At 41.5% G+C, this 126,373-nt stretch overlaps 2 protein-coding genes across 3 annotated transcripts; one reads left to right on the forward strand and one right to left on the reverse strand.

Moving 5' to 3' along the window:
* Positions 1–31,532: 31,532 nt before the first annotated feature.
* On the reverse strand, positions 31,533–108,503 carry LOC143640247 (DENN domain-containing protein 2A-like). The gene is made up of 10 exons (XM_077108120.1): positions 108,423–108,503; positions 107,642–107,916; positions 66,778–66,879; positions 61,397–62,479; positions 50,075–50,202; positions 48,438–48,559; positions 38,642–38,842; positions 32,939–33,032; positions 32,383–32,468; positions 31,533–31,646 (listed from the first exon to the last, which is right to left on the reverse strand). Exons 3-10 carry the CDS (start codon positions 66,849–66,851, stop codon positions 31,533–31,535), a joined length of 1,902 nt encoding a protein of 633 aa, XP_076964235.1. The 5' UTR covers positions 66,852–66,879; positions 107,642–107,916; positions 108,423–108,503.
* On the forward strand, positions 107,452–121,602 carry LOC143387970 (putative aarF domain-containing protein kinase 2). 2 transcript variants are annotated; one of them, XM_076842034.2, is made up of 8 exons: positions 107,452–108,971; positions 110,143–110,289; positions 113,195–113,323; positions 114,257–114,352; positions 116,216–116,467; positions 118,900–119,028; positions 119,684–119,737; positions 120,944–121,602. In XM_076842034.2, exons 1-8 carry the CDS (start codon positions 108,060–108,062, stop codon positions 121,082–121,084), a joined length of 1,860 nt encoding a protein of 619 aa, XP_076698149.2. In that variant the 5' UTR covers positions 107,452–108,059; the 3' UTR covers positions 121,085–121,602. The 2 variants fall into 2 exon arrangements, with proteins under 2 accessions (XP_076698149.2, XP_076964233.1); XM_077108118.1 differs by lacking the exons at positions 113,195–113,323; positions 114,257–114,352.
* The last annotated feature ends 4,771 nt before the right edge of the window (positions 121,603–126,373 follow it).

Raw genomic sequence — 126,373 nt, forward strand, 5'->3', positions numbered from 1 at the left:
TGCTGTAGTCTTCCAGCTTTCTGAGACTGGTCAAGAGACATACATTTGGTAGGAGGTGCTAAAGTTCTCAGAAACTATATCTTCTGGGTGGTATTCTGATGGCACTGCCATTCTTTACTCCTTGGCATCCTTGTTTGGAAACTTTCTCCATTGGCTATAATTTTACTTGAAGATTAAAGCACAGATTTTTATATGTATCTTCTGTTCTCTGAATGTAAAAATTATAAAATACACCTACATTCACTCCTAAGTGGCAGTATTGTAATTCAGCAGATTTCTGTTTTTCTCTGAAACCTGGAGTCGAACTATCTTGAGACGGAAGGCATTCAAGCTGCTGTTTTTCCCTTAGCTGTATTTCTCTATAAGCATCTAATTGTTTCAGAAAATGATGTACAGTATGCAAATACCTGAATCTGATGCAAATAAGTCTGTATGGCACTAAAGCTAACAGGTGTTCTCATTAATGTAAGTAGACATGGAACAATTCTTGAATGTTTTATAAACACTCAAAACCATTGCCAAATATGTTACAATAGCATAGATGTACTTACATATTGGAACATCTTTTATTCTTATTTTGCAACCTCAGCACTTATTAATAGAAAGACTTGTGTGATTAATAATCTAGTGGCAACATTTCTTTCTTCTGCTTAAGTCACTGTATTTTAAAATTAGCTATCTAAAAATATTATTAGTAACATAACTACTGACACTTTCCTAAATAGTTTGTTTATTAGTATTAGCAGTTCTTTAGTAAAATTAATGACTGCAACATTCACAGATCAGCAGTAAACACCTTTGTCCATTGAGGGTCTCTAAATAAAGTTCTACCATTAACTCAGGTATTAATTCTTTAAAATTTTGAATCTGTGATCAATCATCCATACTGTCAATTCTCAAGTAAAGAGTTCCAAATATAGGGTGATATATTTGGATGGTGCAGTATAGATTATCCCAACATAACACATGGGTGGCTTTGGAGTATAATCAAGAACATTATATTCTATGGACATGCATTGAAATACAAACAACTCTTGGTTTCTCCTGGCCCCTTCAAGTTTGTAATCCTGTTTTCTGAAGTCCAGGTCTTTTTGATACATGGAAAAATACAGTCTTCAGGTGACTGTACTAAACCTTCACAATTGTTTGCCTATTCTACTCTGATGCATTATGATCAATAGATATCAAAAATATATTAGCTACATTACATGAAAGAATGAAATTGTATTTCAGCCTTCAAATTTTTATTATAATGGAAAATTAGTTAAATGTATTATGCCATATCAAACAAGAGAATAGTATGCATTCACTAAATGAATAAGATAGGCAAGGTTTATGTATTTATAATTTTCTTAGTGTTCCTATGTGTAGGTTATCCATCAACAACAGACAAATACCATTGGCCTCAAGGTTAGTTTAGCATAGTAGGGGAATGGAAAAATCCATTGCAATGTAGACCAATTTGTGCTGTGACAAAGGGAAGTAGGATAGTATGAGGGCATTTTGGGAGTGACATCTATTTCATAGAAGCCTTTACTGAAAAGGTGACATCTAACTTGATTTAAAAGATTTAATAGAGGAAGTCAGAGGGTTCTAGGCAGCAGAAATGATGTGCTCTAAGGTAAGAAATGAAAATTAGTATAGAACATCTAGGGAACAAAAAGATTTTCAGTATGACTGGATTGTAGAGATGTAGAGAGGAATATGGAACAGGGGAACTGCAGAGCAGGTAGGTGCCAGAGCAAACAGGGTCTGGCAGGCCTAATTAAAGAGTTTGCACTTCACTGCAACAGCTGTGGGGAACCTCAGAATGATATCAAGCAGAGGAATGGGATGATCAGTTCCAAATTTCAGAGAGATCACTTTGGCTGCAATATAGAGTATGGAATAGAAAAGACAACATGGATGAGACATTGGAAAAAGCAAAGGGTACTTTAACTAAATCCTTGTGGGGGATGATGTATTTAAATAGTTAAATTCAGAAAAGATTTCATAAGTGTTGTGTTACCTTTTTGTTGCTATGACCAAAATATCCAATAAGAACAGCTTAGAGGAGGAAAGATTTATTTTTGGCTCAAGATTTCAGAGAATTTAGCTCACATTTGCCACTTCATTGCTTGAACATAAGGTGAGGCAAACCCTCATGGTGGAAGGGCATGGCAGAGGATTATTGCCCAGCTCATAGAAGCCTGGTACTGGAAATAGAGGAAGGGACAAGGGACAAGATATAGTTTTCAAAGGTAAGCCCCCAATGATCTACTGTCTCCAACCCATGCCCCATCTGCCTGTAATTTTCATTAATCCATCAAATGAATGAATTAATTTATGATAGAGCCTTTATGATCCAATCATTACCTAAAAGTCCCACTTCTCAACATTGCTATACTGGGAACAGCCAAGCTTTAGACATTTGAGACTTTGAGGGACATTCTAGATCCATACTATAAAGTATACATTATATTTTTCATTAAGATATAAACATATACACAATGTTTATTAATGTATCCGAAAGGTATGGAAAGAGAGACAACAGTTCAGAATATCATGGGGGAAAAGGGATTCTGCATTTATATTAAGACTTTTGAATTTAAAAAAATACTCAAATTAGACTTATTTAAATAATGATAATAATAATATCATTTCAATTTGATAATGATGGAGGTAGCATATGCCCAAATTTCATCTGACTAGATGAGTAATTGAGCACAGTGACAGTAATTGAGCACAGTTCAGGATAGAAGTGGCAGTAGGAATATCTGACTAGTGGATACCAGTAGGCACAGACCTCAGATGATGTATTTATCTGGAGACAATTGCTCCTCCCAAGTTTCAAAATTAACATTACGAGTCATAAAACTCTATTCTGACATCTTTTTACAACAACTGCTTAGACTAGTCACTTTTTCAGTCACTTTTCATATGAGCACCACAGGCAAAAGTTTGGGTGTAGCTGCCTGCAAAACTGTGGAAACTGCTAAACTATCTACTAATTACTTGGATAGTATTCTTTCATGAATATTGAGAAGACTCTTTCTCAGTACTTAAAATATTTTAGCACAGATAAAAGAATGAACACAAGTTTTTGTTTGCTTGTTCATCTGAAAAAATATTTGAGTGTAGATATTTCATTAATAAAAAGAAAGGTAGAATCGGCAAATGACATGGGGTGTAAATGTTCATTATAGGCCCAAATTTTATTATGCAGAATAAATCTCTGAAGTAAGAATGCATGGACCAAGTTATTTGGATGTCAAAGGTACAGCTCAATTTCAATTAAAAACCATGTTTTTCTTAAAGGTGGTTCCTAAACCTTATATTTCAGAATGCTCTTGAGATCTGTCGTGTACATAGCTGAACATTTGTTTACTTTCCATTAAATAAGAAATTGCTTACATGGGCAGGTTATGTTGATATGATGACACCACTGAGGTTTCCAATAAATGTACGTGCAAATCAATAAACCCAAACACATTGAAAACATATCCAATAAACATCTGGAAACTAATGGATGCACATTTGTTAACACAGGGGGAGTTGTGGAAATGCAGGATCCATTGATGGCCCAGCTTATTTAGTAGCATGTGGATTTAGGAACATTTCACAGAGTCAGAAGAAGCAGGGTAATTATAATATAAGGTTCAACATCTTTAGATATGTAGAACATTTTCCATTGCTTAAAACAAATATTCCCTAAGAAAATATAAAACATTTTTCTGACTTGCAAAGTTTTTGCAGTCTATCATTTAAATTACTTAAATAAAGGGAGCTTTACTGCTCCCCAAAGCTGAGAATATAACACCCTCCATGCATATTAGCTTGATCTTATTGACAGACCAGAGAAGTGTCTGTGTGTGCCAATTAAAACAAAAATGGGTCCCTAGTGGCTTGTTCCTCACACAACTTCTGAAGACTGCTATCATTGTTTGCTGGGGTAACCCTGGATAAGGCTGCTATCCAAAGTAAACAAACTTTTCAAAACTTTCATGACAGATGGGGGTTACAAATGCATTTTAATAAGGAGTTGCCAAAACAACTTTTTTTTGGATAATCAGTATATATTTATTTAACATCTAGCAACATTGGGAACACAAGGCAGTTACTTTCTCACAAAATGCTTTAACAAATAACATTTTGGAAAGACAAAATGAAGATCTTTTACTTCAAGCTAGCTTTATGTTAACTTTGCTCTGAAATTAAAAAAAAAAAAAAAGTTAGAAGTTATTTAAGCACGCTGTAAATTTTAGACAACAATGCAGCCTGATAATGTAATTCCTATGGAGGCCATAAACACCTTTGGAAACAAATAAGATAACTATTAATATAACCATGAACATCTTCATTTTATAACATATATCAAATGTGGAGTGATGCAAGATGAAAACAATGTGAATCTGGGTTTTTTAAGCATTATTGTTTGGTTTTATGATTCGATATCTCATTATAATGTAGCCAAAATGTATATCCATATTTTATGCTGTGAGTATTAAATAAAGATACGGCCAAAATTAATAACATAAAAATAACTCATATTCACATCAAATAATTAAATTTTGACATAACTTTTTATTTCTACTTAATTTAATACAAATGTAATGATTTCATCATAAATTTCAAAGTATCTCCAAATATAATAATAATTGAATTCCATTCCCCTTATCCACTTATTTCTAAAACCATTGTAGCCATACCATCAAACATGTTTTAGGACTCTTTGGACATTTGGTAAATTTTATTATATATTTCCTACATACAGTTTCAGTTTCATTAGGATGGAATAACTTCTTCGATTCTCAGTCACAGACTGATTCTAAGAAAATTATGAAAAATATTTGTTCAAATATAGGATTGTTTTAGTCCTTTTTTAGGATTTGAATACTTTTTTATTTAGATGCCTCAATTCTGCCTGATGCTTTTTTTCCATAGCAAGGAAATGGTTGTTTTGGAAAAAGAAAAGAAAGAAAAATGTCAGAATAGGGATGTTAGGTGATTTTCAAAAATTCTGCTGTCTTTACAAAACACCAAGGAATGAACCACTTTGTCTAAAATCAATATTCCAAATCACACAAATGAAACCAAATCATCATGGCCTTTTCCCATATACATACACACAGTTCTTAACTGTATACACTGTTTGCTGAGAACTAATGAACTTGAAATCAGTATCTTTGTAATTTCTTAATTCTGTCATTTAAATGATGCCAATTTGATACAATGGCATTCTTGTTTTCCTCATTTTCTTCATTTGCAAAATTACTTTATGACAGTGGAAGGAAGCTGCATTTGGAGAATGTTTATTATGTGCTTTGAGATCATTAAAGCTGATATCACTTTGCATAACAAGTGATGATATTCATATCCTTAATATGCTAAAGTTCTGATACAATCAGCCTTTAAAGAATAAGATATCATGACCAGCAGTATATATATAATTTCATGATGTAAATGTGACAGCAGTAATTACTCCCTCCTCTGAAATCTTGACATGAGAGTTGTTTGCACCACTCACACTTAGTCTTTCTCTAAGCCATTTTATATTGTTACTTATGTTTATATGCATATGTCCTATTTATTCAAACAGATTGTGAATTGTTGAGGTTGGGAGTTGTTAGCTTCTAACAATGTGCCTTGGACTTAATGGATGCTGAATCAGTCCTTGTTGATGATCAGGGGATTAGGGGGATGATCAGTCATGAACATATCCTCTCACAGAATTATCTGTGGAATTTATTTTGCAATTGGAAGGGTACTATATCAAAGAGAAGGGAGCACAATGTCATTCATCATCTCTTGCATCTTTGGTAATCTCATAATGTATATTTGAGGTCAACTGGAAAGGAAGAAGTCAACAATATTTACCACTCAAATATTTTTCTGATGAGGCATCTATCTATAGCATAAATTAATCCATTGAGCATTATATCCATTTGGTTACTATATATAAAAACTGGCATTGTCTAAATTAAAATATTGCAATGTTTAGTCTGAGGAGCTGTGAATAGTTTTAATTTGAGTCTTTGTATTTTTTATTTTTCCATACTCTACAATAAATTTATATTATTCTTATAATCAGGAAAAAGGAGGTGTTCTACAAGGGATTTGTACCAATTCTAAAAAATAAATCTTTGAAGATTTTAATAGTATCAATGCCATTCTACACAATAGCTTCTCATTTAAATAAAAATCTAAGACCACAAATTCTTACTGCTGCAACAAATATTGGCAAAGTAATACTTAATTGACAATATTACAAATATAAATACTACTCTTAAAATGACAGTGATTATAAATCTAAACACTATTCTTAAAAATATTTTAAAATTCTTTCAATTAACACAAAAATAATCAATTTATTCTAAATCTATTCTTTTTTCCTATATACCTCTTATCTGAGATATTAGAGCTTGCATATCTTTGCCACCATTCAGAGGAACCACAAGGACACAGACCAAGTTTCCAAGCCAAAGAGAAACTATTGTTGTTAATACCAAAAAAGCTTTAACAGACATGTCTAAAATTCTGTAGGTTTTTCAGTGGATATACTTATGTAATTCCTGGGTGTGTATTAATCTTTACCACATGTACCTCAGATAGAGCATTAATCTCCAGGATATTTAAAGAACTCAAAAAACTTAAAACCAAAAAGCAAATAACCCATTCAGTAAATGGGCTAAGGAACTGAACAGACACTTCAAAGAAGAAGAAATACAATCAATAAATTTGTGAAAAAAATGTTCAACATCTCTAGCAAAGATGAAATGCAAATCAAAACTACTCTTCATATTTCACCTCACTTCAGTCAGAGTGGCAATTATCAAAAATACAAGCAACAATAAATGTTGGCTAGGATGTGGGGGTGGGGTGGGGAAGATAAACTCATACATTGCTAGTGGGACTGCAAATTGGTGCAACCATTATGGAAAGCAGTATGGAGATTCTTAAGAGAACTTGGAATGGAACCACGAATTGACCCAGCTATCCCACTCCTTGGTTTATACTCAAAGGACTTAATATCAGAATATTATAGTGACACATCCATATCAATGTTTAAAACTTAGGTGTCCTTCAACAGATGAATGATGAAGAAAATGCAGTATATATACACAATGGAATATTACTCAGCCTTACAGAACAATGAAATTATGGCATTTGTGGGTAAATGCATGGAGCTGAAGAATATCATGATAAGCAAGCTAAGCCAATCCCCCCAAAATGTTTTCTCTGATATGTGCATGCTAATTTACAATAAGTGTTGGGGAGCTAGGGAAGAATATAGTTACTTTGGATTTGGCAGAGGGAAGTGAAGGGAGGGGAACGGATAGGGGGTAGGAAAAATCGTTGAATGAATCAGACATCACTATCCTGTGTACATATATGACTATATAACCAGTATGAATCTACATCATGTACAACCAGAAGGATGATAAGCCATACTCCATTTATGTATGAAGTGTCAAAGTGCATTATAGTGTCATGTATAACTAATTAGAACAAAAAATAAAAGAGAAAGATAATTTAAAAAAATTAAGTGGTCCCAATTTAGAGTAAAAAAAGTTTGACACAAATTTCCCCAGACAAGTACTCAAAGATATTTATTATTGACAATATTAACACACTTTGTTAAGGCTGCTCTGGTGCCCTGATAAGTCCCTTAAAATATGATCCGGTGGAGATGGCTTAAGACGTTTTGCTAAAGTAGGCTTCTAAGCAAAATGGAGACCAGCAGCTCTTACCTAAACCCATTGTTTTCTGTAAGTTCTTCCTTCATTGCCTCACTCCAGCATCTGCCATGGAAGCAAAACATGATATAGGGAGAGTACATTGGCATGGTTAATATCAGATTCTTTATCCCTGTTATTAGTACTGTATCTTTTTATGTTGTCATCATATGTTGTCAATCATAAATTTCAGTCAAAGTTCACATTCCTTACTAGTGACATTTTTTCCCCAAGAGTGTAAAAATTTCAATTGTTCAAAGTGCAAACCACGTATCGGAAATCCTAAAGAGGTAATGTAAAAATGTGGATTGAAAGCCTTGAATTAAATGGACTTTACCAGTCAGAGATTCTGAAACCACTTTCCTGTGAGTGACTGGAATAGAGGAGAACAAGTCAATTACTGAGTGTAATTAAGAAGTGGATGCATTTAAACTGTAGAGCAGTAGCAGACTTCTCCAGACTGCCTAGTAACTCAAAAGATAGTGGGAAGACATAGGAAAAGATGTGAACTGGATTTCTCTGGCAGTTTGATTTGAATGAATTGCATTCGTATGGTTCCCTCATCTCACTTCCCAAAATGGATTTATAAATCACTGATTATGTATGATTAATGTAATAATATACATGGACAAAGAAACTTTCAAAATACATTTGCTTCTGATTGTGTTACCAGTAAAAGATCCCTTTGCATTGCATAGTATGCACCAAAAATGCAAATGCATTGCTAAACTACTTATATTTTATCACTCTTTGAATTTACTAGGCCAAAAACTGAACTATGTTGGCTCTCTCATAAACCCTCACAATACAGTAAATCTAATTATGTTTGTTTCTTGTACTTTAAAAATGTTACTCCTTTTTATAATTTTAATAATGGCTTATTTATACTGGCAGAGAATTATTATATTAGATTGTACATTGTGCTTGGACTAAATTCATTTCTGTGTATAATAACAAATTATGGCATATAGTATATTCATAATCAAAATATTTAAACTTAGGATAAAGGTAAAGGTCAAGGACATTATGAGCTTTCTTGAGTTATTTAGAAATGACCTTATATTTTTAGATTTCTCCTTCTGAGGCAACATTTTATAAAGCAAATATTCGGGACTTTATTTAAGTAAGGAATATTGTAGTGGTGTTCAGATAATTAGGCAAACATCAGCTTAGCTGTCTTTTACTGGATACATAAAACAGAGGACTATTTTGAGCCATCCCAAATCTTAAACGCATTTTTATTTTTGAAGAGAGTGATTTGCCCCAGTAATCTGCCAAATTCTAGTATGGGTAATTAAATCCTATTATTTTCTAATATTTCACTTATTATAATTGCATATGCTTTGGACAGCTCTTTTACTGTAGAAGGGGCCAGGCTTGATAGGGGAACTCACGTCACTCAAGAAGAGCTGCTTTGCAATACAGAGTAATGTCGCATCTTCATAGATTCTTTATGAAAAATGAGTATATGTGCATATGTGCCATCAAAAATTTCTTAAAAATGCCAAGACATTCTCTTTAAATGTTGCCATAAGAATCACAGAAAACTTCAGAGTAAGCCATTTGGGGTAATAATTGTCACTTTAATCATAGAGTTTTAAAGATGGCCTCAAGCACGATTTGTGATTTTCTGAACTGGTGCCACATTTCAGTATTCACCTCCTATTTAGAGCAAGTAAGGCTGAGAAGAGGTGACTGGCTCCTGATTGAGTATGCTGAAATGCCAGTCTTCTCAACCTCTGAAGCCTTGCTTGATGTGTGACAGTAGTTGGGAAATGTTCATCTTCCTCTTGCAACAAAAAGTCAATAATACAAAGGGAAAATCTTCACAGTTCAGATTGATGGCCTTAAAAAAAAAAGCGTGTCCACACCTAATCAAATTCTCCTCAAAGGAGCCCTTTATGTGTGAAATCAAGAGCATTGCTCTGTTTCTATAGGGTCACATCCTTCTGTCACAATTCTGGGGAGAAAAAAGATTTACTGCAGTGAAAAATGTAAGTTGCATGCTAAGAAGCACTGCCAACTATTTAACAGCACTGAGAGAAGAGACATAGGATGTTCACTTGAGAAATATCCTCTAGAAGGGGTTCAAAGATATAAATAAACTTTTATTCTAACATACTCCTTTTGTGGGAAATTGGCTCTTTATTACTTTCCTATAGATCTTTATGATAGGAAAATAGAAACAGCCTAATGGTATTCATCCGTATGACCTTTTAGAAAAGTCTGCATTAGTCTCTTCGGTAAATAATCTATTTTTGAGCTCTCCATAAAAGGAAATCAAATATAGAGATAGTATTAGATTTGAAAAAGACAAACAGGACAGAGGCCGAAGTGCAGAATGAATTCTGACACGCCCGGTTACATTTTTCTGAGACTTCTAACTTAAGTGTGCACTGTCTGTATTGCTCTGGATTTCCTGCCTTATTTCTCCTGAAGTTGGAGCAATTCAGCTTTAGCCTACTCTGAGTTAATTGTTCTATTATTAAAACAATAATGTATTTGTTATGACATGAAAAAAACAGTTTATAGAGAGTACTTCAAAATGATCCTAGCCTCCCAGTTCCCAGAAAGACAATTACTGGAAGACAAGAAAATATTTCAGTGTATTAAACTCTGTTTTAGAAGTTTTTTTTTTTTCAAATGTAGGAGATCTATCTCACATGGTTTTCTCACCTGTCAATATTTTTTTTTCAGATCACAACAGTATCAGGAAATGAGTTCCTTCTACAGTCAGATATTGACTTCATCATATTGGATTGGTTCCATGCTATCAAAAATGCAACTGACAGATTGGTATGTATTTGTTTTGGCTGTTACCTTTATTAGTTAAAATGTAGTCATTTAAATCTTATTGCTCAGTCATATAACACACATTTAAACAGAGCATATGGACTGAGGGATATTAAGTTCTTTTAAGTTTAAATAGAGTCCACTAGGAACATTTTCAGCAGACAGGATTTGTGGGACTAAATGTCATTTAATTTCTCTCTTTCAAAAATGCAATGCTTTTTTTCTGAAATAACATGGACATTCATTTACTAGAGGTTGTAAAAAGCACACAAGTGCTTAATAACTACTGAGTTTTTACATTTTCAGTTTATGCAGCTTCTAATACTTATTCTGGAAAATAAATATTATTAAGGCCATACTCCCTGTTATAATACCAGTAAATAATAATCCTTTGTGTTGATTTTTATTGTCCTTCCAACTAGGTTATATTATCCTTCTCATGAAAATAACACATCTAGAACTTCATGAAATTATCTTAAATCATACCAGAATATGTTTTTAAAAGAACCAAGTTATTTAAAACTACTCATTTCATACTAACTATAATTTAGCTCATTAATATTTGTAAAATCTTGAGGGGAAAATATTCCTGAGACTTTTTAGTATGTTGTGCAATAAGAAAATACATTCTCAGTGATTTTGCTGATATTTTATTAAAGTCTTTCATGTTATCACTTTGAGATCAAAACTTTAAAAATAAAATGACTTACCCCCTTCATTAATACAGTCTCCATAAACACAAAAAAACCACATAAGTTGTTGTCTTTTAGAGTGGACTCTGGGCCCGAACTGCCTGTTTGAACACTGACTCCATCACTTACTAGCTGTGTGGCCTTGAGCAGATTATTTCCTCTTTTGGCCTCAATTTCTTATTAAGTAAAAATAATGGTGGCTAGCTCATTGGATTCCTGTGATGATTAATTGAGTTAATGCATGAATGCTTGGAATAATGTGCAGCATTTAGTAAGCACCATGCGCATATATGATCTATTATTAAATTTTAATATAGAGCTTAGCATAGAGAACCTATCTTAAAATAATTACCATATTTCAAACATTCCTTTAAATCTAACATCAAAATAGAAACAAAATTCTTTAGTGAATCCTTTCTTCATATTAAAATTATTGAGTCTAATTGCTTTCTGTTTCCAGCCAAGGGATCCAAGTTGTCCATCAAGAAACCTGGAATTATTCAAAATGCAGAGATCCTCCAGTACTGAACTGCTAAGTCATTATGATAGTGATGTGAAAGACCAGAAACCAGAACACAAAAAGTCTTTAAGTGAGTACTTTCTCTGACTCGTTCGTTTTAACTTTATCTAAATGCAGTGCTTATGAAATATAAATGCATCAAAATCAAATTTAAGCCAAACTCATACTTCTCATGGAAGATTCGTAGCCATTTCTTGGCTAGGGATTTATGCACTGGAGGGCAGTCTGGGCACTTTGCTCACATCATTGTTGGTAATGCCTTTTGAGAAAATAATTATTCCAAGGTCATGGTCTCTGCTTACAGCAAGCCTCTGAATCTCTGAGTAATAGCCATGGAGTTCAGATTGGTGATTGATTTTGAGAGTGGGAAATGTCAAGCGTCTCCAAATCTTGGAATGCTGAATATTTGATTTCCATACATTAAAAGGTATGAGTGACCACCACAGTTGGGCCAACTTAAGCCAACAGGCTATGCAACTTTGCACATTTTCAGACCACCAGAAAGATTTAGAAATGCACATTCCAGAGGTTGAAAGAAAATATGGGATGTGAATTAGTAGTTTTCCCAGGTCATACTAGGTCTGCTATTCTAAAGTAATTGAATTTGGACTACAAAGAACTTATACCAGTTACATAGTAAACCTCAGTACTTTTATAGATCTTTTCCAAGCCTACTGCTTCTTCAATAAAAGGGGGCTATTAAAGCATGTCACCTTATTTCAAAGACTTGGTTTGAGTCTCAACCTTCTGAAAAAACAAGTAGATATTTGTAAAGTCATAGAAAATACATTTAACAATGTCTTAAAACTATAGCATCTTTCTTGGATCCTCTACCTTCCTATCTTAATTTTCTGGTTCACCACATTTTGGGACAGTTCCCTCTGACCAAACGTCAGTTTAGTTACATCCTAACTTCAAATTTAGGGATGCCTCAGTAAGTTGAGAATGTACAAGTTAATAAGTATGATGCTAGACAACTATATGTATGTGTGTGATATATACATGATAGCATATCTTCCAGAACTAAATTTTGAGAACCAAAAATCTAGAAATTATATAAGAACTTGGAGCATAAGTACCCTTTTGAAATTAATTCATTATTCAAAGACCCACATAATTGTCTCTTTTTGGTACTGGGTATTGAACCCAGGGCCTCAAACATATTAGGCAAAAACTCTACCACTGAGCTATACCCACCAATACACACCATAATTTTCAACTAATATCATTTACATATTTAGTTAGCCAGTTGGGCTATGTTGGAGTTTAAAATGATCAGTATTAATAGCTAGAAAACACATGATGTGGAAGGTTTGTGGAGAGTTAACAATGCCATATTTAAAGATTTTTTCCATATGACGTTAAAGTTTAGAGTTATTTCATTTAAAGAACATTTCCTTTAACTGCTGGTTATTAAACCATTTTAATTCATATGGAATCTGATATAAGGTAAGATATCAAATTTAAAATTCAGTTGTGAGTGCATGTTTAATATTAACTACATAAATATTTTGTAGTAAATAGAAAAAAAGATATGTGTTACAGTTATTAGTTGATCTGGGATTTGAAAGAGACCTTGACATGCTTCTGAAGCCTGAAATTAGGGAGAAAATAAAGGTGTGAAAAAATGTATTTTAGAAATATTGAGCCTAACAAATTCTGTATTGGGCAAAATCTCTTTTAAACAAGTTTTAGGATACTACTGGTGGGGGGCAGGAATTCTATGGATAGAATACCTGCTACTTCTTTTTAGAATTTATTTTTCTTTGAGAAAGACAGTTATTCTCTCTGAAATTCAATCCTGCCTAAGGAGAAAAGACACATTATTTATTCTATTTGTTTTATTATATACCTAATTGTACAAGGATGCCACATTTACCTTTTAATTTGAAATTTAAAAGCCAGTTATAACTAAAAAATATTTTGCACTTGCTATCTAGTAGTTGTTCTAAGTGCTTGTCTTACATAGTCTCATTTAATGCTCCCCCTAACTTTATGACAGATACTGTGATTAGAAGTTTTAGTTAATGAAAAAAAAAAATAAGCATTTAGCTCTTCAACATCATCCTCTTTTATGGACGAGGAAATGGAGGCTTGGAAAACTAAGGTATTATGTATGAAGACAGGTTATCAAGACTTGTTTCAAACCCAAACAATCTGCTTTTAGAACTTGTGATTTTAACCAAGATACCATGTGAAAAAATATATAGTAAGCTAAATCTCTATCAACTTCAACTTGGATGGAAATGAATACATTAAATACTTTTTAAAATGACCCATAGAAATCAGTAGACTTAAAGACAAGACCCAAAAACTTATTAAAAAAGAATTAAGATCAAATGTTCTCTTCTTAATTTGATTTTACTATTAAAATAAATAGTCATTTAATCTTTAATGCTAGCCCTGATTTTAGAAAATGCTTGGTTTCTGAATCTTGGTAGATATGTATAAGTGTAAGCCTTATTTAGGGTTAGCATGTTTTTTGCAAGATACAATAGTTAGTATTCATCGATTTAAAAAGAAATAAGTTCAGTCCATATGTATGTGTTCATTTTCACTAAAGGCATAATGATTTACTCACCCATACAATGTCAAATTAGACTATATGTTTGAGATTGGATCATTTTATACTTGATGATTCTAAAGATATTTTTTTTCCAAGTAGGAAATAGCCTGTCTGAAGCCCCTCTGATCTTGGTCCTAAATTTGAACACCCAAACTTAGATTTATTACAACCTGATTTTGATTTTTTGTCACCCTCTGGAGATTAAATAATTATGTGAAATCAGAGATTCACAGTATCCTCTTCCTCGTTAGTAGTCGAAGCACAAACTTTATTGTCAGTTTGCTGCCTTTGGCTTCCTGTGCCCTTGATGTTCCCACAAGTTTTGTCGCCAAGATTGTAGGAAGATAAAGCCAGAATTACTTTTTTAAAAAAGCATGTGAACATCATTAGCAACTAACAGGTGGTCATTTTTTTTGTCCAGTTTGTCTGTTTAACATGGGAAAAATATGTTCTCTCAATGAGTGGATTCAGAAAGTTGTATTAAAATACACTTTCCTTTTTAAAATATGATTCTAACCTGCCAACAGTAATAAGTATTATTCAGATATTTTAAGATATCAGTTGAGTCTAACAGACAAGAAGCCAGAAAATTCAATGTAATGGCCAAATCACTTTGGGAAATTCAGGACACCAGTCTGGGATGAGTGTAGGAGAGCAGCTCTCCAGGGAGGGCTGTTATGGAAAGTGGAGAGTCAATCAAAGACGATGCTAACATATTTCTCCAAGAGAAAATCTTCCACTGATGGCAAGGAGGAAAGGCCCAAATATAAACCCAGCGTCAGATAACCCTAGAAAGGTTTTTGTTTTTTTGTTTTTAACTTTGCTAAGCTCTACTTTCCAGATGTTTAAAAATGGGTCTGATAGCATCCATACAGGATTGAGTAAGAATTTGAAACTAGAGATGTAAATACGTAGTTCACAGCAGGCACTCAATAAGTAGAAGCTCTTATTATTATCCTCTGTGTCCCCAAGCAGATGGTACCAAAATGGGCATGAGCCAAGGATGATGACTGGTAGAAGACTGGAGCAGGGTGTGTATACTTGACATCCTACTCCCCAAGTGTACAGAAAATAGGGGAATGAGCCAGAATTGGATATGGGAGTCATAGATACAAAAGTCTAAATATGAGCAGCTGTCTTTCCCCTGGCACTTCCCCAGGTGAAAATGGCAGCCAGAGTATTCTTGGGAGCAGCAAACCAGGACATAGTTGAAGGGTGCCAAGAGATATCTTCATTCTTTTATGCCCCGAAGAACATGCAATTAAGAAGTTCTAGTTAACAAAAGACTCAACATCTAGCTCTTTTCCTGTTGCTTTAGACAAAGCTCTAGTTTATTCACGTAATGATACATTCATTGTTTTTTGTCAACAAACATAACCTAAAGATACACAGCTAAAATTCTCTATGTAATTTGTGTATCCCTTTTTTAAAAAAAATATTTTTTATGGTTAGATTGTGCTTCAGTAGTGAATATATCATGTCTATCAATTGCCAAACTATAAAATCCATATGTGGAAGAAACTGGACAACTTTCATATAAAACTGAGACTTTATTTAGTACTTTAAGTAAGCACTCCCCAAATGAACATGAGTTATAAGAGTTATAACAATAAAGTCAAATGATAAAAGAACTAAAAGGAAATATATTTCCTATTAGCTGTCCTTTGATTAAGTTATTATGAAAAACAAATGTGTTTTGACTGAAATCTTCAAGGTTCTTAGATGTGGATTTCTCAATTTCATATCCCCAAATGATATGTATAATGCAGTTACAAGGACAAAGATTGGAATGGAAAAACTTTAATTGAGATATTTATACAAGGAAGGAAATGAAAATGATATTGGTAGTTAATGCTATCTTTCTTTTAAAAAGTTGCCTGAGGCATAATTATGATAATGTCATGTGAAAACAAGTTTAAAATAGAATTCAATATTTTTAACTAAATAATTATAATACTGACTAATGGTAACTGGAAGTAGGCTAATGTTCTCAAAATCCAGGTATAAATTGGTTGCTTAGAACTTGATACATTTTCTTAGGGAAACCATGTACCAGGCACAAAAACACACTGAGCTTTCTTCAGTCACATTGTTTCTAGCAAAAAACTCATTCTGAGTGTGCCATATCTCTGACCCTGAGAGCCCAGACTTCCCAGTAGTATTGCTCTCCATCTGGTTTCCCACTTCCTACTACCTCACTTTTGCACCGACTCCACCAATGCAATTAGGAGTATCATAATAGCTTTGACTAGAAGGCTGCAAACCCCTGAAACCCCCACCCCCCCCACCTAATGAAAGGAAGAGAATGTAGAGCTCCAAGCCAAAAGAAATAGTGAGGAAAGGAGAGAATGGAGAGCTGTGAAAGGTTTTACAGCATGGATAAGAAAGTGAGTCTTCAACAAGGCAGATATTCTTTTTCAGAAATGTGCATAACAGATTAACTCTGGCATTGTCCCAGATGTTGACATTTGATGAATCTAGGTGGTAGATACACACATGATCATGATGCTATTGTTTTATGTATGTTTGTGATTCCTCTGAAAAAAACATACACACATACATACATACACACATAGTTTGTCACTTCCTATGTAAAGAATTCAATTTAAAAAATACATATTTTCTATTTACAACTTGAAAACTTTTAAATAAAGATATAATTTGCCAAATATAAGTTACATTAAGAAATTTTTTTAAAAATATGTAACTCATCATTTTCCTACCTCCCCAAACATATATATATATGCATATATATAGTATATGTATATGTATGTGTATACATACACACACACACACACACACACACACACACACACATACTCCATGTATATTTATTTATTTTGCATGAGTTATAAGACTACTATGATCTTTCTAACTATGTAAAATTTGTAAGATGTTTATTATTACCAAAATGCAAAACTCATAGTAGTTTCTTGGATAAATATGTAATTAGCAATTGTTTAAAACACATTCTAAAAAGCCTGTCCTGGATACACAGAGAAATACATATTTTAAAGACTTTATTTATTAAGAATTTTGTATAAAACAGCCTACTCCTGCCAATGCATGAAACTAAGAAGTAGTAGCAGCCATCTGCCAAGAAAAAGAAAACAATATTAAAATTGCACAAATGAATCCTATCTAGTTTTGAAGAATCAGGAAAGCTCTTACCTGGAAACAACAAAAAATTCCTAATATTTGTGTAGCATACTATAGGTTATTATGTTGTCATGAGGACAAAGGCTCCCTATTTGGGTAAAATGATTGATCGACTTGACTATGTTTTCTCTAAAACAAATATTGTCATTCTGACATCAATTTCATTCAATATCCACTTTAGAAAAATAAACTGTGGGAATGAAATGTGAAAATAAATGATTTTAGTTTACTATAGTTACAAAACAACAATATCTAAAGAATAGTTGAGTGCCAATTCTTCACTCAATTGTTTCTCAGTATTTAAGGAAGTTGTTTATTTTAAAATATTTCAGTTGGTAAAGAAAAATATTTTAAAATTTAAATTAAAATATATGTTGTTTAGGCTGGAGGTTTTAAAATTTGTCAGAGAAAAACATTAAAAATTAGACACATACTTGATAACCAGACATCCAAAGTAATTTGTCAAAAGTGTTATTCACAAAGGTTGTGAGACTACTGTGGTCTTATGTGACCAGTCATTGTTCTGACATGTGTTCTCAAGACAATTAGCAGTGAACCCAAGTTTTTTGGGACCCATAGATTGTAGTTTCTTTAAAACATTTACTTCTCAATGAATCATGTGATAAGAGGACTTAGCTATGAGTTGAGCAAAGAATGTTCTGATTCATATCTCCCTTCCCATCTGAGGGGCTGATCTTGCCCTCTGATCTGTGGGCATCCATGGTCACGTATCTTGTAGCATCAGCTACTCTGAAAGTCTATCTAACCCTATCAGCACTCCAGTACTAGATCACCCTATCCTCCTCCTGACACTGGCAGCAACACCATGACCATATTTCCCTTCAGATGAACTGCATTTAATCAATTTCTGATTTCATTAGGTCAAGTGGCATCTTTCTTTCAATAATAGGCCAAATACAGAGGGCTCTTTCCTCTAACTCTCCAGCAATATTTCTTTAGCATTAATATGCTACTGTGACTGTAAACAAGAGAAAAACAATGCTCTCTGATCCCCCCTGAAAGTTTCTATTCTATGAGTACAAGAGGCATAAATTATATCTTCTTATAAAGTTAGGTATATAATATATATTCATTATTGTCACATCAGTTTAAATTACCTTTCCTCAATGTAAAATATATTCTTATAGTGAATCATAAACAGAGAACAAACATTATTTTGAACACAAATGATCTCCTCTTTTGAAACACAAAGTTTATCTGGAGTATAGGAATGTAGAATACTTTTTTTTTTTTTTACAAAATCCTAAAAGAAAGTAACTTGATTTTTAATGTATTAATTTATATGTCCTACACAGGTCTTAAAATATTTCAATTATAAAAACATAGAAACTTTTTAAGATTTCCTTGGAAAATAAATTTTATTTCTTATTATTCATACTTGAATCCAAATCCTTTAATTAAAATTAGGTATTTCTTTCACCCTAGAGTATGAACCAAATCTAAAAATACCATATTTCTCCAGAATTCAATGAAGTGAGATCCATACCTAAGAAATTTCTAACTTCCTTCAAGAAATGGTATATGATGACTTGGGTAAAATAAGTCTGTTAATTCATCTTTCTGTGATTATTTAAATGGTACCTGAAGACAAATGTTCCTATTGTCTAATTTTTTCTAATGTAAATAGATATTCCCTATTCATATAAAAAAATAATTGACTTAAAAAATAGAGTCAAAACAGGAAATATCATGACCAAGTAGAAAATATAGGACTGAGATCCTGCTACCACATCTAGTATCCTCAAAAATCCAAAACTGAGATAAAATAGTAAGAATAATTCCTTCTCCTTCTCCCACTCCCCTTCTCCTTTTCCTTCTCTTCCTCTTCCTGCTCCAATTAAGAACCACTTCTGATCAAATTATTACATTGGGAATCAAAGGCCCAAGTTCCCCTATAGACAGCTTTTAACTGCCTATGCCCTATTCCCCAGAATTTACCACCATTCCATGACCCACAGTTTATGTTCCAAGGAAATAGTGCTTATAATCATGATACATACACTACATGATGAGTTTTACCTTTAAGATAAGGTATTCTCTTTATTAAACAAATATCCTTTAAGACTAGCTCAGGCCATAACCTCTCAATATTTCTATCATTTTTTTAAAGGAAACTTGTTTTTTTTTAATAGGAAATTGAAGTTATACCCAACATTCTTTCTTTCTTTATTTTTATGTAGTGCTGGGGATCGAACCCAGGGTCTCACACATGCAAGGCAAGAACTCTACCACTGAGCTACAGCCCCAGCCACTCTATCATCATTTTTATGTCCTTTTTTTAATTTTGAAGAGTTACCATGTTTCATATTAATTCTTGAGGCTCTTTAAATTGCTAAGACTTGTAATTTTCAAGGTGCTATTAGAGGCAATAAAATAAAAAGAAACTTTGTAATGTACAAAAATAATAATAGTTTTAATAATTCTAAAAGACTCAGAATACTTTTTTCTTGAATCAATTTATTTTAAAAAATTTAGATTAACACAAAAGTTGTAGAAAATAAGTTATACTAATGTTGATCTTCAAGTAATATTAGTCTTCAACACCCTCCTCAAAATGTTATGTGAGATTGTATAAAAAAAATTTGGGTCTAAGAATCAGAAATTTTGAATACAATTCTTACTCTCAGGATATACAACTATATGATTTGGACAAGTTTCATAAGTTTCCTAAAATTGATTTTCCTGGTAAGTATAATGTGTATTTTTTATATAACTATAACATTATCAGAAATACAAATGTGGATTTGATATGTAATAGATCTAAAGATTGTGTACACACACACACACACACACACACACACACACACACGACTAAAATATATCTAAGAACTTTGTAGGTTATATATTATGATATAAATATTGTATGTAATGATTTGCATGAGTGAAGTCCGAGTAAACTAATCATAAATTTTTCTACTATAAAACCACCAGTTTCTTTCTTTAGAAATATGCCCAGAATGCACTTTTAATACAGAATTTAAAAATGCAAATTAAACAAATATGTAATTTGCCAAAACTTAATTTTTAATATTGTCATTAACTCAGAGCATAATATATCCTTTAATTCTTTTCTTTCCTTAAAGGACTCTGAGTGTGATGAGGCATAATGTCATTCCTGAATGTGAACCTGACATTATGGCAATCTCTAAATATTAAACTTGGCCAAATGTCAGTTATTTTTTGCATTACTGCAAAATAGAAATACAACTGCATAGTAATACAACTGTAGAATTTTGAAAGAGTTTACGTAATTTTGCATAAAAGCTAGGGAAGATTTTGTTTATATTATATATATAACATAAACAAAATAAATATGAATATATATTCTAATAGAATAAACCAGCATCATAAAGTATCTGGTTATAAAGTGATTGATTTTTATTGACTACAGTAAAAATATGAAACACACAGATACCAAGCCATTTATAAAGAATTAACTTAAAGTTGCTGAAAATCTGATCTCACCCAAGTGCATTTCATTGGCCAGGTGGCAAGTATACCTAGAGGCGCATCACATTCACTATATCAAAGGGATGGCAGGTGTTATCTGGAAGAGGTAATCCTAGCTGACCAGTACTTCTCTCATTTGCTTTAACCCAGTTCATCCTGATCCATTAGATGGGGAATGCCTGAAGAACATTAACCAGGACCTTCTAAGAATTACCCCTCCTCCCTTATAACCTAGAACAGAGTCTGAAAGCAGTGATGTTTAATATTAAAGGCCTGAGTGAGTAAGTAACCTAATGACTGAGGAACCCATCCTGAATTTTATGCCCAAGGAATAAGAGGAAAGGTTGAACTGTGAAGAAGCACTTATCTCTTAATGTGAGTCTTAGTAAGTTCAAAGCCAGCCTCAGCAACATAGGAAGGCCCTACACAACTCAGCAAGACCCTGTCACTAAATAAAATACAAACAAGGGCTGGGGATGTGGCTCAGTGGTTAAGTGCCCCTGGGTTCAATCCCAGGTAACACACACAAACACACACACACACACAAATAATAATATCAACAACAACAACAACAAAAGGGGTTCACTATGCTCCCATTACTTGTAGTACAAGTCCAAGTTTCTTAGCATGGCTTGAAAGACCTTTTGTCAATGATTTATTGTTCCTTTCCAACCTATGCTTCAGTTGTTTCCCCAGTATTTCGTACATTGAAAGTTTACCAATCAAATTGTTATTCCCCAACTCTTTATATTCCATGACTCCCTGTCCTGTATCCTAATATGTATCCATGTTTTTCTCTGTCATTCTTTCTTCTGTACTTGAAAGACTCCCACAAGTCCACAGTCACATTATATTGTAGAAACCTTTCATTGCTTCCATCACTTCCCTGGCAATCTTCCCCCAATTCCTCCATTTATGTCTAGAGGTCACTTTGAAATATTCCAACCTTTGTCTGAGAAACACATTTCTGGGCTGCTGTTCTAGCAAAATGTAGAACAGTTGGTTAGCATGCATAAGGCCCTGGTTTGATCCCCAGCATCAAAATAACAAAAATAGTTACAAAATATCAAATATTTATCAAAATAATTATCAAAATGACCAGGTGCCATGACACACACCTGTAATCCCAGTGGCTTGGTAGGCGGATGCAGGAGGATCACAAGTTCAAAGCCAGCCTTAGCAATTATGAGGTCCTATGCAACTTAGTGAGACCTTGTCTTTTTTTAAAAAAGAGAGAGTGATAGAGGAGAGAGGGAGAGAGAGAGAGAATTTTAATATTTATTTTTTAGTTATCGGCGGACACAACATCTTTGTTTGTACATGGTGCTGAGAATCGAACCCGGGCTGCACGCATGCCAGGTGAGCTCGCTACCACTTGAGCCACATCCCCAGCCCCAGTGAGACCTTGTCTTAAAATAAAATATAAAAAAGGGCTGGGAGTATGTGATTAATAGTACAAAAAAAAACTTTCAAAATACTTAATTGATTAATTTTTAAGATAAGGAAAAACACACATTGCCATATCACAAAAATAATAAAAGTAAGTTTTCTAAATAGGTTTTGAAAGCTGAGAAACTGCATGTGGCTTTGGGGACTTCAACAAGAAATGCTTATATAAAAGAGCTGTCTCATCTGCCTTTGTGCAGAGTAAACCTGCCATGATTATCACATTGGCAATTGCATGACAATGCATAATTTCAGATGGTGAATATTTATTTACTCTCATCAATTCCTCCTAGCCTATGATTACAGACAAATACAGGATCAAGACACAAACTTCCAGTGTAACTTTTGCCTGTACCACACCCAGTCTTAAACTCTAAACTCGCCTCAAAAAGTCAACAGTTCTAGCCAAAGCACAATAACCAAAAAAAAAAAAAAGAAAGAAAAAAAAAGAAAGAAAGAAAAGAAAAGAAGAACAGAAAATAAAAGAAAGGAAGAAAAAATGAAAAAAATTAGTTTCTAAGAATAAACTACACTCACCAAAACAAATTGACAATAGACAAAACCTGCAAGCAATTCCCTGGAAATAATCCACTAATTCCCTGGATATAAACATGTGTAAATCCCATCTGAGACTCTATTTACCTTCTATTTGACTCTTCTTTTAGGAATGTGTAATCTCACATGTAGTTTGTTTTGTTTATTTGTTACTTTCCTTCTCCAAATACAAGAATGATAGTATTTGATTGCATGAATGATGTTTTATGTGGTTCTTGAGTTCATTTCCCATTAGCCGTTCAGGTTAGATGTCCTAATTCTGGATGAGCCACAGCTTGGCTGTTGGATTCAGAGTTAGTTGCTCTCTGCTGCCTGCCAAAACAATCAAGGCCCACCAGGCTGCACTTCAGTCAAGTTGTTTTTGAAAAATCTCAAAGAAAACAAAAGTAGGCTCACAGTCTAGTTCTCAAAAATAGAGGATAATTTAAAATAAGATCTAATTAATCCATCTACTATTGTGAGATTTCACTCACTGAGAAGAAATGGTAATAACTAGATCTAAAATAAAATATTTTCTCAGATCCACTTTTATTTTTTTTATTCAAGGAAATGAAAAAGAAAATGGGCTAATGATAATGATATTCTCAATAAAAACCTTATTCATAAATGTGTACCAAAATATCTAGTCTTTTAAGAATTCTTTGAATAGTAATAAGACCAATTGAAGGAGTTTCCTTAAATTTTAGTAGTGCCTAGATTCACTTCACTTCTTTGGCTTTATTACCCCAAGACGGCTTACATAAGAATATTTAATCTTTTTTTTTGTAGTCAGTACCTGGGTTTATTATTGAAATTCCATGCCTTATTTTTAAATTGGGCATAACTGATTTTCACAGAAAGCTTTGGTTGAGAACCCAAAGAATTTTTGCTTACCTCATTTTTATTGAACAAAACCAGAATTTTAGTCAAGAAGCATTAGTTATTAATCACATATGAGTGGCATCATTAAAATTTCCTTTACCTTCCAGAATGGTGGGTCATTATGGAATTATATGAAGTGAGCTCACTTAATACTCTTTACAATTACACAGAAACAATCATTTTCATAAGTCTTACAAGAAGCTTTAACTACTACCTGAAGAGCATTTTGGAATATTAGAAAGTATTATGTTTTATTATTGTAGATGTGACTTGTGAATTGAAAAAAAAATATTCTCAGACTTAGGAGTCACCCTTTCCAGCTTGACGAGTTTTAACTGCTAACAGTGTGTGATTATGTTTTTAACATGAAAAGTAGAGACTTTCCTGCTGAAATATAAATCATTTCTTAATTATTATATTCTTAACATTATAGAAAATAGGAGGAGAATGCAGTATTTTTAATTGCAAGTAACAACAATAGTTTGTGAAAATTTAAGTTGAGTCAGTTAAGGAGAAAATTAAGGCAAATTCCTCCTCTAAATTGTTGTTGCTTTTCTCCTTCTTTTTCTTGTAACCATTTCTCATCTTTGACTTTGAAACCCAACAGTTTAAACTTGGTTCTTATTTCAGTAGGCTAATCGCCTTTCATAAATCATGCTCAAGAGCTGAAATAATTTGCACGTCATTTAAAGAGTATTTGCTTTGAAATATTCACCTCAAGCCCTTTTGTATATCCTTTCTCTCTAAAGATTTGTAGTATTTGTTTTGTTCTCTGAGGTATAAAAGACCTGGATAAACTTTATTCCTGTTGTTTCAAGATTAGTTAACAGAAATGCATATTAATTCAGCAGGGATGGGAACAAACCTCAGCAAACATGATCATACATATGCCCCTCAGGAATAGCAAAGTACAAAATGTCAGTCTTCAAATCTCCTTGGAATTGCTCATAAGAGTATTGAGGGATTTAAATTTCCATAATATGTCTACAAATGTAATTTCTTTGTTCTGGAGAACAGGAGCTATACTGATTATTTTTCCCCAGAAAATTGATTCTAATTTATATTTGAACAAAAAGTAAGCTATCCACAAAGTAGCTTTTCAAAAAGACAAAAACTGGACAGAACAAGTAAATTTAACATGAATGCTATTAATTCTTAAATTTGTTTGTTAGTAAACTTCAAATATCAACATAAAGTTTAGCAGCCCAACATCCAGGTTATTTCCCTACAAAATGGTGTCATTGGAATGACCTCACAAAATTATAAGTAGACATAATTAGGTAAAATGTCACTTTACATTTATAAACTCCAATTTTACAATTTACTAATAAACTCAAAAAAAAAAAAAACAATACTGATTTCTCCAGTTAAGATATCCATCTTGAATGGTAAGATGTGCCCTGTTCTTTTCTTTTTTTTTTTAAGAGAGAGTGAGAGAGAGAGAGAGAGAGAGAGAGAGAATTTCCAATATTTATTTTTTAGTTTTCAGCGGACACAACATCTTTGTTTGTATGTGGTCTTGAGGATCGAACCCGGGCCCCACGCATGCCAGGCGAGTGCGCTACAGCTTGAGCCACATCCCCAGCCCTGCCCTGTTCTTTTCTTAAACTGAAAATGACAATAAACTTTTGGCACTTAAGTGCTTATCCGGAAATGACTAAGTGGATTCAGAGGTCATAAATCACTCATATAGATCCAGCCACCCACAGTCTTGTTCCACTTCTCTTCTTTACAAGTGTAGTAATAGGCATTTCCACAGTCCTCAGGGTGCCAAACTTTGCACCATTAGGAAAATCTGCAAGTAGCTTGATTTATCTTCCCCACTCAGTTAGCTAAGACCCAACTAAGTAAAAATCAGCAGGAATGAACTTGACTTGTTAAACTTTTTTAATAGGGAGATACAACAATTACAACTTTCTTCCTTTGCTATTTCCTAATACATTGAATGTGAAGCCCCTAGTGAAAAATATTTAGATGAGATCTCAAATTATAGGTGCATGGCTGATGATGCTGACTCTGGGTTTTCATTACACACAAAGGATTGTCTGCTGTTTGCAATTAATCCAGACACAATCCTCCTGGTACTTTGGGAAGAATGTGGAAGAAATAGCCATTTTATAAGTTGTAAACTCCTGAATTACCCTAAATTAGAGACACTATTAATCGGAAACTTAGATATAGATAGGATCTGCTTATTGTGTAGGCTCATCTTCTCCTGATGGAGAAATCAATTAAATATTTAGGATGTGGAATACCTTCCAGGTTGGATAATGCGTTTCATTTAAATTATGGCCCTCCAATCTGAAACATTAAAGGGGATCTTAACGGATGGAAGCACATTACTGTCTCTTGCATTGGGAGCATTAACACTTTAAAAATGAATGTGCTTCACAGGATTTCCTATTTGTTCCACCAGCTGCCTGTTGATGTGCCAGATAAACAGGATAAGTATGTAAAAGATGCATGTGTAACAATCTGTGTGCTGAGGTGCTCCCTTGTAGAAAGAGTCCCAACTGTGGCCCCTTTGGATTTTTCTCTCAGTGCCTAATTTTTCTAAAATGAGCTGGCTCACTGAATGGGAGAACAAGAGGGAAACCAACAGGTGATGCAGTTAGCCTCTTCACAAAAGTTCAGTGTATGTCTAACCCTTTAACATTTCTTCCCATAATTTATCATAATAACTAATGATGATCACCAGAATATGTTGGGATATCATAGTAGCATTTGAAATATGTCTAAACTTTCCCATTCTCCAAACATGTGGCTGGGACAGCATCTTTGATTTCATTCAAGAACCATTGCTATGTTCAATCTATTAATAGCATTGTAACAATGAAGTTGTTGTGTCTCCCATATTACAGAAGCATGGTGTAGAAGTAGCTGACAAAATGTTTTATTAGACAGAAGGCACTGTTCTAACCCTTTTATGAACCCTCTTATTTAATCCTATCAATAATACTAGGGTGGTATAGTGGTCTTATTCCCATTTTTACCTACTATGTAACTGAGGTACTGAAAGTGTGCTCAATGCACCCAAAGTCACAGAGTTAAGAAGAAGCCAAGTTTTAATTCAAAACTAAGCAGTCCAACTTCACAGCCTGGAACCATAATTATGTTCTGTGAAACTGCTGGCTTTTGGAGCTAGGTACAGAGTTTCTATAGCCTACTACCTCTATAAACTGAGCTAGTGACTTGACATCACTTAACTTCTGTTTCACAGCCTTGAAAATGTCAATAATAATGGTACCTATCTTGCAGAATTATTCAGAAGCATAAATTAAATTAAGTAATGTGAAGTTTATAGCAGTGTTTGACACAATAAATATTAATCATAGAATGACCATTCGCACAAGTATTATTTTTTCCTCTAGTATTTTGAATGTGCTCCTAATTTGATTAGGAAAAGGTTACCTACAGATAAATGATTTGAAATCCTTGAATATTAACATATGTTCAAAAATGGTTTTGGAAGGAGGATGGGGGAGGAGGAGTGGAGGTGGTAGGGAATGCAATTGACCAAAGCATGTTATGTGCAAGTATGAATATAGAAAATGAAACCCACTTGTATGTATAAATACAATGCACCAACTAAAGAAAAATAAAAGAGTTGGGACCTAGCAACAGATCATTAAAACACTAGAAGAGCTGCCCTTGGGAGGGACAAAGATAGTTCTTATGAGACCCTTGAGTCAGTTCTCCAGAGAGGCTTGGTATGAAAGAACAGGCCTTGCCACCCAGCATCCTTTCTGACTTTCTGTCTCCTTCCAGGGGCACATGTTCCCTCATTGTGAGGCCATCCTTCACCAAGCCCTCAGAGTTGAGCAGATATTAACTCTATGCCTTTGAACCTCTAGAACCATGAGATAAATATGCCTCTTTTCTTTATAAAGTTAAAAAAACAAATGTCTTTTGCCTTTGGTGGGGAGAAATACTCTATTGAGGGCCTTACAGAAGGCTATAAATTTCCTGAACTGAGTTAAATGTCTGTTCTCATCCATTCTCTGTCTACAAAAGTCTTGACTCACAATTAACATAATGCATAACATAAATATATCATATTAGCTTACGAAGTGAAAACAAATTTACTCAATCAGAAAAAGATGGTAAAGATAATGGTCAATTTCTTTGTTTCCAGCAACAGACTCCTCATGCCAAATCTGATAGAACATATGCTTGGGTGCATATGCCTTTCTTCAGAAGACTGCAGAAATCCCAATTTACCAGTATAATTACATAACTTGGACAGTCATATTTAGTAGTTATCTTTCACAATAGAATATAGACTTACAAAGTTCAATGAAGTTTTAGTAATTTAAATGAAAACCAATTATTTATCATTCTTCTGATGGGGAATAAACAAACAAAAGGAAATAAATTTAGGCCTTTCAAAGCTGGATGGAAAAACTACCCAGAACTTTACACTGTAATCAGTGTCATTGAGAGATCCTGAGGACTTTTATTTGATAGTATTTGATACCTAGTCTTCAGGCTCTAATACTTCAGACAACTGGTATTATTAGGGATTGCCAAGAAAATTAGAAATTAGTTGGAACTCTTCTTTCTATTCATTTTTCACTCTAAGGCAGAGTATATTGTAAATCGGGAGAGAATTACACATAAATACATTTACCCTTTCACAATGTTGGGAAGAATATTAGGATCAAATCACAATCTGGTATTTAAAACAACCAGCAACATGCTTCATTTGGCCATTCCACAATTCCTCCTTATTTATTTGTTTGCTGGCGTCTTTGGAAGTCCTGAGAGTGGAGTGAAGCTCCTGTCTACTCTTTAGCTCTGCTCTTCTGTTGAAACAGAAAGGACTTGACCTAGATGGATTGATAATATAGGAAGAAACCTTGGCTTCACCCACTGTGTCAGTCATCACCTCTGAAAACTGGTGAAGAAACTGGGCACACAGAGTTATTTTCACAACATGGAGACTAGAATAATTCCTCTCTATTATCTGTTCATAATATAAGTTGATTAACTCAGTTCAAAATGATCTATAACTAAGGACTGAGAATCCATATTTCAAGATCAAGCAATAATGATATAGACTCTAAAAAGCTCAAGTAGGGGGAGCAGGACCTCAGTGCACATTCCCACGACAAGGAATTGACTGGGAAGTTTCCTTACCCACTCACAGTTTCAAGCACTGGAATTAAGGAGATTCTGCATAGTCTCAATTCTACATTAACAAAGAGCATTTTGTTGCACTTTTAAGTGGTTTTCTTCCTATTCTATATCAAGGTGATTTATTTTTAAGATGAATTCATTAATGAAATATTTTTTAAATATACCTGCTTGGTCTTATCAACAACATGAGTACAGCTGACTTGTTAATAGGCTTTTAGCAAAGGGAATTCATAATAGTTTTATTTATATTCTAAATTGAATTTATCAGAAATGTTTTATTCACCATAAAGATTAATTCTCATCTCTGGAGTGTTAAGTCATATGCCTTGATCATCATCTACCATGCGTTTATGAGGGAAAAAATTAGTAAATCAGAGTGCTACAAACTGAAGCCCTGTTGTCTTTTTTTCACCCTAATTCTTGAAGTGGGAATTATTTCCTGGCCAACCCTAGGAAAGATCTGTCACTTTCCAATGATAGAATCTGTGTTAAATGCTGTGGAGCCCAGTCTATAGGAAGGAAATGCTACATATTGTTCACATCCAAATTAGGGATTAGGCCCACTTACCTGATTGTCCAGCTGCAGGTTAGAATGAATATTGTGGGAACTACAGCAAGACTGGCCCTGCTGGTCTCATTTGTTTGACTTGGGTAACATTTTCTTTGAAGAGTTGTAGTGGAGCTAAATAAACTTTGCCCCTGGAAGTGCTTTGAATAGTTACTAGAATTCAGTAAGGGCTAACTAAATATTCAGAATATTAGAGAGTTTTATTAGAGCAAATGAATCTAATAACCCATATAATGTGCATGATTTTAAAAACAAAATGGTAAAATCATAAGCATCAGGGTAGTAAATTATTTGATGTATAAAAATGTTTAGAATTATAAAAAATAAAATAATTTTGAATTTTTGATTGTATTATACATTAAAATTGTATAAACTAAGAAACAACATGTAGAATGCCAAGAGATAAAGTGATAAGGCCAAATTTATTTCCATAAGGTTAAAGAATTTTGGTCAATCTTTACATACTAATATCAATATTAAACACCATATGCACAATGAGTAATTTTAAGTACATATTATATATTTCTCATTTTTCTTCTTCAAAACACCATATATATTAAAAATAATTTTATATTCATTTACAGAAAAGGGAATTCACATACATGGTTATCAAGCCCAGATTTTATGTTAAGCAGTTTAACTTAGTAAACCTTCTACCTTTTTAATAGCTTTTTGAAAATTTTGTTTTTTCCTACTCTTTCTTTCTATCTTTTTTTTAGTTCTATCTTTTTTTAATGTGGTGTTAAGGATCAAACCAGAACGTGCAAGGAGAGCATTCTACCACTGAGCCACAACCCCAGCCCCACTCTTGTCTTTCTTTAGTTTTATTTATTATTATGTTTGAAAAAAAATTACATTGTTAAGTGATTTTTTCCATGTGTTTTGAAAGATAAAGTGTTCTGTCTACAGATATAAATGCATGTGTGTGTATATATAGTACGTAAAAATAAATTTTAAGGCCATATTGGCAGATGGAAAAAACACAAATGTCAAGGAAAGTTGATTAAGAAATAAATATATAATAACAAAAACTAAACTCTAGCATTTATTGATTTAACAGATGGTGAGTTAAAAACTAAAAACAAAAACTTATAATGTAATATGACTTTTAAAATTAATGATATTATTTTGTGCACTTGTTTGGAAGTTTGTTATTTTCTACTTTTATTTAAAAAAAAGAAAATTCTCACCTTTAAGTTCACAAATAATTTACTTTTTTTCACTAAATAGATCCTGTTTTTAAATCATCATATGTACAAATATTCTTGTAAGAATATACAATTTACTCCTAGATTAACAGCCACAATGTTGTAGTAGATTTTTACAAACATATTTCACATATTTAATATTATTAATAATAAATATGCATTCAACCTTGTACCTTAAATACAGACCGTATAACTTATTTTTAAAATATCCCACAAGATATAAAGCAAACAAAGTACTATCAATCACTTACTAAGACCACTGAAATCCTAAATGCAAAAAAAATTATTCAGAAATTTGATATGAATACAACTTGAAGATAACAAAAACTCAAACAGAATACTTCTAGTAACTTATTTTTCAAAATAAGATTCTCTTCAATTGTTTGTCTCTTGGTAGAAATCCTAAAAATGCAAATTTAATACATGCAACCAAAGAAATATTCAGAGGCAAATGCATTGCATGAAATATTTTTAGTATGAAAAAAAATGAAGTAAAAAAATAAATTGGTACTTAAGAAATATTTTAATTAAGTAAATCTAACTAAGGAAACCAAAAGTTAGTAATGATGAAATTTCTTAAAAAATCAATTAGAAGAAAAAATTATTGAATGAACAGGTAGTTCTTTGGGAAATAAACAGCTTTTTAAAAAATGAAGTAAAAACAGCTGAGGAAAATCTAGTTAAGAGAACAAAACATAACTACCTATCATTTAAGATGTGAAGCAGATATAGAAGAGATTAAAATATAAAATTGTATAAAAGTTTGTTCTGATTAATTTGGAAACTAGTTAGTTTGGAGGAAAAAAAATAACCAAAGTAAGTAAAAACAGAAAATCTGACTACATTCCAAAATCTTCCTCAAAAAGAATATAAGCAAATAAGAATATAAGCATCATCATCTCCTCCTCCTCCTCTTCCTCCTCCTCCTCTTGGGATTTTCTGGCTTTATACCACTAATGCCAAAAATGATGATGTCATATGATTTTAAAATGTTTGCCCAGGTTTGAGTGTGTAAAGTACCACTGACCTCCCTCTTCCCAAGCAAGGATCCAGCACTTGCACTTCTAGACTACTGTGTGTGTGGGGGGGGTTAAGCTGGGATAGGCAGAAGGATCCAAGAAGAAGGACACAAAGCACAATCTTTCCCAAAATATCATCTGGAGTAGGGGGTGTATCAGAACTGCTTAGACTTACATTTTTCATGACATAAAATTTAAAAAAATACTTTTCACATCACTTACTACAGACACTACATGCATGTGTATATGATTATACATTCAGCTGATAAAAATGCTTCTTGAAATAATACCAATCTTGCTGTTTTCTGGACCTCAGCACACCATTTCTTTCCATCATATTCTACTGTATACTATTCCATAAATTCTGCTTTATCCTATTTGATTGGTTAATCTCACCAAAAACTGCTATTCTAACATCATCTCCAATCAATAGGTTCTTAACTTTGTTTTAATGACCCTAGTATAAAAGCACCCCTCCCCTGCCACCTGTACCCAAGATTATTATTTTTTAGGGGAATGGGGGATAACTTGAAGCTATATCCTTCATGTTCTTCACATCCTATGGGTCCCACTGTCCTTTCAGACACTCACACCTTGTACAGCAACCTGGGCAGCACACATCTTTCCCTTACACAAGGGAGGAGGGCCATCTTTGTGGCTTCCAAGTCACCTGCGTGTGCCCCGCACAGCAGCTGCTCTTCTCACCTTTCAGCTTCTCCTCGGTGTCACTGTCAGACTCACTGTTCTCATCTGTCACTAGACCAAAAGGGTAAGGAAGGAAGTTGCAAATGTGAATTCTTTTAATGCAGGAAATAGACCCCGAATTTCTAGTTTAGAGGAAATGTTTTGTCATCTGTTTAAATGTGACACAAACTCTAATTCAATATATTCCCAAATTTATTAATTTGGGTTAAGATGGCTCTTATATCAAATATTACAGCAAGCGACACTGGCCCTTCAGGCTTGTGGAGCCCAGAAGACAGCTATCGTGGCAGGCCAGGGCATCCAGGCCTCTGATGACTGGAAGGAGGCGGTGGCAGAGGAAGCCAGAGCATGTACCACCCAGGCTGAGCTCCTTGCTCTTTGCCATCCTAAGGACAATGGCAGAAAGTTACCAAGCACCAGCTTGTTCCCCTCCCTGGCGAGCAAACCAGAAACAAGAGGACACAACTTCTAGGAGAATGATTCCAGGGGCTTGCAGGGAGAGAGGTGTGCTGGGGGCCCACCTTTTCCTGAGTTGCTCTCCGTGGACTGGGACAGCCTCTTCACCCGTTTCTTTCCTCTCCGGGCCTCATAAGTGGCGTTGATTCGCAACACCAGCTGCCAGACACAGAAGAAGGAAAGCCAGTGTTAGCAGCCCCTGGCCCCCCTCCCAGGTGCGGCTGGCCTTCCTAAGCTGCCCATTCTCTCCTAGGATGATGGAGGGCCAGGGAGGGGGAGGGACCCACTTCCCACTGCCTGACGGCTCTTCTAGGCATTCTTTTCTGCCACATGGGAATATGACTGCCAAGAAAACCAGAGGAGGCTGCCCCTCACTGCCACATGGGCCGCTATTGTCTCACAAGCTAACTCATCCAGCTGGGACCATGAGGAGACAATTTCATTGGCTCATGGTGTGACTGCCTCACCCTGATATGTCACTGTAGCTGGGGAAGGAGTGTTTGCTCCCTAAACAAAATAAGAAAGGAAGAGACAGAAAAAAACAGTTCCCAGGGAGGGTGCCTATGGTGGGAACCATTTCAAAAAATGTCTGTACAGCTCCGAGCAGGATGGGAACAGGGATTAGAGTGGCTCCTGGGTCCCCGCTTGGGCCTGCATGGAGCTGTGCCCTGTACTGGAGTACATCTTCCCGCCGCATGGGAGCACTCCTCCTGACTCACAGGTCCTTCATGTACTCCCAGAGTAGCACATGTATGGTGCAAAAGTACACTTGGAACATATGCCTATAGTCCCACTGACTCAGGCAGGAGGATTCCAAGTTCAAGGCCATCCTCAGCATCTTAGCAAGACCCTGTCTCAAAAAAAAAAAAAAAGGGTTGGGAGTTTGGAGTTGTGGTTCAGTGGTAGAGCACTTGCCTAGCATGTGTGAGGCACTGGGTTTGATTCTCAGCCCTACATATAAAGAAAGGAATAAAATAAAGGTCCACCAATATCTAAAAAAGAGAGAGAAAAAAAAAAGGGTTAGGGATGTAGGTCAATCCTCAGTACTGGGGGAGAAGAAAGTGCACCTGTGACATATCCCAGGCCTCCTAGAAGGCTACCTGGCCCAGATGGCTTCCACCCTTTACTACCACCAGAGCCCCTGCTCTCTGGCCCCACCAATTTCCAAAGCAGATGAGCTGTCTGCTGCCTATGATAGCTGCCTGGGTGAATGCAGACCTGCTTCAAAGGCAAGTGCTCTTCTTGCTGGTGACCAAATAAGAGTTTGGTGTTACCTGTGCTTGCTCCCCTCCTCTCCTGAAAATCTGGAGAGTGTGGAAATCTGGTGAGTGTGGACTGACATATTTTGCTTTGCTGGGTCCCTAGGTTTTGCTGTTACAGAGAACATGTTCATGACACAGGTGGTTCAGAACCTTATACAAAGAGGAACTCCAAAATCAGTTGTTTTATGTGGTTTAGAAAATTATTCTTTTTTTTTTAAATTATTTTTTAGTTATAGGTGAACACAATGTCTTAATTTTATTTTATTTGGTGCTGAGGTTTGAACCCAGTGCCTCACACATGCTAGGCTCTGCCTCTGAGCTACAACCAGAAAATTACTCTTATTCCTTTTTTTTTTTTTTGTGGTGCTAGGTATTGAACCCAGGGCCTTGTACATGTAAAGCAAGCACTCTACCAACTGAGCTATATTCCTAGCTCCCTTATTACTTCTTACACAGATAGCTATATAGCTTTATGTTCAATGTTACATAGCCTTTTTTTTAGTTGTCAATAGGCCTTTATTTATTTTTTAAAATATTTTATTTTATTAATTGTAGGTGATGCTGAGACTCGAACCCAGAGCTTCACACATGTGAGGCAAGTGCTCTACCAAGGAGCCCCAGCCCCAGCCCTCAATGTCACATAATTTTTTGTTGTTATTTTTAGAGACAGTGTCTCACTTTGTTGCCCAGGCTGGCCTGAACCCCTGAGCTCAAGCAATCCTCCTGCCTCAGCCTCCCAAGTAGATGGGACTACAGGTGCATGCCATTATGTTTGGCTTAACATTTTTTTTTTTGTCAGTATAAGTTAGTGTACAAAAATGTATAGTAGTAACTATTTTCTGTGTTCTATGATTATTTTAATCTTATTTTTTAATCTGGTTTGAGTGTTCCAGACTCTGCTGCCTCTAGCTGGGTGGGTGTCTGTGGCTATCACTTGGCCTCCATTATTTAGTGTTCTCAGCTAAAAAACTGAGGAGGCTGAAGCATTTCAAAAGTCTCTTCTGGTACTAACTTCCTGGGCTTCTATGATAAAGGTTCTTAATTGTCCTTGGACTTGTGAAGTACTCTCTAAACCTCTCTCAGTGCTGCAAGGTGAGGCCCTCCACACACATCACTACCTAAAGGCACATTCTCCAGGTTGCCTGCAACAGAACCTCTCCTGATGCCTTACTCCAGGCTTTTCAGCATCACCTGCTCCTTTCAGCAAGTAGAAGCCTGTAGATAACCTGGCTGGGAGAGAAAGAGGTCCACCTATGCACAGTTGAAGCAAACCAATCAGCAATTTTAAAGGGAGCTGCATTATATGCTGACCCATAGTGTAGGGAATTCTTTGGTGTGCTGAGAAGAATAGGAGTGGGATGCGTAACCGGGGACAGGTCCCAGGGGAGTGCAGTGATCAGCTGTTGCCAGTCCCCATCTCTATTCTTCCCACCTTGGATCAGCTCCCCAGAATGGCTCACCAGCATCTCTCCATAGGCGGAGTACTGGGTTCCATTCCTGTTGTCTGCTGAACCCAATGCCTTGTCACATGCTTAGACACCTGAGCATTCTGACTTCTGATGGCCGTTTAGCCCTTCACTTCCAACCAGTGCTTCCCTTGCCTATTGCCTTGAACCTGATTCAAATGAGGCCTCCTCCATAACCTTCAAATTCTTGCCTGTGTGACAGTTACTTTGTATTTACCCTGACTATCCAGCCATCCCCTAGCATGCTCACATTCTTGAACTGGCCCTTTTTCTTTCTTTCCTTGTGTTCCAACTACATTTCCCACAAAAGCAGACATTGTATAAATGAACTGTTAGCATTACTCATGATAGCCAGAGTATGCACGACCCAAGTGTCCAGTGAGAGATGAATGGATAAACAAAATGTAGAATATGCCTTCAATGGAATATCATTCAGCCTCAGAAAGGAAGGAGAGTCTGACATATGCTACAATATGGAAGGACTCTAAGGACATCATGGTAAGTGAAATGAGCCAGGCACAGAGGGCAAATGATTCCACTTATGTGAGGTACCTACAATAGTAAAATCAATAGAGACAGAGAGTAGGAAGGTGGATACCAGGGGCTGAGCAGGGAGACATGGAGACTTATTGTGCAATGGGTAGTTTCTGTCTAGGAGACAAATAAGTTCTAGAGAAGGATGGGGGTGCTGGTTGCTGAACAATATGAGTGCAATGAATGTACTGAATGGTACACTTAAAAATGATTAAAATGAGCTGGGCAGAGTGGTACTCACTTGTAACTTCTGTCAGAAGGCTAAGGCAGGAGGATTGCAAGTTCAAGGCTAGCCTCAGCAAATTAAGAAGACCCTGTCTCAAGATAAAAATAAAAGGGGCTGGGGATGTAGCTTAGTGGTAGAGTACCTCTGGGTTCAATCCCCAGTGCCAAAAAGAAAAAAAAAAAGATTAAAATGATAAATTTTATGTTATATATATTTTACCACAATCTAAAAAACAGAACTAAATGTCACTGGGTCAAATTTTGAGGGGTAGGGTTTTTAAACCCATTCAGAATCTCCCCCCAAAATATCCAAAACCAGTAAGAAAGAAGACAGTTATAGTAAACATCCTTCCACTTATCTGATCAGGAGTGTTGGCACATTCTTGTAAGCCTGGTGATTTGAGGACTAAGGCAAGAAGATGAAAAGTACGAGGTCAGCCTTAGCAACTTAGCGATGTAACATATAGAAAATGTCCCGTCCCCTCAGACCTCCAAACTTATCTGCACAAAGTTTTATGATGTTCATGATTTCCTAAAGCCCATGGCTCTGAGTTCGATGGACTTCCCACTCTAACAGTTGCCAAAGCAAGTTGGTACAGAAGGGGTCCTGAACAGCCTGCCTACTCCAGAACAGGCTGCTTTGGCATACTGATTATTTTGGGTTCTGGGTGAGAGTGCCCATCTTAAAAATCACAGGTGTAAGGTGGGCACACTTACCCTCCCTCTTCTTCCTGGAAGCTGGACACGAAGTTCCCATGTGAAAGATGCCCTCCCTATACTGGGAGAGACAAAACATTCTTATCACTAGAGACAGAGAGGTGAGGCCAAGATAAACCTGTACAAACCAGCCTTGCTAAACTAACCCTTACCTTTTAGTTACTTTCCCACAATTGCCACAATTTTTTCAACTCGGAATGTAAATATTTAAGCCCAGTAACTTCTTTGGGTTTTCATTTTCTTGTGAAGGCTCCCCACATACATGTAATTAAAATTCACATGCAGGGGCTGGGGCTGTAGCTCAGTGGCAGAGCACTTGCCTAGCACATGTGATGCATTGGGTTTGATCCTCAGCCCAGCATAAAAATAAACAAAGGCATTCTGTCCATCTACAACTACAAAAAAATAAAATAAAATAAAAAATAAAAAAATTATCATGCATTGTTCCTGTTAACCTGCCTTAAGTTAGTTTAATTTTTAGGCATATCTTCCCTGAGAAGATAGAGGAAATGCCTCCCCTACAGTACCAAACTGGTCAATGAAAAGACCAGCACTACAGGGCTTAAACTGAGTAAAAGACAACATAACCAACAGAACATAAGATGTACAACCAAGCCATGGGCATGTTTTACTTTTGGAAGGCAGGGACCAGGAGACATTTTGTTTTTGTTTTCTTTGTGGTACTGCTAATTGAACTCAGGAACACTACTACTGAGCTAAGTCCCTAGTCCTTTTCAAATATTTATTTTTTTTTAAATATTTATTTTTTTAGTTGTAGCTGGACACAATATCTTTATTTATTTTTATGTGGTGTTGGGGATCGAACCCAGGGCCTTGCCTGTACTAGGTGAGTACTCTACTGCGGAGCCACAACCCAGCCCCCAAATATTTATTTTGAGACAAGGTCTTGTTAAGTTGCCTAGGCTGGCTTTAATCTTGTGATCCTCCTGCCTCAGCCTCCCAAGTTACAGGGATTATAGTGTGAGCCACTATGCCTGGTCAGAACATGTATTTTGGCAAATGTTGCCTCAGGGAACATACTGGCACCAGCTCCTGACAAAATCTCAGGTCTAGGCACGATGGATGGAGGTCTACTTTTTCAGGATAAGGAGGAGAAGGCGGGGCTGGGGATGTGGCTCAAGCGGTAGCGCACTCACCTGGCCTGCGTGCGCCCCGGGTTCGATCCTCAGCACCACATACAAACAAAGATGTTGTGTCCGCCAAAAAATAAATATTAAAATTTCTCTCTCTCTCTCTCTCTTTAAAAAAAAAAAAGGAGGAGAAGGCTATGGCCTTTTGAGTACAGGCACTGAAAACACTGGGTCTGAAGAACAGTTAAGGCAGGGAGAGACATGGCTAAGAGGAAGTGTATATATAAGACCACAATAATTATTAGGACAGAGGCTGAGATATCCTAGCCTTCTGGTTTACCTTGTCACCTCCTGTGGGTGACAGAATGAACAGAGGGCCCAGTGACTGGGTCTCTGCCCAGCCTGTCCTGCAGCCTTCCTTTGCAGAGAAGAAGGATTGCATATTGGAACATGAAGTTGGTTGTGAGCATTACCTTGGGGATCTTTTTCTTCTTCCTGCCATTCTGTAGGTCTCCAAGGTTAAAGAAAGTGTCATCAGGACTGCTGGGGGTGGAGGGGGGGCTAATTCTGGAAGGGGACCCAGTTCCATCCCGACTCAACTTCCTAGCATCCAGCAGTTTGAAGTTCCACCTCTCTGAATTTTGCCGGACAAAAGCAGGTTTGGAGAATGATTGCTGTGTGAGGAAAGGAGAACAGATGAGTAAACCAATACACAGGGACTAACAAGGAGATAACTGGTGGTGCCAGTGACAGGGACCATGCAACTGAGAAGGGGAGCTGGTCTACCTTCCCAGAGTATGTGGGGTTTATGTAGGCTAACAAGTGTCAGTTTAACTTATCCAATCCTGGAAAATTTGTGTGACAAAGGAGTAAATCTAAACTGGCCTGTCTTTTCGGACAAGCGGATGTCACCTGGCTCAGCACCCCCCACCCCCTGCCCCCGACTTTACAGATGAGGTTCTCTGACAATACAAGACACGGGGACTAGGAGTTACAAGACAGAGGTCTGGCTGTGACCCTGATGCTGGCAGCCCATGTACCCACTGTGCAAGAAATTTCACTTCTTTGGACTTCCATATCTTTCCCTCTCTCTCTTTCTGTGCTGAAGATTAAGCTCAAGGCATCGTGCATTTAAGCAGATGCACTCCCACTGAGCTGCATTCCCAGCTCCAATTAGACTAAGACAAATTTTTTTAAAGTCAAAAGACAAAAAAACTTGCTAAAAAATTTAGGGGCTGGCTGGGTGCAGTGGCACACACCTGTAATCCTGGCAGCTCGTGAGGCTGAGGCAGGAGGATTGTGAATTCAAAGCCAGCCTCAGCAACTTAGCGAGGCACTAAGCAACTCATTGAGAACCTGTCTCTAAATAAAATATTTAAAAAGGGGTTGGGGGTGCTGGGGTTGTAGCTCAGTGGTAGAGCGCTTGCTGGCAAGTATGAGGCATTGGGTTTGATCCTCAGCACCACATAAAAATAAATAAATAAAACAAAGGTGTTGTGTCCAACTCCAACAAAAAAAAATATTTAAAAAAAAAGGGTTGGGGATGTGACCTAATGGTTAATCATCCCTTGGTTCAACCCCTATACCCCCCAAAAAAGGGAGGTGTGTAGTTTAGTGGTAGATTGTTTGCCTAGTGTGCATGAGGAAGGCCCTGGGTTTGAATCCCAGCTCTGCAAACAAACAAAAACATAACTCATCACACAGAAAAAAACCCTCATTTTCCTGATAAATAATACAAATTAATGAGAAAAAGACCAATAATTTAAAAGAAAAACATGCAAAAGAAAGCTTATAGAAAAGAAAGTGCAACAATTTTTTAGATATATAAAAAGATTCTTAGTTTCACTCATAAAAGAAAATTATACTCCATTGAAGGAACATTTTTCACTTAAAGATTAGCAAAGGTTAAAAAAAAGGTCTGATATTCATTTTGTTGAAGGTGAAAGGAAAAAATCATTTCCATACACTGTTGATGGGAATATAAATTGGTACAATTCCCCTCTAACAAAATGACATGTGACCTTTAATCAAGAAATTCTCCCTCTAGGAATTCCCCCTACTGACATACTTGAACTTATTCAAGGAAAGCTATGTTGTGCAAAGTATATCGTATATGGTGATGTGGTTTATAATCACAGAATGTTAGAAACAACCTAAATGCCCTCAATAGAAACTGCCAAATAATGGGCTCAGGTTGTGGCTCAGTAAAGAGCGCTTGCCTTGCACATGTGAGGCACTGAGTTCAATCCTCAGTACCACATAGAAATAAATAAATAAAATAAAGATATTGTGCCTATGTATAACTGAAAAAAAAGAAAAGAAAGAAACTGCCAAATAAATTATGGCATATCCATACAATAAAATATTATGCAACTGTAAAAAAAATTCTTGGGCTGGAGGTATGACATAGTGGTAGAGCACTTGCCTAGCATGCACAAGGGCCTGGGTTCTATCCTTAGCACTGCCCAAAGCGCTGCCCAACAAACAAAACAAAACAAAACTTGTGTCGTGTTCTTTATGCATAGAATAGTTCTGGAAGAATAGTTCTCCATGGATCAAGAAATTGATTCACAGTGGTTTTGGTGGAGGAGAGAAAAGGGGGATAAAGGTAATCAAATTTTCACTGTATACTTTCATATTTCTTGAATTCAGAACCATATAAATGTACTAAAATAACACTTTTAAAATTTTTTATTGTTTTGGGTACTGAGGATTGAACCCCAAGAGTGCTTAACCACTAAGTTATATCTCCAGTCCTTATTCTTTTACATTTTTTGTTGTTATTTTTCGTTGTTTTTTTTTTTTTTTTGGTTCTGGGAATTGAACCCAGGGCCTTGTGCATGTAAGGCAAGCACTTTACCAACTGAGCTATATCCCCAGCCCCTATTCTTTTAAATTTTGAGACAAGGTCTCACTAAATTTCTGAGGCTGGCCTTAAACTTGGGATCCTCTTGTCTCAGCCTTCCAAGACCTAGGATTATGGGTGTGCCCCATTAGTTGCCAGCTTAAAACAATAAATACTAGTTAGACAAAATAAAAGAAACACTTTTAAGTCTTTTCGAACAGTACTTTCAGGTCTTACATTTTACAATACTGCATAGTTACTAAGTCTCTTTTTAAAATTGATGAATGAACTAAATGAGATAAAGGCATATAAGGCAGCTGGCAGAGTGCCTGATATAATTCAATAGATATGCAATATTATTTTGCTTCCTCTCCCTATGACACTAACATGTGTTCATACTTCAATAGGCTAACTACATTCTTCTTTTTCTTTTTATTCCCTGGTGTTGGGGACGGAACCCAGGACCCTCAGGCACACTAGGCAAGCGGCTATACCTCCAGCCCTAACTACATTTTTCTTTCTTTCTTCTTCTTTTTTTAATTTTTTTTTTTTAGTTGTAGATAAACACAATACTTTTATTTTATTTATTTATTTATTTTCATGTGGTGCTGAGGATAGAATCCAGTGCCTCATACTTGCAAGGCAAGTGCTCTGCCACTGAGCTATAATCCTAGCCCCTAATTGCATTTTTCTGGTATGTTAATCTAAATATTTTCCTGCAATCTTAACTTATTCCATTTAATGAATGAGCTTTCCCACTCAAATGTTAAGGTCATATATATCATAGCTTTTTTTTGATACCAGGAATTTTTCGGTACCAGGGGAATGAATCCAGGGGAACCTTACCACTGAGCCACATCCCCCAGCCCTTGTTATTTTATTTTGAGACAGGGTCTGTCTAAGTTGCTAAGGGCCTTGCTAAGTTGGTAAGACTGGCCTCGAACTTGAGATCCTCTTGCTTCAGACTCTGGAGTTGCTAGGACTACTACTAAAGAAGAATGTAGTCCACTACCATGCCTGGCTACATTGATCACATTTTAAACCCTCAAAGAATAGGTTTATTTTGTTCCACTAAGTTCTCATTCTAAGCTAGAACAGTAGTGATAATGAGTTCAGAACATTTTCAAGATTTCCAAGAATAAAGACCCCTAGTCTTCCCAATGGCTGGTTCTATTGTTTTATCATTGGTCTCCAGTATCAATAAATTGCTCAGTACAGGAAGTATTAACTTTCTTAGGTCACTGTGGGTATCTTAATCATACTGGCACAAAAACAAATAACTGGGCATGATGGTGCTTTCCTGTGACCTAGCAACCCATGAGGCAGAAGAATCTCAATTCAAAGTCACCCTACCTCAAAATAATTTTTTTTTTAAAGAGAGAGGGGGGGGAATTCTTTTTAATATTTATTTTTTTTTTAGTTTTCAGCAGACACAATATCTTTGTTTGTATGTGGTGCTGAGGATCGAACCCAGGCCGCACGCATGCAAGGCGAGCGTGCTACTGCTTGAGCCACATCCCCAGCCCCAAATAATTTTTTTTAAAGGGATGGAGACACAGTTCAGTGGTAGAGCACTTGCCTACCATGCACAGTATTAAAGAAAAATGAAGGGCTGGGGATATACCTCCGTTGGTAAGAGTGCTTGCCTTGCATGCACAAGACCCTGGGTTCAATCCCCAGCAACAAAACAACAACAACAAAATAGTAACAAGGACCTTAAAGGCCAAATTTCATTTGCAATGATATCCAAAGAAATAACCTAATTCTTTAACTGGATTGAAAACTCCTATCAAATTGTTGGCAGTAGTATTTGTTTTCATTAAAGATTTAGATTGTGATATTGTTTAAAGGAGATTTGACCTATGGAAAGATTTAAGAAGAAATCAAAACAATGCACACAATTTTCTAAAGAATGTCAAGAGGGGGCTGGGGATGTGGCTCAAGCAGTAGCGCGCTCGCCTGGCATGCGTGCGGCCCGGGTTCGATCCTCAGCACCACATCCAAACAAAGATGTTGTGTCCGCCGAAAACTAAAAAATAAATATTAAATTCATTCTCTCTCTCTCTCTAAAAAAAAAAAAAAGAATGTCAAGAGGGGCTGAGTGGGTGGCGCATGCTGGAGGATCTCGAGTTCAAAGTCAGCCTCAGCAAAAGTGAGGTGCTAAGCAACTCGTCTCTAAAAATAAAATACTAAATAGGACCGGGGATGGCTCAGTGGTTGAGTGTCCCTGAGTTCAATCCCTGGTACCAAAAAAAAAAAAAAAAAAAGTACATAAAGAGGCCTGGCAGAGGCTGTGTGTGACTGCATCACCCAGCAGTCACAATGCTGGAGAAAGGGTCTGGGTTGTCACAGAGAATCCAAATAAGCACCGAAAATCCAGGAGCTGCCATGAGGAGGTGGGATTCCAGTAGTTTCTTAGATAATACAAAGGGGAGACTCAGGGACTATGTGGGGGAGCATTATGAAGCATATAAAAGTCTGAGACCAGGCTTGGGGGTGAGGAGAACAAATTAGACCAAAGAGAGTCTTCATGGCTCCAAGTGAGGGCCACAAACAGAAGGGAGAGATAACACAAGGAAGATGTCTGTTTATTGAAGGCCTCTGAAAACAAAGCTATGAATCCTGGATTTAGCAGGGGCCAGCAAACTGGGGCCAGAGAATATTTAAGGCTGTGGCCACATTCTCATCGTTTCAACTCTCAACTGTGCCACAGTACTTAACTGCTAATGCAGCCACAGTCAATGTGACACAGATGAGTATGGCTGTGTCCTAATAAAACTTCATTCATAAAAATCAGGCAGCCAGCAATGGTGTGCCAAATCCTAACTGTAGTATAAAGGGAAGTCACTACAGGATCCTAAGGGTGATTTTTTTAGACTTTGGTCCAGAAAAGATTACAGCTTTTGATAAAAGCACCTCACATCAACATATACAGTGCCCAACTCTGTCGTGCCTCTATTTAGTAGCTCTGTCACAGATGTACACCAAGTGTTTTTTAGAGATTAGGCACCACAAAAGAGCTGTAGTGTCCAAAAGGGAAAGGCAGACAGGATCCTCCTGGCCTGATGTCTGACTTCATGTGAAGCCTCTTGCATTATTTCAGGAAGCTGAGTGTGGGGAAGATCAGGTGGTAAGGAAGCCCTGCACCTTCTAGAGGGAGCTGACCTGGACACATTTTTGGGGGTGAGTATTGGGGATTGAACACTGGTTTACCACTGAGCTATATCCCCAGCCTTTTATTTTAAGACAGGGTCTTGCTAAGTTGCTTAATGCCTAAGTTGCTTAGGGCCTTTGCTGAGGCTGGCCCCCAATTTGCAATCCTCCTGCCTTAACCTCTTGAGTTGCTGAGATTATAGGTGAGTGCTACTGCCCCCAGCTTGCTCAGTCTTATCTGTGAATGGTATCATATGTAGAAGAGAGTATCTCTAGCCAAGCACAGTGGTGTATGTCTGCAGTTTTAGCTACTCAGGAGACTGAGGTTGGACAACTGTTTGTGCCCAGGATTTGAAGGCAATGCAGTAAGACCCCACCTCAAGACAAAAGCAACAAAAAGAGTGTCTCATATTAGCCCAAGTTTCCTCTATTGTAAAAATTTGTTCCTGCTGTATTCTCTGTGCTGTACTAGGCATGGGAATGGTGGGTAACACACAGCAAGAAAAGAAGGCACAGTAGAAGGCTGTCTTCTAAAAAGAGCTTGCATTCTGTGTTCATTAGGCCTCAGCATCTGCCCCAGCTGCACATCTGTTCTTTTCTGAGGACAGTCTGTCTGACAGACCCTCCCACTCTACTGGGACCAAGCAGGAGCTAATGAAAGAAACATCCCAAAGATGGCTTACGACCTTTCTGTGGCTGGCAGAGGAGGTCAACATAGAAGGACTGCTTCAGCTGAGACTGTTTCTAAGGTCCTAGATGCAGCCCAGATGCCACAGATGCTCAGTGAATATTTGATGAACTCAATGGAGGAAGTGGCGAAACCTGAAGCTTTCCCCCAGAATGGGGGCATAAACCAGACACCAGATGTGGGAGTGTAGAGTATCGAGTGTGGACATGGGGCCCTGCTGATGACTTGCAGAGGCCCAAACAGCCTGCAAGTATCAGTGGCAATCAGACACATGCACCAATCAACCAGATGCTCTCTCCTTAGGACAGATGTATCTGGACTGCAAGCTCTGGCTGCCACCACCACCAACCTAGTCTAGCTGTTTAGGTGGCAAAGGCTCTGGGCTTTCTCTGTCTGGCAGGAGAAGGAAGAAAGGGCTGCTCAGCCTTTAGTTTCTGGTTCCAGGGAGGTGTACCCTGCTTTGAAACGTTTGCTCTGGGCAGATGTTCCTCACTGTTCTGAAGAGGAAGTATAGTGCACTCCCCTGTGGAATGATGAGCCAGGAGGGTGGGATGGAGCTTTCTTCTCCCAAGCAAGCCTTGTCCACTATGGGGAAAGGATTTCCTAGATGTTGGATATGTCCATATTCCAATGAAAACACAAACACAGGGCTGGGGATGTGGCTCAAGCGGTAGCGCGCTCGCCTGGCATGCGTGCGGCCCGGGGTTCGATCCTCAGCACCACATACAAACAAAGATGTTGTGTCCGCCAAATACTAAAAAATAAATATTAAAATTCTCTCTCTCTCCCTCTCTCTTAAAAAAAAAAAGAAAACACAAACACATTTCCAAGGGAAGTAGAAACCACTAGTTATTGGTTGTCATGAATTACTCACAACTACCCTCTTTTCCACATGATGGGAAAAAACGGCAGTTGATTGATTTGGACAAGTATTATAGTAACTGACGTGGGTCTGTAAGCCATATCCTTCATGATGGCTTCTACCTCAACTCTTCTGGAAGATGGTGGCAAGAGCTTCCCGTTAGGACCAACAAGTGCAGAAGGCAAGCCTCATGTGGAACAGCCCCCAGCTAACAGGGAACACTGACTCTGTGGGACTCAATAGGAAGATGGCTGCTTTTCTCAGGCTGAAACCAGATCCTTGCAATGGGATTACAGCCTGAATTTGGTATTTCTTTATTTCTAAAAAACTGAATATTTGTAACAACTACTGGGGCCTTAGGAAAGACACAAAGAAACAGAATATAAACTGTGTGACCTTGAGTAGTTTGTCGTTACTTAGGGAGATGTTTTTAAGACACATTACATGATTTAAATCCAAACTCCAATCATAATGTAAGAAATGTCACAAGGCAATAGACAATTTATGTGAAATGAATGATATGGCTTCTGGGTGTTACAGGCCATCAAAGGTGAAAAACTTCTAGGTGCTGCAATGGCCTAACCAACTTCCCAAAGGAGGCACCAATGAGCTGCTCCTCAAAGGACAGGATGGAGGGAGCGGAGGGAGCGGACAAAGACATAGACAGAAAGAGCTTAGCCGGGGATTAGCAAATTACAGCCCAGGGGCCACATCTGACCTGCCACAAGTTGAGAACAGGTTTTACATCTTAAAAAAAAATATTTATTTTTCAGTTAAAGGTGGACACAATATTTTTTATTTTATTTTTAAGTGATACTGAGGATCGAACCCAGTGCCTCATGTATGCTAGGCAAGCACTCTACCACCGAGCCACAACCCCAGCCCCAGGTTTTACATTTTTTTTTTAAGAGAGAGAGAGAGAGAGAGAGAGAGAGGGAGAGAGAGAGAATTTTTTAATATTTATTTTTTAGTTTGTTTTTGGCAGACACAACATCTTTGTTTGTATGCGGTGCTGAGGATCGAACCCGGGCTGCACGCATGCCAGGCTAGCACGCTACCACTTGAGCCATATCCCCAGCCCCAGATTTTACATTTTTATATGGTTGAAAAATAAAATTCAAATTTCAGTGCTCCCAATTAGTTTCACTGAAACAGATACTCTCACTTGTTATATATCATCTTATGGCTGCTTCACACTATAATGCAGGTAGCTACAACAGAGACCACCTATCCCACAGACCCTAAAATATTTACTCTCTGGCTGCTTAGAAAAAGTTTGCTGATCCTTGGCTGATAATATCAAAGGGTAGCTGGTAAGCTCTGCTGGCAGGGAGTGTTTGCACATAAGAACTGTGGAAGATCAGGCAGTGAGGGGTGCTTGGAGATCAATTATGAAAGATACTTAAGGACACACTAAAGAGTATCAACTCCAACTATTAGGCAAGAGGTTGAAATTATTAGCATGTACATGAATAGTTACATTATCTATGTGCACATGGTACAAAATTACAAAAGGTTCAAAAGTATACTCTGAAGTATACTCATACATTGTTGATGGGACTGCAAATTGGTGCAACCACTATGGAAAGCAGTATGGAGATATCTCAGAAAACTTGGAATGGATCCACCATTTGTCCCGGCTACCCCACTCCTTGGTTTATACCCCAAGATCTTAAAATCAGCACACTACAATGACTCAGCCACATCAATGTTTATAGCAGCTCAATTCACAATAGTTCAACTATGAAACCAACCTAGATGCCCTTCAACAGATAAACGGATAAAGAAAATGTTGTACATATACACAAGAAGAATGAAATTATGGCATTTGCAGGGAAATGGATAGAACTAGAGAATATCATGCTAAGTGAAATGAACCAATCCCCCAAAACCAAAACCCAAATGTTTTCTCTGATAAGCAGATGCTGATCCATAGTGGGGTGGGGGGATAGGAAAGAATGAAGGAACTTTGGTTTATGTAGAAGGGAGTAAGGGGAGGGGTTGAGTTGTAGGGATGGGAAGGATGGTAGAAAGAGACAGACATTATTATCCTATATACATGTATGATTATACTACTGGAGTGACTCTGAACCAGTACAGCCAGAGGAATGAGAAGGTGTGCTCCATTTGTATACAATGTGTCAAAATACATTCTACTATAAAATGAATAAATCAATTAAAAAAAAAAAGCATACTCTGTAAAAAGAAAGCCAGTCTTGTGGCCTACAGGAAGTGAGGCACTGACAGTTCCACCAAGGTACCTGCTTAAAGTCTATCCATGCTAAGATCCCTCACAGAGATATTCTTCTACATCCATGAACACAGGTGAGCTCCCATGCTTGTATATACTTTCATTTCAAAACACCAACAAATGGTGGAATACTATATACTGTTCTTCACCCTGCATTTCAGTCTTGTGTGTCAGAGTTTGTTCAGTGCCTTCTTCTGAACAGCTGTATCACATGGATGGACCATTTTTTATGTAAAAAGTTTGAGGAGAGTTCTGAGCTAGAAGCTCAGTGGTATTTTCAGAGATTCTGTCAAGCAGTGGGGGTCCAGGAAAATGAGAGGCAGGAAGGCCAGTCAGACAGTGGATAGACAGATCCAGGCTGTGACAGACAGAACCAGATGCCTGGTTGTGAGGATGGCCTGAACTCCAGAGTGTTCAGGGACATGGTACCTGGGACCCCTCTCCTGTCACCACTCCCCCAGGGCTCATACCTTGGTGGGAGTGTCAGGTATGGAAGAGGTGGGAGAACCAGGAAAGGTCAAGACACATTTCTTGCCCAGGCAGCGGCCATGTAACTCGATGTCTTCATAAGGGTTTTCCTTCATTGGCGGATCTGTGGTCAAAGGCAATGGGTCAGGAACCTGGGAAGTTTTCCTCATCAGAACACTGAGGCTAACATCTTGGCCTCTCCTGTGCTAGCCCTTGTGGGATGTCTGTTGTTTTGCTGCCCATCACCATTTCTCTCAGTGACAGACCCTGATTATCACTAGGGTAACAACCTGTCCCCTCCCTTATAGCTATGTAAGATTAATTCAACCCCCAGTTTCAGGACTTCAGCACTCTAGGGGCCTCAGACTGCTGCCTCAGTGATGAGTTCAGGTCAGGGTTTGCATCCCAGCCCAAGGCAAACACCACATGGCATTCCCAGACTCCAAAGTAAACAAGGGAGCCAAGCTGGTCTGGCCAGAGTGAACCTCAGGATTTTTGCAAAGACTTGCAAGACATAGGTACTCCTTCCCAGGGGAAGGTATGAACTCCAAGGAGCTGTTAGCCCTAATCCTGAGGATGATGGAAAGTCTGCTGAGAATAAAGCTTCTCTGGGAGGTAAGAAATGGAGGAGGAAAAATGCCAATTCTGGTCATAGGTCCATGACCTCCCTTTGTTGTTCAGTTGGTGTCCTTGTTCCTATAACTGAAAGCAACCTCTCAGGCATACGCTGCAGAAGTCCAGAGTTCATACCCTCCTTCAATTTGGGAAGCTTGCTGCTTTAGAAAACCCCGCCTACACAGCTCAGCTGACTGAGTGCATGCCCCGCCTCTCCTCCCATGGTATTTTCTGGTACTGGAGACTCCATGCATGCAAGTCTGTGGGCATCCACCCCACCTGCCTCTCACATGGACACACCTATGGGTTTCTCCCTCTTCCCAGCTCGCTTCCTCTCCCACGGTAAGCAGATACCAGTCTGAACTCACACCACACTGAAACTGTGATCTTACAGAAGATTACTGAACTCCCCAAACAAACTTTGAATATGAGCCCCACTTTGGAATCTAAGAGGAGTCTTTGGGGCTAGGCCAAAGTTACTCTCCAACAACACATTCATTTAGTCTGTACTCTGATGCCCTGTTAGTGCCATACTCCTGAGTGTCTGAAAAAGCATGCTGGTCTTCAGTGTTTTCTTTCATTCAGTCATCCCTACAATTCACGGAGCATCTGTAAGGAGCCAAGTCTTTTACATTCTCTCCAGTCCTTAAATAACCTGCAAGGGAGCCATTATCACCCTCACTATTCAGACAAGGGAGCTCAAGTTCAGAGAAATTATGGTATCGCCGACTCAAAATCACACAGCTAACAAGGGGCAGAGCCAAGATTTCATTCCAGATGGTGACTCCAGGCCTTCTGTTTCTTGGTCCACACCCTGCCTCATGACCAGCCCTTCTTCTCCCTTCCAGCCTCGTGTTCTCACTTATCTCACTGAGGCCCACCCACTCTCCCCTCCTGTCTACCTGCTCTCTCATTCATTTGACTACACCTCTGTCTTTGTGTGTGCACGTGTGTGCTTCAAGCAGCATCCCCATTTCCTCTCCCTCTTTCTTACACCCATACTCACAGACATTTGGTCTCTTACCTAGAATGTCTTCATAGACGTTCTCCTCTGATAAAGTGCGTGTGAGCCCCAACTTAGTCTGTGCATACCAGTCCACCCTGTTGTTCTCGCAGGAAGACTGCAGTAAGTCTTCGAACTCATAGGACTTTCTGAATTGTGCAAATGGGAGGGAAAAACCAAGAACTTGAATCAATTTAGGCTTCTTCAGAGAATATACACTCCTCTCTAAATTTGTTCTTAGAAAGCTTTCTATTATTGAAATCAACTGTTTTTACAAAAGTGAATATCCACAAATAAGAAAGGTGGCTTTTGCTTGCAAGAATATTTATGCTATTATGCTAAGTGAAGACAGTAAAAAAAAATATATATATATATATATATATATATATATATATATATATATATATATATATATATATATACACACACATGTATGTGTATATATACATATACATACACATATTATTCACATATATTTTCCCCAGGTTGCAAATAAACATATCCACATACAATAAAAAGAAAAAAACAGAAGTGAAATACAGAGGTGCCATCTCAGGACTGAGGAATGGCTAGTGACCTCTCTGCTCTTTTAATTTCCCGGACTTTAATTTTCTAGTATTTACGGACCATACATTACTTCAATTAACAGAGAAGCAGTGAGGGTGAGTTCAGAGTGGACCAGAGGTCTAGGCACTGGCTCTTTCCTCTAACCTAAGTGGCAATAGTCAGTATGGAACCCAAGGGCCCGCTGAGGCATCCTGTCTTGCCTCTCAGAGAGCTGATCAAAGGGACTGGCTCTCATTTGTGACCTGGCACATACATAGCTTTCTACCATAAAGCACTGATGATTTTCATAACTTTGAATATTAGGAGAGGTCATATTATGTAGCATGAAAAACTTCAGGCATCTTAGGATCCACAATACCTCCCACCTTTTTCTTCTCTCTCCCACTGGTCTCCAAAGTAACCATAATGTCCCCTTCCTGACAGAAGCACAGCAGGAGCCTGCTCAGGCTCCTGAGGCTCACTGTCCACTCCCAAGCAGAAATATTGAGAATTTCTCCAGAACACACCTGGTCCTTCCTGAATGGAATTTTAGGTGAACACACTGTCCACCCACTTTGAGCAGGGCACATCCCCCAAGCTAGCCTTGACTTGGTGGCTTTTGCTTGCAAGAATATTTATGCTATTATGCTAAGTGAAAAATAGTAAAAAAAAAATATATATATATATATATATACACACATACATACACATACACACACACACACATATGTATACATAATACAAATATTTTTCCCATGTTGCAAATAAACATATCCACATAAAATAAAAAGACAGAAGTGAAATGCAGACGTGCCACCTCAGGACTGAGGGATAGCTAGTGACCTCTCTGCTCTTTTACTTTTCCAGACTTGAATTTTCCTCTTCTTCTTACATAGTCCATTTGGTCACAACCCTTCTGTGGCTCAGAAACCCAGCTCTTTTTATTTTGTTCACAGTGTCCAGCAGAGTTCTGCACATGCTCCATGATAAATACTTGTAGTTGACTACCTAAATATTCATAGTGTCTTTGCTTGTTCATCTGCACTCCCAATTTTCTTCTAGCCCCTAGGGAAGATGTTTTTCTGGTGGCTTGGATTTTAAAACAAACCTGAACATGGCTTCCTCACAGGCCCTTTAATCCTAGGTGAACTACTTAAGTCAGATAAATTCAGTGTCCTCATTTGATAGCAATTATCTCATAGAACTATTGAGAGACAGAGAGAGAGAGATGTTTATAAAGTGTTCATCATTGTCCTTGGCACTTAATGAGCACTCAACAAACATTAGCCATTAATTATGTAGCAACTGTTCTATACTGACATGTACTGTGTGGAGGCACTGTGCTCAGGAGTCAATAAATAAGGGGTGACTAAACAGTTACTGTCCCTGCCTCATACAGCTTACCTTCTAGGGAGGAAAACATATTGAATCAGTGCATGCACAAATAAATACAGTGTAAACTGTGTTAAGTTCAATGATGGGAAAGCAAAATCTGCTATAAATGAGAGCATTAGGAGGACTGGATTTAGGGATACATCAGAGAAGGCCTTGGGACAGTGTCACTGAGACCTCAAGGATGATAGGTCTCAGTGGGGGAGGGTGGGTGTGAAGGCTCTGAGGCTACAGAAAGTTTGGTGCTTTCAAGGAAATAGTTGTCATAGAGCTGAAGTGTGGGCAACAGGTGTGGTGAGTGATGTGCAACAAGATGACAGATCTGGGTGGAGATCATCAACCTCCTTCCAACCTCTGGGGAGTGTGTGCATAATTAAAATTTTCCTTATCCACTACCCTTCCCCCATACTGAGAATCTGTCATTTGATGCAGTAACCATTACAGTTCTATAATTTCTCACCTTTCTCAACAAAATTTTTCAACTGGGCAGGTGAGGTTGGAGCTAAGTAGAGGGAAGAGGCGCTAAGACTTTGTATTCTAAATGACCCTTAGTTGCCTTCTTTCCTTTACCCTCCATCCATCCCTGTAGATATCCCATTTATGAAACTGCTCCCCAAGGTAACCAGCAAGCTTCTAATAGAACCCAACTACTTTCTCAGTCTCTCTTTACATGACACTGCTTGCTGCCATGTTCCCCTTGGGCCTCACACCTTTTCTAGAATGTGGGGTAGTGCTGCTCAAAGTGGCCATCATGGATGGGGTTGGTATGCGACTGTGTGTCACTGTTACTACTAAAGACGTATATATGGAAACTGAGCAACCATTTAGAAACTGTGTATGTGCGTATGTGTGTGTGTGTGTGTGTGTGTGTGTGTGTTACTAGGGATTGAACCTAGAGGCATGCTACTTCTGAGGTACATTCTCAAGTCTTTTCAATTTTTTTTTTTTTTTGAAACAGGGTCTCACTAAGTTGAGTAGGTTGGCCTTGAACTTGTGCTCCTTCTGTCTCAGTCCCTTAATAGCAGGATCACAGGTGTGTACCACTGTGCCTGGCTTAGTTTAATGTTTTCTATGATCTTTCCACATTTCTAAGAATCAGATGCTAATATAAGAGTTCAGGCATACTTTGCATTTGATTCCTGACATATAAAAGACAAGAACAATCCAAATAGCATTAGAAAATCCACCTTGAACTGGGCATGGTGGCTCATGCCTGTAATCCTGTTATCATGATGTGTTGGTAACACGTGTGCAAGCAAAGGGTTTGGGAAGTTAGTTTTTCTAAAGCATTATTTCTATAATCTACACAAATGCCTTCAAGGAATTTTATCTTCACCTTTTGAGGTCCAGGTAGGTGAGTAGCTCCCTGAAGAGGAGAAACATGTTTAAGCCAATCAATCATTCAACCACTTAGCTAATTCTCTAAAAATATTTTTAAATTAGAAAAAAAGTTTTAGCATCTTTATTAACTTTGAGAGAAAGGAAATTTCCAAAGGCTAATGAATGATAACCACATTCAAATTGGCTTCTTTTTAAACATTTTCAAAGTTCATTCCCCATGCCACCCACATTTTTAATAAGTTCCTTCTGCGGGTCACAGCATGCTCAAAGCTTGTAAGGCAAAGGCAAGAAATCCCCGCGTGGGGATGCCTGCAGCCTGGGGAGGGTGTAACCTCTCAGCCTGTTGGCCTCCCAGGCCCTCCCATGATCATTTGGTAGTTGATACTCCAGTTTTAGAGGAGCTAGAATGACCTGACTATTTTTTTTTCTGTTTTCTTTTTTGAGATAGGAATTGCTGCGTTGCCCAAGCCAGTCTCTAACTTGCGATCTTCTTGCTTCAGCCTCCCAGGCAGCTAGGATTACAGGTGTGCACTACCACACCCACCTCCAATGAACTCTGCTAAAGGCAGTTATAACCTATGTAATATACAAATTTCAACAATCAATAACAAATACTATGATTTCGAGTAGTATTTCGAATGTTACTGATGACTTTTCCATAGTTTTGTAAATGAAATGCTGACTGAAGAATGGGCAATAACCACGAAATTAAAAGTCCAAAATGGAACTCAGATGGGAATCTGCTTTCACAGACGAGAACCTCCTCCTCTTCCAGAGCTGCATCTCAGGAAGGCCACTACAATATTTAGGCCTCAACCTGGAAGGCACAGTCTAAACCTCCCTCTCTCTGACCACCCACATCTCACACATTAACCAGAGTTCTACCTCCAAAGCATCCCTGGAACCCACCCACTTCTCTCAACCCTCACTGCAGTGACATTACAAGGTGACCACAAGCTCTTCCCCCACCTCTGACTTGGTAGCCCCTCGAGTCTCCAAGCTGTAGCCAGGAAGATGTCTTAAAGATGTAAATCTAATTCTTTCTACCTCTCTTAAAACCCTTCAGTGATTCCCACTGCCCTTAGGTAACAGGTCCCAATCCTTCCCCTGTCTACAGGGCTCTTCCAAAGCTGGTTCCAGGAGGCCTCCAGGCCTCATCTCACACCCTTTAGTTCCTCCAACACACCCAAGGCTTTGTGCCGCAGGGCTTCCAACTATTTGTTCACTCAAACTGCACATCCATCTGTCATAATTCCCGTGGCACCTTAGGCTTCCTCAGAGACCTGAGGATGGTTATACATAACTAGTTGTGTACTTCTAACTATTATTAGTCTATAAGTTCCACGAGAACAGGGTCTTCATCTATCTTGTTCATTACCATGTTTCCATGTCTAACACTAAACAGGTTCACAGAAAATATCTGTTAGCGGAATAAGTGAATGAATATTTTTAAAGCTGGCTTTAAGGGCACATTTACCACTTTTAATTTATCCCTACTTTGGGTTTAAAAAAAAAAAGCAGCTATGGTCTTGAGTTAGTCAAATTTTTGGAGCAAACTTCCCTCAGAATTCTTTTTAGTAATGGCTCAAGTAAGCTTGGATAGCCTACAGCCTAGCCACCACTTCAAACCATTCTGCTAGGGCAGAACCCACAGATGCCAAACTCTGACTTGCTTAATACACTTAAGCTGCCAGAATCTCTTTTTTTGCCTATCCATCCCAAGTGGCCATGGGCAGCTCTTCCCCAGGGCCCAGCTGACCTCCCAGAAGGCCATTCATCCCACCAGGTGGTTCCCAGTAGGAGGCTCTTAGTTTACATTCTGTTTCCAGTGTTTCCCTCTACTTATTCCCATGATCATTAAAGTTGAGTTTCTGCTTTTCTCTACCTTAGATCCAAAGTAGAAATGTTATAAGAAAAAACCATCTCTGTCCACCATTGTGTCCACCCTCCAACGAGAAGTACACATGACAACTATTCTTATAATACATAATAGCAATCATGGTCTCTGTTTTCCAATGCAACTACTATTTAAATAAATGATTTTACTAAATCAAGTTTCTCAGCTTTCAGAGTAACTTTTGATTTGAACCTCAAATAAACAATTTGCTCCTTTGAAGATTTTAAACGTTTGGATTTTAGCCATGGTAATTCAGTTATCTCATGGACTGACATCCATGTTGACAGAGACAGGCTCATAATGACAGAGAGAGACTGCAGTGAGGCTGATAGGTTACCTTTAACTGTTAAACCAATGATAGCCAAGCACTGCTGCCCAGCCAGGGAGCTATGGAGAAAACTCGGTCCTACGGAAGGTGAATGATGGGATCAATACTGCAAAATATGACTTGCAGAACACATGACCCAAAAAGTTCATAACCTCAAAAAGTTCCGAAGTCTTACATTAAAGCTCCAAGAAAAGGCTGAATCCATAGCCAAAGCAATCAGTTGATAAGTTGAAATCTTGGCCAATGTAGTTATTTGGTTTCATAAAAATCCAAACATTGTCATATGATCAAATTAAACTAAAATGCAACATTTTAAAATTTAATTTTGTATGTGTGTTGCCGGGGATTAAACCCACAGCCTTGCGCATACTAGGTGGGTATTCTTCACTGAGCTATATCCTCAGTCCTTAAGTTGAAATATTTTGAGTATGTAGATGCATGTGAATTCTGGATGTTGCTTATACTTAGAAATCTTTAAATAACTTTTCTTGTTAAATATTGGCCTTAAGGCTTTTCTGCCAAAGTTATTAAAGGTAGCCATAAAGCATACATAACCAAGTTAATGTTGCTGTAGGAACCTTATCTTTGGAATTTCCTGACATTTGAGGATTTCTCATTTTCCATTTTAAGACTAAAAGCATGAATCCTTGCATTTAATTTCCTGAGGCTTTAGAGAAATGAAGACAGAAGAGCAAAGAAAGGGAGAAAGAGGGAGGGAGAAAGGAAGAAGAAAGAAGAGTAGAAAGAAGGGGAAGGGAAAGAAAAGGCAAAGAAAAACACATTTTCTCAAACTGAGGATCTGAACTCACTAGTCTGGCTCTTGATGAGGTGTACTAATTGGCCAGTGAAAATAAGCTGGATACAATCTCTAAAGCTCACAGCTTAGCTGTGTAACTCTAAACCCTCAGAACCTCAAAATCCTTAATCATTTCTTTCTCCAGCCTTGGCTTGGCTTTCCTGCCACAGAGAAGGCAGCAAGTCTGCCAAGTGCATGGTCGAGGCTTTTTTTTTTTTTAAGAGATAGGACCACAAAAAAGAGCATTCTTTACCCTCCTTTTTTAAAGAATAGAAAATGAACATCTTGCCCTAACCACCTCCATTATACTATGTTAAACAAAATGAAAAACCTACAGCCAAAATTCTTAAAACACAGCTGATGCAACCATATTCAAACTGGCCAAGAAAAATTTCATCTTTGGACTGAAACTAAGTAACTTTAGCTGGTTATAAAGAAAATGGTGAAAGACTGAAAACAGCAGATGGTAGCTGAGGGAGAAAAGATAGTGGGAATAATTATTTACCAGGATGATTTGTCTGCCCAAATGAAAGTTTCCAGTTTACCAGAACCAACCTGCCCCTGGGGAGTGAGGCCCCTTGGAGGAACAGCTCCAAAATGCCACAGAAGCACTACATGGAAAGTCACAGACCAGGAGCAAGAAAAGTCAGGACACTATCAAGGAAGCTGGGCTTTGGTGCTGGTTTGGGAAAGGATGTAGAACTGGGAGTAGGAGGGCTGGGGTGTAGCTCAGTCAAGCTTAACACATAGGAGCCCCTGGGTTCAATTTCTATCATCAAACCTAGTTTCCCTCCCCCCAAAAAAAGAACTGTAGAAGGATTCCAAACATAAAGAAGGAAGCCTCTAAATTCTACATGTCATCAGGGGTAAACCTAAATAGACCCTCTAACTTTACTTGCTCTTAGTTGACTTAAAAATCACCAATTTCAAAGGTCACAAGGTTGGGCAATAAATTATTAGTCTTCCAATAGCTTTTTTTTCCCCCCACAGTCTGACCTGGGGTTATGATGATAATGGTTGCCAAGGTTACCCTTTAGGAATGAATGTGAAGGCCATTTGCTGAAAACAGTGACTCTTCACTTGGGTCCTCAGAGGTTCCACGGTGACTGGAACAGAATGAAAATGCTTGGCATCTGTCTTCATGTTGCACGCGTCTCCTTTGCTGCCCTAACCTTTAGGTCAGATTCTATTCAGTTCTGCATATGGGCATGTGACCATCTGAGACATGTTTTATCCAGAGCTATAATGTAGGGTTAACTTGACCTAGACTTGCCCAGTCTCTCTCTTAACCTACTTCAAGGCTGACGACTCTTACCAGTCACCATGACTGGAAATGCCAGACCATGAAATGAGTAAAAGATGGCACCCGAGTTCCTGAAAATCTCCAGCTATTCTGAGAAGACAAGAATTTTCCTCACCTTTATTAGCCTGTCCCTCTCCCTCATTTTTCCTATACTATAACTGCTCACCCTTTGAAGAGGAGAAACTGATTTGTGAGCAAAGCTCCCTCTTCATTCTTTGGCCACTGAATCAACCTTTCTTTTTCCCCAACACTCATCTTTTGAATATTGGATATTTCATGGGATGAGTTTCTAAGTACAGACCTAACATATACTGGTACCAAAGCCTGATAAAGGTAGTACAATAAAGGTCTTTATTAACCAGTCTTCAATATGGAATACTAGTACAAAAACCTTAGAATATCAGCAAATGGGCAGGGTGCAGTGGCACATTTCAAGGCCAACCTGGGAAACTTGGCAAGACTGTCTCAAAATAAAAATTTAAAAAGGGCTGGGATGTAGCTCAGCGACAGAGCAATTCCCTAGAATATGCAGGGCCTGGGTTCCAACCTGGTACCAAAAAATAAAAAATAAAAATAAAATAAATAAAAGGTATTTCTTTAAAGTGTCTTTTAAAAATATAATATATAATATAAATGGTTTCCAGGCCCTCTAATGAGAAAAAATTTCATTAATAATTGCAAGAAAAAGATAAAACATTTATGAATAAACTCAGCAAATGTTCAGAACTGCAATTAAATACAAGCATTTTTTTGTGTGAAATTTGATAGTGATATAGGGAATATTTTGATAAATACATGCAAGAATTGTCAAGACATTTTTGAAAAATAATAAGGAAATAAATAGAAGGTTTATAATCATTAAAAAACCCTATGAAGTGGATACTATAATTATCACCATTTTACAGATGAGCAAAATGAGACCAATGCAAATTTAATGGTTTGTACAATGCTACCCAGCTAATAAGTAGCACAACTAGTAAGTACTCTGGTTTTAGAGTCCTCTCTAATACTATATGCTGCATACTACAGTATGATATGCCACCTGGGAACAACCTAAGTGTCCATCATTAGGGGAATGGATAAATAAAATACAGTTTATCAACATGCTAGAAAGAATGTGGTAGTTAAAAAAAGGAAGGTAGTGCTGGATGTGGTGGCACATGCCTGTAATCCCAGTAACTTAGGAGGCTGAGAAAGGGTCACAAGTTTGAGGCCAGCTTCAGCAAGACCCTGTCTCAAAATTATAAATAAAAAAGTCTGGGGATGTAGCTCAGTGGTAAAGCACCTCCGGGTTCAATCCCTGGTACACCTCCCACCCCCCAAAACAGAAAGGTGGTAACACTGAAAGAGCTCAATGATACACTAAATAAAAAATGATATATAGGGGCTCCGGTTATGGCTCAGTGGTAGAGCGCTCGTCTAGCATGTGTGAAGCCTTGGGTTTGATCCTCAACACCATATAAAAATCATTTTTTTAATTTATAAAAATAAATAAATAAAAAATAAAGGTATTGTTCCAACTACAACTAAAAATAAATATAAATATTTTTTAAAATGGTATATGCAACTAGAGCAGATTATGCTAAGTGAAGCTAGCCAATCCCTAAAAAACAAATACCAAATGTCTTCTTTGATATAATGAGAGCAACTAAGAACAGAGCAGGGAGGAAGAGCAGGAGGTAAAGATTAACATTAAACAGAGACATGAGGTGGGAGGGAAAGGGAGAGAAAAGGGAAATTGCATGGAAATGGAAGGAGACCCTCATTGTTATACAAAATTACATATAAGAGGTTGTGAGGGGAATGGGAAAAAAACAAGGAGAGAAATGAATTACAGTAGATGGGGTAGAGAGAGAAGATGGGAGGGGAGGGGAGGGGGGATAGTAGAGGATAGGAAAGGTAGCAGAATACAACAGTTACTAATATGGCATTATGTAAAAATGTGGATGTGTAACCGATGTGATTCTGCAATCTGTATTTGGGGTAAAAATGGGAGTTCATAACCCACTTGAATCTAATGTATGAAATATGATATGTCAAGAGCTTTGTAATGTTTTGAACAACCAATAAAAAAAATGGTATATGCAGCATGATTTCATTTTTAAAAGGAAATAATTTATGTAAATATATAAAATTTTAGAATATGAAACTTATTTTTCCTTGGAAGAGAACATCAGAAATTATATTATTTGAAGGTAAGAGACTCCTACCTGACAGACCACATTGAGTGGGGGAGTGACATGATCTATATATATTTTTTGGAAGACTCCTCTGACTGCTGAGGGAGGAATATCCTGGGGGTGGGCAGTGGATCCAAAGTTATTAAAGGGGTAGCAGTGGAGGAGATGTAGTCAGATGCAAGTTAAAGTTCTAAAACCAACTGAAGGACTTGTTGATGAATTAGATAGGGTGTGTGAAAGAAAAGATCAAAGAAGACTCCTGGCTCTTTGGTCTAAGAATTAAATGAAAGGTAATGCCATTTAACAAGACGACGATTAGTTTGGGAGGTAGTCTGAATTAGAATATAGGATGGGACATGTTAAATCCCAACTATCACACAACCAAATGTAGACCCAAGCATAAGATGACTACACAAACCTGAAGCTGAGAGGAGTCAGGGCTTGAGATCTAAATTTGGGAATCGTAAACATGTAATTGACATTAAAGTGATGGAACTGGATAGATCACTTAAAGGGTGGAGGGAGATAAAGGAGAGAAGTCTGATCCTAGTGTGCTCCTGGTTTGGAGTGTGGGGGCTTAAGAGAAGGAGTGCTATCCTGACTTGTAGAAGGAGAGAAGCCAGAGAAGAGGACTTCCCGGTCAGCAGGGAAGTGGCTGACTCAGAAGCCAAGTGAAGACAGTGATTCAAGATGGCGCAAGTTCTCAAATACCAAGAGGGGTCAATTAAGAAAAGATCAGAGAATTTGCAAATTGGACTTACCAAGATGGAAGTTGCCAGTGGCCTTGGGCAAGAACAGCTTCAGGATGAAGGGCCAAAGCCCAAGAGGAGCGGGTGAGAAAAAGGCAGAAGGCAAAGAAGCAAGGACAGTAAGTACAGATAACTGTTTTGAGAAGTTCTGCTCTAAACCTGATTTCTAGATTAGTGGGTATCAAATCAATTAGAAATGGACCCAAACTTATGTTCCAAAGCAGGAAAGAAATTGTTTCCAAAGAACAGATTTTATTTTTAAGCATTAACATACTTTATTATTTAATGTCATTTTCATATTATCAAATACAGTGATGCATCTGTATATATAAATGAGGAAAATAAGGCTTCAAGAAGTAACTTGTTCAAGGTTACAAAGGTAAACAAGAGGCCAAAGTAGACCCAGACAATGTGCTTCCCAAGCCCACTCCAAGAAAAAACATGAAAGAGAGCTGGAAGATCCAAGTAGATACCAGGTACTATCAGTTAGAAGACTGCAAATTTCAAACAAATTCTTCACTTAACTCTTAGTCACTGACCAATTATAAGACTTTATCACATTTGAAAGGTAATTTTTTAAAGTAAATACTCTTTTTTTTTTTTTTTAGGAGACAGAAGAAACAAAACATGTATGGTAACCACATTTCCAGGTTAATCACCAAACTACCTCATGCTATGAATAGTCTCCAATAACTCCAAGTGAGATCCCTCAACTTAATGTGACAAATAATTAGGCTGAGAACAGGCAGCTGGGATGGGATCTAAGCTACAGCACAGTCACAAAAAGGGGCACCAGCCAGACAGCACCTACCTGTGGTCAGCACTGGGTCTCTGCCTTCCGGTCCAGAGCCTTCTGTTCACAGAGGCAGGAGGCGGGGAGGAGGGCAGCGGTGGGGGAGGCAGGGAAGGCAGGGGAGGCAGGTTTCTTTTCTCTTTCCTGAAGCCAACGCCTGGGTTCCTATCCTTGTCTCCCTCTCCGGCATGTTTGAATGTTCTCCGGGGTTTGGGCAGGGGGTTGATGAAGGGCTTTGTAGGGGACCCCTCTGTAGTCTCAGAGGTGGGCTCCCTGCTCTCTAGATCCAAGTGGTGGCCCCTGCGGCCAGCTTCTACGCCACCCCGGTGGTTCTCAGGAGGCTGGGGCTCCTCCTCTGCCTTGTGAGGCAGGCAATGTGGGGAATAGCATGTTCCCGGCAACTGGGGATCCAAGCTCGCCGACCCGTCCTTCAATGCCTGCTCCAGTTTCTTGACCTGCTTCAGCACCGAGAGGTGGTCATTCTGGAAGTGTGGCTTCCAGAGCCTCGGCTCCCGGCCTCTGTTCCCACAGGCCTCTGGTTCCCCTTCGAGATGGCCAAGGTCTGGTCTCCTCTCTATGTCTGGACCCACAATGTTCACTGCCCCTCTCCACCTCTCACTCTCCAGGCTCTCTGTTTCGGGCCTCATTCCATTCTTACCCTCTGCGACCCGAGTTCTCACGACTTCCCTGCTACCTCTCTCCAACATGCAGGATGGCGCGTAATCCTCTTGCTCATCCACTAGCCTGCTGGGTGCTGCAGTGGGCAACTCCTTTTTGCCTTCCCACTCAGATATCTTGTCCTTTATGCTAAAAGCCTTGTGCCGGGCTCCAGCTCGGGTGCAAGGGCGCAGGTTCTGGACACCACCTAGCTGCTTCCTCCCAGCCCTGCTGGCTTCGTCGGGGCCAAGGTCTACAGCTGGGCCACTGATGATCATGTTTGAGCTGAACATGTCCATTCTTGCCTCCAGCATGAGGTTATTTAGGCTTTCCAGGGGGTTCCTTCTGAAAGACGACTCTCGATCAGTCTTGGGGGAAGGAATGTAGGACTGAAATAGTTGCCTTAGAGGGGCTTCCCCAATCGTTGGACCTTCCACCTTGACCCTGAGTCAGAAAGACAAACATGAGGTGAGGGATTCTTAGTTGTGCCTGGCTGATCATGGAGACTGACTAGAACTTAGTTGCATACTAGTTGTAAACCATAAACACTGAGGTCATCATTTAAAAAAAAATACTTTCATGTTCTCTTGGGCAGATAGCATGGTGGAATAAAAGGCAGCAATTGGGTTCTGGAGTCCGACAGACTTGGATTTGAATCTTAATTCAACCACTAACCATGGGCAACTTAAATTTAAGTCTGCTAAATTTCAGTTTTCTCACCTGTAAAATGGAGACTATAATAACATGCATCTAATGACATGCTATAAATATTTAATGAGCCAGTCCACATAAAGTATCTAGTGTGTTATGAGTATACAATAAATGGTGGGGCTGTTATTTTTTTTCCCTGACAAATAACAAGTAACTCTTTCTTTCTCTTTCTCTCTCCCTCCTTAATTCCCTCCCTCCCTCCTTTTCTTCCTTCCTTCTTTCCTTTCTCTTTCATTTACTTATTTTGTGATGTTGACGACTGAATCCAGGGTCTCACACAAACCAGGCAAGTGCTCTACCGTTGAGCCACCCCTAGCCCCTAGAGTAATTTCATGAGGAAAAGATTATATAGTCCAAGTTTTCCTTGCTTTTTTTTTTAAATTTTTTTCTTTAGTTGTTGATAGACATTTTAAAAATTTATTTATTTTTAATGTGGTGCTGAGGATCAAACCCAGTGCCTTGCACATGCTAGGCAAGCGCTCTACCACTGAGCCCCAGCCCATTCTTGCTTTCTTTCTTTTTTTAAAAAATTTTTAAAAATATTTATTTATTTATTTATTTTTTAGTTTCCGGCGGACACAACATCTTTGTTTGTATGTGATGCTGAGGATTGAACCGGGAGCGCTATCGCTTGAGCCACATCCCCAGGCCCATCCTTGCTTTCTTATTCATGGCAATTCTTTACAATGCCTATTTAAAAACTGAAAGAGGCCAGGTATAGTGATGCACACCTTGTGATCACAGCACCACAAGAGTGTAAGGCAGGAGGATCACAAGTTCAAGGCCAGCCATAGCAACTTAGCAAAACCCTCAGCAACTTAGGGACCCACCTCCCCACCCACTCACCCCCATCTCAAAATAAAAAAATAAAAGGACTGCCAGGCATGGTGGCACATGCCTGTAATACCAGTGGCTCGGGAGGCTGAGGCAGGAGGATAGCAAGTTCAAAGCCGGCCTCGGCAAAAGGCAAGGCGCTAAGAAACTCAGTGACCCTGTCTCTAAATAAAATATAAAACAAGGCTAGTGATGTGGCTCAGTGGTTAAGCGCCCCTGAGTTCAATCGATACCCCAAAAAATAGAAATAAAAATAAAATGACTGGGAATATGGCTCAGTGGTTAAGTGCCCTGTTCCATTCCCAAGTACCAAAACCCCCAAATTGAACAATAAGTCACAAAGCTTTGCTAATTCTGGGCTTGATAACTATCCTGAGTTGAGTGGGTAAAGCCATGATGAGTTGGGTGTACTTGGAATGAGCCTCCTATGGACTGTGAGCACTACTGGGGTGGACTTTCACCAAGGGTAATGAAAATGCTTTGTTATTTAGGCCTGTTTTTGCTACTGCTGCTCCCCTGGTACCTAAAAGAACACTGGCACAGCAGGTAGCCAATAAATATCTGCTACATAAAAGAATGTCTGAATAAATAGGCAGATCTGAATTTTACACATGGCCTAGAAATGCACTGTCCAGTATACTCGCCACTAGCCACATGTGGATATTTAAACTTAAATCCAATTAAATTAAATTCTGTCCCTTAGTTGCATCAGCCATAAGTCAAGTACTCTTAGTAGCCCCGTGTAGCTAATGGCTCTGTAGTGGGCAGAGCAGAAGAATGAACATCTCCACAATGGCAAACATTGACTATCCCCTAGTCATACACGTGGGGATATAAACCTCCAAGTGTGATCTGAGGAGATTAGATAGTGCCATGAAGATGCTAGAAAATATTTTGAAAGAAAAACATTTTAAAACTCATCTCAGAATATATGTGTTTTGAAATACAAAACATTCTTCCTCCAGCAAAGGATACAAAACCAAACACAGTGATCTTAGAAGTGCTGAAATTAGTGAACATTCATGGACCAGCCTCATGGGCACATTTTCTAAATATACATAAATCTGACTGTATAGGGATCCTGAGACTCCATGAAGGTTCACAGTAAGGCATGAATAATCAGCAGTTTCATGCATGCTGTTACTATAACTGTTCATTCCAAAGACTAACAGTTGTTTATGTAAAAACTTGTCCCTCAATGGGGACACTGGCATACAAATTATGCTGGTGTTCTTGGTTACACAGCATAAATCAGAACCTTGTGAAAATGCAAACACATTTTCCATGGATATGAAAGCAGAATTCCTTATTTAAATAAACAATTAGTATTCATAACAGAGTGCTTACAAAAGAGAAAAACATTTTAAATTGTCCTGTCAACACTAATAACATTAACATGAATTCAGATTTTAGAATCACAATCAGACCATTTCTATTTTACTGAGGGCTCAAAAGGCAGAATCCCTGCTCTTATGATGCCAGAAGCAAGATGTAATGAGAGGACAGACACACAAAAACACAATTAGGGTTAGTACATGCTTGGCGACAAGTGATGATAGACTATATAACCATCATGTGCTACTGAGCAATATTGAACAGTAGATAAATATATGGGTTTTACAGTCAGTAGAATTTAGGTTTCAGTCTTGCTCCATTTTTTTTTTAATTCTTAAAATAAGAGTTCTGCAGGGCATAGTGGTACAAGCCTGTAATCCTAGAACCTTGGGAGGCAGGAGGATTAAAAGTTCAAAGCCTTGGGCTGGGGTTGTAGCTCAGGGGTAAAATGCTTGCCTAGCACATGTGAGCACTGGGTTCAATCCTCAGAACCACATAAAAATAAATAAGTAAAGGAAAGGTAATGTGTACATCTACAACTAGAAAACATTTTTAAAAAATATATTACAAAAAAAAAAAAAGAAAGAAAAGTTCAAAGACTGCCCCAGCAACCTAACGAGACCCTAAGCAACTTAGTGAAACCCTGTCTCAAAATAAAATATAAAAAGGACCAGGGATGTGGCTCAGTGGTTAAGTGCCCCTAGGTTCAACCCCCAGAGTACCAAAAAAAAAAAAAAGAATCCTATCTCCTTTCTCTAGATTGGAACTTTCTGACTGCAGAGGCCAAACTGATCTTGTATACTGTTCCTGGTACATATCAGGCAATCAGTAAATATGTATTCAGCCAATGAATGAATAAATGAATGGCTAAGTTAATATACACAATGTTCCCAGAGTACAGCAGACATTATAAATCTTGATATCAACAATGGCAACTGTGTCATTATAATCATTCCATTTGTTATATAAGATCCCAAACACCTGGAGTGACTTGTCAGTCACTGAGGCCCTAGATGGACTCTGAGAAGGAACACAGCATGGTTTGTCAGAAGTGCTCTTTGGATTTATTAAGCTCAAGCAAAGCAGGCAAAGGTGGTGAAACCATTTCAAGTGTCCCTAAAGACAGTGCCTTCTTCATGTGGTTGTTACACTCAAAAGAGTTTCTAGAGTTCCTGTTTTGAGGATTCTGCCATCCCAAAATGGGCTTGGGTCTGTGGTGCAAGCTGTGACCAGCTCAGTGATTGTCAAATGCTTTGCAGAATGTGCCAGAGTATCAGAGAAAAAGCTCTGGGAGTAGGAAACCAATATGCTGATATAAGACACAGCTGCAAAGATTTAGGGCTGAAAGATAAGTGAAGGGCTGGGGATGTGGCTCAAGCGGTAGCGTGCTCGCCTGGCATGCGTGCGACCCAGGTTCGATCCTCAGCACCACATACAAACAAAAAAAAGATGTTGTGTCCTCTGAGAACTAAAAAATAAATATTAAAAAATTCTCTCTCTCTCTCTCTCTCTCACTCTTTCTTGAAAAAAAAAATCGAACCCAGTGCTTCATGCATGCTACTCGAGCGCTCTACCCTTGAGCCATAATCCCAGCCCCTGGTCTGAGTCTTGAGTGCAGTGCAGGGAGATGATTTATGGGAGGCTCATTAAGATCCCAAACATCTGGAGTGACTTGTCAGTCACTGAGGCCCTAGCTGGACTCTGAGAAGGAACACAGCATGGTTTGTCAGAAGCGCTCTTTGAATTTAACTGAACCTACTCAGCTCAAGGAAGCGGGGTCAGTGAGGAGGAAAGGTGGTGGAAAAAGGAAGGAGACCAAGAGCAAGCTCTCAGTTGGGGGTGTGTGAGATGGTGGTTCTTACTTGTCAGCCAATCTGTAGCTCAGGTTTGCAGTCTGGCTCTGGCTGCCCTTGGCTGGCCTGCACACTGTCATCATGTCAGCAATGAGAGGAGCTCCAGGTGGCCTGGGGGAACAGGGATGAACACTCAGTGGGCCCTGCCAGCCAGGCCATCCTCCCAGGGAAGCAGATCTCTGGCCCACACTCCACACTATTTATCCCTGACAGATTCTACCCAGGAGTGGGGACAAGAGGAATGTCCATTCAAAATTCCCACCCCAGGAGAAACAATGCTGAGACTATCCAGTCTCAGATCCCCTACCAACCTCCTTATATGCATCTTTTAGCCAATGTCATCAACAAATTTAGGAAAACATATAGTAGCCTCCCCATATCCAAAGGGGACATGTTCCAAAACCCCCAGTTGATGCCTAAAACTACAGTTACTATGGAACCCTATGTAAACAGTTTTTTCTTTTACCTACATACCTATGATAAAGTTTAATTTAAAATTAGGCACAGTGAGATATTACAAACAATAACTAATAATAAAAGAGAACAATATGTTGTAATAAAATTTATATGAATATCTCTCTCTCAAAATATCTCATTGCACTTACTAGATTTTGGGACCATGGTTGACCAGGTGGGTAACTAAAACCATGGAAAGTGAAACCTGTGGGATGACTGGAACCTTAGCAAGCCAAATTTAAATATAACACAACTGGGTGCTAAGAACCACTGTGATGAGCTAACAGTCCCCAAAGAAAAGTATAAATAAAGCCCACACCAAAATGGAAATCTCTCCACTGGGCTACTCTACTCTTCTGGCCTGATGGTTCATGTAAACCCACATCCGCCTTGTCCATGAAGTCCCACCAGGAAAGTGTCTCCCAGCTGCTCTCAACCAAGGAGGAGAAACCCCTGGTCACTAGTCACTGTCTTGTCCAAGGAAAACTAGGAGGTCATCTTAGCAATCCTAAAAATAAAAAAAAGACCAAGTGGAAGCCAAAGAAGAGGTGTCTTACACTAAATAAACTAAGTAACTGACTTGCTAATTTCTACAGCACCTCTACTCTGGTAGAGGTGGTAAGAAAGATGACATCCACCAGAGAAAGGCAGTAGGATGAGTTATGAGTTTCTGGAAAGCACAAACACCTCAGAGCCAGTCTCTCCTGATGGACAGGAGCTACCTTCTTGACCACATTCCAAGGAGCACTGAGAGACTGGGGACTCATGTTCCTTTTCCAGGGAACTTCCAGGGAATCCCTCTCCCAACTCCTTCTCAAGTTTCCAAGACTTCTACCCTCTTCCATGCTGGAATACATGTCAGGTGACAGGGTAGCTGCCCAATGTTCTGGCCTGGCCACATCTGCCTCCAAGAAATCAAAGGGCAGAGCTTTAAGACCTGCACATAACTCTTGGGAAGGTCAGAGAGGAAGAGACAAAGAAATAAGTGAACATGGGCTGTACACTAGAAAACAGGAGGCAGGGAGCCCTGAGCTGAACAACTAGGACTGGGACAGTCAGCTTTACCAAATTGGATGGGTTTGGAGAGGAGATGAAGCTATGGCCTGCCCATGAGTTCAGATGTCCCCTTACTCAGAAACTGTGGAGCACCGTACATTCTGGAATAGATCTGTGTTATAACTAAGCCCAGTTCTTGGAAGAAGCCAGGCTCTCGGGCTCACCCATCCTATGATGCAGGAGAGCCCTGAAAGGCCTTTCAGGGACAGGAAGGAACTCACTGTCCCTCTCATAATGCTTGGCACAGATGAGACTTCTGGAGCTTCCCAATGTAGTGGGCCCACAGACAGTGCCCTTCTGTCCTCTTCTGGCAGAGGGCCACATGGGACAGCAAGGGAGCAGCCACTCTACACCCCTGCTCCTTACTCTCCATGGGCTCCACACAGACCATGTTCTGTTCCATGTTTGCGAGGACTTTCCACCCACCCTCTTCCTTCAAGCTGACACCCTCATCACCAGCATCATGACTAGGGCTAGGCTATGTGTACACAGTGCTCTGGGAACTCAAAGATGAGTAAGGCTGAGCCTCTGTTCTCTGGGAGAGTACCAGGACTGTGCTTGGGTCACCATCAGGCTGTAACCAGGTTCTCATCTCCCTCCAAGGAAACAGTTTCCCTACTCATCTCAGGAAACAGAGCTTTTCCAAAAGAAAAGCCCACTGTCTAATGCACAGAGAACCACATATGAACTTCAAGATTAAGACCACAAGAAGCACTTAACCTCCAAACACAGGGTGCTGAATGAACTAGCTTCCCATCGGGTAGTAATAACTTCTAGTACTAAAACCACAGGCTCGGACATACAATCAATCAACAAGTACATGAAAAAATGCTCACCATTTCTAGCAGTCAGAGAAATGCAAATCAAAACCACCCTAAGATACCATCTCACTCCAGTAAGATTGGCAGCCATTATGAAGTCGAACAATAACAAGTGCTGGCGAGGATGTGGGGAAAAGGGTACTCTTATACATTGCTGGTGGGACTGCAAAATGGTGAGGCCAATATGGAAAGCAGTATGGAGATTCCTGGGAAAGCTGGTAATGGAACCACCATTTGACCCAGCTATTGCCCTTCTCGGACTATTCCCTGAAGACCTCAAAAGAGCGTACTACAGGGATACTGCCACATCGATGTTCATAGCAGCACAATTCACAATAGCTAGACTGTGGAACCAACCCAGATGCCCCTCAATAGATGAATGGATAAAAAAAATGTGGCATTTATACACAATGGAGTACTACGCAGCACTAAGAAATGACAAAATCATGGAATTTGTAGGGAAATGGATGGCACTAGAGCAGATTATGCTAAGTGAAGCTAGCCAATCCCTAAAAAACAAATGCCAAATGTCTTCTTTGATATAATGAGAGCAACCAAGAACAGAGCAGGGAGGAAGAGCAGGAGGAAAAGATTAACATTAAGCAGAGTCATGAAGTGGGAGGGAAAGGGAGAGAAAAGGGAAATTGCTTGGAAATGGAAGGAAACCCTCATTGTTATACAAAATTACATATAAGAGTTTGTGAGGGGAATGGGAAAAAATAAGGAGAGAAATGAACTACAGTAGATGGGGTAGAGAGAGAAGATGGGAGGGGAGGGGAGGGGGGATAGTAGAGGATAGGAAAGGTAGCAGAATACAACAGTTACTATTATGGTATTATGTAAAAATGTGGATGTGTAACCGATGTGATTCTGAAATCTTTGTAATGTTTTGAATAACCAATAAAAAAATAAAATAAAAAAAATAAATAAAATAAAAAATAAAACCACAGGCTCCTGACAAACAACTGATGCTATTTTCTGAGAGCAAGTTCCAGTGGATTTCAGAGGCTGGAAGTCAGGAGGGCACAGAAGCCTTTGCACACTCAGCAATCAGTATACCAACACCTGTGAATCCAGAGCTATGGAAGAAGCTGCTTCTGTTAAAAATTGACTTTTCCTTTTTTGCCTCTGATTTGCAATCATTAATTAGGTGACAAACCTAGCCTAATTTGCTGAGAGTACTCTGTAACTTAAACTACCGACACAAACATTACTATCATTTTATAGTCTAGATGATGGAGCCATTTCTCAAAGTGGGGTCCACTAGGGATCTGTTCCGTTAACCTGGAAACCCTGGCAGACAAGAAAATTCTTAGGCACTTTTTTTATGTACCAAAATCAACTGTCTGGAGACTGGTCTGGAATCTTAAATATGGTAAATCAAAAGTTTTAGCCGGGCGCAGTGACACAGGCCTGTAATCCCAGAGATTCAGAAGGCAGGAGGGTTACAAATTCAAGACCAGCCTCAGCAACTTAGGAAGACCCTGCCTCAAAATAGAAAAAGAAAAATAGTCGGGCATGGTGGCGCCCACCTGTAATCCCAGTGGCTCAGAAGGCTGAGGCAAGAAGATTGCGAGTTCAAAGCCAGCCTCAGCAATAGTGAAGCGCTAAGCAACTCGGTAAGACCCTGTCTCTAAATTAAAAAAATACAAGGGGCTGGGGTTGTGGCTCAGTGGTAGAGCGCTTGCCTTGAATGTGTGAGGCACTGGGTTCGATTCTCAGCACCACATATAAATAAAAAATAAAGGTCCATCAACAACTAAAATGAATAAAATCAGTAATTTAAAAAAACAAAACAAAACAAAATAGGGCTGGGGACTTGGCTCAGTGGCCCAGTCCCCTGAATTCAATCTCTGGCACTGCCCCCACCCCAAAATAAATAAATAAATGAAATGAAAAAGGGCTGGGGATATGGCTCAGTGGTAAAGCACCTTTGGGTTCAATCTCCAGTTCAAAAAAAAAATGTTTTAGAAGATGTTTGCACTACCCAACATTCTTTATGTATTCCTAGACAATCTGGCTTTGTGATTCAGAATGCTTACCAAGGGGGAGAATGAATGAATGAATGAATGAATGAATGGTAATCACATATTTTCCCACTCAATCGATTTCCATAAAAACAGAACTTCCTGTTAACCAGATGGGCTTAATTATTACTAATAATTTTAATTAGACTTAAAATGTTACAAAAAACTTTGAAGTTAGAGGATGGGTCTATAAGAGCTCAGATATTTTTGTATGTTTGAACATTTCTTTAAAACTGTCTTAAAAACTGGAGAAAAATATGTTAAATATCTTAAAAATTCTAACATTTATAGCCTATTTATTAGTCAAGTCCTAATCTAATCCTATATCTTCTTGCTAAAGTGAACACTGTAAAATCTTTTTTTGACTCAAAGGTTCTTTTTGGGCCTTGACATCACATTTATTAGAGGGCTTAGGTGAGGTTAAGAAGCCAGGGGGAGAGCCTTCCCCTAATTACCTTTCACACTGACGGAGAAAAAGAGGGAGATGGAAATCTCATATGAAATGCTTCTGTCCCCATTTCAAAAGCTCATGGAAAACTTAATTGCTACAGACTGCCACTGTTAGATTTAAAGAGGAAAAAAATTATTATTTTATAGTTCCTTAAAGTGCTACCCACTTGGCTTAAAGTTCCAGTCTGATCTCTCAATATGCTATTTTCTTTCTTTCCTTATCTATCTATCTATCTATCTATTTATTTATTTATTTTTTAGTTTTCGGTGGACACAACATCTTTGTTTGTATGTGGTGCTGAGGATGGACCCCGGGCCGCACCCATGCCAGGCGAGCACGCTACCACTTGAGCCACATCCCCAGCCCCTCTTTCCTTTATTTTTAAAAAATATTTATTTTTTAGTTGTAGTTGGACACAATACCTTTATTTTTTTAATGTGGTGCTGAGGATAGAACCCAGGGCCTCGCATATGCTAGGCGAGCATTCTACCTCTGAGTCATAACCCTAGCCCCTGCTATTTTTCTTTCTAAAAGTGACTTCAAGTACTAAAATGTCAAATACTTCTCTGAAATAGACGAAGTTTTTGTTTTGAATTTTTGTACCAGGGATTGAACTCAGGGCACTTAATCACTGGGCCACATCCCCAGACCTTTTTAAATTTTGAGACAGGGTCTCACTAAGTAGATTCAGGGCCTCACTAAATTGTTGAGGCTGACCTCAAATTTGCAACTCTCCTGCCTCAGTCTCCTGAGTCGCTGTGATTACAGGCGTCCAATGATGAAGATTTTTGAACAGATATAAAGAGCTTCCCCACATATAGCAAGTGACTGATACCAGATCTTTTCCCGAGAGCAGTTCTCACCAAGGGGCTGCAGACCCGCAGGTATCTGAAGGAGAGAAAATGAAGTAGCATCTGGGGAAGGGTGCTGCCCCAAACTGCTTGCCTGCCTGCCACTTTCCTCCACTGCCATTGGAGGAATCCAGCATAGACACTGTGGAAACAGCAAGTTGTTGAAGCCAATGTGGCCTTCAGTGCAAGCAAGCCCTTTTTTATATTTCATTTAGAGACAGGGCCTCGCTGAGTTATTTAGAGCCTCGCTAAATTGCTGAGGCTGGGTTTGAACTCTCGATCCTTTTGCTAGGATTACAGGCATGCACCACTGTGCCTGTTTTTTTTCATAATCTTCCTTCAACAAAAAGATTTGAAAAAAAAATAGCATGGGTTGCAGTTTATTTATTCATTCGTTTATTTGTATTTTCAAGAACAAACCAATATTTTCACATCTGGAATAAGACAGAGAACTCTGAAACAGGTGAGGAATCTGTGGTTGTGGGATGCCACATGACACCTGGTGGACATGCAGGCAGCTCTCTGTATCTGAAGTAAACACATCTGCAGTTCTAACCAACCATGGATCAAAATATTTTGGGGAAAACTGCATTTGTACTGAACATGTACAGAATTTTTTCTTGTTACTATTCTCTAAAAAATACAGCATAACACCTATTTACATGTTCCTTGTATTAGTTATTATGAGTAATCTAGAGATGACTTAAAGCTTATGGGTGTACATAGGTTATATCATGCACTATGTCATTTAGTAAGAGGATTTCAGCATCCTTGGATTTTGGTATCCCAGTAGGGTCCTGGAATCAATCCCCTTGGATACTAAGGATTGTATTTTAAGAAGGGAAAAAAAGAAAGACAGAAAAAGAAAAGTACTAGGAGTACATGCCTGTAATCCCAGCTACTCAGTGGTCTGAGTCAGGAGGATGGATAGTTCCAGGGTAGCCTGGAAACATACCAAGACTCTATCTCAAAAATAAAGTAAAATGGACTGTAACTCAGTGATAGAGCACTTGCCTAGTGTGCACCAGGCCCTGGGATCAATCACCAATTAAAAAAAATACACAAACCAAACCAAAAACAAAACAACAACAACAACAAAAACTCAGCATGGAGGGGCTGAGATTATAACTCAGCAGTAGAGTGCTTGCCTTGCACATGTGAGGCACTGGGTTTGATCCTCAGCACCACATAAAAATAAATAAAGATATTGTGTCCATCTTAAAAAAAAAAAAAAAAAAAAAAAAAAAAAACTCAGCAGAGACAACTTCTGAAAGTGAGGAATCATGGCCCCATCCTAGACAAAATGAATCAAGTCATCAAAGTGGGACCCAGGAATCTGCATTCAGAAGTTCCCCAGGGAATTGAAAGGCATAGGAGTTGTTGGTATAGAGCTGAACCACGAGGTTTATTTTCATGTCATTTAAAATATCAACCAGCATAGAAACATTTGATTTTGCCCGCTTTTTTGTAAAGTTGTATTTCACTCTAGCATCCAATTCTTCCTATTTCAGAGTATCCCAGGAAGCTGATGCAGGTGTTATCAGCACAAAGCAAGTGGGTCTTCTTCCTTGAACCAGGATACAGATACTCCTAGATGCTATTCCACTGATTCTTTCTGCTATAGTTTGGATCTTAAGTGTCCCCAAAAGGCCGATGTGTTAAAAGTTTGATTGCCAGCTTGGTATTATCGAGAGGTGGTAGAACCTAGGGCTGGGATTGTAGCTCAATGGTCGAGCACTTGCCTAGCATGTGTGAGGCACTGGGTTCGTTCGATCCTCAGCACCAAATAAAAATAAATAAAGTCATTCATTGTGTCCATCTACAACTAAAGAAAAATATTTTTTAAAAGAGGTGGGGCCTAGTGGGAGGTCTTTAGGTCATTGGGGGTGTGCTTTTGAAGGGGATAATGGGACCCTGGCCCACTCCTTGCTCTCTTTGACTTCCAATGACCATGAGTTGAGTGATTTTCCTATACCATATATTCCTGTCCTGATGCGCTACCTGACCAAAAACAACAGAACCAATCAATCATGGACTATAACCACTGAATTCTATTCTGGCTCCAAAGTAAACCTTTTTTCTTTATAAGATGATTATCACTTCCCTACACTGGCTTTAATATCAAGGCTCCTTTACACTCTAAAAGAGGCCTCAAGATCAAGAACACAATCTGAGTAATGTCAAGACTTCCTTTGGTAGTGAATATTTGGCGACTGACAAAAAATATTTTCTTTTAACCACCTGGTCAGTATTTTCCTGACCTGCACCTGTCAGTCTGACAAATGAAGCCCCTGGGATCTGTAGCCAGAGCAGTCTAAGAATACAAACTGGACCACACTTGGTGATGTCCTGAGGCCAGAGGCAGCTCAAGAGGTCTTGTTCTCACTTTTGTAAACCCAGAAAGGATTTTCTCACATCTGTAGAACATTCTTATATATAGATGAATTTGGCCACCTTGGTAGCTAGAAACACATTTTCTACTTGACAACATTTGCAAATCATGTTTTCCCCCTTGATCATTGGCAATGTGGAAATACTTCCATATGTTGCCTTTGGGTTCACCATTCTATAGAGGGTAAAGACAGAGAATGTATAATATATGGCTTTCTTGCAAGTGTACACTACTACAGTGTGGAAGGCTTATGGAGTTGGTCAGTCCTCCCCAGTTAATGTTGGTATTATCTCTCTGATAGAGGTTACAAAAGGCCAGGTGTGGTAGCCCACACCCGTAATTCCAGCAATTGGGGAGGCTAAGGCAGGAGGATCACAAATTTGAGGCCAGCTTCAGCCATTTTGTAAGAACCTGTCTCAAAATAAAAAATAAAAAGGACTGTGGCTATAGCTCAGTAGTTAAGAGCCCTGGGTTCAATCCCCTGTACCAAAAAAAAGGTTACAAAGTTATGAAATATGCTAATGCTGTTAAAATATGGCTAAATAGTCTGAATTCAGATAAATCATTTCTTTTTCTTTTTTTACACTGTGGGTTGGTACCAGGGATTGAATTTAGGTACACTTAATCACCAAGCCACATTCCTGTAATCCCAGTGAATTGAGAGGTTGAGACATGAGGATTGCAAGTTCAAAGCCAACATCAGTAACTTAACAAGACCCTGAGCAATTTAGTGAGACTGTCTCAAAATAAAAAATAAAAAAGGGCTGAGACACTGGGCATGATGGTGCATGCCTATAATCCCAGCAATTCGGGAAGCTAAGACTGGAGGATCACAAGTTCAAAGCCAACCTCAGCAACTTAGCGAGGTCCTCTCTCAAAATAAAAAAAAATAATAAAAAAAGGGCTGGGGATGAAGCTCATCGGTTAAGTGCTTCTGAGTTCAATTCCCAGTAACCCCACCCCCGCCCCCCCCCAAAAAAAAGTAGATTGGTGATTGCTGAGTTCAGGAATGGGGGTGGAAGAATGGGGAATGCTTGCTCATGGGTATGGAGTTTCTTCCTGAGGTGATAAAAATGCCCTAAAATCTGTTGTGAGGGCCTAAAATCCGTTGTGAGAGCACAATGGTAGAGCTCTTATCTAGCACATACAAGGACCTAGGTTCAGTCTCCAGCACTGCCTAAAAGGAAAGAATTTTAAAAATACAGTGGATTGTGATGGTGGTTACACAACTCCATGAATATTATAAACCATTAAACTATACTTTGTGTGTGTGTATACGCATGTGTGCATGTGGTGCTGAAGACTGAACCCAGAGCTTCATACATGCTCAGCAAGCCCTCTAACCTGTGGCACCCTCAGCAAGGCCCCCAGTTGCCACCACAGCTGCAAGGCACTCAACTCTCTGAGTTCTTTGCTCCACAACTATTTTGCTTTGCCATAGTACTTCCTGAAAGGAGGAACAGGTAAAATTTATTCTCATGACCTCTTCTCCATTAGGGACCACCAACACTTAGATCCTGGTCACAGTAATCATTTCCCAGTATTGATAAATCAATGGGTCCAAAATTGAGACTATACAGGGATAGACAGCTAACAGGGAAAGAGTTATCTAATTCATACCTCCAACTATTAGTTGTGTCTACTTTGCACAAGGAAAGGAGCAAAGCCTAGGAGAAATGCAAAATAGATTTATTTGTCCTTCCAAGAGTTTTCATTCTCAAACACAAGATGCACATGAATGTCTATAATACAAAACACAATATGATAAGTAGAACAGGTGAAGGTGAGGGCCCTTTGTGGAAGAGCAGCCCCTGAGCTGGTCTTGAGGATGGACCAAATCTCCTTTGGGCTGTATGGGTGAATAGCACAAATGTCTGCATAATCTCAGGATGATCAGCACTTAAGGAAGCAGAAATCATGGCATGAAAAGCAACAATGATCCTGCCTAACCGCAGATTCTGTCTACCTGATTTGTGGGCTTTCTTTGTAGGGTCAATCAACATGTGAACCAAGGCAGGCTCTATGAACTTAACTTGTGTAGACTTTCTGAAAGCTTTTGTCAAGATGATATCAGAAGCATAATGACCTTAACCATTTTTATTCCGAAATAATTTCAAGCTTACAGAACAGGTGCAAGAAGAGTACAGAAAACTTTCATATGCTCTTTATCCAAATCTATTAAAAGACTGCTTTGCTGAGTAGAGGTGCTCCCCTATAATCCTAGCTTCTTAGGAGGCTGAGGCAAGAGGATCGCCAGTTTGGTGAGCGGTCTCAAAATAAAAAATTAAAACAGGGTGTAGTTCAGTGGTAAGCACTGATTTTTTTGTCTAGTACTGCCAAAACAAAAACAGTCTTACATGATTTTTTGGAGGTTCAGGAAAAATGAGACCTATCCAGTCCCTAGAAGCTTCCAGTGAGCATGAATGAAAAAGAAAACAGAATGTAATGGGGGTGGGGGCATGGGAAAAATGGAGGAACTGTGATTAGGCAAAGGGGAGGAAGCATGGGGGGCAGGAAAGGTGGTGGATGAGATAGACATCATTACCCTAGGTACATGTATGACTGCACATAGGTGTGACACTACAATGTGAACAACCAGAGAAATGAAAAGTTGTGCTACAATTGTGTACAATGAATCAAAATGCATTCTGCTGTCATATATACCTAATTAGAAATAATTAATTAAAAAATTTTTAAAAAAGAAAACAGAATGTAACAAAATCAGTTTACGAAGTAAGCCCATCCAGGTCCAAGAGACAACTCAACCCTTATTCTACCCCTGCCATCCATCAGGCCCCATCCAGGTTACCAAACATGCAAAAAGAGCTAGAAAAACATTAAAACAAACAGAAATGGGAGGAAGTTGTGGGGAAGACTTTCCAACCACATATGAAACACTCTATAAAGCTTCTATAATTAAAACAGTGTGGGATAGCCACAAGAATAAACAGACCAGTGGTATAGAATAAAAAGTCAAGATGTACAGAACTTATTATGTATGACAAAGGTAACATCTTAAATCACTAGGGCAAAGATGGACCTTCCTTCTTCTTCTTTTTTTTTTTTTTTTTTTTTGTTAGTATGGGGGACTGAACCCAGGATCTCACACATGCTAGGAAAGCACTCTACCACTGAGTTCCACCTTCAGATCTGGACTTCTTAATAAATGGTGCTGGAATAACTGAAGAGCCCAAATGAATAGCATCCATTTACGATCACCCTTGAAAATCTGGATGTGCCTGAAGACCTTGTGAACTTCTGAGATGGGCCTAGCTCTTCCTCAGTGCAAGAAAGCCAGCTGTAGGCAAGAACTAGATTCACAAGTGGGCTACAGTCTGAGGAGTTTACAGCCACCACTTCAATTTTCCCATTATCCTCACTTTGAAAATGAAAAGATCAAAGGTCAGACTTGCCTATTATCATAGTACTTAAATAGGAGAATTGGGAATCTAATCCTTATCTTTCTATTCCAAATTCTGTTTCACCCCTCAAAACTTGATATTTGCTCTTTCAATACCTTTGATTAGACTCATCTGGGATCATCACCCTCTCATGTCTGATGCAAGAATCTTCTATTCAGTGATGATGGGGACAGTAACCTCAGAATGTGACCCTAAGGGGTCAGGCTTTTGGGGGCAGCCTGACTTTCTTCTAAGGGCAGCAAGCAGGAAATAACTTTCATTCATAACCTTCTGGAAAGGTCAGGGTAAAGAAATTAACACTGTTAAAATCTGTCAGGCACTGTATTAAGCACAAACATAGTTAGTCATAGAAATAATGCAGCTCCCAAGAGAAATAAAAACATGTGTTCACATATATTCTACAGGAATGCTCACAGCAGCATTATACATAATGACCAGAAAGCAGAAATAACCCAGAAGGCTAAATAAATAAAGGGTGGTATATCCATACAAGGGATGTTATTCAGTCATAAAGAAATAAAGTATATATACATGCCACAACATGGATGAATCTTAACATCATGCTAAGCAAATAGAAACCAGTTTAAAAAGTCCACATCACACATGCCTGAAATCCTAGTTCTCCTGAAGGAGGAGAAGAGGATGGCAAATTTCAAGCCAGCTTGGATAATTTGGCAAGATCTTTTCTCAAAATAAAAATAAAAAAGGGCTGGGTGTGTAGTACAGTAGTAGAATGCTCCTGTATTCAATCGCCAGTACTGGAGTGGGGGAAAATAGTATATCTATTATGTAATTCCATTATATGAAATGTTCCAAAAAGGCCGATTCATAGATAAAGTAGCTTGGTGGTAGCTTGGGATTTAAAGGAACTGGAGGGTGGGGTAGCTATGGGGTATAAAGTGTTCCACAATTGTGATGATGATTGCTCAACTTCACACGTACAAAAAAATTAAGTTGCACACCTGATGAATTTTTATTGTATGTGAATTATAGCTCAAAATAAAATGGTCAGAAAGAGGAAGGAAGAAAAAGAAGGCAGGTGGGTAAGCGTCTACCCAGCACAGTGTACTGGGCACGTAACAAAGCCAGCTTTCACTTGCAGAAGCAGAGACTGAAGCACACAGATGACAAATACCATCACTGCGCTTTAAAAGCTGGGTCTAGGGGCTGGGGTCGTGGCTCAGTGGCAGAGCGCTGCCCGGGCACGTATGAGGCTCTGGGTCCACTCTCAGCACCGCATATAAATAAATGAATAAAATAAAGGTCCATCAACAACTAAAATATTATTTAAGAAAAAAAAAAAAAAAAAAGCTGGGTCTAGCTCCGAAGCCCTTCCTGTACTGCACCATTATGTCCTTCAACAGCAACTTCCAGTTTTGTTAAAGTACTTAGCGCGAACTTTAGGACTAGAGTTCCTGTGAACACAGACATTAAGACATGAGAGCAAAATGGTCGAGGAAACAAAGCACAGGCAGTGAATACGGCAGGCATGAGGCACAGCCGCCTACCTCACAAGGAGTCCTCGTTTCAGTCAAGCTCCCATTCCCTCCACCACGGGACACAAGGCCGCTGGCAGCCATATTTGAGCAATGGACCCACCCCCTGGTCACAGATGATTGGCTGCAAAGGAGGCCTGAGTCGAATCCAGCCAATCAGAGTCCGCTCCTGGAGAGCGGCATCCATCTCTGCGTTCCTGGAACCGGAAGCGCTCTGCACCCTTGGCCCCTGTGGGAGCCGTGAGTGGGGCAGTGGAAACGGACCCACGCCGGTGGGAAGGTGGCTTTGCACCGCCTCGATCCGGCCCACTCCTGGCCGAGCCACCGCGGTTCCCACGGTTCCACAAGGTACTCTGTGCACTCCTTTTTCTTAAACAACCCAAGGATACTACACTAACCCATAGCATCAAGTTCAATCTGCGTTCAGTTACTTTACCAAAGTGAGGAAAAAAGGAAAGAAAAAGCAACCGCTGTGTGCGTGTCCCTGTTTTAAAGATGAATCTGCTTCCAGATGGCTGAAGCTGAGCAAACTTCAGCTAAAGAAACTGAAGTCCCAGTTTTCCTCCAGCCTGCACAGAGGGTTGGGTGTAGGCCACCATTTTCTACACTACAGAGGTCACTAGAGCAGCTCTCAAGAAGTCCCCTTTCGGTCCTCAGGAGACTGACTCTTCATGACACTGGCGATGCTAGGGACATATCTGAAGTCAGTATGGCCCATGTCAGGAGACCTAACCTTTTGAGGACCTGGGAAGTTATTACAAAACTTAGATGTACCGAACGCTCAAACCCTCGGATGAAATTAACTAGGCCACAGTATCAGAAGGTGTACACTTTCCTTCCTTTCTTCCCAATAAAACCCCACTGCTAAAACTCTGGTGTATTTGAATGGCCTGATGAGAAGTTACTGTGGATAACAAATGCATGTATGCCTTCTTGCTTTGGATCTACAGTGTTTGCTAAAGCAGATCTCACATCCCCATCCCCCACTGGCAGGGAACACATGTGAATGAAAAACATTTACAAGAGGTGGCCTAGTCTGAAGACTAGGAAGAGCTGAGTTGACAGGAGGAAAAGGGATGACTGAATCCTTTTCCCATCCCTCTATTTATGGTAGTCATTTGGCTCCAGGAAATGCTGAGCCCCTTCTCCCAGGACCCTGTTGGGAGTGACGCCTGCACTGGCTGACCCAGCCTGCCACATCCTCCTCCTGGCCTCAACAGCTCTCTCCTCATGACCCAGTAGGTCACTGGGAATCCAGCCTGTAAATGACAGTGCTTCTTAGAGGTCCCAGTCCAGTAAGGAAATTCAAAAAGGGAATGCAAAAAGGGATATATATAATGAAGCTAGAAAAGCCCTTGTCATGAAGATGCTCCCGAACAGGAACATAGGATGGTGACAGGCAAGAAATCAGGGCTGGAATGAACACACTGGCCCAGGGGGTTGTGGCTTGCCTAGGTTAGGCTGTATAGCCAACAAAGGCAGAAGCAGAATCCAAGGTTCTGTTGCCCTATCCAGGGCTCATTCACCTCTTCCACACTCCATCCCAGTAACTCACATTTGTGTAGAGAAGTTTCCTTAGGAGGACTGGGGTCCCTTGGTTACATATTCTTGTTGTAGATATTTGCTATGGTTTCCATGTGAGATATCCCCCCAAAGCTCATGTGTAAGACAATGTATGCTTAGAAGTGAGATGATTGGGTTATGAGAGCTTTAACCTAATAAGTGCATTTATCCAGATAGGAATTATCTGGATGGTAACTGTAAACAGGTAGGGTATGGCTGGGAGAGGTGGGTCACTGGAAGTGTGCCTTTGGGGTATATATTTTGTCTCAACAGCAGAAGTGTCTCTGCTTCTTGGTGGTCATGTCCAGACCTGCTTTCCTCCACCACACTCTTCTGCCATGATGTTCTGCCTCATGTTGGGCCCAGAGCAATGGACTTGGCCATCTATAAACTTTTCCTCCTCTAAAATTGTTCTTGTCAGATGTTTTCATCACTGCAATTAAAGAATCCGATCAAATCTATGTTTCTTTTTAATTTTCCTTTTCCTTTGTTCTTCCCACCCACAAAGCTTCTCTTTGTCAGCTGAGAAGCCAGGCTCTTCACAACCCAAACAGATTTCTGGAGTGTGTTTTTGTTTTTTAACTGAGAAATGTTCTTTATTACTAGGATGCTGAGGGTTTTTGTTGTTGTTGTTGTTTTGTTTTAAGCAAGAAAAACCCAAGGGCTGGTGAGTATAATTCAGTGGTAGAGTGCTTATTGTCTAAAATGTATTAGTCTCTAGGTTTGAGTCCCAGAAACATTAAAAAAAAAAAAAAAGCCCACAGTTATCGAGTTATCAGGTAATACTAACTATGAGCTCCTATTAAATGTTTTTCCACAAAGAAACAGAGAATAGACCAAAGCAGTCATAACTATAATATGCCAGACTGAGCAGGAGGCCATATTATTTCACACTCAAAGTCCTCTCCATTTGACACAGCACCTGGTGATCAACGCTTTTGCAGCTGACATGTACATACAAAATACCATGACCAAATTCATTTCACGCAAAAGAGGATAGGGTCTTATTGGCAAAGTTACTCCTGGACTTTGGGGAATTAAAATTTCCTCATTCCTACACTATGTTTGTAATTGTGCTTGGGTACTTCCCCACCTTCTGTGTTATTACATTCCCCACCAAGTCTAGCTGAAATCCCAACTTTTTCCATAAAAGCTATCCTGACTACCTCAAGCTAAAGTTCTTCTTCCCTCCTCTGAATTTCTATTAACTTATCTACACTTGATTAAATATATGTGCCTTGTGTTCTCTTGTTGTTGGCTTCAAATATTATTTAAATATTTTTTTAATATTTATTTTTTAGTTTTAGGTGGACACAATATCTTTATTTTATTTTTATGTGGTGCTGAGAATCTAACCCAGTGCCTCACATATGCTAGGCAAGTGCTCTACTGCTTGAGCCACATCCCCAGCCCCCAAATATTATTTATATATTTTTATTTAAGGTTTCACATGTTTATGTTTTGACATCTCAGATGAGACTGCAATCATGAATGAATGTCTAACATTATTGGTTGGACACAAGTTGTTTTATTTTTATTTTTTGCACCAGAGATTGAACCCTGGGGTGCTTAACCACTGAGCCACATCCCCAGCCCTTTTTTATTTTGAGACAGGGTCTCACTAAACTCCTTAGGACTTGCTAAGCTTCTGAGGCCGACTTTGAATTTGTGATCCTCCTGCCTCAGCCTCCTGAGCCAATGGGATTACAGGCTTGTGCCACCGCACCTAGCTCACTGCATCTTTATGCTAGCCCCACTATTTCCCCCTTTATAGAAACCAATGTCTGGAGGGATGAACTTTTCCTATGGCTACATGGTTGCTGAATGAATACTATCGGATTAGAGTTCAGATGCCTAACGTGTGTGTGCCTAAGAGGCAGGGTACAGTCTTCCATTCCTGGAACCGGAGGAGGGACTCTGTGAATTGTTAAGAGCTGATTTTATTCCAAACAGCCAGCAGCCAGTTCCTCTCTAGCCCTCCTCTACCTCCCTGCCCAGCGTGCATGCCCTGGCACCAAGACACTGCCTGGCTGGCTTGCTGCACTCCCAGAGGCAGCCCTCTCAGTTACTATCTGGTGACTTCTTTTCCCCCTGATGTTCATTTTAACTCGACCTCACCAAACAGTACTACTGAAAAGGGAAGAAGGGCCACTCTGCTTGACTGTCCTGGCCTCTGGGCACCCAGACAGCCCCAGGGCCTACTCCAGCCAGGGCTGAAGGCTCACATCGCATCACCAAACAGCCCCTTGAATGGAATGCACCTGAAGGTCACGTTCACTTGCTTCCTGGCAGCCACCTCTCTCCAGCTGTGCTGCCTGAACACTCCTTGCTTCCCTACCCCCTCTCTCCCTCTCTCCTTCCTGTCCTCCTCTTCCTTTCCTCCCCCTCAGACTCCTTCCCACCCTCTTTTGCTGGCTTCTGTTCTTTCTTTCCATGAGCAGAGAGTTTCCAGCCTGGCCCTCCGCCAGCACATTTGGACAAAAGGCAGCAATCTTAGAGGGAGACGTCATCTCCCATCCCCATCCATGGGGCCAGCACAAGAGAGCTGAGCGGAGGCTGCTCTCCTAGCTGCTCCCAGGTTCTGGGAAAGAAGCAGGAGAGATGGAATATCATAGGGGCTAAAGCAAAGGATTTGGAACCAGACAGATCCAGGTTCCAACTCCAGTGAACTCTTAGAGCTGCAGGACCTTGGGCAAGTTACTTTCCTAAGCCTCAGTCCTCTCAGTGCTGAGAGCAGGACCTGCTTTGAAAGGCTGGAAAAGATGAAGTGAGAGAGCTCCCACAAAGCCCCAGCACAGGGCATGTCCTGTGAAAAGCAACCAACAAATGTATTCCTGGTTACAAAGTACACCTAATACCAACATGAATGATGACACAGAACCATGTGTTAAAAAATAACAATAATACCATCTCTTCAACTCATCCAGAGGGCTGCTTACCCAGCCTTGTTTATCTGTAAGTGTGATGAAACTCTAAAACACTCTTCAACAGGGCTGGGAATGTAGCTCCATGAATGTAGCTCAATGATGGAGCACTTGCCTAGCATACACAAGGCTATATGGGTTCGGTCCCTGGCACTGCAAACAACTCTCAAATGTATGACACTATAACAATGTAATCATGCAAAAACTGGTTTTGAAATTTTTAGAGAAAGTCAGGAATGGTGGCACACACCTGTAATCCCAGCGCTTCAGGAGGCTGAGGCAGGAGATTCATGAGTTCAAAACCAGCCAGCCTCAGCAAATTAGCGAGGCCCTCAGCCAACTAAGGAGACCCTGTCTCTAAATAAAATATAAAAAAAGGGTTGGGGGTGTTGCTCAGTGGTTAAGGCCCCTGGGTTCAGTCCTCCGTACCAAAAAAAAAAAATTATTAGGGGACCTGACCCCATCTCCTTTACATTTCCTTTACAGGAGAAGCATGCACCCAAAGCAGTGGCCAGCATTCAGCCTCACAGGTTACAAGGCCAGCCTGAGAGTGAGGAGGAGGTCACCCTGAAAACACAGCAGCCTGCTGTCCTGGTCGCCTCCTTCCCATGCTCTTTTCCAGCTCTCTAAGAGCTGAGGCCTCTATTTCTGTTTGTTTACTCTCTTGTGCCTGGCATTTTATACTCAGAAGTTGTGAAGTGCTTGGAAATGTGCTCATTTTTATTTAGCTAAATTTCAATATATGGAAAATTATCTTTTGCCTGCGATTTCATTTAGGTAATCTGAGCCAGCATGAATGGATCTGAAACTAATCAATAAGATTAATCAACATGCTGCACACAGTATCTATAGGAGGTGCTAAAGGAATGGTCCTATCTCAACCAAGATAACACATAAACCCAGTCAACCAAATGGCAATAAGAGATTGTAATCATTAAGACAAAAAGACAAGAGGAGTCGAGGGAATGCCTGATAGCATATTTAATAAAAATCACAATGTGACATTGGTTAAAGATTAAATTTAAACTACAGTGGCTAGTGTTACAGAACAAATACAAACTGGAGGAATTTAGAGGACAATGAAAGAGGAGTCACAGACTGCTTCAAAAAAGGAGGTAGAATTTGGCCCTTCAATACTTAGGTGGGTGATACAGTTTGAGTGTGGTCTGTCCCCTCTGAAACTCATCTGGAAATTTAATCCCCCTAATGAGATATTAAGAGGTGAGATCAGGTAGGACCCTTAAAGGTGATTAGGGCTCTGTCCTCCTGAGTGGGGCAATCCATATATACAGTTAGTGGGGTATCTAGAGAGTGGGTCTGCTAGAAAAGCCAGTTTGGTTTGGTCTCAGTTTCCCGTTTCTCATCATATAATGCCGGGCACCATCTCAGGACTTTGCCAACAAGAAGGGTCTCACCATATGCAGCTCCTGGACCTTGGATCAGAACCACGAGCCCAAATAAACATCTTTTCATTATAACGTACCCAGTCTCTAGTGCTGTGCAACAGAAAACAGACCACAACAGCTGTGTTCCAATAATTGGAAAAGGAAAAGTATTCAAGGCAAGGTGAAAAGAAAAAGAAAAGGAGAAGGTGTACTCTGGCCACTGTGATCACTGACCTAGTGGTGCTGGAGCGTAGGACGTGGGTGGGGAATGGGAGAAGATGGAACACTCAGGTAGGCTAGACGTCAAGACGCTCTGAAAGTAAGAAGGAAGGTAAGGCTTCCTCCCCTAGAAAATGAAAAGGGGAGGAGATGTGTTCTCTTTTGCCCATGTTCGGGGGAGAGTGGCACACTCAGGAGACACATGTAGAGCAGGCAGTTGGAGGGGATGAACTAGGTATCTGGTGGAAGTACAGTTCCGCAGGGGTGAAGCTGGGAGGGTTCTTGTGAACATGAATGAGCTGTCTGGGGAAGAAAGTGCAGAAAATGCAGAGTGATGTACTGAGGCATGGGTGCTCCCTCCTATCACTTCACTCTTGACACGCTTTTTCACCTGGACTTTCCAGCTAGAAGGTGCGATCTGATGGCATGTCCAATCCAACACATGCATTAGACTTTTTTTTCTTTTCTTTTCTTTTCTTTTTTTTTTTTTTTAAAGACAGAACTTGCTGTGTTTTCCAGACTGGCCTGGTACTCTTGGGCTCAAGCAATCCTTCTGCCTCAGCCTCCAGACTACAGGGACATGCCACCACGCCCGGCTTCTGGACTTCTCTACTAATGTCTAGTCCAGATCATGGGCTACAGGGAGTGATGCATTAATGTTTGTTGAATGCAAAACAACTGGTGAAGATCTCTGTTTTGAAAGACAATTAGGACAACCAAAACGTATGGTGTCTAAGGTGAGGAAGATTTAAAATATGCAATTAAAATGTGACATGGGCTGGGCAGAGTGGCACACACCTGTACTCCCAATTACTCAGGAGGCTGAGGCAGGAGGATTGCAAGTTTGAGTCTAGCCTCAGCAATTTAGCAAGACCCTATCTCAAAATAAAAAATGTAAAAAAAAAAGGCTGGGAGGGTGGTGGTGGTGCTGGGAATAAGGCTCAGTGGTAGAGCACTTGCCTAGCATTCACCAGGCCCTGGGTTCAATTCCCAGTATGGGGGGGGGCAGAATACTTACCAACTAGTACAGCAGCATCTCAATATTTTGACAACTGGCCCAAATATATCAGGGCATAGCAGTTTTTTTATATTTATTTTTTAGTTTTTATTTTTACACAATATCTTTATTTTACATTTATATGGTGCTAAGGATCAAACTCAGTGCCTCAAGCATGCTAGGCGAGCATTCTACCACAGAGCCACAACCCCAGCCCCAGCACAGCAGTTTTATACTAACCTTATTGAGTTTCAAGAAAGGAAGAGTCAGGAACATACAGTACATTAGCAAAATCAAGAACCAAGAGAACAGTGAACTGGCCGTTGATTTCCCTATTAGTAACCTGGGATAAAATTTCAGCAGATGGTTAGGAACCGAAGCCAGATTTCAGGGGTGTGGGGAGGACTTAAAGACCTGCCCCAGGGGACTCTTCCAGTTCTTTGCTTCTCTCACCACCCTGCAAATAACATCCTCCTTCTTTCTTCCTCTAATAAATAAGCAGCCTGAATCCCAAGTTGCATGTATACCTAGAAGCACCCACTTTACCTGCTTTCCCCACTCTTTGACCCTGTCCCAGGCATGGAATCTTGGCTTTCCTGTGTTCAGGGAGGAAAGCTGGGATAAGAGGCTCCCTTGGCCCTGACTCCACGGAGCTGGACTCTCCAAGTGTGGTTGTTTTGAGAGGCATTAAGCAGTGCTCTCCTCTGACATTTTGTTTTCCCACCCCATTATTCACTGTAGTTCACTGGGGGGTAAACAGAGTTCATTGGTCTCTCTTTGATGTCCTGGGAGCTTATGGATGTTTGCTGATTGACACAAATACAAATGATGAAATGGACCAGATACAAAGGATGTCAGTTGTCACAATGCCCGGAAGTTATCTTTGGGGTTAGATGACCACTGCTTCATTCCAAGTTGGAATGAATCTCACCTGCAGCTCAGAGTGTTGGGTGGAGGACTCCTCTGAGTACCACGAGAGCCAGAGACAGTGCCCTGGCAGGGAAGCCCAGAGCACAAGCCAGTGCTTCAAGAAGCTCCTTTCTGTCTTCATATCAGCCACCTTGACCGAGTCTGTGGCTGAGAGACTAGCCTTACTACAACCACAGCGGGTGCAAGTCCTGTGTCTCAGGCTGCCCTCTCACTCCTGTGCAGGAACCAAACCAGGGCATCCAGCATCTTCCCCAGCTGACTTCTCTGACTAAGTGCGTTCAGCTTTTGCAGTGATTTGGGGCATAATCCCATAAAACACTTTTGCTGGATCTTCTGGGGAGGTCTAGCCTATATTGCCCAGGACTTGAGAACCAGAAATAAAAAGGCTGTTATGTCCTGCTCTGGTGCTTCCAGTTTGCTGGGGCAAGGCAGTCAGTTATGACTTTTCCAAGGGAGAGGTAGGGCAGTAGTACCCATCTCCTCTAACTCATTCAAAAGGAACAAGAAAGTCACATGTAGCCTCAGCTGGGGCAGCTATCCACCTGCCCCCTCCCCTTCCCTGGACTCAGGCTCCGACTCTAGGGGGATAAGAAAGAGCAGAGGACAGAGGGATGAGATCAAGTCATCTCTACCTGGGGACAGTACACCTACCCCAGCAAGGATGTGTCCAACCCTCAGCCTTTGCCACAAGATGCAGTTATAGGACGGTTCAGGTTCAGCCTGTTATACATCAACATCATAAAAAACGATGTTGTACATCATTTTTTATGCTAGGCACAGGGGCACGTGCCTATAGTCCCAGTTACTCAGGAGGCAGAGATAGGAAGATCATTTAGAAATTTGGGACCAGCCTGGGCAATGTAAACCCATCCCTTCTGTTAAAACTTTTTTTTTTTTAGTGCCCATTTCTGTTTTTATTGTTTGTTATTATTTATTTGAACTCTGGGTTTTCATTTCCCAGAAGAAAAGAGTGGGAGAGAGGAGGAGAGAGAGAGAGAGAACTCCCTTTTTGCTTTAGAAACTGACCCAGTTTGTGATTTTTTTAAAATATTTTTTTTCTAATTGTTGATGGAACTTTATTTTATTTATTTATATGTTATGCTGAGAATCAAACTCAGTGCCTTGCACATGTTAGGCAAGTGCTCTACCACTGAGCTACAGTTCAAGCCCTTAGTTTTTGATTTTTTTCTTCTTTTTGGTAGACCAGGAATGGAACCCCAGGCTTTGGATAAGCTAGGCAAATGTGGTACCACTGAGCTATACCCCAGCCCTGAAACCTATTTTAATGTAGCAATTCCACTTCTAGGGTTGGATTGTTTTTAGATTTTTTTTTGTGTGTGTGTGTGTGTGTGTTACTAGGGATTGAACCCAGGGCCTTGTGCACTTGAGGCAAGCACTCTACCAACTAGCTATATCCCCAGCCTAGGATTGTATCTTATGGAATACTGGGACAAGGGCTGGAGAGGGTTTATGACAACATCACTTATAATAGCTAAAATTGAAAACAACCAATTGCCCATAAACCAGTTTTGTTAAACAAATTAAATCAATCCATATAAAGGAAACCTGGGAAGCTGTTACAAAGAAGGCTGTGTAAGCACTACACAAAAATTGCCCTCACAAAATATTTTTTACATTATGATAACATGTTGCAGACCAATAAGTAGCACTTGCCTCTATTTCTGTAAATAAACAAACATATCATATGCCAAGAAAAAATGTCTAGGAGGATTCATGATATATACCAAACAGTGCCAGCCTTTCAGGCAAGGGATAGTATAGAATAAACTTTCATTTCTCATCTTATTCTTTTCATGTATTGCTTAAGTTTCACAGCAAATATGATTTTCAGACTTTACATATGTATACATAGAAAATTTATATATATAAGGAAAATTAAAACTGTAAAGTACACTTTTTAAAGACCAAAATAACAGAAGGAAACATATTTAACACTCTGCTTGAACTGCTCTGACAAGTTCTTGGGGTGAGACCTGCAGCCTATGGAAGGCCTAGTCATGATAGAGTATAGCCATGGTCATGGTCATGGTCATGGTCACATCCACAGCTCCCCATCCCAGTCCCTTCCCAGCTCAATCCATACCACTGAGGGACTCGGTGTTTTCCCTAAACTTGCTACAGAGTGATTCACCCCTGCCTTCCCTGAGGCCAAGAGAAAAACCTATAACTTGGTTTTCCATAGTTCAGCCAGTTAGAAAGGGATCTCAGGCTTACCTCTCTTTTAGCCCCACTGAACTACAGCCAAGGACCAAGCAACAGCTCTAGGCCCCAGCTGGTAAAGAGCCTAATATTTAGGCAAACTGAGAGCTGACAGGATAGATTTTTGCCCAAATCAGGCACTGATTTTTAACACCAGCCATAAAAGACAATCTGACCATCGTTTTTCATGTGGAGAATTGAGTTAATCACTCACCTTCTGTTATTAAAGGGGTCCAGTGGCCTGGCAGCTTTTCTGCTGGGTGAAGTACAGAGAGTTTTAAGAGAGCTGGGGTAACTTTGAATTGTGAGGAGGTCAGCTGGTTCTAGTGAAGGAAAAGGGGTTCAGGCCCGGATACACAGGATGACAGGTGGGCCCAGGGCTGTGTCCCCAGAGCCACAGAAGACCAGGGGTGCGTGCTGAGAAGCACAGTTGAGGACAGCAAGCTGACACAGCTTACAAGGGTCTGCACAACCAACCCATGAGAAAGCAGTTTCAGTAGACTCTCTCCAAGAAACACCACTCAGGCACAGCACCAGGGAAGGAACTGCTGAACCCTAGCTTCAGCAAGAACACAGGAGGACCTGGCAAGACCTCAGGGTAAGGCAGAGAGACCAGCAGGACATAGGCCCAAGCAGGGTGGGCCTTGGCCACTTACTACCCATGCATCCCCCCAATCCCACCCACCCTACTTCTTTTGCAATCTGAGGTTTCTGTCCCTCCCGTGATGTTAAAGCAACTGGCTGTACCCTAAAATCATCTGGAGACTTTAACAAATGCTGATACCCAAAGCCCACTCTCAGAGACTTTGCTTTAATTGATCTAGGGTGGGGCCCAGGCATCAATTATTTTGAAAATCCTCCTTCCTGGGATTGAGAGTATAGCTCAGTGGTAGACCCTTGCCCAGCCTGGGAGGCCCTGGGTTCAATTCCCAGTACCACAGAACAGAACAGAACAATCCCCCTCTCTTGCATTTCAATGTATAACCTCATGGTACTCCAAGTTAAAAAAAATTAAGAAACTTGATGTGGGGACAGAATTCTAGACCTATTCATTGTTAATTTAAGACAACTAAAGTTGACTAGAAAAAATGGTGTAAAATTTAGAAGGCACCTGAGCAAGGCATGAATCTAGATTCTGCAGGTTTCCCGCCTTCTATGGACACCAAAGGGAATGGCTGGCCAGGAGAGCTCCTCACTTTCCTCCTTTCGCCACAACTTCCTGGTGTTGCAGCCAACAAGATTCTCACACTCCCGTCCTCCCCTAGGAGGGGATCTTTGGACTTAATCCCGCTCCCTTAAAAGCAGGGTAAATGTCAGGTCTGGGTGCAGAAAGACCTGGGCCACCCTGGGAAGTGGATTTGCCAATCTAAACGGAGCCCTAAATGCTGCTCCCACCCCACTTGCCTGTTGCCCTATTGGTCAGGATTCCTGGGTATTAGCTCTGCCAACGCCAGAGGCCCTGCCTGGCCCCTTCTCCAGGAGTCTCAGCCCACCCACTTATGGCCAAGCAGGATGTGTCTTCTTCCCTTGTGGTTGGGCATCCTGGGGGGCTTTGCTTTCTATATTCACGGGAGTAGATGTCACTTCTTCCCTTGAGTGACCACTGTCTGCTCTCTACCGGGTTCCCTGGCTCTAGCAGTTCTGTGTCATGACTGTCCACACCCAAAGCTGACAGCCCTAAGTAAGCTCCCCTAGTCCTAAGAGGCAGATGGCATCAGAAGCAAGTCATGTGCAGTTCTATCTTCCTATCTTTTGTAACACCAATAATGATTTTTTTTCTTTTCATTGTATTATCCATATTTTTGTTTTGTTTATACAATGAAGACTTTTTTTTCTATGTCACTCTCTTAGTCTTTACATAAAGTTCCCTTGATAAACTCCCAGCTGAGTTCAATTCCAGGAAAAAATCTTGTTCTGAAAATTAATTTGTATGCTTTCTGTTGTCCCAAATCCAAAACTATGCAATCCAGTATATTTTTGTTTGTTCCTAAGTTGCCAGAAAACTTAGAGCCAAATTCATTGTCCAAGTATTTTGATCTGCTCAATTTGGGCCATTCAAAATGTCCACTCCTTTTGCTTTGCTTTTTCTCCTGGGCATTTTTGTACTTGATTTTAGTCTAAGTTACCTCACCCTGTGCCCAAAACAGTCCACAGCAGTGCCTACCTCTTGACCTTGGGAATCCTTTGTCCTCTCCTGCCCCACCACTGCTGTCACCCTGCTCAGTAGGAATCCCGGTCTGGATGTTGCAAAGATTTGGTCTCATCCTCCTCCAGGTCTCCACCCAACAACGAGTGAGCTTTCTAAGACACAAATCTGACCCCTGGGAACTCCTCCTCCTGAAGAGCCTTCCTTGTCCCGCCTTCCCCCAAGCCCTCCCAACACACACACGTACACACACACACACTCCTCCACACTGCAGTGACTTTACATACACTGTTCAACAAAGCTGAAACAACCTTGACTGCTCTGTTTTCTCTGTAGAGAAGTTTCCAGGGTTCGGCCCAAGCATCAGCTCTCTGTGGGCCTTCCCTGAGCTGGGGGGTCCCTCCTCTGGTCTTTCTCACTCTGTGGCTGGATTACTCGCAGCCAGGTCAGACCAAGTTTTAATTTTGATTCACTGCTCAGTCAGGATGATGAGTTCCTGGAAAGATGGAAGAGGTATTCTTCATCCCTGTGTTGAAGACATGGCTCAGACAGGGTTCAATTATCCCAGAATAAAGGACAGGACACCAGCCCCTCTGCCAGCCTTTTCGTTGTCCTGCCTCAAAAAAACGGTCTCTAGCCAGCACACCTGAATCCCAGGGGCTCAGGAGGCTGAGGCAGGAGGATGGAGAAAGTTCAAGGCCAGCCTCAGCAACTTAGGGAGGCCCTGTCTCAAAATAAAAAATAAAAGGGGCTGTAAAAATGTCTCCGTTTGCCCTGGACTTCCTCTCAGAATTCCATTCTATGCCTCCCACCCCAAAAACTTTCTACTCCACTCTGGATGTTTCATATTGCAAGGAGAAATGATTTTTTTTTTAATTTTATGTAGTAACCACAGAGAGTATAAGCATTCAATAACAAATTACTATAGTGTCTATTGTAACCCTATCACCCCGCCCCATTATTACCCAACTGGGGTGTTTAAGTCATCCCTTGAAGCCCTCTGAGCACAAGCCAGAAGTCTGCCTGCTCCTTCCCCAGCACCAGCGGGTGAAAGCTGGATCTCTGCTCTTCCCCTGCTCCAATCCACGGCCCTACTGCGCACTGCTCAGCTTCCTGTCCTGGCTGCTCACAACAGGATTCCACAGGTCTTGGTTCTGCTCGGTGGTCAGAATCCAGATCCCTGTGACCCTCATAAACTTGATTATATCCTGCGTTGTTAAGAGACTTCCCCTAGACTTCATCTGTTCCCAACTCCATCCTTAGGGAAAAAGAGGGAGAAGTAAGATTCAATCATCTTTATCTTCCTGCTTCCCCAAGACTGCAAATTCCGACCACAGCGAGGGGGTGGGGGCTGGCTGCTCAGGCGCCCCGATCTTCCCCCCGCGAGCGCACCCGCGCGCACTCACACTCACGCGCACTCACACTCAGGTCCCCTGTGGCCCAGCACCTCGTAGTGCGAGGACCCCGCCCAGTTTCTGCAGGTCTCCGGGCGAGGGACGGCGGCTTCCCGACCCGGGAGGAGGTCTGGATCGCACTTTGCTAAGTCCGCTGGCGGGCTGAAGCGCCCCGCAGGACCGCGCCTCGACGTCCCCACCGCCGGCCGCCAGAGCCCAGTGTCCGCGGTCTGCTGAGAGCCACTTCCCAACTCCGGGTTCGGGCAACTCGAGCCGTTTCCTGCCTCCAGCCTCCAGTGCCCTGCTAGGTCCCCCAGCTCACCCCGCTCCCCGGGCCCCGCCCTACCTCCCCGCGGGCAGCGGCTCCTCGGGCTTCGGGGTGCATCTCGGGGACGTCCGGGCGCGCCGGAGCGGCGGGCAGCTCGGCGCGGGGCCGGGCGGTGGCGGGAGCCCAGGGCGCCATGGCCCGCAGCCCTCCGCGCCTTTGTCCGCGCGGCCTCGCATGGCCGCCGGCGAGCCCCTGGGGTCCCCGCCGCGCGCTCCCGTCGGGTCCCCACCGCCCTAGGCCTCGGCGGCGCGCTCCTCTGGGCCGCCCGGCGCCCCTCCCGCCAGCCGAGAACTGACTCGTCGGGCTGCCCCTTCCTCTTCCTCTAGCGGCGCGGCGACGATCTGCCGTGACGCGCGCCCCCTCCTCCCGACCCATCCCGCCCCGGCTTCAGTGAGCTAATCCGCAGCTGGCGGGCGCCCGGACGGTTGCCACGGCAACCCCTCTCCCAGGGCCCGCTGCCGAGGGGAGCCACGGTAAACAGGACCTTCTGCCGGACTCGCCCCCTCGCCTTTCGGGGGTGGGGGAGAGATGGTGGCTTAACCCCTTCTATGCTGAAGACCACGGCGTGGCAATCTCCATTCCACCTGGGCCAGAGAGCCATTGGCACGATGCGCTCAGCTGGGAACCAGACCTGGACTTAGATGCCACCGAAGGGTCACTCCCTGGTCCTCGCATTGCTCCGACCGGTTAACACAATTATGGGACTGGACTGGGCCTGGGACACCCCAGGCAGAGTCGGGCACCACACTTGCCCCAAGCTGCTTGCACTCAGGCGGGAGTAATGACTGTCTGTCACAAGACAGGCAAAGAGGGTTTGGATAGAAGAGCTCCCAAACCCTTTTGGGGGCTTTTGTCTGGAAATGCTCCCAGAGGAGAAGTGACTTTTAAGTGTCCACTGCCCTAACATAGGATACACATTCGAGTCACAGGGTTGCAGGCTTTGGGATCGCCAAATAAACGTGTGTACACACGTGAAAATGCTGTGGGCTTCCGGAAGGGAGACCCGAATACAAACTGAGGCATTTGAGGAAGTTCCCTGGGGCTTTGATTGGCGGAGGATCTTGAATGATGAATTGGGGTAAGTGGAGGGGAAATGGAGGAAAAGAAAGACAGTCTAGATGGAGAGAAGAGCATGAGCAGAGGCAAAGGGGAGGTTGGACACACGGAATCTATGTCACAGATGAACGGTGTGAACCGTGTGAACGGTGAATAAGGTCAGATAGGTGGGCCTGGCCAGATTTCAAAAGGCCTGGAAAGAATTTCGATTTTATGCTGCAAGCAATGGGGAGCCATGGGAAGTTTTTGAGCAGAGGAGCGCCCAGATGAAAGGGAGATTTTGAGCCTGGCAGTGGCTCTATACTGAAGGAAAACCATTCTTGCCTTTAGCTCAGGTACCTTCAGAAGGGTTTAGCTGCCAGAAGCCTAAAGTTTAGGCAAGGGGAAAAAAGAAGGACTTAGCCTTACACATCCACAAAAGAGGTGCTCAGGAGAGAGAAAATAAATAAAGGACTTCGTATGACAAACAATGTCTGGGAACCTGAGATTTGAGGTACTTGTTCAAAGTCACAGGAGAGTCTGGATGTGGTGGCACATGTCTGTAATCCCAGAGACTCCAGAGGCTAAAGGAGGAGGCCATCATAGGCAACTTAGGGAGACTCTATCTCAAAAAAAAAAAAAAAAAAGGCTGGTGCTGAGGATGTAGCTCAGTGGCAAAGCACCACTGGTTCAGTCCCTAACAACTCCCCCACCCCACACCAAAAGTCACAGTCACAGCTAAAGGTTTTGATCATATTACGAGCTCTCTGAAGCTTTTCTAGTCCTTCACGCAACACTCATTTCAACTAAGCACAGTGAACTTTCAGAATACAAATTTGCAAAGTGGAAGCATTAGGAAAAAAAATTAGCATTTAAATTATTATTTTGTTTTCAGAAGCATCATTCCATACATTTTCATTTTCTAAATAAAGACCAGAGGTGTGACTTTTTGACTGGTTAATCACTGTCCAAGCCCTCGGTGTATGGTAACAAGCTGCAAAGTCCAAGAACTACTGAGTGGAGAGTGCAGCTGGTCCCTCCCCTGCAAAAAGAACCCAGGGGCCTTTGAGTGTGTGGTCCCCCCAATTGCTATTTCAATGCATCTTAGGTGTGCATGACAAAGAGTAGACCAGAAGGCTAGGGAGAAGGCTAGGGAGCTTCTTAGTGACAACTCCTAAGCCCTGCTGCTACTCCTTCATCTTTGAGTTCTGGGCACTAATTTGTTTTTGAAAAATGTCTCTGCCTCTGTTCTCTGCGCATATTCTTTACTGTCCAGTTGTGCTATGACAGTGGGACAGGTTGCAAAGAGACCAAGGAAGACCCTGGAGATGGGATATGAGATGTAGTTTATTGAGAGATGCTCACGAGGAGGATATAGTCGTGTTGGGCTGGACAGATGTACCTCTGCTCCAAGCAGTGCCTTTGGCACCTCACCAAAAACTCCAGTGGTGATGGGCTGGACAGGAACAGCTCTGCTCCATGCAGTACCCTGGGTATCTCACTAGAAAGTAGCATCTCTTCCTGCTCACAGTGCTTTGCCCAGGGGCAGCAGCCTGGATGAGCACTTCCCTCTCCACAGTGCCCTGGTCCACCTGAGTTTCTGCAAGGATGGAGGTTTATAGGTTAGGTTACAGAGGCAGCATCAGTTTAGCTTGTTTTGTCCCATTGCATGATCAACACCTTAAGGGGCACTTGTCCTGGCATGCATACAAGAAAGCCGTTTTCTACAGATAACATTAACTTGCCCTAATTCTCAGAATACGTGAGAGAAAATCAGTGTCCTTCAAGATAATATGTATCCAGATATTCTAGCCCAGACCTGCTTTCATTGTTCCCTTTATTTGACTAGATTTTAGGGAACAGAAGGGGGTATTCAGGGACATGGTGTTTTATTTTCTCTGTTTTCTTTAAGGATAACACATTGGACCAGAGTCTGATGAGGGATGACAGGTGGGGTCTCTGCTTTTCTAGTTTCTATCTCTGACTGCATCTCCTAGTCTCAGATTCCCAGCTACTTCCATTGCACAGTCATCACATGACTCTGTCACCATGAAAGGGGTCCCACACCAGGTGCGATGGTGCATGCCTGTAATCTCAGAGACATTGGCGACTGAGGCAAGAGGAACACAAGTTCAAGGCCAACCTGGGCAGTTTTAGCAAGGTCCTCAGCAATTTCATAAGATGCTGTCTCAAAAATTAAATAAGGCTGGGGGTCCAGCTTGGTGATAAAGTATCCCTGGATTCAATCCATAGTACCAAAAGATAGATAGATAAATAAATAAAAGGGATCTCACACATTGCTCACTCCCCTCATTTCCTATGTGGCCCTGCCCCTCATGGCTTCCAGGAGATATAGATATATATATATGCATGTGAACACTATACCTTTAATTTATTTATTTTTATGTGGTCCTGAGGATGGAACCAGTGCCTGACATGTGCTAGGTGAGTGCTATACCACTGAGCTAGAACCCTAGCCCCTCCAGGAATTTTTCCAGCTGATAATACCCTGGTCTCTCCCAAGCCCTGGTTTTCTAGCTCTGGAAGGCAGGGTAGCCTTTCAAGGTGGGTGCTGTGTGCCAGAGTCTAAAAGACCTTGCAGTAGTTCCCTCTCCTCCCAACTCATGACCCCCATTACTCCCACAGTACATTCATGGCCCACCCGCCCTGCCTCTCCTTGGCTTCTCTTCACGTTGGAAAATGAGGCCTGGTGTGGGAGGTATGGTTATCCCTCTCTATTTACAGGGGATTGGTTCCAGGACCCCCTGAGGATACCAAAATCTTTGGATGTTCAAGCCCCTCCTATAAAATGGCACAGTGTTTGCATATAATCTACATACATCCTCCCATATACTACAAATCATCTCTAGATTACTCTGGATTACTTATATTAGTTAAGTCAATTTAATTACTGTTTTGGGGAGAGTATTGGCGATTGAACTCAGGGGCACTCGACCACTGAGCTACATCTCCAGCCCTATTTTGTACTTTATTTAGAAACAGGATCTCACTAAGTTGGTTAGTGCCTTGCCTTTTGCTGAGACTGGCTTTGAACTCATGATCCTCCTGCCTCAGCCTCCTGAGCCACTGGGGTTATAGGTATAAATATTATTTTCAGTAGTTGTTAGGCTGTAGGTTTAGGGAATCACGACAAGGATGACAAATCATGATAAAAAGGCTGTCCATGTTCAATTGTATATGTATGTTCAACTATTTTCCACGTGTAGCTGGTTGACTCTGTTGATGTGGAGCCCACAGATATGGAGGGCTGAGGTGAGATGAAGAAGGCAGAACTGATTTTTTCTCTGAGCCTTTAATCCTACTTCCTGCATGCAGTGAGGCCTGGACCACTGCAGAACATCTGTTACTTCCTCTCCTTCTTCCTTCCAATGTCCCATTGAAGAACACAGGCTTGGGACTGGATGGCCAAATCCAGCTCTTGAGTAGGTTGCCTGGCCTCTGAGTCTCAGCGTCATCACATACAAGATGGAAATAGCACAGTTGCATTCTGAGGTCCAAGTCAGATCATCAAGAAGAGACCTTCTGTCAGGTTTGTGACAAGTGTCAGGCAGCAGGGGCCTTACTTCATCTCAGGCATCAGGGAAGTGAAAGGGCCTGAAGGGGTCCATGAAGACCAGCCCAATCAAAATGGGACAGAGTTTCAGAAAGGGCCTATGGACATCTCCCTCAATTTATTATGTTTCTGCTGGGCACGGCGGTGGCACAAAGTTGGATCTCGACTTCAAAGCCAGCCTCAGCAACGGCAAGGTGCTAAGCAACTCAGTGAGACCCTGTCTCTAAATAATAGACAAAGTAAGGCCAGGTGCAGTGGCACATGCCTGTAATCCCAGCCTCAAAGCCAGCCTCAGCACTGAGGCGCTAAATAACTCAGTGTAGACTCTGTCTCTAAATAAAATACAAAAAATAGGGCTGGGGGTGTGGCTTAGTGGTCCAGTGCCCCTGAGTTCAAGCCTGAGTACACCCTCCCACCCCTGCCAAAAAAAAAAAAAAAAAAAAATTGTCACATTTCCACTGAGATTCCTTCTGGAAGCTAAAGATTTCTTGAGCTTCTTTTTTGTCTCAGGCACTTCTACATGTCATGTCACTAAGTCCTCCCCACAACCCTGAGCAATTAAAAATCAATTCCAACCATTTTGTGGATGGAAAAGCCAACTCCATAAGGTTATTTGAGGTCACACAACCCAGGCCCCGTGTGGCTCAACCCATGTCCTTTGAGTTTTACCACTCGATGCCAGGGCATAGCTCTCCCCAGCACCACCCACTTTATTTGCGGGGGTACTGGGGATTGAACTCAGGGACATTCAACCTCTGAGCCACATCCCCAGCCCTATTTTGTATTTTATGTAAAGAGAGGGTCTCACTGAGTTACTTGTGCCTCGCTGTTGCTGAGGCTGGCTTTGAACTCACGATCCTCCTGCTTCAGCCTCCTGAGCTGGTGGGATTACAGGCATGGGCTGCTACACTTAGCAGCACCACTCACTTTGAAAGGAGATTGCTGGGTCAGTGTCCAATTCATATCCTTGCTATGTCTCAGCCCTAGAAGGGACAGGAAGTACCGTTTCTCAGGACATCCCTTGCTGGACTCATCCTTTTGAGACCTGGTTCTCCAGCTTGGGTCACTGGGACCCTCTGGTGCTCACATTTCTTGGGTGGCAGAATCCCTCTTCTATCTCATTACCTGCCTACCAGGCACAGTGGAAGGCACACACAAGGTAGTTGATTGGCAAGAGGTTTGGTTACTTATTTATTAGCTGGCACAGGAGGAAGAGCTCCTATCTATTCTTAGGTCCACAGCATTTGGATGAAGTGGAGCCAAAAGGGAACTTACCTAGGAGCAGGGAAAAGTGTAGACTCACCTCCACACACCCTTGTAGGAGCTCCTTCACACCCTGCCCCAAGCCCCTGGCAGACTCGCAGCCAGAGGAGCCAGCTGGAGAGCAGCGCCAGCTCCCTTCAAGTCTTCCACAGGCAGCTACTACTTTCCTCCTCATCCCACCTCAGCCACCAGCCTGCCTCCCCCCCACCCCAGGAATCAAAACCAAGTCAAGCATCCACCCAAACCTCCTCCCCAGGCTGGTGTGTTCTTGGTCCCTATCAGATGCAATCCAGGAGGGTGGGAGGGTGGGAAGGAGAGGCACAACAGAGGCCAAAGAGTGAAGAGCCCAGACTGAGGCCCCAGGGCTCCTTTGTCCTCCTCTGGTGCAAGGGGCCCAGTCTTTGGTAGAGATAGCTTTGTCCTCTCTCCCAGGATGCACTGGTGCCTCGACCTCTTGTGTGAGGACTGGAAGATGGGCAGCTGTGGGGGGCTGACGAGGGGGTGTTGTAGAGCAAATGGCCTTTGTTTATTACCCCAGGTCACCGACACTTGTCAGGAAATCTCAGAGAATTTCTGAATTGGCCAATGACACAGTAATATATAACTCTTGGCTAAGAACCATTACTATTTCACGTCCACCCCTGCCCCCCCAAACCAGCTTACTTTGGAGGATGTTTGCTTTGCTTTTTTTTTTTTTAAGAATTAAAGTGTTCAGGGGTGGGTAGCAGGGCTTTGCTCAGTGTCAGAGTGTGTGACCAGCACACATTAAGCCTGGGTTCTATCCCCAATGCCAAGGGGGAAAAAAAGCGGGATGGCACACACCTGTAATCCCAGCAGCTGAGAAGGCTGAGGTAGGAGGATCACAAGTCTGAGGCCAGCCTCACCAACTTAGTGAGACCCTAAGCAATTTAGAGAGACCCTATCTCAAAAAAAATTGAAAGGGCTGGGGATGTAGCTCAGTGACAAAGTGCTTCTGGGTTCAACTTCCAGTACCTCTCACCCCAAAAAAGAATTAAAGTATTCATAACATCAAAAGGATTAGCGTGTTGGGGTTGTGGCTCAGCGGTACAGCGCTTGCTAAGTGCCTGCAAGGTGCTGGGTTTGATCCTCAGCACCACATAAAAATAATATAAAAAAATAAAGGTCTTGTGTCCATCTACAACTAAAAAAATTCAAAAAAAAAAAAAGGATTAGTGTTTTTAGGATGAAAAAGAACTAAGTCATGGACTAGACTTGCCATATCATTTACCATTAAGCAAAGTCTCAAATATCAAGCCTGCAATGCTTAATAACTTTTATACTTACCTTTTTTTTTTTGGCTTCCTTTGGGGATCCAGTTGAACACTGAGGAAAGGAACAAGAATGAGGACACCCGGATGCCTTTTAGAGGCATGCACTTCTTTGGGGAAGTGGTTGTCATTCTTTGTGTCCACTGTGATTCTAGAAGACAATAGGTTGTCAGGACAGCCAAGTCCCGCTCTTCTGCATGCTGTCCATGCTCAGGGCACAGAGATTCTACATCCTGCCTCTAGACATCTTCCATCATCTGGTCCAACCAGCCAATCTCCCCAGATTCAGGAGCAGGGAAGAATCCCCACAGAAGTGTTTAATCACACAAGGTCATGAGCTGGCACTGTACCCGCTGGCTCCAGCCCTGCCAGCTCACTTTTCCCCTACTAAAACCCTCCTTAGGCTGTGATCTCAGTCTTTAGACCACCAAATGGCTGTAAATTACCACACTGCCCCTCAGAGGCCACACACCTTGCTTGGAGAACGTTTTTCCAGAAAGCCCTAATATCTGACCACTTCCTACAATTCAGATCAAATCAAATTAAATCAAAATGAAAAATTTTGCCAGTCAGATGTGGTAGCCCATGCCTGTAATCCCAGATACTCAGGAAGCTAAGGCAGGAGGATCACAAGTTTGATGCCAGCCTGGGCAATTTAGTGTGACCCTGAGAAACTTAGCAAGACCCTGTCTCAAAAAAAATAAAGAAAGAAAAATAAAAAAGGGTTGGGGCTGGGGCTCAGTGGTAGAGCACCCCAGTCCTGGGGGGTAAAAACTGGCCAAAGGCAAGACAGGTGATGTCTGACTGCCCAAGCTGGCACGTGACCTCAGGAAAGTCATTTCCTTTCTCTATGGTGGCAGTTGCTAGGGAGATGAGGCTAGGCAGGCTTTCAGATCCCCCCAACTCCAGCTTCTCAGATAGGCATAGGGCAAAAGCTGCTGCCTGTTCACATCTTCACTCTAGTTTTTTCTGAGTAGGCACCTGGTAGTATTAATGCTTCTCAGAGACTGCCTAAGACATAAGTCCCAATACTAGCTTCTTTAACAGATGAAGAAACAACCCACCCATGCTGGTACCTCGATCTTGGACTTGCCAGCCTCCAGACCTGTGAGAAGTAAATGTTTCCTTTTTATAAACCAGCCAGTTTGTGGTATTTTGGTATAGCAACCTGAACAGAATAAGACAGGGGATGTTGCTGGTGTCAAGTGAGGAGAGGTCACAGATGCTGCTAAGCATCCTCCCCAGGAAAGCCCCCTTCCACACACAACAAAGAACAATCCTGCCTGGAATGTTGGAAGTACAGAGGCTGAGAACTGGACCAGCCAATTCCCTGCTTTGCCAGGACTCAGTATTTGCTGTGTGTCACATCTGCCATATAACAACGTTATATGGGACATGCTGAAATCACAATCATTAGGTTTATATGAAAAGAGAATCAGGACAGACTGGCTTTTGCATGGCTTTCCTGGTCTTTTCCCTTCCCCGCGGGGTCTGGAAGCGGAGGAGCACGGCTGCACTTCATAGAGGAATAGTGCCACCTAGTGGGACTAGAGTGAACAGAGGCAGGGATCTTTCCAAGAATTGGAGACTAGTAATAATTGCCTGGCTTTCTATGGTTGAGAAGAGTCTGTAAAGCCAATGATTGTGATTTCAGCATGTTCCATATACCCAAATGAGGAAAAATATGCCACTTACTGAGCGCTTCCTATGGCAAGGAAGTCAGCTGCCATCACATTTGACAAGAGACTCAAATACAAGCGGAGACTCAAATGCTAGTGGGAAAGGGTCCCAGAGACAAAAGAGGTTCCAGTGTGCTGGTGTGAGAAGCTGTTGGCACAGGAAGGCTGCAAGTGAGGGTATCTTATGATTGATTTGAAGAGGACATTTGGCTCTCCAGGGTTGGTTCTGAATTGGAAGTGGAGTTAAAATTAGGGCAGGTGGCTGTCATTAATCAAGTAAGTCCTAATGTTCTGGGCATATGGTGGCAGAAGTCATGGGTCAGAGTTCTACTATCAGAGGTGGTTTGGCTCTTGTCTCTTTGTATAGTCAATCTCTTAATTCATTAATCACTTTATTTATTTTCATCTTTTTTAGTTTAGATGGACAGCATGCCTTTATTTTATTTATTTATTTTTAGGTGGTGCTGAGTATTGAACCCAGTGCCTCACACATGCTAGGCAAGTGCTCTACAGCTGAGTAACAACCCCAGCCCCTCATGAATCACTTTAATATGTACATTCCTGCTGTTGCTAATCCTGAAACAGATCACATAAAGTTATCCACATGAGAAGTGGCTCCACTTCAAGCCAAAGCCTGTGATTTTTAAAGGCTGCCCTTACACATTTTGACTGAGGTTCACATTTGATTTTCCTGGGCTGGGGTGTGGCTCAGTGCTCAGTGTGGCATGTTGTGAGGACCTGGGTTCCATCCACAGCATTGAATAACAACAACCACTCAACCAACCAACCAACCACACAAAAAACACCCTACATATTTGATATAACTGGTTGCTTTTGCTGTCCATGATGTCTTTTTTTTTAATATTTATTTTTTAGTTCTTGGTGGACACAACATCTTTGTTTGTATGTGGTGCTGAGGATCGAACCCGGGCCGCACGCATGCCAGGTGAGCGCGCTACCGCTTGAGCCAAATCTCCAGCCCTCCATGATGTCTTAAAATGTATGACATCATTCTCCGAACTGACATAGGCCCCAGTAATCCTTCAGTAATCCTCTTTATGGCACTACTCCTTCACCATCACGATCACCACCATTGCTACCACCACCATCTCACTCTTTAGGGATGGAGCCCAGGGGCCCTTAACCACTGTTAAATTCACCACCATGACAAGGTCAGAGGTTTTCAAACTGTGTTTCCAGGACCAACAGCATCCACCTTACATGGAAACTTGTTGGAGATGCAAATTCTCAGGCCTCATTCTGAACCTACAGAATCAGAAACTGGGGGTGGAGTCAGCCCTCCAGGTTGTTATGATAGATGTTAAAGTTTAAAAGCCTCTGTTCTAGGTAAATTTGTAGGATGCCACAAAGGCTTTATTTTAAATGAGATCTTCCACAATGCATCCTCCAAATTTGTGAGAACATGCCTGTCATATGAAGGAGAAACAGAACAACTTTTACTTATCTAGATAACAAAAATGACAATATTTGATAGCATTAAGTGAAACATGGTGCTAAGCACACCATAGACATCTTCTGGTTTGCTCCTTGTGGGGTAGGTACTATTCTTAACCTGCACATTGTAAATGAGGAGTGGAGACTCAGAGAGTTAAGTAATTTGCCCAAGGGACAAGGTAACCCAGACTCGGGACTGAAACCAGGTTTATTGAGCTCCAGAATTTTTATTTGTAACTACTGATAAATATACCAACTTCTAGAATCATAAATGTATGTATAGAGGACTTGTAGAATTTTTTAGTTGAGCTAATTGAACTTCCTTCCCCATTTTGCTTCATAAGAAGCAACGGTCCAGAGAGAATTGCCTGGAGTCACATTGTTAGAGGACACTGGTTTCAAATGAAGTCTTCAAGTAGGTATGGTGGCCCATGCCTATAATTCCAATGACTCAGGAGGCTAAGGCTGGAGGATCACAAGTTCAAGGCAGTCTTGGCAACTTAATGAGATCCTGTCTCTAAATAAAAAAAGGCTGGGGGTGTAGTTCAGTGGTAGAGCACTCTGGATTAAATTCCCAGTACCATAAAAATAACAAAGTGAAGTTCTTTATAAACATTTTGGCAAATCAGACATACACGAGACTTCTGTGCACTTTTTTTTTTTGCCGGGTTTCTCGCAACTAAAACACTCAGGGGTAACTCCAGGGGAACTGGGCTAATTGGGTTGCATAAAATAACCACACTAGAGACAGAAATACCTTTTTCTTTGGGGTGATGGCTCCTTTGACCTTAAGGGTGGTGGGGGGGGAGTGAGCTCAAGCCAGAGCTCAAGCCAGTGGACCAGTGTGAGAGAGCTGACCCCTTTTATTGAGGAGAAGCTATTCAAATAAGGCAAGGGGTCAGGTTTCAGGGGGCTGAGTTTTGATGTCTGCTGTCAGCAGGTTGACTGACATCTAGGTAGGCCACATCCAAAGGCATAGTAAGATAAGGGGACACACAAAAGGTGTTTCCATGGAACATTCTATCCCAAACAGGGCAAGGGGTAATATTACAAAGGAATAGGTGAGCATAGCTCCACCCATGGGGCTCTAGGAAGACACGCCCACACACGAAGATACTGTCCCTAGAACAGAGAAGGGTGGGGCAGTCTGGCATGGCTGCTGCAGGATGCCTCAATCACCCAGCTGGGGAGTCTCCCACATTTCTTCTTCTTCTTCTTTTTTTTTTTTTTTGTGGTATTGAGGATTAAAGTCAAGGCCTTGCATATGCTAGGCAAGCACTCTACCACTGAACTACATTCCCAGTCCTCTGTGCACAGCGTTGGGATAAAGCAGGTAAATGATTCAGGAGAAAGAAGATATTAATGGCCAACTGTATTTCCTTTCTTCTTCTTTTTTTATTTCTAATTTTTCTGATACTAGGGATTGAACCCAGGGGTGCTTAACCACTGAGCAACATCCCCAGCACTTTTTTATATTTTATTTTGAGACAAAGTCTCACTAAGATGCTCAGGGCCTCAGTAAGTTGTTGAGGCTGGCTTTGAACTTGTGATTCTCCTGTCTCAGCCTCCCAATCCACTGGGATTAAGGCATGTGCCATGGTGCCTGGCTTGACTGGCCATATTTCAAACAGTGTTAGGTATGATGTCTGCCCTGGGAACAGCAAAGGGTGTGCAGCATCTTTCTGCAATAGGAAATAGATTGTTAGTTAACAACATAGGAGCCATTGGCCACTTCCCCATTCCTGACTGTATCAGCATCCCAGGTACACATTTATGGATACTCCTAAGGCTACTGAGTGGCCATATTACACTGCCAGCAGTGGACATGGGACATGGGTCATTTCCTGGGGGCCCTTCCACTTGTGATGCTCTCAACCCTTGACCACTCTTGACTAGACTTCTGAAAGTCTCTCACCATGTGGAGATAAAGGGTATTGATTAGAGACAGCTATGGTAGCACAAGGCAGCAGACTCTTGAATGCCAAATGGCAGAGAAGATGGCTGTAGGCTTGAATTACTAGCCCCATCAGTGACCGTAGGGCTGATTCCCAAGCTCCATTGCCCTCTCCCTTGGTCAACCGGGTCATCTGACCTCCCTTTGGTTCTTCAAGGTCACACACACACACACACACACACACACTTCAAAATCTTACATCAGAGATTGGGCATGCAGCTCAGTGGCAGAGTACCTGGTTAGTATTCAAAAGGCTCTAGGTTCAATTCCTACCACCTCAACAAAATAAAACCAAACCCATTCTAAATTCCTTTCTATTCTAGGGTGTTTTGTTTTTGTAGTACTGGAGATTGAACCTAGGCCCTTGCACACATTAGGTAAGCTCTCTGTCACTGAGCTATGCCCCCAGCCCTTTGTATTTTTTAAATTTTATTTTGAGACTGGGAGTTGCTAAATTGCCCAGGTGGCCTCCAACTTGCTGGGATTGCAGCCCAAGCCACCTTGTTTGCTAGGACTTTATTCTTCTGGCTTCTTCCAGGAAGCACCCCCATCCAAAGCTGCTCCTTCCAATGTGTGTCTCCTAGTTTCATTGCTCTGGTGGATCTTGTCACACTTTGAAATTGCACATTTGGGACCTTTCCTTAAGTGATTAGCCTCTGAATGCTGGACATAAGTATCCACTACCTCAAGAGGAGGGCAATACCTGGCTCAATACATATTATTGAGATTCAACATGAATGTCAAAGAGGATTTGTTGAGCTCAAATATTTGAGAAAGTATTAGTTGCATGAATGAACATGGCCTTCTTGGAGCCACCCCTCCATGTCCAAATGCCATCACCAAATCACTGCAGTCTGGCACTCCCAACCATCCAAGACACCTCCCACCTTCCTACCCCGGACCCCACTCCCCACCCCCAGGGTCTAGCAAGGTTGAAAAGCAGACCTGTGCTCAGAACCTGCCTTCAATTCGTGATGAAAGAGAAGAAGCTGTCAGAGGAGAGAGTCACAGGAGAAGTTGGGGAAGGTGCTTCTGTTTTGCGTTAAATTTCTTTCTGGAAGCTGGGTGTGGTGGCGCAGTCCCATAATCCCAGAGACTGGGGAAGCTGATGTGGGAGGATCCCAAGTTCCCGGTCACTGGGTTTAATCCCCAGTACCGCAAAAATAAATAAATAAAATTTCATTAATAATAACAAGAGCTGCAGCAATAGTAATAATTCTGTTTCTGAGACTCAGGAAACCTCCGCCCGTGTTCGCGCTGCGTCCACTTTAAGGGGCGGCTCCGGGGCGGGGCGGCAGGGCTGCTGGAGCTCCCGGAAGCCCTGGGCCCGGCACCCTTCCCGCCCGGGCGCCCAGGCCCTGGTCCCCCTTCAGCTCGCTCCCCTGCCCACCGCCCTGCGTGCCTCTGCTCCCTGCGGCATCCCTCGCTCTCCTGAGCCGGTCCTCTCCGCATACCCTCCCGGCCCGGCTCTCGGCGCCCCGCGCTCTGCACCCCGCCTGGCCCTCGGCGCCCCGCCCCTGTTCCCCGCCCCTCCCGGGCTCCGCACCTCCGCGATCTCGCGGCCGGCCCCAGCCTGTGGTGATCCTGCGTCCGCCCCGCCCGCGGTCCCCTCTGCAGGTCCCTTGCGGCCCCGGGCCTGACCGTCCGTCTGTCTGTCCCGGCTCCCGCCGCTCTACAATCGCTTCATCTCGGGCAGCCCCCACTGGGTGCCGGGGGTCGGACGTCGGCCGGTCTCGGGCCTTAGGCCTAGGCGAGGAGCCTGGTGTGGAGCGTGGCCGCTTGGGCAGCCCCTCGGGCGGCCTGGGGGTGGCGTGGGTGGCCCTGCGGGGGCAGGACAAGGGGCAGGGCTGAGCTTGGGCTGCTCCCCGGAGGCGGGGTCGCAGCATCGCCGCACCACGGACTCCTCTCTGCCTTACTCACAGCGTCCCCATAGATGACCGACTAGGCTGTGGGCCTTGGGGAAGATGGTGACCCCCTGGCGCATCTCTGTTAGGTTCTGTTGGTCCCATCTAAGGTGTTTTGAGCTCCGAAAGGAATTTGGTCTTCTCCGACCCTTGGGGTGTTATCGCAATACCAGATTCTGTTGGCTTCTCCTGGGCACTTTGCCAAAACTCATCTCAGCCTACGGGGACGTTGGTGAGGGGCCCGTTGACAGCTTGTGTCAGCGAAGGGCTCACTGGAGTGACTTGGCTGAAAATGGGCCAGTGGAGAGGGTCTCCCAAGCTGGCCCGCTCAGCTCTGTCTTCCTGCATCTCCGTATCTGGCTTCGGGCTGGTGCCCTCTTGGCAAAATTCTTTCCCCTCCTCCTCCTCTACCCTCTCACTTACCTGGCTCCCAGGCTTTCCACACTCTGGCTCCACCTACTTCTGAAAGCCACAGAGACCTCGGGCCCAACATATATTAAACTGGGTCAGTGGGCCAGCACTCGGCGCGATCTCTTTTCCGAGGCTTTCTGTGCCCTGTTCTCCAAGCTGCATGTCCGAGTTACTCCTCACCCTTGGACCCATACGGAACAGTTCCTCCGGCAGGCGTTTGGGGAGGACTGGGGGAATGTCTTGTGTTTTGAGACCCAGGAACCTGTGGGTTCAGGCTGCGTGGCCCAGGTGTACAAGGCGTTCGCCAGCACTGCCTTCCTGGAGAAGGATCAGAGACTTGGTCAGGCCGCCTGCCTGCAACTTTCCTCAGGAGCTAGGGCAGTTGGTGGCCTCAGGGAGCTCTTAGGACACCTTGAGAAGGAGCAGAAGTCTCCAGGAAATCTTGCTGACCAGTCATTTCTAGAAAAGCTGCTTCTGCCTAAAGCTGAACTGGTTGGATCAAATGCAGTCGTGTCTCAGGCCTCTGGCCACCCGGATCACCTCATACCAGTGGCAGTGAAAGTAAGTGCTCTGAAAGTAAGTGCTTCACTGAGCTCTCCCAATTTAGAAACATGCCTTCATGCAAGTCGCCCCCACATTTTATCCATTCACAGGTTAAGTATCCCTTACCCTAAATGCTTGGGGCCAGAAGTGCTTTGGATGTTTTTTTAATTTTTAAATATCTGCATATTCAAAATGTTTATAGCAGCAAAATTCATAATAGCCAAACTATGGAACTAGTCTAGGTATCCATCAGTGGATGAATGGATAGAGAAAATGTGCGCTATATACACAATGGAGTTTTATTCAGCCATAAGGAAAAATGAAATTATATCATTTGCAGGAAAATGGATGAAACTAAAGACAGATGTGTTAAGCAAAATAGTCAAACTCAGAAGGTCAAAGATGGTATGTTTTCTCTCATATGCAGAAGCTAGAGAGGAAAAAGGAAAAAGAAAAGTGTGGCAGGGGAAGCTCATGAAAATCAAAGAGAGATCAGTAGAGGAAAGAGACCAGAAGGTGGGAGACACAGAGGGAGGGGGGAGTGATTTGGCCAAATTATATAGTATTGTGTGCATGAATGAATATGTAACTACAAATCTCATTTTATTATGTATAACTATAATGTACCAATAAAAATGTGGAAAAAAACCCAAATGAGATATCTTGGGAATGGGACCTAAGTCTAATTATGAAATTCATTTATGTTTCATATTGCCTTATACATAGAGCCTGAAGGTAATTTTACATAGTATTTTTAGTGTACCAGGGTTATGACTTCCACTCATTACATGAGGTCAAGTGTGTAACTTTCCACTTGTGGCATCATATCGCTGCTTAAAAAGTTTTGGATCTTAGAGCATTTTGGGTATTGGGTTTTTGGATTGGGGATGCTCAACCTTTGTTTCTTTTAGCTTAACCAATATTTGAATACCTGTAATGTGCAAACTATTTTATTTCTGGACTTTACAAGCAATGGTACAAATAGTCTGATGGAGGAAAATTAGGAGGATTTGGAGTTTGCTACCTCTGGGATGAAGGAACCACCATCCTGGGGCATAGTGGGGATTGGGGCCACTTCTTTGCTCTGTGAAGAAGCCATTTGGCTCTTTTTAAGGTGGGACCCTGCACTGGCTAGGTAAATGTGTCCTCCTGATTCCTCCTCCTGTCTCACTATTCCTCTTTCTGGCAGGTATTGCACCCTGGCCTGCTCGCTCAGGTGCATATAGACCTGCTGCTGATGAAGATTGGGAGTCGAGTCCTTGGACTTCTGCCAGGAATCAAGTGGCTTAGCTTGCCTGAGATTGTGGAGGAATTTGAGAAGCTTATGGTTCAACAGGTGAATTCTTCCCTCAATTGTAAATAACAGCTAACATTGTTCTTGCCATTAGCAGCTGCTTAGGGAATTCTGAATGAATAATTTCCCAGTATGTGGTGAGCATGATATATTTAGTATGGGTAACACTAGCTGACAAAACAAAGAACACCCAAATCTCAGAGGGTTCATGCAACAAGGCTATTTCTTGCTTTTATACAATTAAACTGGGGGAAAATAGGGTGCTGTTCCATAGTTATTCAGGGATCAAATTTCCTCCCAAGCTTTGCATTACCATCTTCAGCATGTTTCAGGGGAAATGGGAGGCCTTGGCGGATCATGGAAGAGATTTTGTAACTAGGCCTGGAAGTGGGGAAATCACTTCTTCCCAGTATAGATCAGGGCTTTGATCTCATGGAATTGTGGGGAACTTAGGAAATAATGTTCCTTTGTGACTGGGAGAAAATTGAAATGAATCTGAAGGAATATCTAGCATTAGCTCTGTTACCATCAGAGACTGAACTCCAGAGTGAGAAGAATAATTAGTCAAGTTGCACTTTTGTCTTTTTTGACTTTGTTTCCAGGGATTGGTGAGAAGATAAGGATTTCTTCCCTGTTCAGGACTCTTGGGACATTTTTATAAACCAGACTTCATAAAAACACCATGGGGCTAGTCTGAGTCCAGTAGACATCTGCATCCAATCTGATGGTGCAGGATTTGGTAGGTTTTCAGAAGAGTAATTAGCCAAGTTGCACTTTTGTCTTTTTTGACTTTGTTTCCAGGGATTGGTGAGAAGATAAGGATTTCTAAGTATATATAGTATAACAAATATATACTAAGTCTTCCTTTGTATCGTCTGATTTAAGATTTTAAGTCCCAGGGATTCATGTTAGTCCATTTGGGCTGTTATGATATGGGGAGCTTAAAAGCAACAACAGTTTATTTCTCACAGTTCTGGAGGCCAAGTTCAAAATCAAGGTGCTGGCAGATTCAGTGTCTGGTGTCTTTTAGCTTTCTGGCTCATAGGTGGTGCCTTTCCACTGTGTTTTTGCATGGTGGAAGGGGGTGAGGGTTTCTCTCAGGCCTCTTTTATAAGTAGACTAAACCATTCAGAAGGGCTTCATCTCCAAGACCTACTACCTACTCACCTCTCAAACCCCCCTGATACCATCACCTTGGGGGTTGATGGCACTGGATCACCTTAGGTATGGAGGGAGGGGAGATGGTATGGTCTAGTGATTGATAGGTGACTGAGAACAAAAGGACTGGACAAAGTAAATTCAGTTTAGCCATAGTGTTCAAAGGTCTCTGGGTCTCCACAGAGTGATGTCCAGATGTAGTTGAATTTGACAGTCTGGAGGCTGGTATTCTTGTCTGGCCCTGAGAACAGGATGCTGTCATCATGGGAGCTGCTTGGGGCATGTCCAGGCAGCATGGTAGCCAGATGTTAGGAGACATGGGCACTGATCTGGCCAAGATGGACAGTTAGAAAGGCAAAGGGGGCCCACAAAGAGGGAAGGGCAGTGACTGGAAGAAGAGAAGTTTGGAAGGAATGGGCATCAGTAGCACCACAGTGGAGCCCAGAGAGGATTATTAAGATAAAAATGGGAGCCAGCTGGGCATGGTGGCCCATATCTATAATCCCAGCAGCTCTGGAGGCTGAGGCAGAGAATTGCAAGTTTGAAGCCAGGCTCAGCAACTTAATGAAAGCAACACAGTGAAATCCTATCTCAAAATAAAACATAAAAAGTGTTGGGGAGCTGGGTGCCATGGTGCTCACCTGTAATCTCAGTAGCTTGGGAGACTGAGGCAGGAGGATCGCAAGTTCAAAGCCAGTCTTGACAACTTAGCAAGGCACTCAGCAACTCAGCAAGACTCTGTCTCTAAAATATAAAAAAGGGCTGGGGATGTGGCTCAGTGGTTCAGCACCCTTGGGTGGTTCAATCCCTGATTCGAAAAACAGGGGGTGGGTGGGTATGGTTTGTGCATGCCTATAATACCAGCTACTTGGGAGGTTGAGGCTGGAGGATGGCAAATTTGAGGGCAGCCTCAGCAAATTAGTGAGGCCCTAAACAATATGGAAACCCTCTCTCAAAATAAAAAGGGCTGAGATAAATAGCACCTTTGGGTTCAATCCCTAGTATCCTCCCCCAAAAAGATAAAAATGGGAGGCTGGTAATTCCAGTGACTCAGGAGGATGAGGCAGGAAGAGCCTAAGTTTAAGGCCAGCTTCGGCAACTTAGTGAAACCATGTCTCAAACTAAAAATTAAAAAGAACTGGGGGTATAGCTTAAAGGCAAGTCACCACTGGGTTCAGTCCCCAGTATTGTTAAAAAAAAAAAAAAAGTGGGGCTAGTCCTTTGAGTCTGGCAAACACAAGCCACTGGAGTTCAGTGGTGGCAGTGTTATTGCAGTGGATAGAGGGCAGGGCTGACCTTCAGATGGAAGACTTGGGCTGCGTGGAGGTAGCCCCAATAGAAAGAGGGCTGTAGGACTGGCCAGTTGAATGTCACTAGACTGCCCGAGAGGGCAGTGAAGCCAAACTCTTGGGAGATGGGGCAGGGGATCCATTGGCTGGTGTAAAGGGGATGGGTGGGCAGGAAGGTGATAACACAGAAGCAGAGTGGCTCAAATCCTTCTGGGGTATCTGCTGTCTGCAGCAGCTTAGAGTTCATGTGGAGATTTGGGACTTCTGGGCAGCTGGGGAAAATTATTTTTTGAAGTGAAGCTGAGGATCAAACCCAGGCCAGGGCCTGTGTATGCCAGCCAAGCACTCTACCAACTGAGCTATGCCCCAGCTCTTCCTGGGGAGTTGTGCAAGAAAAGCTGGTAGAAAAGGCAGGGTGAGTCTCATGGCTTGCCCCTCTCTGGCATTTCACATGTGACTGTTGCATGCTCAGACTAGCCCTTTTCTCTCTATTTCTCTAGATTGACCTACGTTATGAAGCTAGGAATCTAGAACATTTCCAGCGTAACTTCCAGGATGTGACATCTGTCAAATTTCCCACCCCTCTGCGTCCCTTCGTCACTAGGGATGTGTTGGTGGAAACATATGAAGTGAGACTCTGTGGTGCCTTTCACTCCAGCAGCTGGCTGCCCCTGTGAAGACTTTAGTTGGGAGAGGGTGTGATCCTTGCCTGTAAAATCAGGAGGAGCTGGGAGATCGACAGGAGGGGAGGCAGTGGCGAGTTGGCTGAGAACTTGCCCACAGCCTCAGACTTCTTAGATTTAAAAACCTACCATATTATTTGCTGGTGACCTAGAAAGTACAGCAAGAGTTCCTGCCCCACAAGGTTGTCTCTGGAGAGAGTGACACATTGAGTGCAAACCATTCACCATGCAGAAGGTGCTCTGTGTCATCATTTGCCTTAACTCTCCTCTGGTCCTGCTTCCTCTGTAAAGATGGTAATATGAGATCCAGGGTCTGAGGGGAACCATCCACTGTTCCTAGCTGTGTGACCTGAGCAAGGCACATGAACTCTGGACTTTTATTCTTTTATTTAATTAGGGATAACAAGATCTATCTCAATAGTTGTTTTGACCATGAATTAAACAAAGCCATCTAAAATGCTTATTTATCAGTTCCCCATTCTTCTGGCTTCCCTTTCTTTCCCCTTTTCCCAGTTGAGGTCCCAGAGCTCCTTTGTGGCTCTATTGGCCGATCCTTGACTGGAAGCTAGCTTTCTCCATACTTGGTTCTATCTTTTTCCAGTGCACCAAACATCTCTTCCCTATCAGTGGCACAGCTGATGGGTTTCCTTTCCAATAAATCTGAAACTTGTCCTTTGAAAAGTGTCAGAAGAGAAATGTAAGCAGGTTAAAATTAATGTGTGGATGACGGATTCCAAAGGGATCTGAGAAAGATCAGACTGTTTGGGTCCACCCCTGTCAGTGAGAGGCACCACTAATGTGGCATGTGGGGGCGGAGCAGCAGGAATCGGGTAGGCTGGCTAGGGTAAAAAACTATTTTCTCTTGGGGCTTTCTCCAAGGAGAGCGTGCCTGTGTCCAGTTACCAGCAGGCAGGAATTCCCATTGATTTGAAGAGGAAGATTGCGCAGCTGGGGATCAACATGCTCCTGAAGATGGTGAGTTCTTGAACTGGCTTGGGTGCTCAGGCCCAGCGCAGTGGTCAAATTGGTATCAGAGATGCTGGGTCTCTGCTCAGCATCTGGGAAGGAGGGTGGGCCAAGTAGGGAGCCACATGTTGAGGAAGTGTACTCTAGAAGGTAGCTGAGCCCACCAAATGCTCATAGGAACCCCAGCTTCTGCTGAGCACTCTCTCTCTAGTGTGCATCTGTGTACTGTGGAAACTGTGGTGAGCAAGACCTGCCTAGGTTGCCTAGAGTTCAGACAAAGAGCCTCGATAGTAAATTTTTTTTTTGGGGGGGGGGGTTCTGGAAACTGAACCCAGGGTTTCTTGCATGCTAGGTAAGCTCTCCACCACTATTCTAAACCCCCAGTCCTTTTATCTTATTTTGAGACAGGACCAAGTTGTCTGGGCTGATCTTAAATTTGCAATTCTGCCTCAACCTCATGAGTAGCTGGGATTATGGGTGTATGCCACCACATGTGGCTGTATAAAAAAAATTTTTTCCCCCGTAATATTGGGGATTGAACTTTGCTCTACCACTGAGCTATATCCTCACTCATTTTTCTTTTTTATTTTAAGACAGAGTCTCCCTGAATTGCTGAGGCTGTCCTCAAATTTGTGATCCTCTTGCTTTAGCCTCCTAAATTGCTGGGATTACAGGTGTTTGCCACCCTGCCTGGCTTGTATGAACTTTTTTTTTGGTAGTGCTAGGGATTGAAGAACCCAGGTCTCATTCATGCTAGGCAAGCATGCTACCACTGATTATATACCTAATTCCCCAGGCCCTTATTTATTTATCTGTCTACACATTTATTTATTTTTGGTACTGGGGATTAAACCCAGAGATGCTTTACCACTGAGCAACATCCCTAGCCCTTTTTATTTTTTTTATTTTAGGGCAGGATCTCATTAAGTTGTTAGGACCTCATTTAGTTGCTAATACTGGCCTTGAACTTGCAATCCTCCTGCCTCAGTCTCCTGAGTTGCTGGGATTACAGGTGTGTGCAATTGTGCCTAGTCCTCAACCATATTTATTTTATTTTGTAGTTGTCAGTGGACCTTTATTTTATTTATTTATATGCAGTGCTGAGAATTGAACCCAGTGCCTTACACATGCTAGGCAAGCGCTCTACCACTGAGCCACAACCCCAGTCCTCTCAGCCCCATTTTTTTTTAAAAGAGAGAGTGAGAGGAGAGAGAGAGAGAGAGAATTTTTTGATATTTATTTTTTAGTTACCAGCGGACACAACATCTTTGTTTGTACGTGGTGCTGAGAATCGAACCCGGGCCGCACGCATGCCAGGCGAGCGCGCTGCCATTTGAGCCACATCCCCAGCCCTCAGCCCCATTTTTAAAGAAATATAGTTCTATGAATTTTAGGAACATAGAGCTTTGAGAGAAACAATGAATAATAATAATAACAATAATAATAATAATTATTATTATTTAATTTTTTTTTAGTTGTAGTTGGAGACAATATCTTTATTTATTTTTATGTGGTGCTGAGGATCAAACCCAGGGCCTTGCACATGCTAGGTAAGCGCTCTATCACTAAGCCACAATCCCAGCCCAGAATAATTATTTTTTAATTAGAACATCAGTGAATCAAGTCACAATGTAAAAATAAAAATAAGTCTTTTGAAAGGTAGTCTGGTCTGCTTTACTTTGAAAATAAATTTTTCTCTTGAAAACTTTGACTTAGCTTGTCCCTGCACACATTCTGAACTGATGACATCCCCAGGCTTTGTGAAACAGGACACCTCTTTACTGTGTCACCCTGAAGCCTTTTCTTCATGTAGCTTGGTGGTGCTGGGTGGTAAGGGTTGAATCAGCCTTGAATGGTGTCATCTCTTTCCAGATATTTGTAGATAACTTCGTGCATGCAGACCTTCATCCTGGGAACATCCTGGTCCAGGGTGCTGATGGACCTTCCTTGAGCCACGAGGCACAGCTGCAGCAGGTGGATGTCTGTGACACATTGGTGGTGGCCATGGTGCCAGCCTTGGGCCCCCTGCGCTTGGTGCTGCTGGATGCTGGCATTGTGGCTGAGCTGCAGGCTGCAGATCTGAGAAATTTCCGGGCAGTTTTCCTGGCTGTGGTCATGGGGCAGGTGAGATCTGCTGGGGTGGGATCTGGGATCTTTCAGGCTCTGGGGAGCTGTGTCTATCTTAATGCAGGGCTCCTCAATGTACTTATTCTTCTAAGTGCCCTTGTTTGCCAGGGTGCTGCCGCTAGACATAGTGGAGTGGAAAGGAGCAGATGACCCTAAGCTGTGTTATGGGTCTTCGTTACCGGCACCCAGGTCAGGCCAGTTCTGAGCAGTTTATGGTTGGTAACCATGGTGTTATGGCAAGATTGCAATAAATCACCAAGTCAATTTTGGAGCAGGAGGTGGAATTTATTCACCAGCTGTCTAGCCTAGAGGTTGGCTGCAAGTCTGTACTCTTTGACCCCCTTTAGGGATTATTGCAAGTCTTTCATAGTTCAAAACCACAAATAAATCATAGCTGTTGCTATGATTTGAAACAACAAAGATATGGGCTGGAGTTGTGGCTCAGTGGTAGAGCACTTGCCTCGCAAAATAAAGATATTAAAAAAATAAAAAATAAATAAAACCACAAAGATCATGAGATCTAGAATCATAAGCAGAAGGGGAAGTGGGTCAAAACAACCTTAGTTGAGTACAATTAAAAAATGGTTACTAATGTCTAGACAAACATTCTCTGACATTTTATATGGTTAGGGTACATTGCATAAGTACAGTATATAAAAATTGCCATTTAGTGTTGCCAAATATGTTATGCTAAGCAACTGTTGGCAGGATTTTCCCAAGGGAGAAGCATTTCTTACATGACATGGAGTCTCAAAGTAAAATGGATTCTGCTTGATCATTGCCCATATAGCCTGGCCTATAACATTTGGAAGGAATTTCTCCTTTTCAAACACTTTGTATTCTAGTAGTTTCTCTTCCTTCTTCAGCAAATGCACAGGTGGGCAGTAGGAACACCAGGCTCTTGACCAAATAATGGCTGTCCCGGTCTGTGCCATTGGGTACAAGACAGTCAGTTGGGAGAAGCCACCTTATAGAGAACATACCTTCCATGTGGGTCAAGACACACTGGGATCTTTGGTGTGGGGAATGTGAGTTGTTTGTCAGCCTTTCCCTATGACTCAGAGGGGCTCCAAGGGTTGGGAATTATTACTAGAGAAGAGGCATTCAGGAACTTACTGTTGAATCCACGTCAAGGGTGAGTGTGAAGACATTCTCCGGCTGTCTGTTGAAGAATTCTCTTTTTCCCTCGGTGAAAGAGAACTGGTTTAAAAAGAATAAAATAAAAAAAGCAATTGGGCACAGTAGCTCACACCTGGAATCCCAGTGACTTGGGAGGCTGAGGCAGGAGGACTGCAAGTTCTGGGTCAGCCTCAGTAAGTTAGGGAGATCCTTCTCAAAAAATGAAAAGGCCTGAGGATGTGGTACAGTTCCTTTGGGATCAATCCTTGGCATCCCCTCTCCTGTCAAAAAGATGCAAAATTAAGTTGAGTTGCTGCCTAGCAGGGTTCTGAGGAGAACAACCGAGAGTGGAGGCTGAAATCACTTTGAAAGTGTGACCTGAGGTGCAGTAAAGGTGGGGCCAGGGTAGTCTTCTGTACAGATTTGGGTGAAGGACAAATGTCTCTCAGCCCAAGGAGGAAGAGCAGCATTCCTGGAGCTGTGCTGTGGGAGGTGATGGGAATTCTTCATGATCACTGGGGATGGGCTAAATGTCCCAAGAGACTGTGGGGGTTTTGATCAGCATGGTCCCAAGGGAGCAGGGAGAAGGCCCAGGAGCTGGGGCAGACAAGGGGAGGCAGCTCTATTTGGGCAAGAAGAATCCATTAAGAGAGCCTGACTGCTCCAGTGCAGCAGGAAGGACCTCGTGGCTCAGTGCTGGGCCACATGGTTGGCAGCAGAGAATAAGCAGCAATCTCAGTGGAACAAGTCTTGGACACCCACCACTTGAAAGTCAATATTTGGCAGATGAGAGTTGGTAGGAAGGGATCAGCTTTATTCAAGGACTGGCTCTGAAGGAGAAAGAGGGGCTACCATCCTCCAAGCTCCATCTTGGGAATGTGGTTCAGGGTGCAAAAGGTTTTTACATGGAGGAAAAGAGAAGTCAGGCAGAAAGACTATGTGCTGAGCAGGGTCTTCCTCACCTAGGGTGTGCGTCTCTTCTTTCTTCATTCCAGGGGAATGGATCCCAACCTCCTGGGGAAAAGGGTGGACTACAGGGATTTAGGAGAGGTAACAACCTTGCAGAAGGGCAGAGGGAGGGATTCTGCCCTCCCTTCTAAACCAGCTGCCCTATTACAGCAGGACTTAGGTTCTGGCCCCATGTATGCCCCATGTGGCCCAGGAAGGCAAAGAAGAGTGTGTAAACGTTTGCCTTGACTGTGCCAAGCAGGGCCTGCTGCCTAGCAGAGGCTTTGAAAGACTGTGGCCAGTTCCCAGGTCTAGGTTTGTATACTCTACCAGGCTGCTTTTCTTTTCTTTTGCATCTTTAGGGTCATAAAGTGGCTGAACTCATCCTTCATCACGCCCGGGCCAGTGAGTGCAGGGATGTGGAGGAGTTCAAGGCTGAGATGGCTGCACTGGTGACCCAGGCCAGGAAGAATACCATCACTCTGGAGAAGGTGGGCAGGTCCAGTGGGTGCTCATTGCTCTTATCTATGGACAGAACCAGTCCCAGGTCTAGGGAAGGCTTCTTTGCTGGCAGAACGAATATGTCTATCTAGGCAGGAAAAGACAATAGAACTTTTCCTCTCCCCATTCTTCCAGGAGGCACAAGGAGGCCCACTGCAATCTCTGACTCCTTGGCTTGGGTACTCCAGGTGGCCACTGTGGCAGAGATCCCTCCTTTATGGGGTGTGGTTGTTCCAGAGATTGCTGAGCTTGCAGGGAGGGAGTTTCCCAAGGATATGACCAGAGCCTACCCTGTATATTACACACATTCCTAAAAACCTGCCTGTGTCCTCCCCAAGGTCATGAGCAGGAGCAGATCAGCACAAGAAATGGCCAGTAGCACTTTGTTGATGTCATTTCAGTTGTGATTTTTGTGTGTGCATTGAGGGATGGCTTGGCTGGCCTCCAAAGCTTGTCCTGAAGGCACCTGTGACGAGGTGGGGATCATGGGGTGGTGTCCTTCCTGGAGTGTGTTGGATAGTCCTATTCCTGCCCACTGGTGTGAGAGAGTGAGCATGGTGGGAAGAGGGTTGGGATGGGGTCCTGGAAGGGGGAGAAGTGGTTCTGGAGTTCTCTGCGTCTGTACTGGCTCCTTCTCTTTTCCAGCTTCACGTTTCCAGCCTTCTCTCCAGTGTCTTTAAGTTGCTGATGGCTCACAAGGTGAGGCCCAGTCTGAGGGGACATCACTGGGGAAGCCAGGGTGGGCAGGGCTCTTTGGAGAGCACTTTCACCACCATCCATTTGCAAGGAGAAGCGCTTCATGTCTCCTCCGGCGGGCTCAGCAGGGCCTTTCCTTCAACACAGGGTTAGTCTGTATCTGTCACATCTGTGCCTCAGTCTAAGTATCTGTGATATTTAGATGTAGAAAAGCGAGTTTAACAATAACGGCCCAACTCAGGCATTCCATGCTTCTCCCTCCTTGTTACCGTACTTCCCCCCCAGCTGGGTCTGTCCTCCCTCAGAATCTTGGACCTAACAGAGACCAAACTCCAACTGTGAAGGAGACTTTGTTTTTTGCCAAGAAAAGGAGAAGCTAGAGATAGACTCACAAATCAACTTCTCCACTTGTTGAGATGCAGGAGGTTACAGCTATTGGGTTAAAAAAAAAAAAAGAGAGAGGGAAGGATAGGCTAAAAAAGGGAAGGAATATTCATGTGTTTTCTGAGATCAGGGAGAGGTGTTTCTGGCAATTGGGGCACCACCTCTTTTTCCTCCTTTCATGGTTCTCTCTGGTTGTAGTCATGGCAGTTGTCAGTTGTCATGGTGCTAGAAGTGTGTCATTTAGCATGAACTTCCAGGTTACGTGGGGTCACTCTGGAAGCCACCTTAGATCCAGATAGTTTTCGCTAGTCCACCTAAAGAGGGACTCTGGCCTTCAGGCAGTCTGCCATCAAAGGTAAACAAGATTAAAAAGCTGGGGACATAGCCCTTTGGTAGAGTGCTTTCCTCACATGCTCAAGGTCCTGGGTTTAATCCCCAGAACTCCAAAAAACCCAAAACTAATAACAAACGAACACCCCCTGCCAAGATTAGGGTGGGTGACACCTTGGCTCACATTAACGAGGCTTGGAATTCATCTGAGTCACACTTAGTTCTTTCCTGAGTGGGGTAAAGCTCTACCCAGGAAGCAGGTGCTTCTTGTCCTGATGCCCTAGTGGACTGACTGGACCTGTCCGGCTGCTCTGATTCCTGGGAGCAGGGAGGCAGGATTGAGGAGTGATGGGGTGTTGGGAAGAATGTTAGATAGATGGTAAAAGTCATATGGGCTAGGTACAAGAGTGACTGAGGGGGGACAATAACATGATTATCCAGGATACCCATCTTTATCAGGCGGTTTCAGGAAGAACTGCTATTTTTCTGTTTCAGGTAAAGCTTGAGAGCAACTTTGCCTCAATTGTGTTTGCCATTATGGTGTTGGAGGGGCTTGGCCGCTCACTGGACCCCAAGCTGGACATCCTGGAGGCAGCAAAGCCCTTCCTTCTCAAAGGGCCAGCATCCTGTTCCTGACCATGGCAATGGGCAGGCAGTGAAGGCTGCTCCCAAGGGCCTCTCCACTGGCAGCTGGAACTTTTAAAATTGGGGTGTGTGGAGGGCACACCACTGCTTTCCCTGTGACTTGGTTTTGGGGTCTATTTAGAAAGTTTTGGGTTATTTGGGGAGTCAAGGGAGGGAAGGGTCCATTCAGTTGTGGAAGCGGGGCCTTGTGCCAGGAATACTATTTTAGGAATAATGGTCAGCAGAGAAGGACAAATACGCTCAGTTATTTTGTTTTCCTGTTTTTTTTTTCTTTCCTTTTCTTTTCTTAACCTTCTATAGTCCCTGGTCAGGTGGGTCCTGCTGATATGTAGGTTAGAAAATGCCCTAAAAGCCCTGCCTGTGGTGCATGCCTGTAATCCAACAACTTAGGAGGCAGAGATAGGAGGATTCTAATTCAAGGCCAGCCTCAGCAACTTGGCAAGGCCTTAAGCAACTTAGGAGATCCTGTCTCAAAATAAAAAATAAAAAGGGCTGAGGATGTGGCTCAGTTTTAGAGCACCTCTGTGTTCAATTCTTAGTCCAAAAAAAAAAAAAAGTGATAAAAATCCTATAGCCTCAATACTTTTTTTTTTTTTTATCACATAATCTTTTTTTGTGTGTGGTTCTGGGGATTGAACCCAGTGCCTTGTGCATGCAAGGCAAACAGTCTACCAACTGAGCTATATCCCTAGCCCTGATAATATAATCTTATTGGTAAAAATTTGAAAGTACTCCATGCATACACACACACAAACACACACAAAAAAATTATAAATTTTATATACACCTTAAGTTCTCTATCACTGAGCTACATCCCCAGTCTCCCAGTCCATTGCTAAACTTTTTTCTTTTTATAAGGTAAAACAAAACAATGGGGCTGGAGACATAGCTAAGTAAGTGGTAGAGTGCTGGTCTAGCATCCAGTGCCCTGGGTTCCATCCCTAGCACCACACAAAAAAATTAATGTGGCTGACAACTAGGGACAGGAGCCAAAACATCTTGCCATTTTTCCTTCTCTTTTTTTGTGGTTCTAGGGATTGAACCTAGGGCTTTATACATGTTCGGCTAGCATTCTACCATGGAGCATATCCCCAGCCAGTTTATTTTTAAATTTTGAGACAGGGTCTTGCTAAGTTGCTTAGAGCCTCACTAAGCTGCTGAGGCTGGCTTTGAAATTGCAATCCTCCTGCCTCAGCCTCCTAGCTGCTGGGATTACAGGCATGTGTCACGGCACCCAGTCCTGCCATTTTCTTTCTTTCTTTTTTAAAAAAACATTCATTTTTTATTTGTAGTTGAACATAATACCTTTATTTTGTTCATTTATTTTTATGTGGTGCTGAAAATTGAACCCAAGGCCTTGCACATGCTAGGCAAGTGCACTACCGCTGAGCTACCACCTCAGCCCTGCCTTTTTCTTAATAGTTCCTGGCTTGGGCATTCTTGTTGAGTCTGAGGTTGCTCTGCAGTGGTGTTTTGCCCCTCTCCATGTGTGAAGGTTACTTTTGGTTCATCTCCATATATAGTTACCATAACTAGTATGTCCTCTTCATCAAGGTTTTAAAGTCTGCAGTAGCACCCAATTTCACTCAAAGTGAAGTAAGAGGTGGCAGTTACTGCATGCTCCTCTGCACTGTTTCCTCCCATGGGCTGTCCTCTCAGAGCCAGTATGACGTGGTCAGTTGACATGAATGATGAAGTCTGGGGTCAGCCTGTAGAGAGGATGTTAGTAAAGCTTATGTAATTGTTTAGGCTTTTTTCTTTTTTTCTGGTACCAGGGATTGAACTCAGGGGCACTGGTCCACGGAGCCACATCCTGAGCCCTATTTTGTATTTTATTTATAGACAGAGTCTCACTAAGTTGCTTAGCACCTCATTTTTGCCAAAGCTGGCTTTTTTTTTTAGAGAGAGAGAGAGAATATGAATTTTTTTAGTATTTATTTTTTAGTTTTCTGCGGACATAACATTTTTTTTTAAAAGAGAGAGAGGAGAGAGAGAGAGAGAGAGAGAGAGAGAGAGAGAGAGAGAAAGAGAGAGAGAGAGAGAATTTTTTAATATTTATTTTTTTTAGTTATCGGCGGACACAACATCTTTGTTTGTACATGGTGCTGAGAATTGAACCTGGGCCACACGCATGCCAGGCGAGCGCGCTACCACTTGAGCCACATCCCCAGCCCCAACATTTTTGTTTGTATGTGGTGTTGAGGATCGAATCTGGGCTGCATGCATGCCAGGCGAGCGTGCTACTGCTTGAGCCACATTCCCAGCCCCAAAAGCTGGCTTTTAAAAATTTATTTAACTTATAGACAGGGTCTCACTGAGTTGCTTTGCACTTCACTGTCATTGAAGCTGGCTTTGAACTTGCAAAACTCCTGTCTCAGCCTCTGAGCCACTGGGATTATGGCATGCGCTACTGTGCCCAGCTCTTTACACTTAAATAGCATTTAAGTGTATTTTATCCCTGTACCCCACCAGAGTATGTTGCTCACCTTGGAGACAGCGGGTAGAAAGTCTGCTTCTGCTCTAAGTTCTGCTCTGAATGCAGGACTGCATCCCTCCATGTTTTCCTTCACCAAGATACATTTCCTCATTTCTCTCTTGTAGGGAACAAGTAGTTTATTAGGACAGAAATTCCCTTGGTGCCTCTTTTCCCAGAGGGGTACATGCTATTTGTTTCCCAAGTTTTGAGGTGGACAGGCAGTGAGAAGTCAGGGTGGTACCAGGCTGGGGAGGGGCACAGCCTGACACATGGCCCCTTGTGCCAAGTACACATTCACTTACTCCTGTGGGTGAGAGGAGGTCACAAATAGAGCAGGCATCTCTCCGAGCCTCCCTTTCCTTAACCCAGTGGATTTTTTGTTGTTGTGGTCTTGGTACTAGGAACTGAACCCATGGTGCTTTACCACCTAGCTACATCCCTGGTCGTTTTCTTTCTTTCTTTCTTTCTTTTTTTGAGACAGGATCTTATTAAGTTGCTAAGGCTGGCTTGAATTTGTGATCTTCCTGACTCACCCTCCTGAGTCACTAGTTACAGGTGTATGCCACCATGCCTGGCTATATCAGTGGATTTAATCAAGCCATTTGTGGGATGTTGTAGTTTTCCGTCACTGAGTACAAACCATCTTTAAACATTGTGACTAAAAACAACATTTATTGTCTCTCAATTTCTTTGGGTCAGAAATCTGCGCGCAGTCTTACTGGGTCCTCTGGCTCAAGATATCCCCTGAGCAGTCTCACTGGGCCCATCTGTTACAGCAGCAAGAAAACATGGAATTGAGACTTCAAAGGGGAGAAAAATGGTAACAAATGTACATTAACAGCAATTTTCCAATTTAAAAAATAAGAATATTAAGAGGAATATCTTCAAAGTTAGAGTAAGTATCTTAAGAACTATGTTTGATTTATAAATTCATCTTTTAAGGAGAAAAGGCTACTTCCCTGGGTATGAGGTGGTAACACAGCAGCATGGCATCTCTTCCTGAAGAGACATCTCAACTGAATCCCACAGTGTTGTTAACGCTACTAGAGGAAGGACTTCCTTTCTTCTTTCCAAGCCTCTCCTTACCCCCAGGGAGATTAGTAAGCCTTTAGAAAATTCGATAAGCATCAGTTAAAAAATTAATTTATTTGTTCTAATTTGTTATACATGATAGCAGAATGCATTTCAATTCATAGTACATAGACCTCAATTTTTCATTTCTTTGGTTGTACACATAGTCACACCATTAGTGTCTTCATACATTACCAAGGGTAATGATGTCCATCTCATTCCACCATCTTTCCTATCCCCATACCCGCTCCCTTCCTCTCCCCTCCCCTTTGCCCTATGCAAAGTTCCTCCATTCCTTCCATGCTCTGCCCCTGCCCCCCATTTTGGGTCAGTATCCACTTATCAGAGAAAAGATTCTGCCTTTGTTTTTTGGGGATTGGCTTACTTCACTTAGCATGATATTCTTCAGCTCCATCCATTTACCTGTAAATGCCATGATTTTATTCTCTTTTAATGCTGAGTAATAGTCCATTGTGTATATATGCCACAGTTTCTTTTTTTTTTTAAAAGAGAGAGAGAGAATTTTTTTAAATATTTATTTATTTTTTAGTTATTGGCAGACACAACATCTTAGATTGTATGTGGTGCTGAGGATCGAACCCGCGCCGCACGCATGCCAGGCGAGCGCGCTACCGCTTGAGCCACATCCCCAGCCCCCCAGTTTCTTTATCCATTCATATATTGAAGGACATCTAGGTTAGTCCCATAATTTAGCTATTGTGAATTGAGCTGCTCTAAACATTGATGTGGCTGTGTTACTATAGTATACTGTTTTTAAGTGCTTTGTGTAGAAACCAAGAAGTGGGATAGCTGGGTCAAATGGTAATTCCATTCCAAGTTTTCCTCCATACTGCTTTCCAGATTGGCTGCACCAATTTGCAGTCCTACCAGCTTTTCCCCCACATCCTCACCAACATTCATTGTTGTTTGTATTTTTGATAGCTGCCATTTTTTTTAGCTTTTTTTAAATAAATATTTAACTTTTTTAGTTGTACACAATACCTTTATTTTGTTTATTTATTTTTATGTGGTGCTGAGGATTGAACCCAGGGCCTCAAATGTACTAGGCAAGCACTCTACCACTGAGCCACAACTCCAGCCCTGATAGCTGCCATTCTGACTGGAGTAAGATGGAATCTCAGGATAGTTTTGACTTACATTTCTCTAATTGCTAGAGATGTTGAACATTTTTTCATGTATTTGTTGACTGATTGTATATCATCTTCTGAGAAATGTTTGTTCAGCTCCTTAGCCCACTTATTGATTGGGTTATTTGATTTTTTTAGTGTTTTTTGAGTTCTTTATATATCCTGGAGATTAGTGCTCTGATGTGTGTGGTAAAAATTTGCTCCCATTCTGTAGGCTCTTTCTTCACCTCACCGATTGTTTCTCATGCTGAGAAGCAGTTTTTCAGTTTGAAATCATCCCATTTATTGATTCTTGATTTTATTTCTTGTGCTTTAGGGGTCTTGTTAAGGAAGTAGGGGCCTAATCCCATATGATGAAGATTAGGGCCTACTTTTTCTTCTATTACGTGCAGGGTCTCTGCTCTAATTCCTAGGTCCTTTATTCACTTTGAGTTGAGTTTTGTACATGGTGAGAAGGGTTTAATTTCATTTTGCTACATATGGATTTAACAGTTATCCCAGAACCATTTGTTGAAGGAGGTTATCTTTTCTCCAAAATATGTTTTTAGCGCCTTTGTCTAATGAGATAACTATACTTATGTGGGT

This window comes from Callospermophilus lateralis, unplaced genomic scaffold (assembly GCF_048772815.1).
Source record: "Callospermophilus lateralis isolate mCalLat2 unplaced genomic scaffold, mCalLat2.hap1 Scaffold_144, whole genome shotgun sequence".
Classification (NCBI taxonomy): domain Eukaryota; kingdom Metazoa; phylum Chordata; class Mammalia; order Rodentia; family Sciuridae; genus Callospermophilus; species Callospermophilus lateralis.

Bases quoted from the DNA above. Each gene is read 5' to 3' on its own strand.
- LOC143640247 (XM_077108120.1), bottom strand. From the start codon at position 66,851: ATGATGACAGTGTGCAGGCCAGCCAAGGGCAGCCAGAGCCAGACTGCA. The intron at 50,203-61,396 runs GTAGGTGCTGTC...TGCACAATTCAG, and splicing joins AGACCCAGTGCTGACCACAG to AAAGTCCTATGAGTTCGAAG. The intron at 48,560-50,074 runs GTAAGAGACCAA...CTTTGACCACAG, and splicing joins CGTCTATGAAGACATTCTAG to ATCCGCCAATGAAGGAAAAC.
- LOC143387970 (XM_076842034.2), top strand. From the start codon at position 108,060: ATGGTGACCCCCTGGCGCATCTCTGTTAGGTTCTGTTGGTCCCATCTA. The intron at 113,324-114,256 runs GTGAGACTCTGT...GCTTTCTCCAAG, and splicing joins TGTTGGTGGAAACATATGAA to GAGAGCGTGCCTGTGTCCAG. The intron at 119,738-120,943 runs GTGAGGCCCAGT...TTTCTGTTTCAG, and splicing joins AGTTGCTGATGGCTCACAAG to GTAAAGCTTGAGAGCAACTT.